The 143,714-nt window shown below is 46.2% G+C and overlaps 2 protein-coding genes across 7 annotated transcripts; one reads left to right on the top strand and one right to left on the bottom strand.

The window, feature by feature from the left end:
• The first annotated feature begins 53,670 nt into the window (after window positions 1–53,670).
• Window positions 53,671–68,312, top strand: SMNDC1 (survival motor neuron domain containing 1). 5 transcript variants are annotated; one of them, XR_009246473.1, is made up of 8 exons: window positions 53,671–53,890; window positions 54,669–54,788; window positions 59,572–59,714; window positions 60,296–60,457; window positions 61,535–61,688; window positions 63,105–63,313; window positions 66,822–66,893; window positions 67,744–68,312. XR_009246473.1 is itself a non-coding variant. In XM_058671266.1 (8 exons), the coding sequence occupies exons 4-8, from the start codon at window positions 58,020–58,022 to the stop codon at window positions 63,240–63,242; spliced, it is 600 nt and encodes a 199-aa protein (XP_058527249.1). In that variant the 5' UTR covers window positions 54,669–54,788; window positions 55,334–55,382; window positions 55,880–55,961; window positions 57,837–58,019; the 3' UTR covers window positions 63,243–63,483. The 5 variants fall into 5 exon arrangements, 4 of the variants coding, with proteins under 4 accessions (XP_004579913.1, XP_058527249.1, XP_058527250.1 ...); XM_058671266.1 differs by lacking the exons at window positions 53,671–53,890; window positions 66,822–66,893; window positions 67,744–68,312 and adding exons at window positions 55,334–55,382; window positions 55,880–55,961; window positions 57,837–58,022 and having other exon boundaries at window positions 63,105–63,483; XM_058671267.1 differs by lacking the exons at window positions 53,671–53,890; window positions 66,822–66,893; window positions 67,744–68,312 and adding exons at window positions 55,880–55,961; window positions 57,837–58,022 and having other exon boundaries at window positions 63,105–63,483.
• Window positions 68,313–69,902: 1,590 nt separating this feature from the next.
• Window positions 69,903–141,257, bottom strand: MXI1 (MAX interactor 1, dimerization protein). 2 transcript variants are annotated; one of them, XM_004579858.2, is made up of 6 exons: window positions 140,800–141,257; window positions 124,010–124,142; window positions 106,677–106,706; window positions 76,153–76,267; window positions 75,404–75,575; window positions 69,903–71,653 (listed from the first exon to the last, which is right to left on the bottom strand). In XM_004579858.2, exons 1-6 carry the CDS (start codon window positions 141,047–141,049, stop codon window positions 71,490–71,492), a joined length of 864 nt encoding a protein of 287 aa, XP_004579915.2. In that variant the 5' UTR covers window positions 141,050–141,257; the 3' UTR covers window positions 69,903–71,489. The 2 variants fall into 2 exon arrangements, with proteins under 2 accessions (XP_004579915.2, XP_004579916.2); XM_004579859.4 differs by lacking the exon at window positions 140,800–141,257 and adding an exon at window positions 124,871–125,110.
• Window positions 141,258–143,714: the final 2,457 nt, after the last annotated feature.

Here is a 143,714-nt window from a genome sequence, read left to right as displayed (position 1 = left end):
AGGAACTCAGGACCCCCTGCTGGAATCAGTCAAAAACACAGCATTCCTGGGTACAAAGGAATGGGAGGACCAGAACCTGAGACCAGTGGGCTCTAGGGAGAGGCTTCCCCAGCAGGAAGTGTGGCCTTCAGGAAGGGGAGGAAACAAGCAGTGACTACCAGGAGGAAGGAAATGCTCCCAATCTGCCTTCTCTGTGCAGTCTCCAGTTGGTAGCCAGAGACTCAGGGGGGATACAGATGGTCCCCTGTAGACCAACTAAGGTAGGTTCAACAGACTCACTAGCTATGGATTTACAGGGCACAAGCTGAGAGAAGATTTTTCTCCTGTTAGTTGGCATTCACTCAAGGCTACATCCATCTTGGATCCTCCCCATCATTCCTGAGAAGAAAATAGAAGCAAAAAAAAAAAAAAAAATGTAAAAGCAAACAAATAAACAGGCATGAGGGCCCTGCGTGATGACTCAGCAGCTTAATCCTCACCTTCCAAGCCCCAGGATCCCATATGGTCACTGGTTCGTGTCCTGGCTGCTCCACTTTCCATTCAGCTCCCTACCTGTGACCTGGGAAAGCAGAAGAGGATGGCCCAAAGCCTTGGGACTCTACACTCACATGGAAGACCTGGAGGAGGCTCCTGGCTTCAGATCAGCTCAGCTCTGGCCATTGTGGCCATTTGGGGAGTGAACCAGTGAATGAAGATCTTTCCCTCTCTCTACCTCTCGTTCTCTCTGTAAATATGTCTTCCCAATAAAGACAAATATTTTTTGAAAAGCATGAATTAAAGGTTAAGTATTGCTGGGTACAAAGCAGTCTGGCAGTGTATGTTGAAGATCAGATCTCCGAACTTAACCCCTGCTTCCCAAAAGGGATCCAGACCCAGCATGCCCCCCCTCCCAACCACAGGTAGCCTTGAAACATAGGTCCTCATTACGTTTTCATGCCCAAATCAAGCACCATCACATACCTTTGTCCTGTGTCCAAGAGAAGGGCATGGATTTGAACCAGACCCAAACCTGACCACATTTGGTCATGGACTCATAGAGAAGCAGGAATGCATAGCTTGGATGACGAGGCCATGTGTTGAGTGCAGTCATGAAGTTGAATACACATACAGCTCAACAGGGAAAGGACAAACCATTCAACTGAAAAGTACACCATGGGCCTGAACAGACATTTTTCCCAGCAAGAAATACAAGTGGCCAGGAAGCTTGTAAAAAGATACTCAACATCTCTCATTGTTAGCGAAATCATAATGAAATACCACTTCACATTAAGTGGCTCTAATCAAAAAGATAATAATGAGTGTTGCAAAAAGCATAGGAAAATTGTGACCCTCACACACTGACGGTGAGCATCTGAAATGGTCCAAGAGCCAGTGTTTGGCCTGGCCGTTAAGGCGCTGCTTGAGATGCCCACATCCTGTGTCAGAGTGCCCTACGTTGAGCCCTGGCTCTGCTCCTGACTTCAGCTTCCTGTGGAGGAGTGCCTCAGGCAGCAAGTGATAAGACTTGGGGTCCTTTCCACCCACATTGAAGACCTTTATTAAATGAGGTTCTGGCTTCCATCTTTGGCTGGGTCCAGCGCTGGCCACTGGGGGCGTTTGGGGAGTGAATCAGCAGAGGGGGGCCCTGTTTATCTTTCTGTCTCTGTGTCTCAAATTAAGGACTTGGCAGTCTGGAGCAGCAGTGAGCCACTGCCTGGGACCCCAGCATCCTGTGTTAGTACACTGGTTCAAGTCCCAGGACCACTGCTTCTGACTCAGCTTTCTGCTTCCTGGGAGACTCCTGGGGTCTTGACTCCAAGCTCTTGACTTTAGGTTGGCCTGGCCCTGGCTGTTGCAAGTATTTGAGGAGTGAAGCAGCAGAAGGAAGATTGTTTGCCTTTCAAGTGCATGAAAATAAACATTCTTTTAATCTCTGTTAAAAAAAAATTGGAAAACAACTCAACAGGTCCTTGAAAAGTTGCTAAACAAGGGAGAGTTCCCATACAACCCAGCAATTCCACTGATAGGCATAACCGAAGGAAGTGAAAGCATGTAACCACATCCACCTGCTACATGAGTGTTCTTAGAAGCATTATCCTAAATAACACCCACGTGGAAAATAATCATACCTGCATCCACTCAGGAACGGGTGCATGAGAGATGCTCTAGCTATACAACACACAAGTACTAAGCCACCCTGAAGGCAGCGCTTTCACCTGTAATGTGTGGGGCTGTTTCCGGTGCTTTCTCTTCCTCAGGGGAGATGTAAAGCAACTCATTTTGTTTCTTCCTTTCTCCTCCTTATTCTTCTCCCGCCCCCCTTGTCTTTTTTTTTTTTTTTTAAGAGATTTCTTCACCTAGTTGAAGGATGGAGTTACACACAGAGATAGAAACATTTCATCTTCTGGTTCATGCCCTAAAAGGTTGCAGTGGCCGATGCTGGACCAGGCTGAAGTGAGGAATCTGGAACTCTGGTTCTGACAGAGGTGTAGGCTCGAGCACTTGGACCCTCCTGCACTGCTTTCCCTGGCATGTTAATAGGAAGCTACATCAGAAGTGGAGTAGCCTAGATTTGAACCTATGTTTATATGGTACACAGGAGTTGCAAGTGACCACCTAAGACTGCATCAAATGCCAGCTCCAGCAATGAACTTTTCTTGACATCTTTTTGTTTTTAAGAAATGAAAGCTACAAATCAGTAAACGTTCTGAAAAGAGCCCAAACCCAAGATTTCAATTTGAAAAGGTATTATCTTTTTTTCTTCAAGAGGAAAAAAAAAAAACCCTAGGAATTAATATTTAAGGTAGCTATTTATTCCATTTCTGTTGAACCCAGCTCAAATTTCCATTGGATTTTTTTTTATTATTACATTTTCAGTTTACTTTGAAAAAACACACTGGTAAGTAAATGAGCACCAGGAGTATGAGAGGGTTGTACGTGATGATGCCTTCTTACTCCTTTCAATGGAATCATTTGCTCAAAGCCTCATTCTGCTGGCATTAGGTAAGGCTGATAACCACACTGAGAACTCCTCCTTCGTCATCCAGTTCCTCTGGTGACCTGTTATTCTAGGAAAGGAAATCCTTAATTTTTTTTTTTAAATAACAAGTTGAGATTTTCTTTACCTTGCCCGGTATCATGTCCTGCCCATAAGTTTCAAGATGAAGTAGGTGGAGAAATACATGGACAAATGTGGAAGTGATTGAACCTACACAAAAACAAGTGCTGGTATTCAAAATAGATGCTGATCTCTGGAGACCATGTGATCCATGAATTCAAGCTGCAACGCTTATGCATAATTTTACCAACAATTATGGACAGTGAAACGACTATGAAGGTACTGGTCAGATCAAATGGTTATGAACTCCAGATCTAGAGCTAGATGGCTGTGATGTTGCATAGCTTAAATGAACATGCTAACAACACTGAACTGTGCTTTTCAGAAGGGTGATGTTGTAGCGCGTGACTTATAGCTCTAGAAACAGGAAAAAGAGATATATATGACAACGCAGGCAAAAGCAGCACACGGCTATGCCTCTGGGGGCAGGTTTGCTGCAGAGCAAGCTTACCTTTGAGCCTGGTTTTAAAAGGCTGCCAGGAGTCAGTACGTCACTGTGAGGAGGAAGGACCCGCTGGGCAGATGGAGCAACACATGTGAAGGCCCAGCATGCAGATGGGATATGGCGTGATAGTCTCTGCCAACTATCAGCCCTTTGGTCACGGGGGTCTGGACCTTAGTGCAGACTCAGCCATCATTCTTTGGAAGTGAAATTCATGTCTGGCTCTTTATGCCTTTCCTCCAGGCTGTAAAAATGTCACCCACTGTGCCTGGCTTCTGAGGTCTGTGAGATGGTTCCCAGTTCCACACTGCACCAGAGGACCAGTGCCATCAGTATTCAGGGCTTAACCTAGATGCACCTGTGCTTATCACGGACTCTTTCTTACCTCTGGGCAAGTGTCTCTGTCAAGCCAGGACCCCAGGGTTGAGGAGTCCACAGACATGTGTGATGCAGTGTGAGGGCCACTCCTCCTCCCTGGGGCCCTGCTGTGTGGCCACAGCCCTGCCTGGGATTGCACTGGGGATGCGGCCCAGAGGCCTTCCCATCCTCTGCTGCAGGAGTTGTCTGGTCAGGGCAGGTGACTGGGGAATTTGTTCCCCTAGGGCATGTGGCCTATCCCTGCAAATCTCTGTTTATCTTCTCTGCAACTCTGTCAATTGTCCTTGATCTTTGAGCAAAAATCCAAGAAGACTTTGTAGTCTTGCTTGAGTAGCAAAAAGGAAAGGAGACTACACATAAAGGAAGAAAAGAAAACTTGATACTCTGAAGCATCCAGTCTGCCCATCACCACAGGGTCTGATGCCATAGGTCCGAGACCACTGTAAGGAGCAGGTGCAGTGAAATCTATCCTCCATAGGGCTTGCCCCAGAGGCATCCAGTCCTGCAGTGGTGCAGATCCCCAAAGGTTCCACCCCGCCCCCAAAGCAAGGCATGAGATTTGGGTGAAGGCCATGAAGGCGGAGGCAGAAAGGAGATCTGAGCACATTAAGGAGACAAGGTGGGAGATCATAGGCCAGAACATTTGCTTTCCCAAGTCCAAGAGAGCCAAGAGGATGACCAAGAACAGTGGGTCAGGTGGAGAAGCAGGGGGTGGAACTGATCCAGAGTGGGTCGTGGAGCCGGTCAGTGGTAGCAGGGACCAGGAGCTGTAAGCCTCAAGACCTGCCTGGAACTTCCAGGCAGCTGGTGAGGGGTGAGGCTCAGAAGTGGAGTGTCCCCAGGCTGGAGGGCCTTAGACAGGTGTGGCTGAGGCAGAGTGGAGGCCCTGTGCGCATGGGAGATTCTGGCTCCTAAGACGTCCCCACACGCTTGGGTGGGCGAAATGGGATTGCTCAGAAAGACTCTGGCTTGAGGGTCATTGGCCTCACTGTGCAGCGAGGATGTTTATTTAAGGAAAGTCACTATGTTTACTCAAAGCCTTGGGCTGCAGCCCTCGGGGTGGAATTATCAGGGAAAGCTGGCTATTAATCAATCTTGGAGCCTGGTGACAGACTTGCTTCCCTTCCGGAGAGTGGGAGGGAGAGCAGAGAAGAGGAAAGGACTGGCCACAGCCCAGCCGCGTGGGAATGGCTTCTCCCAGGAGCAGAAAGGTCACATGGGAAGTGGCCTTGAGGTGGCACTGGGGGGAGGGTAGCAGAGGGTGGCATTTCCATGACACAAAGGTCATGAGACAAAGCTGGACGGCAATCAGGCTCTGGATGCTCCCTGGCCAAGGCCAAGCATTCCGGGAGGAAGGACAACAGACTTCCTGGATGGACACCTGGACGCTGAGCCCTGGGAAATGGGGCACCAGGGGTCCCTCCAGGCCATGGGCTGGGCCAACTGGTCATGTGCATGCTGGGGGTGTCTGCGCTCCACGGGGCACGAGTCATCAGGGCGAACAGCACGGTGCTGAGGTCCTGTGTGGGAAGGCAGTATGCCTTGGAAAGAGGAGTAGGCAGCTGGAAGGGCAGCTGGGTCATGGAGGCCACTGTGAAATGGCTGCACAGGGGCTCTTCCTAGTGGCCTTAGCCAAGGCAGCGTGGGCGTCGGGACCACAGTTCAGTGACAACAGCTTTGTGTGAGTTCTGGGATGGGGAAGGAATGGGCAGACTAAGAAATGTATGAACTAGGGCCAGGCGTGGTAGCCTAGCAGCTGAAGTCCTCACTTTGCACACACTAGGTTCCTATATGGTTGCAGGTTCTAATCCCAGAGACCCTGCTTCCCATCAAGCTCCCTCCTTGTGGCCTAGGAAAGCAGTCGAGGATGGCCTAAGGCCTTGGGACCCTGCACCCTCACAGGAGACCCGGAAAAAACTCCTAGCTCCTGGCTTCAGATTGACTCAGCTCTGGTCATTGCGGCCACTTGGGGAGTGAATCATCAGATGGAAGATCTTCTTCTCTGTCTCTCCTCCTCTCTGTATATCTGACTTTCCAATAAGAATAAATACATCTTAAAAAAAAAAAAAAGAGAGGGCCCGGCGGCGTGGCCTAGTGGCTAAAGTCCTCGCCTCGAACTCCCCGGGATCCCATATGGGCGCCAGTTCTAATCCCGGCAGCCCCACTTCCCATCCAGCTCCCTGCTTGTGGCCTGGGAAAACAGTCGAGGACGGCCCAAAGCCTTGGGACACTGCACCCGTGTGGGAGACCTGGAAGAAGTTCCTGGTTCCTGGCATCGGATCGGCGCGCACCGGCCCGTTGCGGCTCACTTGGGGAGTGAATCATCGGACGGAAGCTCTTCCTCTCTGTCTCTCCTCCTCTCTGTATATCTGACTTTGTAATAAAAATAAATCTTCTTAAAAAAAAGAAAGAAAGAAAGAAAGAAATGAATGAATGAACTCATTCACCGGGATGACATCAGAAGTGCCTGCCTCATCACACAGAAGGTAGAATGAAGTTACAGGTACAGCCCCAGGCCTGGATCACAGGAAGTACAACACCAGCTTTCTCCTTAGCTTACTTGTGCTCCAGCTCACAGAGGTTGCAGCCTCTTCTCTGCCCTTGCTTCCTCCCTCCTTGTCTCCAGGCAGCTGTGGAAACAGCCAGCCTGCTGTACTGGCCTCAGAAGGCCAAAGGACTCACTTCCACCACTTGCCAGCTGTGCAATCTTGAGCTACCTGCTTAACGTCTCTGTGCCTCAGCTGCCTCATATACATGATGAAGATAATAATGATATTGTGGTACTAGGGGGAAGAAATGACTTAATACAGGTAGAGTGCTTCAGGCCAGAGGAAGTATTGAACAAAAGCAACGGCTGTCGGGTGGACTTGGGGGTGCGGGGGTGCTGGGCCAAGGGGTGCTCATGCTCTGAGGGGGTCTCTCTGGAGTCCAGCTTTCCCCTGTAGGATGTGGGTGGAGCTGGCACAGGCTCTCGGGAACCTTGGAAATGCTGGTTGTCCAGGGAGGAAGGAGGAGACCTTTAGCCAAACCTGCCAGCCTTCCATCCTGCTCCTGGCTTGATTTCACAAGGCACCACCCTGAACACAGGTGAGGAGTCACTCTCAGATCAGCTTGAGCAAGGATGCTGGATATGGGCATTTCTGTGGAACGTGGTCCAGGAAGTCAGGGCTGTTAGTTGAGTCAACAGAGGAGGACAAGCCGCAGAAGGGGGTGTAGCCAAGATGGCCCCAAGGGAAATGGGGGCTCAACTCCCCCAAGTCCCACCACGGGAAGCGCTGGAGGAAGCAGGGTGCTGTAGGTACTTGCTGCTGTGGGCCTGCTGGTGGTGGGCTGAACAGGCCAGCGCACCTGTGGCTGAAAGTGGCATGAGCGCCAGCTGCAGGGCAGGCAGCCATGAGCTCTCTGAAACCCTGCATGGCAGGAGGTCTTCTTGTCTTTTTGTCTTCCTGGCAACTGCTTCGAAGTCCAATGACCAGGAAACTGGGGGACAGAGAATCAAACTGCTGCTGGGGCGTCCAGCTGAGAGACTCCTCCCCAAGCTCCTGTCCCTCCTTGCCATCTCTTCCCACCCCCGGGCATAGGGCTTTCCTGTCTGTTACCCGATGCCTTGGCTACTTCACAGTGGAAATCACCTTCAGAAAGTGCGGACGCTGGAAACGTGCACTGGGTTTTGGCAAGAGGGTTCTAGAAGGCAAACAGCAGCTTGGCTCCAGCCTCCCTCCCTTCAACCTTTACTTGACTTTCAGCCATTTCTCTAAGAAAGGAGCTTGTGTCTTAGGGGAATTTCAGACCCCTAGAGCTAGTAGGGGCAGTGTTTGGAGTGGATGTGGGTTGATAGCCATTCACAGAACCCAGCAGTCACATCGTATAGGCCTGAGTGTCCCCACAACAATGACAATTAGGCTTCCTGGAGTTCTTACTGTGTGCCAGGGACCAGGCCAGAGTTTATAAAGGTTCCATTGGCGGGGCCTGGCGGCGTGGCCTAGCGGCTAAAGTCCTTGCCTTGAACGCACCAGGATCCCATATGGGCACCGGTTCTAATCCCGGCAGCTCCACTTTCCATCCAGCTCCCTGCTTGTGGCCTGGGAAAGCAGTCGAGGACGGCCCAATGCATTGGGACACTGTACCCGCGTGGGAGACCTGGAGGAGGTCCAGGTCCAGGTTCCAGGTTCCCGGCTTCGGATCGGCGCGCACCGACCCGTTGCAGCTCACTTGGGGAGTGAATCATCGGACGGAAGATCTTCCTCTCTGTCTCTCATCCTCTCTGTATATCTGACTTTGTAATAAAATAAATAAATCTTTAAACAAAAATTAAAAAAAAATAAAGATTCCATTGGCAAGGGGAGCTGGAACTCAAGAAAAGCTCTTGTGAAATTGGTTCAGAGGTACCTGTGGGTGTAGGGTTTTCCTGACTCACTGCACTTCCTGTTGGAACCAATTTGCCCCAGAAGTATCTTCACAGCTAAACAAGAATGAATTGGGAGTAAAAGGCTTGTTTCGCTGAGAAAGAACTCAGAAACAGGATGTCCAAAGGACAGATAGTCGAAGTCACTCATCCCCTGGGAACAAAGACCTCACCAGTCCTTCTCCCACCCTGTCCACTTCCCCCAGCTGAGGACCCAGGGAGCACTATTGCTGGCCACTATAAGAACATGGGTTTAGCTCTCCCCACACCCCAAACACACACACACACACACACACACACACACACACACACACACAGGCACGCCTCCCTGAGCTTAGTAATGTGTGGAAGCTAAACTTGTAGCTTGCTAGCTTGTAGAACTGCATCCTATGAGCAGGTTTCTGTGCCAAGCACACAATGTGCGTCTTTCCTGGAACCTGACCATTCTGTGCACTGGGTAGTATCATCCTTACTCACAGACAAGAAAGTGGAGGCTTTGGGCTGATGCCACTTCATAGTGGATTAAGCCATTGCCTGCAGCACCAGTATCCCATATGGGTGCCAGTTCAAGTCCCAGCTACTTCCCATCCAGCTCCTTGCTAATGTGCCTAGAAAAGCATTGGGCTCCTGCACCCACATGAGAGACCCAGGAGAAGCTCCTGGCTCCCGGTTTCAGCCTGGCACAGCCCCACCTATTGTGGCCATTTGGAAGAGTGAACCAATAGCCGTAAGATCTTTCCCTCAATCTCTGCCTATCTTTTCCACTGCCCCATTCTCTCTTTCAAATAGATAAAAAAAAAAAATCTTGTTTAAAAAGCAGGAACTCAAAGAAGTGAGATGACTTGCCCATGGTCACATGGCTGGCATGCGGTGAAGATGAGGTTCAGACCCAGAAAGGGAACAAGGCAAGCCGGGCTAAGCTACAAAATCAGACAGGAAGTACTCTCAGGTGTGAATTGGCCCCAACCAGGTTTGTTTTGTTTTGTTTTGTTTTCATCGTCTTTGTCTTTTTGAAACTGTAGTAAACTATGCATAACCTGAAATATACCACTTGAACCTTTTCTAAGCAAACATGTCAGTAGCATTAAGTATATCCTCAAAGTTATGCTAGTGTCACTGCTATCCACGACCATGATCCCAAACAGAAACTACCTGCTAAGCAGTGACTCTGCTTGTTGCCCTATTCCACTCTCTGTTTCTGAATTAGATTTGTCTAGATGTCTCATGCAAGCGGCATCATATCTGCCCTCTTGTGTCTGGCATCGTTTGCTTAGCGTGGTCTCAAGTTTCATTCATGTCGCAGCCTGTGTAAACATTGCCTTCTTTTACAAGGCTCACTAATATTCCCTTGTGTGAATATCTCATCCTTTATCTCCTGTCTGCTAAGGGACATATGAGTTGCATCCACTTTTTAAGCACAGTGAATGCTGCGAACATGGTTGTGTCTATGCTTCCAGTCCTTTGGGGTACATGTCTACAAGTAGAGCTGTTGACTCACATGAGGAGCCCCAGCAACTTTAAATTGTTGTCACCCGTGTATGATTCAGATTCTGGCAAAAGTCTCAACTTAGGGGCTAAAGTCCTCGCTTTGCACACGCCAGCATCCCATATGGACATGTTGGTTCTAATCCCAGCTACTCCACTTCCCATCCAGCTCCCTGCTTGTGGCCTCAGAAAGCAGTGGAAGACAACCCGATGCCTTGGAACCCTGCACCCATGTGGGAGACCCAGAAGAAACTCCAGGATCCTAGCTTTGGATTGGCTCAGCTGCAGTCGTTGTAGCCACTTGATTAAACTAGCAGATGGAAGATCTTTCTCTCTCTATCTCTCCATCTCTCTGCAAATCTGACTTTCCAATAAAAATAAATAAATAAATCTTTTAAAAAATAAAAGAGCTTCAGACTGGCCTCACTCAAGTCACATGATCAGTCCTTGTCTGAGAAAGGTCAGAGTGCAGTGGAGGAAAATCCCACAGAAAAATCACAGTCGGGGAGGGGTGTCTCTTAAAGCAGAGGTGCCAGAAGTTGAGGAGGGCCTAACTACCCACAAAGTCACCGTGTGTGTGAGAGCGGGAATGATGGCCAACCATGAGTGGTGCGGCTCCCACAAAGTCATGTGTGCAGCAGGACTCTGAGAGCCTGCAGGTGCCCTCGCGGGTGTGTGATTATGGAGACCATGGAGCATCAGTTGTAGAGAAAGGAGCTAGGATGCGGCCAGACCTTCCATGTCAAAGACTCAGAGAGCCCCCAGGAACCCTGCCCCCACCCAAGAGCCCCAGCTACCACTCCAAGGCATAACCTGTCTTTACAATCCCCATTGCCCTCGGCTATCACCATGCATCCCGAAAGTCCTCCTTTGGCCATCACCTATAGACCAAGGTTCTACATCTCTTTCAGAAGGCAAGCACCACGGCCTGGTGCAATAGCCCAGTGGCTAAATCCTCGCCTTGCATGTGCCGGGATCCCATATGGGTGCTGGTTCATGTCCTGGATGCTCCACTTCCATCCAGCTCCCTGCTTGTGGCCTGGGAAAGCAGTGCAGGATGGCCTAAAGCCTTGGGACCCTGCACCCATGTGGGAAACCTGGTGAACCTCATGTTTCTTAAAAGATTCCTAGCATGGGCTCAGCCCGGTTCCCTGAGCACCATGACCAGCAAGCACTGTCCACACAGAGGCTTCCATTTCATTCTCCCAAGCAGATCAATAACACTGAACGGTGGTAGATGCATCTATACTCAGGCCAGCTTAGCTGAAGGGAGGCCTGCACTGCTTTGCTCTGTAAGGAAATGGCCAGACTTAGGATATGTTTTTTAAGAGTTTATTTTATTTGAAAGGCAGAGTTACAGAGAGAGGGAAAGATAGAGATTTCCATCCCCTGGTTTACTCCCCAAATTGCTGTAGTGGCCAGAGTTGGGCCAATCCAAAGCCAGGAGCTTCTTCTGGGTCTCCCACATGGGTAGAAGGGACCAAGAGTTTGGACCTTCCTCTAACTGCATTCTTAGTCTGTAAGCAGGGAATTGGATCAGAAGTGGAACAGCTGGAACTCAAATTATGGGATACTGAAACTGCAGGCAGTGCTTTGCTCACTACACACAACACTGGCCAGATACTGGATTTTAATCCATCTTTAAAGTGAGCAAATAGGGTTGTTCCTGGGGGGATGACAGAGGAATGAGGACATCATCCCCAGGGTCCCTGCATCATCTCCCATGCAGGAAGGGGCAGCTCAGAGAGCCCCAATCTAATCATTGTACCTCTGCTCCTTTGTGTATGTGGAGGAGGTTTCAGGGGGCGGGCAGGAGACAGTGGGGAGTTGCCTGCAGGAATACTGACACATGTGACATACTCACTGCCTCCCCCGTGTAAATCATCTCATTTCTTTCTTGCAGTAGCAGGAAGGTCATGCCAACATGCTCATTTTGTAGGTGGGTAAAGTGAGGCCAACAGGGCTTTCGGCTGCAACATAGTGGAGCTAAGACTTGCTCTCTGGTTGGACTTTGGGGTCTAAGCTCTTAGCCATGAAACCAGGGCTTTCCCCCACAAGGATGGTTTGGCAGAAGTCAGAACCCACACCCCTGCCCTGCGCTGGGGGATCCACTCAGTGAGAAGGGGTGGGGAGGAGCAGGGCCTGCAGCAAGAAGGTCCCTTGTGGCAGAAGGGTTGGCATGAAGCTCCAAGGGTCTGGGGTTATTTCAGTGAGGGGGCATCCCTTGAGAGCCCTCCAGCCTCTGGCAACTGCACCCACCCCAGTGCCTGCAATCTCAGGAGGCCTCAGCAGTCAGCACCCCAGTCTGAGCTATCCTGCCCAGCGGACATTGGGGTGGTGTTTCTGTGCCCAGTTGCCTCAAGGACAACTCAGCCTCCACCTGCCCCATCATGGAAGAGCTGCCTTTCTCCCCATCCCCACCTCCCTGCTCTGCCCCTGCCAACATCCCTTTCCAGCCTCTTACTGTAGACTTCATCTCTGCTTTGCTCACCATGAAACCAGGCCTGAGATGAGGCATTTCTGAGGTGGGGACAGGAGCTCCTACTTGGAAACAGCAAAGGCAGATGGGACCTGGGTGTACCTGATGTAGGTGGACAGGGGTGTAGACCTGCCTGGCTGCTTCCCCTGAGAGGGCTGTCCCCCACCCAGCCCCACCACATCAGAGGGAAGGCTCTGTCCTAAACAACGTCTTTCACTGCTGTGAACCCAGGAAAAAAAGGCCAGGTCTACCCGCCATGTCAAGCGGATCTGCAGCTGCAGCCTCCCTGCTGGCTGTCACTGGTTCAGAGAGACTCCCAGCATTCCATCCTCAAAGCTTCTCCAGGCCAGCAGGAGGCAGCCCCGGAGCCTGTGGAGTTAGCAGCAGCTTCCATGCAGGCCAGAAGCTGCCCAGATCGCTTTATCCTGCCAGCTGAAGTCTTCCTCTCCCACCCACCACGACACCACCTCCTCCTGTCCTCCAGGAGAAGGGAGATGCAGACGAAGTCTGTTTAGCAACAGTTGATCCAGGCTGCAGGTTCTGTTCCTTCTCCATCTGGCTGCCTGGTGAACTTTTCTGCTGAATTTCTTCCAAGTCTGTGGGCAGTTCTCCTGCCAGGAGAACCCATGCCAGGCAGAGCAATAGTGTCGCGTCCTGTGTTGTGCACGTGCAGCCTTCATTCACGTAGCCCTGGAGTGGCATTTGCAGCCTTGGTCATAGCAGCCAGCCAGCGGTTCACTGCCCTCTGGCTGTCACCTCTCGCAGCCCAAGAGCCTGTGTGTCAGAGTTGCTGAGGTTCATTTAGGAGGGCGCTTCGTTGGCACTGTGTGATTTACAGACGGGATGCTTCTGTGACCTGCTCTCTTAACTGTGCACATGGTGGCTTTTTATTTCTTAAGGTCTGTGTATTTAGTTGAAAGGCAGAGTTACACACAGTGAGAGACAGAGAGATCTTCCATCTGCTGATTCACTTCCCAAAAGACCACAACAGATAAGAGCTGGTCCAGGCTGAAGGCAGGAGCCTGAAACCCCATCCTGGTATTCCACATGGGTAGCAAGAGTCCAAGCACTTGGGCTGTCTACTGCTGCTTCCCTAGGTACATTAGCCGGGAGCTGATTGGAAGTGGAGCTGCTGGGATGCAAACAGGCGCTCATGGGATGCTGCCATTTCAGGAGACAGCTTCACTTGCTATGCCACAGCCCTGGCCCTCTAGAAGCAAGGCTTCTGATCCCAGAAGCCACAGCAGGAAGAATCCAGGCTAGGAGGGAGCATATGCAGGAATCAGGAGGCCCGGGTTTCAGTGTGGCTCTACTGGAGGTCAGGTGTGTGACCTGGGACAGAACCATGCATTTCCAAAAGCTGTAGTTTTGTTGTGGCCTGAGCATGTCCCCCACAGGTGCCCATGCTGAAGATTGGTTCCTGTGTAGCAGCGCTGAGTGACAGAACCTTTAAGTCGTGGGACATAGTGGCAAGAGATGCAGTCACAGGGGCCCAGCTCCAGCAAAGGGTTATGGTGCCTCCTCCCAGAGCAAACGAGTTCTCCAGAGAGAATATTCCCACCCAGTGAGGCTACCTCATGAGCTGTGTCCTCTGGATGCAGCCTCTTCCTGCTCCATTTCTCAGCCACATCGTGATGTTGGTGAGGGGCCCTGGTCAGGATGCTGGGGCCATGCTGTTTGGAGCCTCGGCCATCATCTGATTCTTGGGCCACGTAAACATGTTTGCTTTATGACATACCTAGTGTCACATATTACGTCACAGCCATAGAAAGTATCCTAGCTTGGCTTTGACACAAAGGTTCCCAGAGTCATAGTACTCATTTAGCTGTCATTTCACAAAGAAGCCAAAGACATCTGGAGTGGCCACATAGCTCCCTTTGGTCACATAGCTAAGTGATGAGAAGACTTGGGTCCTCACAGCCTATGTTGTGGCAAGATGAGTTAATCTACCATTTGTGACACCAGTATCTTTTATAGGAGCACTGGTTTAAGTCCTAGCTACCCTGCTCTGATCTAGCTCCCCTATTAGTGTACCTGGAAAGGCAATGGAAGGTGGCCCAGGTGTTTAGGCTTCTGTTGCTAACATGGGAGACCCAGGTGGCCATTGTGGCCATTTGGGGAGTGAGCCAGAGGACAAAAGCTATCTGTGTCTCTCTCCCCATCACTCTGCCTTTCAAATCAAGCCATCCTTCTCTTTCTTTTTTTTTTTTAAAGATTTATTCATTTTATTACAGCCAGATATACACAGAGGAGGAGAGACAGAGAGGAAGATCTTCCGTCCGATGAGTCACTCCCCAAGTGAGCCGCAACGGGTCGGTGCGGGCCGATCCGAAGCCGGGAACCTGGAACCTCTTCCAGGTCTCCCACACGGGTGCAGGGTCCCAATGCACTGGGCCGTCCTCAACTGCTTTCCCAGGCCACAAGCAGGGAGCTGGATGGGAAGTGGGGCTGCCGGGATTAGAACCGGCGCCCATATGGGATCCCGGGGCGTTGAAGGCGAGGACTTTAGCCGCTAGGCCACGCCGCCGGGCCCCCATCCTTCTCTTTCTACAAAAAGACTTCATTCCAGGATTGCCCTTCAGTTCCATGGTAGAGATAATTTCAGTCATCAGTAGTTCTGTGGCTCCATTATGTGGAATTATTCAGGAGACCTTCTTCTCAGGTGTGTGAATTTGGAGACATGAATATCCCAATGGGAAGGGGAAGCTTTAAGAGACCTTCCTGTGAGTCAGGCACTGGGACACTTACATAAATTCTTTTATCAAAACTATGGACTGGGATAAGATGGGTAATCTTGCCACAGATGTGCACATTGAAGCTTAGCAAGGTGAGGCAACTCGCCTAAGGTCATCTGACTAATGAGATGAGACACAGGGATTTAACGCAACGCTGCCTGGTTCCATGGCCGTGAAGTTTCTCAAGCCCAGTACAATCCACCCGCCCCGCCCGCCTCTGTCTCACAGTGAGTGGCAGTGGGTGTGTGCACCTGTGGTCAGAGTGACTCCAGGTATGGCGAGGCAAAGGGAGGTCACTGAGTCCAGTCTGGCTCCCTACTGTGGGAATCCAGCCCATGGAGGCTGGGTGAGCTCCTCACAATGAGTGTGCAAGCCCAGATCACAGGAGGCTGAGCATCGGCAGGCCTGTGGGCAGACAGTATCTGGGAATCTATTCTCTCGGTGCATCCACATGTCCTGTACTGTGTGTGACAGAGGAGATGGGAGATGGTTGCTCAACCTGCTGACACACATCTGCTGGAGACCCGGCATCCTCCTTCTCATTGGCAGGGGGCTGACCTATAGCTAGCTGGAGCAGGGTAGGCCTGGGCTGAGCACTGGCAGAGGAGGTTAAACCTCTCCTTCCCAGCCAGGCTCCACCTTGCCCTCCAAGGTTCTGAAGCCCTCCCTGGTGTTTCTGATGCATCATCTTGTCTTTCATGGTGTGGCATACCAAGTATAGGCTCCAGCTCACATTTAGCTTTGTCCCAAGTCCAGTTCTGCAAGGAGCTGCTTATAAGTAAGTTTCTGGCTTCCTTGAAGCCTTAGCTTTTCCACCTATAAAATGGAAAGAACACTCACCTTGAAGGACTGGGCTGAGGATGGATGATGATGAGACACTGACATGGCAGGTGCCCAAACTCTCCCTCCTACCTTAGGGTAGACATGGGAAGCTGGTGGGAGGTGGACAGCAAGTGGGAGGGGAAAGTAGGCTGGAATGGGGAGCTGGGAGGAGCAGGCACAGAGCAGTGTGATCCCTGCTGTTTGTTTGTCCACCTGGAGCACTGGCAGAGGGGGAATCCCTCCCCTGCTTGCTGGCTTGCTCAACATACTCAGTCACGTGATGTGTTCAACCTGCTGTCCCAAACCCATGTGCAGGCTATGAATCGGCTTGCTGCCTTTCCCCGAGGCCTCAGGGTTCTGTGTTGAAGGACATGCTCCAGGCTGCCTGGCATGCCGACTGCACCACAGCACGGCCCTGGCAGGTTCACTGTATCGCAGAGCCTCATGTCCTACAGGATGAAATGAGCTCTAACATGGGCTGTGCCCAGCTCAGAGCCTGAAGATAGGACGCGGCGGGTCAAGGGCAGCTGCTGTTCACCATGGTCAAGGTCATCAGTGTTATTGTTACACTCCTGAACCACAGCTTATGTTCTTAACCAGGTCTGCCTTTGGAGACATGGCTGTTGGGAAAGCATGGCTGGCTTAGTGGCAGGGACCCTGGCCCCACCTGGCAAGTCACCTCACCATCTGCCAAGTAAGCCAGCATGGCCAACCTGGTGGTCGGGAGACAGCCATTTAGGATGCATTCCATCTAGACACATTCCTCCACTGGAAAAGCAGAGGGAGACAGCCAGGAGAGTATTCCAGGATGTGGGACCTGCCACGCTTGAAGCATGAAGCACCCCTGGGCGGACTCTAAGCAGATGGAGTGTTGGGGAGTCGGGTGGACTGAGGATGGAGGCTGCTGGGAGAGCCCCCTCCACCCAGGTCTTGTGTATGAAACTCCTGAAGACAGAACTCTGCTCTTTCTAGCAGAACCCTCGCAGGAACAAGCTTCCCAAATCTGAAATCTCTTGCTCCTCCTGTGAGGTCAGGGTCAGGGGGCCAGCTGACCTTTCTGTCTGGGCTCTCTCCTGGTGGACTGAGGACTCTGGGTGCCTTCCTGTTGTGATGGGCAGGTGGGCAGAGGATGGTGCTGTCAGCTTAGGCATTTTCAGTGGCACCTGCTGGGTCTGCGGGTTCTGGGCTGGAAGGCCCCTGGGAGAGTTTTTGGTGTAGGCAAAGGGGGCAGGCACACACATGTCTCAGAGCACAGAACTGTCATGTCTAAGAATCCTGCCAACCGGAAGCCGTGTGACCATGGGCAAGTCGCCTAACCCCTCTGTCCCTTAGCATCCTCACCTGCTACAGTGTAGCATCTTTATACTATAGACACCTCCTAATTTCACTGTCCACAGACTTCATTACCTACAGTCAACCATGTTTCAAAAAAATTAATTGGAAAATTTGAAAAATGAACTTTTCATAAATTTCCAATCATTCTTATTAAAATGTTATTATAGTTGTTCTATTTTATTTTTCACTGTTGTTGTTCATTTCTTACTGCACCTGATTCATGAATGGAAGGTTATCATAGGGCAGGTCTGTTTAAGAAATAATGTCCAAAATAATTAATAATAAAAAATATATATATATATATATATATAAAGAAATAATGTCAGGGGGCTACCATTGTGGCACAGTGGGTTAAGCCACAACCTGGGACACCCGTATCCCAAATGAGTATCAGGTTGAGCTCTGGCTGTTAGGCTTCTAATCTAAGAAAAGCAGCAGAAGATGGTCCAAGTGTTGCTGTGGCCATCTGAGGAGTGAACCAGTCGATGGAAGACCTCTTTCTCTCCCTTTCTCCCTCTCTGTCACTCTGTCTTTCAAGTAAGCAAAATTGATCTTTTATAACAGGAAGCCTGGGTTGTTGGTGGGAGGCAGGGAGGTGGGTGGAGGCTGACCCCTGAGAGTACCAGAGAATTGTCTGTTTTTACCAGAGTCCAGAGTGAGGTCGGAAGAAGGGGGGCTACAGCAGGGCCTCGGGAGCCCAACCTGGGGGCCTCAAGGCCGGGCAGAGTCCAGGGTGGGAGTGGGCATGGCTGGAGGAAGAGCAGCAGTGTGGACTGAGGTCGTGGTGCGTGACAAGACTGGCCCTGCTCAGCACAACTGGGCAGTGGCAGGACAGAGGTGTGCACATGTTGGGTGGGCAGGGAGACCTCAGAAACTGCTCGGTTCTCGCTGGTGGGGCCCAGAGAGTGAGTGCCACCAGCAACAGAGACAGTGCTGCTAGGGGAGGTGGAAGGGGCTTAGAGAGAAGGCAAGTGGAAGGCAACAGATGTGTGCACAGCCCCTACTGTGTGGTAGACCCTATGCCAGGCCCAGATGGCATACACGGAACTCCGAAAGCATCTCTCTGAGAGTGGGTGTTGTTAAAATCCCAACACGGCCACCAGCAACCACACTAACGACTGGGGTCTAGGGAGCGTGCTTGGCTTGCCCAAGATCGCACAGCCTGGAAGTGTAGGCTCTGAATCCACAGCAAAGATTCTTTGCGGGGCTGTCTGGCTTTTCTGCACTGGCGTCAGCAAAGCAGACAATGGGAGAGGAGCACTGAGCCTTTCCTGGGGACACGGGGCCTAGCAGAGACCTGTGGTTGCCACTGCCTCACAGGATGCAGAGATAGCTCCGTTTTTGCCGATTTTTTTTTGCTGAGAACTGGAAAGCAACATTATTCATGGAGGATTTGTTCATTGGCATGTCATGGTCTGAGTCTGGCCCCTGGAGCAGAGGATCAGAGAGGAAATGGGCCATTTCCAGGACCAGAACACCTGCTTCCTGTGCGTCCTGCTCAGGTGGGGGCAGGAGAGACACTCAGGCAGGCCCGAATTCCCTCTCATATAGGGTTTGGCCCCTTGAGAACGGGCTGCAGCTGACAGCATGGGGTCAATGGGCTGGAAGATGTCAGCAGCCTCAGGGGCTTAGCAGGGCCCATAGCTGCTCCATGGGCTCCCAGGACGAGAATGGATCATTACGGCATGCTGGGTGCTGCCCCGGCTGCACCTCACACAAGCGTGACCTCTCTGTGAGGATGAAGAGCCAGGGCTCAGGGATGGCAAGCCAGATGACCTGGGTCACTCTGTCAGGCTCCCTGCAGGCTTAAGAGTGGCCCTTGTTGCTGCTGTGAGTCTTCAGGTGGCACCTCCTTCCTTCCAGGTGTCGCCCTGTTTCGGTTTCTTTCCTCTATTTAGATCCCGGGGGGGGGGGGGGGGGGAAGGGAGGGGGGAGGGGAGGGGTGGGGGAGACCAAAGGTACGCTTGCGCTGTTTTGCTCAGCTGGCGTGCCTTGCGCGTCATCCAGCCACCAAGTTCCGTTCACAGAGGAAGTGAGAAGTGGTGGGCCTGTTCACGCAGAACACAGCTGGGCTGCCCACAAACTTTGAAGGACATGTCATCCCAGGACCTCCTGTCTGGGGCGAGTCCCAACAGACCCTACTGCCATGTCAACAGCACCTGCCACTGTCCCAGGGAGCCTGGCCACTCCCTGGAACCCATGTAGAGGGGAGAGGTGGGGTGGGGCAGGAGGGGTAGGGAGGAGGAGGGAGGAGAAGGGAGGGGGGAGGACAGGGGAGGGGAGGGGAAAGGAAGAGTTGGGGGTGGGGAAAAGAGGAGGGAGGGGCAGAAAGGAGTGAGGAAAAGGGAGGAGAGGGAAGGTTAGGGAAGGGAAAGGAGGGGAGAGGCAGGGAAGGGAGAAAGCAGGAGGGCTTAGCAGGCCAGCGAGAGCAGCCTGACCAGTGCTCCTGCCCTCAGGTCCTCTTAGCCTTGGTAACACACAGGCCCCTGGAAGCAACCCTAGATTGTGTGAGGTCTAGAGACTTAACAATATGGAGCCATTCTTAATGCAAAGAAAACAAAATTTGGGACAAAAATGGGCCTGCATATCCAGGCCTCTTTCTTCCAGATCCCTGTGAGAACTGGGCACAGCTGGGCTGCCATCATGTCACCTAGCTCCACTCAGTCCAACCCACTGCTCCCTCAGACCCCGGGGGGGACGAGGGGGGCCCTACGGCTGCTGTCCTAGACCAGTCAGTAAACCTCAGAGCTGTGGGTTCTCACCAGCCCCCGGCAGGTGTTATAAGCTTCAGGGGGACTCCTGGTCCCCCTGGTGAATTGACTTGAGAGTGGTAGAAGTTTCTCCAGCAAAACAAACAAAAAAATAGACACTCAAGTCCAGTGCCATGTGCCTGCAAGTCTGAGCCCCCTCCGGCCTGTCTGTGGCTTCCTGACAGTGGAAGAGCTTGAGCTAGTGCCATTCACACACTGCCAGCTGTGGCAGCAAAGTCCCAGAGGGCTGAGTGACTTGCTCACACAGTCAGGACTCAGAGAGGGTCTCGCCTCACTGTGCTCCTCTGCTGGAATGGCCCTGCCTCAACACCACTCCCAGTGGGGTCCCTAAGTTAAGGCCCCAGACACGTAGCTCCAAGAAGGCCCAAGGGAGGGCATGTGAACACAGCCTTGGAGAAAGACTGCAGTTACGTCCAAATGTAGTGAAAATTGTGGAGGAGACAGAGAAATAGTAAGCAAGTAACATGCAAATCTCCTGAGAAAGGGCTTGTGGCTGCTCTGTTTGGTACCTGGAGACCTGAACCTGGGGCAGTCCTGTAAGAGCCACATAGGATGGACCCCACGAAAGCCCCTGGTCTCCCTCGCACCCCCTCCTACCAGGCTTGGTGGGTTGGGGTCCTCTGAACCCAAGCTGTGTGCCTGGCAGGTGAGTTCTTTCTTCTGTCTGCCCCACTCCCACCCCAAAGCCACCTGCCTCACACTCCCCGTGAGCCCTCTACTAGCCTGGTCTTCAGGCCCCTCCTGATCATGGGGCTCGTCTATGTGCCCCAACTAGACATCCAGCCCCCAACCATAGGGGTTTGGGTCTGTGGGGCCTACCATGAAGGTGAGTGGTACCCTGCCTCTCAAAGCAGAGGCACCAAGCAAGCAGATGTAGACCTCCGAGCCAGATGCTATGCATTCCTCTACCCCCCTACCTTTTTAAAAAGATTTTTTTTTTAATTTAAAAGGCAGAGTCACACAGAGAGAGGGAGAAATGGAGAGAGAGCTATATGCTTCATCCACTGGTTTAATCCCTAAATGGCCACAATAACCAGGCTGGACCAGCCCAAAGCCAGGAGCCAGGAAGGTGCATCTGGGTCTTCTACATGGGTGCTGGGGCCCAAGCACTTGGGCCATATTCAGCTGCTTTCCCAGGCACATTGGCCAGGAGCTGGATTGGAAGTGGAGTAGCCAGGACTCAAGCTGGTGCCCACATGGATGCTAGGGACACAGGTAGCAGCTTTATCAGCCATGCCACACCAGCCCCACTGTGTATTCTACCCTATTCTCAGCAGTCATCTATTTGAACTGTGAGGGTCCTCCACGTTTCCAGTTGGCTGCCCACTGGCAACTGAGGCTGGCACAGTCAGCCAAAGTCAGGAGTAGGGAGGAAAGGGGTGAGTGCCCCGTGAGGGACACTCATGTGCAGGGATCATCAAAAAATTCAGAAGATAGCCCACTCTGCTCCTGCTGGGCTCACCTCCAGGAAATGGAGCCACTCGGGCCAGATAGCCCACTCTGCTCCTGCTGGGCTCACCTCCAGGAAATGGAGCCACTCGGGCCAGATAGCCCACTCTGCTCCTGCTGGGCACACCTCCAGGAAATGGAGCCACTTGGGCTGTGTGTGTTCAGGAAACAGCCTGTTGCTTGTCTGAGTACTTTTTCACTCCTTTTGGTTTGGGGCAGAGTGGAATCCTTTTTTGTTTTGTTTTGTTTTGTTTTTTCATTGTAACACCCATGACTGAGTGACAGCCTCAAGAGCCAGGGAACCCAGATCAATTCTTTTTCTCCTTCCTCGTTTTCTTCTTACTGAGCTGGTGGTGGGGTGGGAAGGGGAAAGGCTTCTATGACAAAGAGGCGTTGAGGCACAACCTGTTGTCTCCTCCCAGCTGGCTGCCAGGGGAGCAGGGCTTGTGGGTGGAGAGTGCTGACATTAGCTGTGGACCAGCTGCTCTGGGCAGTGAGTGGCTCCCCACACACCCACCCACAGAGGGGGTGAAATCTGACCTCAGGTGCATGGGGCCAAGGCCAGGTGAATTCACCCAGGCAGGTACGGCTGTTGCTTGCTTCCTTTTAAACTCACTCTAACAGAGCAGCCTCCTTCTTCCAACCGCAAAAGAAATCATTAGCATGAGATTTTTTTTTTTAACTTTCTTGTACCAATCATCTTCACAGAGGGATGAGAAGTAAGCTGTGATAGGGCCTCCAGGCAGCTCTGACTAGTGCTGATTGGTGCTGACAGAGGTGGTGAGGTGGGGATCCTCCCCAGTTAGTGACCTGGCCTCCAGCAGCTCGGCTGAATGGGAGCCATCATCAAGGCCTGGCTGACTGGTCTCTGAGCGTCACGGTGGCCCTGCAGCCGTGTCTTACTCAGCTGGTGACTCTGCCTTAGATCACCGCATCATGGCTTTAGCAGTTTGTCTTCATTCCGGAAAAGTCTTGCCTCTGTCATAGCTTCCCAAAGCTCCCAAGGTCAGTGCATCAAAACAGCCACCACCCTGAGAGTAGTTTTTCTGCTCCCAGATGAGTGGCAGATGTCACCTGAGGGTAAAGGTGTCAGAGAAATGGCAAGAAAACATCTGCATGCGCACAATAGCCAGCTGAGGTTTTTTTGTTTAAGTTTTACCTATCTTTATTAGAAAGGCAGATATACAGAGAAGAGAAGAGACAGAGAAAGATCTTCCATCCACTGTTCCACTCCCCAAAAAGCCCTGGGATAATCTGAAGCCAAGAGCCAGAAGCTTCCTCCAGGACTCACATGCAGGTGTAGGGTCACAAAGACTCGAACCCTCCTCTGTTGCTTCCCCAGTCCATAAAATAGGCTGGGTGGGAAGTAGAGCATCCAGGACACAAATCAACGCCCATATGAGATTCTAGCACTTGAAGGTGAAAGATGAGCCTGTTGAACCTCAGCACTGGCGCCAGGATAGCTGGCTCGTAGCGCCGCAGCCGACATGGGGCCTTCAGCACAGGAGGGCTGCATTCCTTCTGCTCTGCGAACAAGTGGATGCGCAGGAGCCCAGAGGTGCACAGACTCTGCTGCAGGCTGCACTGCCCGGTGGAGCACCAACTGTACCCCCTGCTAGCTGTGCTGACTCTAGCACACTACTCCATCTCTCTGTGTCCCTATTTTCTCATTTATAGAGTGGGAATGATGATAACAGTAAAAAGTCTCACGTGCTGCCGGCACACAGTAAGCACCATGTAGGCACTATGATTATATGGATGACAAAACTGCAAAAAGGTTTGAACCAGGAGCTAGGTATTTTCTTATCTGAGAGTTGTGTGCTGCTCCCAACCCCCAAAGGCCCCCAAACCCTGCCCCTACAGAACTATCCATCACAGGGGATAGCATGCTTTTCTCTAAAGGATCACATAATAAATATCCCGTGTTCTACAGGTTGCAGAGTTTCTGCAACAACCCTTGCCTCTACTGTGGGAGCGGGAAAGCAGCCATAGGCCACGTGCAAAGGAACGAGCAAGACCATGTTCTGCTAAGATTTGATTTACAAAACTGGGAGGGGCCAGACATTTAGCCAGTGTTTTGCCACCCCCTCGTTGGACAAGACTGCTGGAACACTCTAAGAAACCTGCCCAGGTCCCTCCTATGAATTTTTATTTTCCAGAAGCACAGGGTCAGCAGGGGGCTTTGTATCCTGGAAGGGACATGCAGGAAATCCACGTTGAAACTGCTCTAATTTGAAGTAAAGCACCAGAGATCTCTGCAGCCGCGATGTGCCTACACATTGGAATGAAACTTTACCTTCTTGCTTTGTAGGGTTGTTTGAAGACCAAATAGACCAGGCACACATAATGTCCTTGCAAACATAAAGGCACATCAGTGTGAAATGGATCCTGCATTCCTTGGGCCCAGCCTGGGGCTTGCAGCTTAGTCAGTGTTGACTGTGTCGGATCCCGTTGGATTCCCAAGTCTATGCATGTGTAATGTTTTCCTTGACTGTTGAACTCCAGGATCACAGACCCAGGAGAGAAAGGATAGCATTTCCTGGAGGACAGGTTCTGCAGAGGGTTTGTCTACTTGAGATGTAGGGTGGAGTCAGATTGTAGTGAATCCGAATTACCAAGTTAGGAGTTAAGGTGTCTACAGACAGGTAAGGCCAGAAAGTTGAATTTATTTCACAAACCAACTGGCTAAAAGCATCAGAAATCTATGCTTTGGGCCCAGTGCAGTGGCCTAGCGGCTAAAGTCCTTGCCTCGAACATGACAGGATCCCATATGGGTGCCGGTTCTAATCCTGGCAGCTCTACTTCCCATCCAGTTCCCTGCTTGTGGTCTGGGAGAGCAGTCGAGGACAGCCCAAAGTCTTGGGACCCTGCACCTGCATGGGAAACCTGGAGGAAGTTCCTGGCTCCTGGCTTTGATCGGCTCAGCTCCAGCTGTTGTGGTCACCTGGGGAGTGAATCATTGGACGGAAGATCTTCCTCTCTGTCTCTCCTCCTCTCTTTATATCTGACTTTCCAATAAAAATTTTAAAAATCTTTTTTTAAAAAAGGAAATCTATGCTTTCACAATTCTGGGAGCCAGAGGTCTGAAATACAGGTGTTGGCACGGCCATATACCCTACAGGTGTTGTAAGGGAAAATCTAATTTTTGCCTCTCCCAGCTTCTCAGCTGCTGACACTCCATGCCTTGTAGTCATGTCTGCTCCCATCTCTGCCTCCAAGTCCATGTTACCTTCTCCAATTCTTGGTCGTTTCCTCTTCTGCCTTTCCTAGGGTGATCCAAGAGGACCTTATCGCATCATCCTTAATTATATCTGCAAAGCCCCTTTTTCCAGATAAATTCACATTCACGTGTTTCAAGGATGTGGAGGTGACTATATCTTACAGGTATTACTATTCAACCCACTATCAGTGCTTTAATGCTTTTCCACATTAAAAAAATATTTATTTATTTGCAAGGCAGAGATACAGAGGAAGAGGGAAAGATAGGGAGATCTTCCCTTTCTTGGCTCACTTTTCAAATGGTCATTATGCCCAAGTCTTGTCCAGGCCAAAGCCAGAAGTTTCTTTCAGGTCTCCCTGGTAGGTACAGGGTCCCAAGAACTTGGGCTATCCTCAGCTGCTTTTCCAGGTGCATCAGCAGGAAGCTGGATCAGAAATGGAGCAGCAGGCCTGGAGCGGTAGCCTAGTGGCTAAAGTCCCCATCTTGCATGTGCCAGAATCCCATATAGGTGCCAGTTCATGTGCTGGCTCCACTTCCCATCCAGCTCCCTGCTTGTGGCCTGGGAAAACAGTGTAGGATGGCCCAAAACCTTGGGATCCTGCACCCACATGGGAGACCCAGAAGAAGCTCCTGGCTTTGAATTGGCTGAGCTCTGGCCATTGAGCCACTTAGGGAGTGAAACAGGAGACAGAAGATCCATCTCTCTATAAATCTGACTTTCCAATAAAAATAAATAAATGTTTAAAAAAAGAAAAAAGAAATGGAGCAGCCAGTATTCATAGTCATGCCCAAATAGGATGCCAGCTCTGCAAATAGCAGGTTAAACTACAGTTCCACAGCACCTGCCCTCATCCTCCCCCTCTTCTCCCCACTTTACTTTCTTCTTAAAAACTTCTTATGCCATTGAATAATCTTCCAAAAGCATATGTTAATGGCCAATCATCTTCCAGACAGTGACAAAAGCATGTCTAGCTCAGTGTATGTCTTTCTGGCTAGACGCTGCTCACAGCCATCCTAAGGATGCCTAGCATGGAATTTAGAATCAGACATCCCAAGTGAAATTCTGGCTCAGCTATTTGCCGTGGTGTGATTGTAATAAAGTTCCATAAGCCTTTCTGAACCTCTATCTTCTCATTTATAAAATGAGGATCCTAACAGTTACATCATGGATTGACTCGTAGTATTAGATGAAAGAGTATCTGTGAAGTGGCCAGAGACAGGGTGGTTCTCACATGGAGTGCTTAGTCAGTTGCAACATCCTTGATGGACTAACATTGATGACCTTTCTATTGATTGCCTTAGGATGGATTCACAGGATTATTTTCAGCCTAAGGGGTAAGGGAGTTTTTCAGCTCTTGGTTTGTATTACCAAACTGTGGCCTAGGAACAGCATTGGTGGAGATACTCAACCGTACCCTCAGCTCAAATGGCCACTTTTGTCCATAGATGAGGATTTCATGAATTTTGTAGCCAGGGCTGAGATGTACAAATCATTTGGTCTCCATGACAAGACCATTCTGCTCCAGAAAGAAGAAAAAGACACAAAATACACAAAATAAAATTTACTAAATCTGTTCATGTTTATGAAGTACCTACTATGTGCTACTATCCTAAATAATAGATATAAAACGTCACAGAGAAAAACAGAGTCCTTGCTGTCGTGTACCTTGCACTCTGTATGTGAGAGCTAATGTGTAGCATCTCAGAAATGCCGAAGAATCCAGGAAGGAGAGCGAGTCAGGGAGGCCAGGTAGAGGGTGGCAGTGTGAAAAAGGAGGAAAACCCACGAAGAACTTGTAAGCAGCAGGACTAGAAGGATGCAGGTGGACATGCAAGCTTGTGTTGCACTGTCCGGGTGAGTTCCAGAAGGCGGCAGTGGAGAAAGCGTGAGGGGACCCCATCACAGAGAGCCAGACAGAGACTGTATTTATTTAGGAAATCAGAGACTGTAGATTTCCTGATTGGAGAACAGTCAGTGAATAGCACTTAGGTAGCGTTAGGAGGGTTTGAATGGGTCAGTCCTGGGTGAAGTCCACTTAGCCCTGGACACTTCACCTGTTTCCAAGCAAGGGGTCAGCTCTGAGACATGAGGACATGGAGACCTGGGTCCCTGGCCCATGTCCTTCTCCCACAATTCCCTCCTGATGCCCGACATGGAGCCCTTGTTGAGCTGTGATCTTCTTTGAGTGGTCAGCAGTTTCCTGAGGTTTGGGGGTTGACAGATCCTAGTTGTTCTGGTCCTGGGATGCATTAACCCGCTGCTTATTATGAACCATTGGGGATGACATTGTGGCACAGTGCACTATGCTGCAGCTTGCAAGACAAGTATCTCATTTGAGTGCCAGTTCAGGTCCTGGTTGCTCCACTACCAGGCCAGCTCCATGGGAAGGTAGTGGAAGATGGTGCAAGTCCTTGGGTTCCTGGTTGGAGTTCCAGGCTCCTGGCTTTGCTGTTGCTCAACACTTGCCATGTGGCCACTTATGGGGAGTGAGCCAGCAAATGAAGATCTCTCCCTCTGTAACTCCTCCTTTCAGATACACTTTAGGATTTATTTTATTTTTATTGGAAAGGCAGATTTACAGAGAGAAGGAGAGACGGGAGAAAGATATTCTATCCATTGAATTCACTCCCCAAATGGCTTTGATGACCAGAGCTGAGTCAATCCGAAGCCAGAAGCCAGGGTCTTTTTTTGGGTCTCCCATGTGGGCACAGGGTCCCAAAGCTTTGAGACAGCCTCTACTGCTTTTCCAGGCCATAAGCAGGGAACTAGATGGGAAATGGAGCAACCAGGATATGAATCAGTACCCATATGGGATTCTGGTGCTTGCGAGAGGAAGATTAGCCAACTGAGCCATTACATCAGGCCCTCAAATAGATCATTATAACCAAAAATTCTGAACTATTTGGGCCATTTTTCTAAACCAGTGGCTCTTGTACAGTGATTGCCCAGGAGTCAGTGCAGTATCCCAGCTGACCAGCTCTGTGTTCTGTTTGGTGACTAACATGCCGTACTGGGAGTGGCAAGGGTGTGGAGGAGGAAGCTCTTCCTTCTGCCCACCACTCAGCAGTGACAAGAGCTGGGAGGGAATGAAGGACTAGAGGGAGACCCCTCAGGCCCACTCCCATGTCACAATCCCAGTGGATAGCCGTAAGAGGTTGGCTTACTTAGAATCGTCCCACAACACAGGAGAGCCGCTTCTCGGATGCCCTCCAGTTCCCGTAAGATGTTCCTCCCTGTGTGCCACTCGACAGACACAAGCAACAACTGTCTTTGTCCTGGGGCACAAGTAAACCCACTGAGCCCCCACGTGGTGATCCATACTCTGAGGCTTTTTTTGGTATTTGCGGGCATGAAGGGAAAAGGACTTCTACCCACCCAGAGCCCCAGGGGTCCAGGTGAGTCCTAAGGGTTGGAGACAGGCTCTAGAGCCTGACCAGCCCTCTGACAGTACCGGCAAGGATCCCATGGAGCAGGAGGCTGGATTTAGGGCAGGATCAGTGGACTGTAACCCCCCTCGTAGTTTGCCAGATGTCTGAAAATTGATCTACCCTTTTTAAAGGTCATTTTCACAAGTGCTATTATGTGAACTATCTTTGTTTTATTTAAAAATAGCCAAGTTTCCAAATGGGTCAGAAATCGATGGATCTATTTAAACTCAAACAAAAGCAAATCAGGTAAAATCACAAAAATTTAGAAAAAAAAATTATCCTGGGAAAGTTGCTCTTGCTCTACAACTCAATATAAGTAGTGTTTTGAGAAAGAAAGAAACTAGGAAAGTTCTCATTGCCAACCAATAGACCTTGGGAAGATGTTCTCAACCCTGGAGCAACAAAACCAACAACATCCAAGAACTATCGATTCAAGTGACACCCTCAGAGCACTCTTCCCCACCTCGGGGTCTCTAAAGCATCATTGAAGCACTGTCCCCCATTCCCAGGTGCTGATGTAACTGGACAGCAAGGAGCAGCCTCCTTCCCATCCTCTTCTGTGGATGCAAGGAGAAAAAAACAAACACCTTTCTCTGTCCCTGACCTGCCCCACCCTAATCAGAGGCCCACATGGGCTTGCATCCCTCTCAACTATGTAAACAATATTAAAAAGAAAAATTTTTAAAAGCAAGAGGTCTCTGCAAAGCACTGGAGGAAGGTGCTGGAAACCCACTGAAGGTCAGGAATGCTGTGATAATGGTACAGAGGGACTCCCCAGGGACAAGGCAAAGAGCCCTTGCTGCCTCCACCTGTTGGGCGCTGGGGCCATGGGAAAGGGAAGTGACACAGGAGACCCCCTGTGCACTGAGATGCCCTGTGGAAAACCTGCTCCCTCAAGGAGTGGAGCTTCATGCATGAATTGCACTCCACCTGCACCCTACATACCATCTGAGCTTTCTGACCCGGGGTCCTTGCTCATACTTCCTCCAGAAATACTTTCCTTGTCCTTCTCGGTCTGTTGACATCTATCCCGTTCTCTCATTCACTCATTCACTCAAACATCGGTATGTGACCATCAGGGGCCCTTGTTGTAGCTCAGAGAGTCAAGCCACATTTTGTGAGCCAGGCACTCCATGTCACAGCACCTGTTTGAGAATGGCTACACTTCTGATCCAGCTCCCTGCTAATGCACCTGAGAAAGCAGCAAATGGCAGGAGTGCTGAGGTCCCTCACATGTAGCAGACCTGGATAGGGTTTCTGGCGTCCAGCTTTGACCTGGCCCAGCCCTGACCATTATGCACATTTGGGGAGAAAACTGGGAGATGGAATATTCTCTTTCTCTCTTTCTCCCTTTAAAATAAATAAATCTTTTTTTTTAAGGCAAGAAAATGGTTAAGGTGCTTGATACCTGTCCTGTCTTTTAAAAAAAAAGTAATAATAAAACCATACCAGGTGCTGGAGGTCCCTCGGGGTCCTTCTTGAGCCCCTTTGCTTCAGAGAAGGAGGGAAGGAAGAGGAACTAGGGCAGAACGGTGAAAGGCAGAGGGCCCCGTGGCTCCCTCTCTGTTCTCTGCAAGGCCTCACCTGTCCCGGTCAGTTCACTCTCCTTAAAGTAGAGTCCTGGACAGCGTGGCACCTGCTGGTTTAGGTGAATGTGGAGGTAGGAAAGGCTTTCAATGGTCATCCCTCACTGCAGACAGAGGCCAGCTATTTCCTGGGACCTAGTGAGAGTGGCAAGCTCCCTTGACTGGAGCTCAGGAGAGGGATAAAGTTGGAGAGATAAAGAAAATGAAGTTGAAATAGAAACAAGATGAAACAGCTTCATAAGCAGAGCAAACAAGACCCTAGAGTTGGCGCATGTGTGGTTCCTTTCATCAGTAAGTTCCAAACACAATTTGGAGGTTATTTGTGGTTCATAATTGACCACTTTGGAGTCTGAGGCTGAGGGCTTTTTGCCTGAGAGCCAAGCATCCTTCCAGGTCTGCACTGGAAGCCCCAGCACCTAACATCTTCTCAGTGGTGACGGAAGAGACTCAGCCATCCTGTTTTTGCTTTCCCCATAACGTGGACTAAAAATAGATTCCTTTTGCCTGATCTCTGTAGGCCAAACCTCTTGAGTTGGGAGGAGGAGGACTTTTCTTCTGTCTCATAAAGGAAGAAATATTTGTAAAGGCAATTTCAGTATATAAACACTTCTCTTTATTTTAAGATGTATTTATTTTTATTGCAAAGTCAGCTATACAGAAAGGAGGAGAGACAGAGAGGAAGATCTTCTGTCTGATGATTCACTCCCCTAGTGACTGCCACAGCTGGTGCTGCACCAAACCGAAGTCAGGAGCCAGGAACTTCCTCCAGGTCTCCCACAGGCTTTGGGCCGTCCTTGACTGCTTTCCCAGGCCACAAGCAGGGAGCTGGATGGGAAGTGGAGCTGCCGGGATTAGAACCAGAGCCCATATGGGATCCCAGTGCATTCAAGGTGAGGACTTTAGCTGCTAGGCCACCGCACCGGGCTCCATAAACAATTCTCTTACCATACAGAAGCCTCGAATTGTTCATTTCTACCACTGCCTTAAGACAGAATGCAAAGTTATTCCTTGAAGGGAACATTGCTGTTTTAGTCAGAGACCTGAGATAACAAGCTTAGGAAGGGCAAGGCATGAAAGCAGTGAACACAGTGGCTTCCTGATGGCCCAGGGCCCACCCTATGATGCCAGAGGAACACTGGGTTTGTGCTCAAACATGCGCCCTCATCCATTTAGACAGAAAATCTCAGTGGAGCTGAGTCAACCTTGAGTCCCACAGAAAGCCTTCCAGAACACCGTGACAACCAGAGAATCCTTTCGTCACTGGCTCAGGGAAGGTGCCCGAGCAGAGTCAAGAATGTTCAATTTTCCTTAGGGCAAGAGGATTTCTTCCCTTCCCTTCCCTTCCCTTCCCTTCCCTTCCCTTCCCTTCCCTTCCCTTTCTTCCCCTCCCTCCCCACCCCTTCTCTCCCCTCCCCTCTCCTTCCCTCCAGATTCTTCCCTTTCTTTTTTCTCTTTCCTGCTGAGGCTCAGACTGAGGGGACAAGAGCCTGGCCTCTCTAGCCATTTGTCCACATTAGGGGGTGGGGTTAGCATGAGAATGGAGTTGGTACACCTGAACACAGAGGCAAATAGAAGAAACCAAGTCCCTGAGACATCCCTTGAGCACGGGAATCCAGCCACATCCAAAGCCAGCCCTGCCCCATGGACTTCTAAGCTAGGTTAGTTGGTTCCCCGTTACTCCCTGTCTGTGACATCTTCTAGGTGTCAACTAACCAACATAAAACAATAGTTCCAGTACATGATTCTAGTAGAATCTGTCCCATTATTCTATTATAACTGTGTGTTAGAGCATCTTGACCATTGAGGTGTTGTCTTTCATCCAAGGATCTCTCAGGAGTTGACTGCCACATAGCAAGCAATCATCCAAAGGTGTCACAGCAGTAGTTATCTGTTTATGAAAGTTTATTTGTTTATTTGAGGGGCTTGGATTGTGATACAGCAAATTGGGCCGTTAACCATAATCCTGAAATCTCATGTAGGAAAATCAGTTTAAGTCCTGGCTGCTCTGCTTCTGATCCAACTCCTTGATAATTCACCTGGGAGAACAGCAGGGTATGGCCCAGGTACTTGGGATGCTGCTACCCATAAGGGAGATTTAAATGGAGTTCCAGGCTCTTGACTTCTCCCTGGCCCAGTCCCAGCCATTGCAACCATTTGGGAAATGAATCACTGGATGGATGAAAGATATCTCTCTCGCTCGCTCTCTCTCACTACACCTTTAAAATAAAATAAAATAAAATAAAATAAAATAAAATAAAATAAAATAAAATAAATAAAATAAGACTGGGGAGAAAGGTTGTACAGACAATGGTGCAGCCTCAGCACGGAATTACAGGAGGTGGAGAGTAGTGAGCCAGGGGCTGGGGCTATGGAGACCATGCTGGAAGTCTAACATAAGAACCCAGCAGGAGTTCAAGGAATTTAAGGAATATGTTACACAGGAAATGAATCAAATGAAAGCTGATATATCAGAAATTAAGGATATAGTGGAGCAAATTAAAAGTACAGTGGAGAGTCTCCAAAATAGAATAAAGGAGGCAGAAGAAAGAATCTCAAAATCGGAAGATATTTCCTGTCACCAGAGGGAAACAAACAAAAAGCTGGAAGCAGAGCTGGGTCAAGCTAAAAAAAAGTATTAAAGAACTGAAAGATACTATTAAGAGGCCAAATATAAGAGTTACGGTAGTCACAGAAGGTGCCGAAAGATAAACTGGGTTTACAGATGTATTTAATGAAATAATAAGGGAATATTTCCCTAATCTAAAGAAAGAATTGGGAAACAACATCCAGGAGGGGCATAGAACTCCCAACAGAGTTGACCAAAAGTGATCTTCACCAACACACATGATCATCAAGCTCTCTTCAATTGAACATAAGGAAAAGATCCTTAAATGTGCATGTGGAAAAGTCAGTTGACATATATAGGAATGCCAGTTAAATTCACAGGAGAACCTCTCACAGGAAACTCTACAGGCCAGAAGAGAATGCAGCGACATACTGCAGAACCTAAAAGCAAAAAACTGTCACCCAGGATAACGTACCGAGCAAACCTTTCCTTTGTCTTTGAAAATGAAACAAATTCTTCCACTGTAAAGAAAAGTTAAAAGAATACTCCTCTTCCAACCTGCCCTACAAATGATACTTCAAGATGTTCTCTTGACAGAGAAGAGGAATAGCACCCACCAAAACCAAAGGCAAATGTGAAGAACATCCCAGTAAAATAACAACAGAAGACTAAAATGACAGGACCAAATTACCACCCATTCATATTAATCCTGAATGTAAATGGGTTAAACTCATCAATCAAATGTCATAGATAAGCACACTGGATTTAATAAAACAAACATCTATTTGTTGCCGTCAGAAGACATATCTCACCAATAAAGATCAGCAGAAACTATATCTCATGGATTTTGAGTTTCTTTTTAAGCTTCATCTCTTCATGATACTTTCTTCTGATTAAATTCTTCAGTGACTCATAGACAATACACTAGCATCATTTTCTTCAAGAAGGTTCTTTATTTTCTTTTTCATTTCTTTAGCAACACATTAGTCATTCAGTAGCGTGTTATTTAACTTCATGGCATTGTAAATTTCGATTTTTCTTCCTGTTGTTGATTTTGTATTGTGGCTTTTCATTTAAAGGAATAGTAACTGTGTAGTGGAGACTATCATATCCAGATGTGAGGATACAATGCAGTATGCATCTCTACTTCCAGACAAAGATGGACTCCCAAGAAACTGTCAACTATATATATATATTTATATATATATATATATATATATATAAAGATTTATTTATTTTTATTACAAAGTCAGATATACAGAGAGGAGGAGAGACAGAGAGGAAGATCTTCCATTCAATGATTCACTCCCCAAGTGAGTGCAACGGCCGGTGCTATGCCAATCTATAGCCAGGAGCCAGGAGCCAGGAATTTCTTTCTGGGTCTCCCACATGGGTGCAAGGTCCCAAGGTTTTGGGCTGTCCTTGCTTTCCCAGGCCACAAGAAGGGAGCTGGATGGGAAGTGGAGCTGCCAGGATTGGAACCGGAGCCCATATGGGATTCTGGCACGTTCAAGGCGAGGACTTTAGCCGCTAGATCGCCATGTCGGGCCCCTGTCAACTATATCTTGACAATAGGATGCTGGACTCTCTGCCATTGTCCATGCCCACAACAATAGACATATGATTGCTTATGAAGAACTATACTCACAGCATCCCAGACCCCTAGAGGAGGCACCGTGAGCACAGGTACACAGCCAGGAGCAGCAGTGGGAGCTGGTGAAACATTTGAGGCTCAGGAATCAGCTTGAACAAGCACCTGTGGTTCTAGAATCCACAGAGCAGATGCTCTTGACAGCAGTTACAGAAAAAAAACCACAGCAATGACCAGTGGCGAGGCAGCCAGCAGGGAGCCATGAGGCTCCCCTCACCCCCACAACATCTGGACACCAAACAGGAGCGGGCTCTGAAGACAAGAACAATTCTAGCATTGTGACGTTACTAAATTTATGAGAAGCCTGTCTCTGAAATGCTCTCACAGTGCGCATTGCCGTAGGGAAGGGGGAGGAAGCCAGAGGGGACCAATGGCACGCCAAGCTGGGGCTCAACAGTCTCCACTATGTGAAAACTGCACTGTTTATTTATGCAGGATGCTGTTGGTGGGCATCTGACTGGCTTCCATCTTGACCACCAGCAGTCAAACTGCTCTGACCATCCTGGTCATTAGGTTTGCAGCCATGTGGCTGCTAGTTCCTGAGATCCTTGCTGCTCACAGTTTCACCCTGAAAATCATCGATGTGCCAGAATGTTCTAGAAGGCTTTGCCCAATCTGTTCCTACAGGTTCAGGAGCTCCTCCCACTCAGTATCCTTGCCAACATCAGGAACTGTGAGACTTTCTAGTGTCTGTTGACATGCTAGTCCTGTGACTTTCCTGGTGGCTTTACCACACATGTGCCTGATGACAGTGGGGCCAAACTTGCATGGTCATCGGGCAATGGGATTTCTTCGTATATATAGTGTCTCATGATTTTGCCCATTTGTATTTGAACTGATTCTTAGAGATCCTTGAAAATGAATGTTTCATCCCTCGCTCCCATTTTGTGGCTGGCTTTCTTGTTCTTTTTGGGTCTGTTTTTCAAGAATCGATTTTTTTTTTTTACTTTGGTAATTGTCTAGGTCGCTGTTTCTCAACCCATCTGTAAATGATAGACCGCTTTTCTCCTTTTATTTCCATTAATGGCAGACTAAGGTGTTCTAAGATGACATGATTAAATATAAAAACAAAGAAAGGTACTAAGACGATCACCAGGGCATTCAGATTGAGCGCTCTCCTGTGACTTTTCTTTGAACACCCCATTAGGTTTCTCTAAGCAAAGCACCTGTATTGAGCCAGACATATTTAGATGCTCAACAGATCCTTAAAATCTGAAATGGAGAGGATAAAAATACCACACAGCCCCGGAATTCTGAAAATGGAGCATGAGAGAAAGAAAATAAAACTATCAGACATGACAAAGAAAAAGTCTAGGACACTAGGGTAATGACAAAATGTCCCCAAGAAAACAACCAGATGGAGAAGAGAATAGATTGCACCCAAGCATATTTCTTGCCATATGAAATGGTCTGCGAGACTCTCCATCAAGGAACACAGTGGTCCTACTTGCTCACATGCCCTTACCCAGAATGCTCTGTGGGTTCGTCAGTTTGAAGAAAAACACTTCTAGCATCCGAGTTTGGAAATGAAAGTGAATTAATTTTAGATGTGACAAGATCTTCTCTTGCCACTTGTTCGCAAGATGCTTCATTGAAGTTTTGGTTTCGTGTCATCCCACGTCAGCTATTTTCCCAGCTGGTGTCTGCAGTGTTCCGTAGACTTTTCAGCTTGCTGGCAGTTCACGCAGCATAGTCTGTTTCCAACAGGTAGCCTTTGAAAGCTGTCACACACTAACTTTTTGTTGAATTCATTTGTAAATGGCTCATTCCTCTGAGTCACCGTAATTGCAGCAGAGGTAGACTGGGTGACCGGAAGAGAGGGAGTCAGTGAGAAGCAGAGAGAGGGTACTCTGTAACAGCGGGCCTTCATCCCTACGGTTTATCTGCTTGTTTTTCTTGACGTTCTTTCCAGTAGCTCCTGATCTGACAGATAAATAACATAAAAGTATAACTAAAAATGGTGACTTTCCTGACTCAAACTTTCTACACTGTCCAGTTTTTTTGTTTGCTGGACTTTAAAAGCAAGGAAATGAGAAATAATTCTGAGTCCTGTAGAACCATGAATATCTACGTGACTGCTGAGTGTGTGTGGATTTCAGATGTGTGCTTGGTAGGTGTGTCTGTTGAGGGGCTGAGTGCAGAGAGGGTGTGTTGTGAGTGTTGTGAGTGTGTACTGACTGTCTGGCCATCGGGCATGTTACTGAGTCTGTGCTGTGTATGTGTGGAATGTGTATTCTGAGGATGTGGGCGTATTGAGTGTGTATGTGTGCCCCTGCAAGTGTGATAGGGATGTGTGTGACCGGGACACAAGTGGAACTAAAGCACACCCACCTTAGATTACATGTGTAGCATCAGAAACCCAAAGGGCTATTCTGGAGTCTAGTTCCTTCGGTACGGTTGGCAGTTTGGTACAATGAGATGGAAGGGCCCAGCCATGAGCGGCTGGGAGCAGCCTAGAGAAGCAGGGAGCACATCAGGGCTGGTCTGTGCCACCCCCCACATGCTGTGGCATCCTGTTTAGTAGCTTCTTAGTCACAGCTTTCCTTGCTGAGATCCATGGCCACTTTTGTTCCTTTCTCAAGCTTAAAAAAAAAAAAAAAAAAAAAGAAAGTCATGATTATTCAGAGACAATCACTGGATAGAATTCACCCAGAAATTGTGTGGGGGAGGGGAGGTCAATGGCTGCACACAGGGAGGTGGGAGCCATGGGTGGAGGCCCCAGCACCTACCTGAAGCAGCCTCTGGACTGAGATGAATGCAGTAGTGTAACTGCTGCCCACCTGCTCGGACGGCCCTGCTGGTATGCTGACCAGGGGAGGAGCAGAAAGCCCGTTGCCACCATGGCCACTCCCACAAAGGAAGGATGGGCAGAAGAGCCAACATGGGGAATGCTTCAGGAGAAGGCGAGAGCTGAGCCAGCTCTGACAAGGTCACTTTCCTTATTCTGTACACGGGAAAGAACCTAATCAAAACAGTTTCACTTGCCACCCTTCCTGGAAAAGAGAGAAGCGAGCCGAAGGGCAGGCGCTCGGGCCTGGCTCCGCAAAGCGAGTCTCAGGCATGCAGGAGAAGCAGCAGCGCCCAACCAAGGCGCTCCACTGAACTCTGACTCATCCTGGCAGCCGGCTGTGGTATCCCTCTCCTTTCCGGTAACACAAAGGAGTGAGGTGAGTAAGGCTGTGCGCAGGGGGAGAAAAATAGTTCAGCAAAGGCCTCCATTATGCTAAAGGCAGTGTTACCCGCTGTGTGGAGGGGGGTGTACCCCCACCAGTTCCTAGGGGAGGCTGCCAACATCTGAACCCCCTCTCTGCCCAGGCTGTTTGTGATTCTCAGGGTGCCCCAGCAGGCACTGGAGACAGCTGAATGCCAGGCTGGGGAGGTATGAGGGGAGAGCGGGTAGAGGGGGATTGGGACAAGGTTTCTTACAAAAGCCTCCAGGCATTCAGGTCTTCCTAAGGATGTGCAGAAGGCAAACAGACCTGCAGCCTACCCCACCTCCCAGGAGCAAGAAGCACCTCTTGACCCTAAGAGTAAAACAGCTGATGTTTTTGAATGATAGTCACCTGCCAGGCACACGTAAGGGCTTGTTGGAGTGTTATGTTTTCTAGTTTACGTACACACACACACACACACACACACACACACACACACACATACTCAGGTGGCAACAAACACCAGACCCATTCACAGATGAAAAAATAAGACTCAAGAAGGTTCTTTCAGTTCCTTGACCAGGATTTGGAAATTTGTACAAGACACAAGCCCAAGTAGGCTAGGGAAGATGGCTCTCAATAAACAGCCTTGAGGCCGACATAGTGGCTGAGCAGGCTAATCCTCCATTTGTAAGCACTACTTTCCATCCAGCTTGCTGCTTGTGGCCTGGGAAAGCAGTCGAGGATGGCCCAAAGCCTTGGACCTTACACTAGCATGGGAGACTCGGAAGAAGCTCCAGGCTCATGACTTCAGATCAACCCAGCTCTGAATGTTGCAGTCATTTGGGTAGGGAGTGAACCAGCAGATGGAAAATCTTTCTACCTCTCCTTCTCTTTGTAAATCTGCCTAACAACAACAACAAAAAAAAGCTTTAAAAAGAAAAAAAAAAACCGTTTCAGAATATCTGCTTGCTTCAGTGCGGTTATTTGGACAAGGAGCAAGAAAAGAACAGGAATAAAACAATTCTGCTGTGTCCTTTATTTAGCTTTATACACCCCTCCACCTCTTGTCCCCAAGGGAGGACTAAAGCAGCTGTAACTGGACTTCCTAGAAGCATGTCTTGTTACCTCCTGTGAAGAGGAAATGAGGGTGTAGTCATTACCAGAGCGAGAGGCTTATTAATAAGGTGGCAAGGGTACAAATCACGGGCAATTATTGTGAGGCCTCTCTCCCTTACAGAAAGTTTTTAAAAAAATGTAAAGGTGGGCCCGGCGGCGTGGCCTAGCGGCTAAAGTCCTTGCTTTGAAAGCCCCGGGATCCCATATGGGCGCCGGTTCTAATCCCGGCAGCTCCACTTCCCATCCAGCTCCCTGCTTGTGGCCTGGGAAAGCAGTTGAGGACAGCCCAATGCATTGGGACTCTGCACCTGCATGGGAGACCCGGAAGAGGTTCCTGGTTCCCGGCTTCGGATCGGCGCGCATCGGCCCGTTGCGGCTCACTTGGGGAGTAAATCATCGGACAGAAGATCTTCCTCTCTGTCTCTCCTCCTCTGTGTATATCTGGCTGTAATAAAATGAATAAATCTTTAAAAAAAAAAATGTAAAGGTGGACCCGGCAGTGTGGCCTAGCGGTTAAAGTCCTCGCCTTGAATGCGCCAGGATCCCATATGGGCGCCGGTTCTAATTCCGGCAGCTCCACTTCCCATCCAGCTCCCTCATGTGGCCTGGCCTGGGAAAGTAGTTGAAGACAGCCCAACGCCTTGGGACCCTGCACCTGCATGGGAGACCTGGAAGAAGTTAGTTGCGCTCACTTGGGGAGTGAATCATCGGACGGAAGATCTTTCTGTTTCTCCTCCTCTCTGGATATCTGACTTTCCATTAAAAATAAAATAAATCTTTAAAAAAAAAAAGTAAAGGCTTCTGTCTCCTTCTATGCCGTTTTTAAGAACTGGATTAAGTCCCAATATATCAGCAAGCTATTTTCCCCTCTAGACTGACCGCATTGTCCTCCTACCCAGCTGAAATCATGCTAGGGAGAGAAATAAATGTCTCAGTGGCATTTTCTTATACAGCTAGTTGATTTTTTAAAAATAGCAATAATGCCTGTATATCCAGCCACCTAATTACCAGCAGCTTTCCATTTGTGCTAACTTCTCAGCTGCCTGTAGGTGATTGGTGGTACTGCAGAAACGCCACAACAATGTCAGCTGCAACTGATAGTTTCTGAAAGGGGGAGGTGGGAAGGCAAGCAAGAGGCCCAACTGCTCCTTGGCCAAGGTCAGTGCAGGTGCATAGGTACAAATGGGAGCACCTGTCCATAGAGCACCTCCTCCTTCCACCCTGCTTCCTTCAGTCCCACTTCCCATGGAGCCACGGGGACTCTTAGCATCCTCTGGCATGGCTGAGGTCCAGAGAGTTTAAGTGATTTGCTCAGGATCACACAGCTATCCATCTTCCAGGGCTGCAAGGGAAACCCAGGCCTCCTGATTTCTTAGTCATCTTTTTAAAAATGGGAGGTGGGGTGTGGTCATGCAGTATGTTAGGCGGCTACATGGATTACCCACATCCCAAGTGAGAGTGCCACATGAGAAGCTTCGATCCAACTTCCTGCCACTGTGCCCCGGAATCAGTAGCTAATGGTGTGAGTACCTGACTTCCTGCCACCCACATGGGAGACCTGGCTGGAGCTTCCGGTTCCTGAGTTCAGCCTGGGCAAGCCCCGGCTGTCATGGCCATTGTTGAGAAAAAAACAAAAGATCGAAATTCTTCATTTCTCTGTGCCTTTTTAATAAACTAAATAAATAAATCATTAAATAACTTTTTCCTTGAAGGCTCCATACACGAACGTGTTTATATCCTGGCTAAGGCTCAGCACATATCCATACGCACTCTTGGCATGCCGCATCCGGAGCTCTGGCTTGGCCATCTCTTCTCACTTTATTAGCTACATGATCTCTTCCAGTCCAGTTATTTGTCACTCGCAAGTGCCTCCAGTTGAAACATTTTCAAACTCCGGGCCTGCTCTGTCTTGCTGTCTTTCTGACATCTCTACCTAGCTGGCTGGCATTGCTGAAACACTAGCAGATTCCTCCCTATCCCAGCAGGGCTTCCTGGTAGCCGGCACCACCACCGGCGACTCAGTCTACAGCTTAGTCCTTGAGCTTGACTCATCCTTCTCCTCACAGCTCTCTGCTCGCCCATGGGGTCTCCTGTTGACTCTGCTTCCAAAGCACACCCCCAGTGCAGCATCTTTCTCTGCTTCCACCTCTACCGCTTCAGACCCTCCAGCCAGACCCTCCAGTTGCCTCCCACCTAGACTGCTGCTCCATCTCACACATGCTTCTTGCTTTGTTTCACTCCAACCTTCCCACAACCACTGGGCTAATGGTTTCAAAGGTAAACCAAGTCTCCAACCCCACAGTGAGGGCATTGCCTTCAGAATAAAACTCAAACTCTTACAGGTGGAGGGGACGGACCAGATGACCGCCTTCGCGTCCCTTTCTGCCGTCACACTGCCAACACACTTTCTGTGTGTTTAACAGAGCAGGCCAGTGTCACTGCTGTCTCAGAGCCTTTCCACTTGTCTGCTGCGGCTGGTCTTCCTGACTCCTGGGGCAGCTGCCTCTTCCTGCCTGTCATTGTAATCTCGGCACAAACGTCACCTCCCCAGAGCCCAGTCCTATTCAGAGAGGGCAGCAACTTTGTGTTCTCCGTGTGTGTTTGTTGCTGATTCGCTTCATGCCTAGCTTTTCCCGCTGGGATGGAAGACACACAAAGGCCAGGGTCTCGGGTCGTGGCCGTGCCCTCAGTGCTCCTGGCGACAGGAGACACTGTGTAAGGCTAAGTTGACTGGATCTCTGAGACGAGAGAGCCAAGTTATTTACCACTTGTTGCCATTGCAGGATACCACATTGCCAGTCATGGAAGCCCAGTTGAGATGTCTAAGGCAGCAGCAACAGGAAAAAAGAAGAAGAAGAAAAAGGAGCAGGCGCAGCGGACTCCAGGACTCCAGCCATATTGCCAGAATGGTCTTTTGATCTATCCCACTGCCAACTCTGCCTTGCTGAGTTGGTTTTCTTCACACTGCAGCCCCTGTAAGCCCTGGGCTTCCTTTATATGAGATAGCCTCAGCAGAAAGCTGTTTGTCAAAAATCTCAGAATGGATGTTCCTTGGACCAACCTGAGTCATGTCCGCATTCCTAAATCAGTCATGATGTTTAGGGGAATGTGGTACACGGATCAACGCATTCATCCATGTACCTGCCTCTAGATTCCAGAACATGGCTGACAACGGTCATTACTGAGAGCACCTGGTTTGAATGCATGGGGGGGGGGGGTCTTCCAGAGAAAATTATAATGCTGTCTGTCCCCAGAGGAAGAGACTCAATTTGAGCAAAAGAAAAAAGAGTTTATGTTAATTATCTTTTTTTTTCCCAAGAGAACTAAAATGCATTGTTGAAACTTTCACCAGTTGTAGAAGAATCTGTTATTTAAACATTTATTTTTTTGACAGGGTTGCAGAGAAAGAAGAGACAGAGAGCTCTTTCATCTGCTGGTTTATTCCCCAGATAGTGACAACAGCTAGGATTGGGCCAGGCCCAAGCCTGGAGCTTGTATCTTGATCCGGGTCTCCCATGTGACAGAGGACTCAAGTACTTTGGACCAGCTTCTGCTTTTCCAGGTGCAGGAGCAGGGAGCTGGATTGGAACTGGAGCAACTGGGACTTGAATCCATATACAACCCGTCATTTTAGATATTGACTAGCCGGCCATTTGGTTGCTGTTGTTTCACATCCAGTGCGGAGACCTCCCTGACTGGCTGAGCATTGCCCAGGGCTTCTCACGACAGCCTGCTGTGATGTGTCTCTTGGGGAAAGGAGAGGGAGGGAGAAGGAACACAGCTGGGGCAATGGCAGGAGGGAGCAAGAAGCTCCCACAAGGAGGAGGAAGGCTCTTTCTGGAAGCCCAGTAGCCCCCTCCCTTTCGTATCTCCGTGGGCAGTACTGGACCACACGCCCATCCCTGAATCCTAGAATCCTGGAATCAGATTCCCTTGAAGCACAGGGGCTGGGTAGAGAAGTGACAACCCTCTGGACAGAATTATTGAGGAAGGGAGCAGGAGCCAGGGTGCTAGGGTGGTGGTAGGGGCAGCTGTAGCATGCTTTACAAACTGAAACCAGCGTTTGCTATGAAAAAAAAAGTGCTTTGTTTTGTTATGCTTTGTTTTGTTTTGTTTTGCAACAGTGTCATCTGTAAGCATATAGCATCCTTCCAATGATGCAAGCACAATGGTTCCGCTCAAGTGGCTGATTGAGAATGCCCAGGTGTGTCTAGGCACGTGTAATTGTTCATTGTTCCTGGGTGGCTTTGACGTGCTGTGCAATAGAGGCTGTGAGAGCCACCTCACAGGTGCACAAACTAGAATTCAGCGCAGTGCCAGCCCTGCAGATCTATCGCAGATATCCATGGGGAGCTGCAGATCCACCTGCAGAGGCACTCAGGGCAGGATGCTGGGGAGAACAGGATCTTCAAAGATGAGAAAGACCTAGTGGAGGACCATGGGGAACAATGGAGCCAGATGGGCACAGCATGAGCTTTGGACTGGGGATGGGGTAAGGAGACATTCATCATACTCATGCATCATGCTTGTCAGAGGACAGGCTGGTCTCTGCTTTGAGCCATGGGAAAGGGAAGTTTTCTCATCTTAAACCAGAGACTGGGGAAACTGAGGTTTGTTTCCAGAACTTGGTGAATCAGCATCACCTGATATTTCTGATACTGGGCTGAAACTGCTCGCTAGGCTTCCTCTTTGAGCACCAAGGGGATTTTAAGAGGTGACACTGGGGCTTTCATGTATTTGTCTTTCCCAAGTCAGATCCAGTGGGTGGAAAAACCCTATGAGATCACCTCTGTGCTCTACCCAGCCTGTGCAAAGGAGACACACACATCTGCTTAGAGAAGGACGCATTTCAATTCCTCCTCAAAGCAAACAATAAGATAAACCCAATCAAATTCTGCCAGGCTGCGAAGGAGGTTAGAAGGAAGGTTGGAAAGAACCTAGAGACCATGGAGGAAGTTTGTAAATAGGCTGGCAATTGGATTACCTTCAGAGATCCAATTAGTGACAGAACTCAGAACAGGGTTTCCTTGAGTAAGTTTGTTAACTAACCTGCAGAGGCTCCATTGTTCGCTGACAGCGCAGCAGGTGAGTCATCCAGCATGGGCTGGCTTCCTTGCCTAGGGTAGCTGTGAAGTGCGTTCTAGTCGAGAACTATATCCAGAAAGTGCTGGTGTGGAAATTAGCTTCAGCCATGAAAATAAACACAGTACATGCAGTACACAGTACACAGTACATCTTTCAAGCAGGCGTGCTGACGTAACCTTAATAAGAGAATGAACACAGTCCAGAAGGACTGTGGGGAAGGTGAAAAGACACGGCCAGGCCACAGAGGAGAGGACCTGCAGACGCCAGCGAGGTCAGGGTCAGGGTTAGCTGGTTCACCCGGTGCCTGGCTCTGCGCTCAGCCAGCTTTGGGAGCCAAAAGAGGAAGCAGCCGCCCGAGCAAGAGCATTCAGGAGGGCAGCAGATGGGAGGCGGTGCGGCAGCAGAGGCCTCCTGATGGAGTGAAAGACGGCCCCCACCCATTTGGCGGGGGGAGTCAGACTTTTCTGTGCGTCCCACCTTTCCAATTTGAGCAGATCTCCAACTTCAGTGACAATTGTTTTCTATAGGCTTCTCTTCCGGGTGGCCCTGAAACTGATCAAAATGACAAGAGGCTGAAAAAGAATACAAACCAAAGGAAGAGTCTGGGGGGAAATCTGGGCCTTGTTTGGACAAGTAAGCTGTTTGGAACCAGAGAAGGGGCCCTAGGAAGTGAATGGTAGGTCTTAATGCTGTTCCACAAAAAAACGACAGTGCGACCCCGGCGCGATAGCCTAGTGGCTAAAGCCCTTGCCTTGCATGTGCTGGGATCCCATATGGGTGCCAGTTCGTCTCCCAGAGGCTCTGCTTCCCATCCAGCTTCCTGTTTGTGGCCTGGGAAAGCAGTCGAGGATAGCCCAAAGCCTTGGGACCCTGCACCTGCACAGGAGATTCGGAGGAGGTTCCTGGCTCCTGACTTCAGATGGGCTCAGCTCCGGCCATTGCAGCCCCTTGGGGAGTGAATCAACAGACAGAAGATCTTCCTCTCTGTATCTTCTCCTCTCTGTATATCTGACTTTGCAGTAAAAATAAATAAAATTAAAAAAAAAAGTGACAGAGAATGCAGAGGAGGAGACTCTGTCACATGCAGTTCATTGCATGGAGTAGTTTCGCTGAGAAAGTCCTCTGCTCATTCAGGCTTCTTGCTGGTCTCCCCGTGCGCAGGTCCTCAGTGGGGATAAAAGCCTAACCGTCTCACTGCCAACCATTCTTCCCTTTGGGCCTGTGTGGCTGGTTGTCTTCCGATTCTCTCATCTGTACATACTAACTTGGGAAAAGTTTATCATCATTGGAGAACAGTGGCTAAGAAATGGTGAGGTTCCATATGAGTGGTCCCGACTGTTGCACTCAGGCATTCGCTAACTCGGACTCTGCTCTTTGCCACATACGAAAGTAGATCTCCGATAACACCCACATACCCTGTGAGTGTTCTAGAACAGGCATCTTAAACTCAACCTCTTGCCAGCTGCGGCACTTCTACCTCGGAGTCCTCGCACCATCCTCGCTGAGATACTCACTTGGTTCACAAGTCTTACTCCCTGAAGGGCCTCGTTCCCAAATCAGTTTTTCAGGGAGACTTTGCGGACCATTTGCTATAACACATACAGAGCCGAGCTATCTCTGTCCTCACCCTTTTTTCTTACCATTAAGCAGTTATCAGAGATCTAGTTTCATATGTGGTCCCCTTTCTCCCAGGAGGATGGACTTCTTCCTGCTATCTTCCCAGCACTGAGAAAGGAGCCTAGCATGGGGTAGATTTAAGAAGTGTTTGTTCAATGAATACTGGAGAGAGTAAGAAGGAAAAAAATGAGGAAGAAAGACTGGCATTCACTGAGCTTGTGGTAGAATGGGAGCCTAGCAAACAAAGGTCCCAGCAGCCCAAGCACGAACATCCAGGAATGAATGCCACAGAAGCCACAAGGGGAATTTGTCAAGGAAGATGTCAAATACTGCAAAGGTCAAGGGAGGTGAGACCTGCAGAGAGTTAAGAGGACCTCGAGACTTGGTGGATGACTGGTGTTTCAGGGAGGCATTGGAAGAGGAGACCAGAGGGGCAGGAAGCAGAGAGGCAGAGCCAATGCCTGGGCTGGAGGGAGCAAAGGAGAAGCAGGGTGGAAGCTGTGGGGGCCAGAAGACAACCAGTGCTGGAGTGGAGGAGAGGTGTGCCCTGAGCAGAAAGGAGACCTCACCGTGGGAATGAAGGGAAGATGGTGTGTTTGCTGTAGTCAGGGCCACGATACAAGGTCTTACTGGGTGTAGGCTGCATGCAGGGCCCCAGCTGAAAGGGCCCATTCTGTTCAAGTCATAGCTCTCACTGGGGACCATGTGGGCCCAGGGGAAGACACTTTCCCTGGCATAGGACCCACACTCCATGTCTTGCATGGAGATGTACCAGAGCGGCTTAGAGCAAGCACCTTTTTATATATAAATAACAAATGAGGACTCATTTTCTCTGTTGCTTTTTAAACGTATCAAACACTATGTGTTAAAGAACTAAAATATTATAGACATCATGAAAAACCTCCTTTTTCCCCCAGAGACAACTGATATTCTGAATTTGGCATTTCGTTTTCATTCCCAGGCATGGCCTTATGCCTTTACTGTACGAGTGTTTCCATAAGCAACGTAGTTTTGCATGATCTTAGATTTTGTATAAATTGTCTCCCACCATACACATTACTCTGCAATTTTCTTTTTCACTTTATTTGCAAAGCGGTGTGACAGAGAGAGAGAGAGAGAGAGAGAGACCTTCCATATTCTGGTTCACTTCCCAAGTGCCTGCAACGGTGGGGGGCTGGACCCATCTGAAGCAGGAGCCCACATCTCAAGCTGGGTCCCCCACCTGGGGGCCAGGGACCCAAGCGCTGGAGCCGTTGTCTGGTGCCTCACAGGGTGGGCCTTGGCAGCAAGCGGAGCTGGGACCTGAACCGAGATACCCTCATGTGGCACATGAGCATCCCACGCCGTGGGCCCAGTGCTGCTTTTTCTTTGTTTTGTTGTTTGCTCTTTTTGAGATCTATGCAGGTGGCTCCACATGCCTCCATTCGCTCGTTTTGTGAAGATCCATCGCGTGCTCAATGAGCACAGCGCCCTTGCCCGGTGTCCTGCCGCGGGCTGCTGTTCACACGGAGGCTGGAGTAGGTTGGATGTGCCTTCTTCTCACAGACACAAGAGCGTCTCCAAGAGCAGACCAGCGGCCCCGACGGCCCACCTTCACCTTTTCTCAAAAAGGTCAAGTTGCTCTACGTGGGTGTGACAATATGTTCTCGGGTGTGTCTGTTACCATGTCCAGGGTGGTTTTTGTTTTTAGACTTTTACATTTTCCCGTTTGAAGGGTTTTGGTTTTTGATTATTTGTAAGTTAGAATATTTTTTATGTTTATCAGTCACTTGAAAATCTTTAGTAGATCGGCTGTACTTTAGATCCTCTTGCTAATTTCATCAGGTCATTTCTCTGTTTTCTTAATGAATCACAGAATTTTGAACATTATTATTCTGGTTACTAATTCTTTTGTAGATATCAACTCTTTCGAAGTTTTAAATTTTATGAGAGACTTCTTTATTTGAAAGAGAGAGAGAGAGAGATCTTTCACCCACTGATTCACTCCCCAGTGCCACAATGGTTAAGGTAGGGTGGGGCCAGGCTAAAGCCAGGAACCAAGAGCTTTTTTCAGGTCTCTTTTGTGGGTACAGCGGTCTAAGTACTTAGGCCGTCCTTTACTACTTTCCCAGGTGCATTGGCAGAGAGCTGGATTGGAAGTGGAGCAGCCAGGACACACATCGGTGCCCATTTGGGATGCTGGTGTCACAGGCAGCGGCTTTACCGGCTAGGCCGCAACTCCAGCTCCAACAGATACCATCCGGTGGTCTACATGTTCTTTTCATGATGCTTTGGGTTATAGACATACATTAAATTTTAACATAATCTTTGTCTTAGTTTGTTTTCTGCTGCTTTAACTGAATCCCACAGACTGGATTATTAATGAAGAATACAATTTTGCTCAGCTCCTGGGCAGCGCACATGTGGTGAGAGTTCTCCTGCTGTTGGGGGGCCCTGCAGGGCAACCCATGGTGCGGGAGGAGGGCACAAAAGAGCGAGCTAAGCTGGTTTCATTATAAACCTGCTCTCAAGACAGTTGGACCATGTGTGAATCCATTGCTGCATTCATGAGGGCTGCTCCTTCTAACCTAATCGTCTTTTAAAATTTAAAAAAAAAAATGTTTTTGAATGAGATACATAGAGACAGAAGACACACAGAGAGACGATTTCCCTGGAGGGAGATCTTCCATCTGGTGGTACACTCCATGGATGGCCAGAGTGACCAGGAAACAGACTGGACTGAAGTCGGGACGTGCGAGCTCAGCTGGGTCTCCCATGCAGTGGCCTTTTCAAAGTCCCACCTCCTTACACCTCACAGTAAGATGACATTTCTACCTGCATTTTGGTGGGGATGTGCCAACCACAGCAATCAGATTCTTTCCATGTTTCCAGAATGAATCAACATGAATAACTTTTAGGTGTGTGCGCTGGGAGGGGTGACACGGAAGAAAATTCTTGCCAAATGACCTTCCTTTTCTCTTCAAAGTAAGGGGAATGGGGAACAGCTCTTAGAGCTGTAGAGTTCCTGAGTGTCCCCCTTTAGTCAGCTGGAAGTGGAGTCCACACCACATGCCATTGTCAATGGGGCAGGTGAGGGAGAGAATGAGAAGGATTTCATGTGTGGAGCCCTGCCTTTCCAGAACCCCTGATTCCACAGTTTTACAAACTGCAAAATCGACGGCCACCTCTATCTCCACAGCGTAGACTCATTCTTGCGTCAGTTCAGTGCAGTTGGTTCTTTTGCTGATTGACAGGTTAATTGGCTCTACTTCATTTTCACTATGGAGAAGTTGTCAGATATGGGCCTCTATTCAGCAGCACTGAAAAAGCAAACCAGAGATAACTTGATTAAATTGTTCCCAATCAAACTGCTGCCATAGTCTTCCTTTCCCCATTTATACCCTTGGCAGCACACAACACGATTAGTGGGGATAGGGGTCTTTGCCAATCCTGCGGGAGCCTCTAAAGCTGGGTTGGCTCTTCAGAGATGTCCCTGTCCCGTATGTTCCATCCCAATGGAGTTCTCTCCATTGTGAAATACCTAAAATATTAACTCTTTACTCTTACTATGGTTATGAACCTGTGAGGAAATTGATACCTGCGTTTTAGAAAAATGTCGTTAATATCAACTATAAGAAATCTCTAGAATATTAGAATATTAATCATTGTCAAGTACAATGTTTACTAATACGGAGAAAATTTGTTTCAGGGCCAGCGTTGTGGTGGGTTAAGCCACCACGTGCAATGTCAGCATCCCACAATGACCCCAGGATACAGCGCTCGCCTCGGCTCTCCGTTGTGTATTAATTACCCGGTGCCTCTTACAGGGGATGCTCACCAAGCGCTCTCCAGCCAACAATACACAGAAATCAGAGTCGTTTCCCCAGGAAACCTACCAGGTCCACAGCGCCTCTAGTGGTCAGTAATCACAGGGGATGAGGCTGCTCTGCTGTCAAAACCCCTATTAAATACACTGGGTCTCGACTAAAAGCAATCACCCTTCCCACTAAGGTTCTAAAACCAACAACACAAAAACGTCAACACCACACAAGCAATCTATAGGGCTTAGGATCTATAAAATGTATAAATTTTATTCCGGAGTCACAGCAAGGACACGTCAAAGCATGGGTATTAGGCTCAGAACAGGGGCTGAGAGCAGATGACTCGCAGTTCTTCACAGTTGGAGACTGCAAGCCACAGGTTTCTTTCTTTTTTCCCCTCTTCCCTCTTGTCACTAATATGCTTTGTAATGTTGCTTCCGGATCCCTTATCACTGTGTGTTCAGGGGGGGTTAGCTTGGATAGAAGATGCCTGGCTCCCTACTGCCACCTAATGGACTCATTGAGCATTACAGTCTCCCTTGCATAATTACTAAATATCAAGCTATGGGCTGCTTGCTAGTTTTGACTAGGTAGAACTCTAGGACTCGATTTGGCTTCTGGACAAAGTCAACTGAACAATTTCTCTCCCCTCTTCCGATATTTGCTTGTTTTAAGTAGTCTACAATCCCTACCTTAGTTGTTTGGTTTAAGCAGCCTACAAAAACGCAGTGGACCGTAATTCACTGCGTAGTAAAAGCGACGTGGACTGTTTTATCCTTTGTAGGAGACAAAGAAGCTGCCGGCCACATATACATGCGGGTGGGAAATACCCGGATAACGAAGATGCTTTTGGATGGGTGTGAAGCAGATGAAACCAGCAAATTCTGGGTTTAAGAGCTCCTCAAAGGGGCCGCTGGAGCTATCGGATGAAGACAGCTAAACAAGGGCCAAAGATGAAGAGAGAGAGAAAAAAAGCAGCTTCTAACACCACATCAGAGGGCAAGACCCACTGGACTCTCCTCCAAGTGGGCAAGTTGGAGGAACTCTTTCATGTTAATCAGGCTTTCCTTCCTGGCCCTCAAAGCTCTCCCGCTGACTGCTTCAGCCTCTGCTGCCCACACCTTCCTGCTACGCCGGGACCCATCCCGCCGCCTACTCTCATTGCTCCTGAGCTAGGGGAGCCCCTGCCACCACCACCCTTGCCCCCCAGTTCCCTAGTCTGTCTGCTGCTCCGCTCCACCATCCTTCCACACACATCCTCACTTGCATGTGTGCGTGCACACGGACATGCGCACTACCTCCCAAAGCTGTTCTGTGGATACTTTCCTCCAACTCTTTATCGTGAAGAATTTGAAACACACCAAAAAATGGAAACACTTGACTTTTTTTTTAAGAGACTTATTATTTTTATCGGAAAGGCAGATTTACAGGGGAACAAGAGACAGATCTTCCATCTGCTGATTCACTCACCAAGTGGCTGCAACGGCCAAAGCCAAGCTGATCCAGAGCAAAGCCGATCCAATGCCAGGAGCCAGGAGCTTCCTTCTGATCTCCCACGCTGATGCAGGGTCCCAAGGCTTTGGGCCGCCCTCCACGGCTTTCCTCGGCCACAAGCAGGGAGCTGGATGGGAAGTGGGGCAGACGGAACACAAACCGGTGCCCATATGCAAAGCCACTAGACTACTGCGCCAGGCCCTGAGACTTTGGGTTTACACATATTGTTACTTCCTATATTTTCTCTCTGTATGTATCTATGTATATTCACACAAACATGTATATATATATAAGAATTTTATAAAATTTTACATAGTTCAGCCAGATCACCTGAACGCAAGCTACAGATATCATGACACTTCATTATTTTTTCTAAGATTTATTTATTTTTTATTGGGAAGCCAGATATACAGAGAGGAGAAGAGACAGAGAGGAAGATCTTCTGTCTGCTGATTCACTCCCCAAGTGGCCGCCAAGGCAGGAGCTGAGCCATTCCAAAGCTAGGAGCGAGGAGGTTCTTCTGGGTCTCCCACACAGTTGGAGGATCCCAAGGTTTTGGTTCATCCTCTACTACTTTCCCAGGCCACAAGCAGGAAACTGGATGGGAAGCGGGGCTGCTGGGACATGAACTGGTGCCTATATGGGATTCCAGTGCATGCAAGGTGAGGAATTTAGCCAATAGGCTATTGCACTGGGTCCTTGACACTTCATTTCTTTTTTTTTTTTTTTTAGGATTTATTTATTTTTATTGGAAAGTCAGATATACAGAGATGAGGAGAGACAGAGAGGAAGATCAGCCATCTGATGATTCATTCCCCAAGTGAGCTGCAACGGCTGGTGCTGTGCCAGTCCGAAGCCAGGAGCCAGGAACTTCCTCCAGGTCTCCCACATGGGTGCAGAGTCCCAAGGTTTTGGGACATCCTTGACTGCTTTCCCAGGCCACAAGCAGGGAGCTGGATGGGAAATGGAGCTGCCGGAATTAGAACTGGCGCCCATACGGGATCCCAGTGCATTCAAGGTGAGGACTTTAGCCGCTGGGCCACGCCGCCGGGGCCGACACTTCATTTCTAAGCTAAGATATTGTCCTCAGGTTGTTGTGCTGTGGCATAAATTTTAAGCCTCATTCTGTGACGTGGATGCCAGCATCCCATACGAGCACTTGATCAGTCCTGGCTGCTCTACTTCCCATTCAGCTCCCTGCTAATGCACCTGGGAAGGTAACAAAACCTGGCCCGAGTGCTTGGGCAGCTGCCCGGTGTGTGGTGGACTCAGATGATGTCCCACGCTTCAACCTGCAGCCTGTTCCAGCCCTAGCCAGAGCACATTAACAGGAAGCTGGTTTGAAGTAGACGGGGCTTGAGCCACGCATTTAATATGGAATGCAGGCATTCCAATTAGCAACTAAACTTCTGAACCAAACACCCCTATTACTCTTTTTAGCAGCCAAATTGATTCATATCTGGCTAGTGAAATTCAATATCTGGGCCCGGTGTGATAATGTAGTGGTTAAGGTCCTCGCCTTGCATGCCCAGGATCCCAAAGGCACGCTGGTTCTAATCACTATAGGCCTACTTCCTGTTCAGCTCCCTGCTTGTAGCCTGGGAAAGCAGTCGAGGATGGCCCAAGGCTTTGGGACCCTGTACCTGCGTGGGAGACCTGGAAGAAGCTCTTGGCTCCTGGCTTCTGATTGGCTCAGTGCCAGCTGTTGCAGCTGTTTGGGGAGTGAATGATCGGATGGAAGATCTTCCTCTCTGTCTCTCCTCATCTCTGTATATCTGCCTTTCCAATAAAAACAAATAAATCTTAAAAAACAAAAAGAAATTCCATTTCTGCCTCAAAGCTAATTTTTGTGGGTTTTGACCTGATCCCATTGGTATAGGGGTAACTCCTTGTTTTCTGGAAAAGGACTTCAACTCCACTTCGTGCTTCCTGGGCTTGTGATCTGAAAGTAACGATTTGTCTAAGAAATGCCCTTTCCTTTTAGTGAGGAATGGCATTGAGGTATCAACACATGGGCACCCTCAAGATCACACTGCTTTGAAAAAAAAAACATGAAAACTTATAACTCAAATTTGACATCAGACGGTCTCCTCACAGCTACTTCTGCATCTTTGATATGTATTTTTATATAGACAAAAGCTGTGAAATTACAATACTACTAGCGGTAAGTCCGTTTGTGGGCATTTGTCTGTTTCAGTTTTGTAACTCCAGAACATATACTACTAAGAATGTGTGGTTAGAACATGGCTGATCATACAGATCTGAAACTCTGAAATCCAAAAAGCTCCAAAATCCCAAATCTGTAGTACTGACGTAACACGACAAAGGCAAACGTGCTCCTGGCTTCCCGTTGACCGACTGCAGTCAAACTGTGGATACACTAAAACATGCTATTAACTTGCCATCTAACGTGTACTTGTGTAAGGTATCTATAGAAAATAAACATTGTGTATCCAAGACATCCATTGCAAATATCCAAATTTTGCCAAAGCTCTCAAAACAATTTTGTGTAAGCTCAACACTTGTGACTGAAAGCATTTCAGATGGGCCACGCCATCTGTGCTACTACATGCTGCTTCTTTATGGCCTAACGAACTCTGGTCGTTTCTAATCCTGTGTGAGGCAGTAGATCACAGTCTTTCAAACTGAAGGAATGCTGGTATTCTGCTCGTCAGTGGAAGATTTTTCCATTCTTTGTTTATAATGTACTTAACTTTATTTTTATTTAGGTATCAAAGAGAGATCTTCTATCTGCCAGTTCACGTCTCAAATGCCTGCAACAGCGTGGTTTGCAGCAACCCAAGCAATTGAAATAGCTGTATAGTCTGACGACAACTTGGGAGTCTTTCTTTAACATTTACATAGTGAGTTTCAACAAAATATATGCAAGCTTAAAGACTTCAGGTAGAATAACCGTGAAGTCTGAAGGCCAACGTTTGAAGACAAATAAGGCACTGAAGGTAGATCTTGAGTCTTGAGCAGAAATGTTAACCAGAAAACCTATTCGGAATAACACTCCGAGTTAAAGATTATTGCTGCTTCAGGTCATAGCACAAAGAATGAATACACGGGAAGTGCTTAGAACGATGCGTACAACCGTTTCCATCTTCTCCTAGGAATTCAAACGCAGTATCGCTTTTGTTTGCTTGAGAGGCAGTGTCACGGTGGATAGGACAGCGGTTTCCGACTTGGGGGGACATCAGCACCCCTGCTTGTTCCAGCCCACTGCCACACTTCCGCACTCAAGATTCTGCGTGGCCAACAAGCGCCCGGGTGCCCAGACCGCGGATTCAGGGCTGAGAGACTCGAGGTGACCACCCCGAGAACCTCGGCAAAAACAACGGCGACCACACGCCCCCTCACGAAGGAGGCGACGGCCCAGCAGGAACTGACGTAAGACAAACGCAATTCCTGCGCCGGGCCCGGCTCGGGCGTGTCACTTCCTCTCCTCCTGGTTCCGTATCCCACAAGCCCCTGCGCCAGTCCCGCCGGCCGCCGAGAGGAGGAGAGGCGTCACGTGCGCAGGGGAGACCTCTCGCGAGAGCGTGCAAGTCTCGCGAGGTTTCGCTCTCCTCTGTCTTTGCCTCCTCCCGGCGCCCGGCGTTCCTCCCCTCCCCCTCCCCGCGGACCGAGTTGTTCCTTCTCGCAGCGAGTCGCCTGGTTGTCGTCGCGGAGGGTTTTCTGCGTTTTCCTGCTGCTGTTCCTGTCGCCGCCGCCGCCGTCCCCGGGCTCATCTGCCCCCTTCCCGCCGCCCCGTCCCCACCCCAGACAAGGTAACACCCCGTGTGGGAGTTAGGCCCCGCCGGCCTCGGCCGGGCCCCGTCGGGGAGTGTGTCGGGCCGCCCGGGGGGCCGGGGTGCAGTGGGGACCCCCGCGCGTCTTGGCACGCCGAGAGCTTCTGGTCGTTTCGGTGGACGCTGGTTTGTGGGAATCGGGAGAAGCCGAGCGGCGGGGCGGCGGGCTCCGGGGGACCCGCGGGAAGCTTTCCCACTGGGGCTCTTGGAAACCCAGTGTGTGAACTTACAAACAGTCGAGGAAAGGTTAATTCTGGTTTCGCTGTTTTCGGCCAAAGTCAGTTTTTCTTAGGATACGTAAACAGTGCTGGGTTTGTGCTGTTTTATTGGAGAAAATAATGTTTCCGGGAAAGAACTTGTTACTACGCCCTGTGGAGTGGCTCAGATGGGGGAGTTAGTGAAGAACTCTGCATATGGCTTTGGACGCATCCTTTAATGGCCCCAAACTATTCTCTTGCAAGTTGGGAGTTTTCCCAACAGACTGTTTTAAAGGTGTGACAGCCTTACACTTGAACTCCTTGAGACGATGACAGTTTCCGGTTGCGTTCTCCAGCTTCTGTTTTTCCACGGAATCCTCTCAGCCGGTTGTCGTTTTCAGGACCCCTTGCCTTGATGTTTGTGGTCTAGTTAAGTTTCAGTGTGCTGGTGATGCAACAGTAATGCTGAAGACTTGGCAGCAAAACCGGTTCATTCAGGCAGGCGGGGAAACTATTTTGTGCGCTATTTTCTTGGTCTGATCCTTCTTACTTCCCTTCAGATGTCCGAGGATCTAGCAAAGCAGCTGGCAAGCTACAAAGCTCAGCTCCAACAAGTTGAAGCTGCATTGTCCGGAAATGGAGAAAACGAAGATTTGCTAAAACTGAAAAAAGATTTACAGGTAAGTATGGGTGGATAGTTGCTCTTAAAATTGCTTGAAAAGCATATTTGTGTTTTTGAAATGGTTCAGGGCTTAGAAATGGGTAGACACCTATGAGTGTTTCCTTCAGAGGGGGATATCCCCCTCCATGTGTGTGGGTGTGTGGGTGTGTGTACACATACATAGAATCATGGGTAATAGGCATCGGTAATAGTCGGTAGGCATCCGGGGAGTGGAGCCGCCTTTGTAAGGAGCCATGATTCCATCAGTCTATTATTTGTGTACCCCGACATTGCAGGTACAGTGTCAGTGCGGCATCCCATTGTCCAGGTACGTCCAACAGTCTCGTTGGACGTTACGCTGTGCTTCTTCGTTAAGTGTAGGAATAGAGATTGTGAAAGTGTCAAACTTTCCAGAGAAGAGGTACACAGAAGAATATTTCAAAAGGTTCATGGAAAACAGAATGAAGAGAGATGGCTTACTTTGATGTAAAAATGTTTGAAATGCATGTGTACTTTTTCAGAGTGCATTTTTGTGTCCTTAACGAGCCCTGTGTAACTTTACAGTGGAAGTGCTTTTGTTTTTTAAGACCTGGCAAAGAACACAATTAAAAAGGTAACTAAGATTTTATTAAAGACACGGGATGATTTGCAAATGAATTGTATGGCCTTTTCCCCCAAGGCTAAATATGTCTTGTATAAAAAACACATAGATACCCCTCATGTAAATTTTCTCTGAAAATGTTGCATAGATATTTAAGCGTCTCAGCAGTGCAGTGGCTGGGAGCTTGTTGCAGTTGATGTCAGGGCGATCTCTGTCACAGGAGAGATTGGCAGTGAGAAGCCCTGGGTTTCAAGACAGTCACCAAGCCATGGTGGCTGCTAGTTCTCAGCAGAGTAGCTGAAGAAAAATGGCAAATATGATTTGTAAATACTGTATTGTACAGTTTTGTCTTAATGACCTGCCTTAAAATTCTGCACCTGAGTTTTTAAAAGTTATAAAGGTGTCATGATTAGATGATCTTTACTGACTCAGTACAAAATTTGAATCTGTATCTAAAGAATCCTTTCCCGTGCTATCAACCCATTGTCTATTAAAACTTAATATTTTAGGAATATTAGGACTGCAGACAAACTTATCTGAAAAGGGGTCCAGATTTGGGATTGTGAAATAGCTTATCTGAGCATAATTAAGGTGAGTTGAATATTTTTAAGTTCAAATTCTAGATTTAGGGTCAAGTTGGGAATAGATGTTAATTTTTAAGAACACGCAAAATAACATGGACAGACCATGTTCAATATATAAAAGCCAGACGTGCGGATCTCAGGATACCAGACAATAAGAAAAAGATGTTTTGAGGAGCAATTTCTTCTCCAGGTTCCTCGGAAGTAACTTAGTGATTTACTTTCTGTCTGTCCATTCATTTAATTGGTCCAAAAGTTTTGTGAGTATACACTGAAGATGAGGTGGCCGGGCATTTGACCTCAGGTATGTTTCTGCTCTATTAAGCAGCAATTTTCTGCTTGCTTCAAAGAGGGATAAGCTGTCCATCTTCCAAAAAGCAGCACTTTCTTTGAAGAAAACAAGGTATTGAGTGCCATACTGTATATTGCTTTCTGGTCAGTTGGAGGAGAGACTGGGAGTGGTGTTTGAAGCAGCATTTTTAACAGGTTTTTACAACATTTCTAGAATAAACTTTGACTAGAGTCTAGGCAGAACTGCCTTTTGATGACATGAGAAACCGTTGTGGTAGACATTGAGGAAAGAACCTGAAGAGCTTCCCTAGGGTTCAGTTAGAATGACCTGGGAATCCTGTATGCATAAATTACCCTCTTTCCTGTAACCATTTACAGTAGCACTGTCCAAAAAAACTTTTCTTTGATGGTGATGGTGGAAATGTTCTGTATCTGCTCTTTGTCACGCCCACTAGCATATGAAGCTGTTTAACATTTGAAATTCAGCTAGGGTGATTCAGAGAGCCGAAGTTTTTCCTCATTAAACAACCGTATGCGATGAATAGTAATGGCACAAGAGCATATTTCTAATATTACAGATAAAATGCAAGTGTTTTCCTGACCAGTTTTGTATAGTTTCTTTTCCTTGTATTTCATTGAGAAAAAAATTAATTTGGATTACTAAATACAGGTGTGCTTTGAACTAAAAATCAAGATAATGTTCTGGAAAGTATTTTGTTAATGTATTTCCAGCAAGTAATCGTCTCCACTGATAAATGACACAGTTATAGCTTCTGTTTTGGTATTGAACTCCCCCGCCCGTTTTTTTTTTTAATTTATTTTTATTGGAAAGTCAGATTCACAGAGAAGGAAGATCTTCCAGCCACTGGTTCACTCCCCAAGTGGCACAAGGGCTCGAGCTGAGCCAGCTGATTGGAAGACAGACACTTCTTCCAGGTCTGCTATGCAGGTGCAGGGTCCCAAGGCTTTGGTCTGTCCTCGACTGCTTTCCAGGCCACAGGCAGGGAGCTGGAAAGGAAGTGGAGCAGCGAGGATACGAACCTGCATCCATGTGGAATCCTGGCACACGCTAGGCAACAACTTTACCCACCTGGCTATCACGCCAGGCCCTATTTTGCCCGTTAACATTGGTGAAAAGTCTGGTCAGACTGCTTACCAAATTGTGTGACTGCCTCACTTTGATATTTTTAGGCCATCCTGTCATTTCTTTTTTCTGCTCCTCTTATGGGTTTAAATTCTTACTATTAAGTTCTTATTTGTTATTTGTTTGCCCTTTGATTTATGAGAAAATACCTTTTCTGCATTTTTTTCAGTGACTTCGATTTTTCCAGTAAAGTTTCCATGTTTCTTCTGCATGTATTATCTTTCTTGTAGAATAAAGTTACTCAGAAGGCAGGAAATTAATCTACTGAAGTCATACTGTCTTTTTTTTTTTTTTCTCACTTGAAAAGAAGTATTACAATCCAGGCTAACTAGCAGAGTCACCCCCCAGGCAGTTTGTGGTCACAACAGTAGTCCATTTCTTAGGCTGTTTAGCTGAATAAGCTGGTTCTAAAGGAGGCAGGGGTCCAGTCACTTGTCTCATATATTCCAGTGGCTCTACATCCCCGAAACGCCTTCCTTCAGGAAGCAGAGTGCCTGAGTGCACCCCTTTGACCTGCTGATCTGTAGATCACAACACCTGTGCTTCCTGGAGTTGCCGCTTACTGTAACTGCTGCCCATCTGTCATGGAAGGAGCAGTTTCAGAATTCAGACTTGGGGGAGGAAAAGTAATTAATGGTATGTACCTTTAAGAACCCCCTCATTCATAAAATAGTTTCTGTAATACTTTGATCCATATGCAAACGTGGAGAAAAAAAATGTTATGAGATTCTTCATAGTTTATTGGGAGGGATACATAAAACCATGATAGAGGACACCAGGCAGATACTCTGGATACAGATTTTTAAGTGTCTTTTTATTAGTAAAATGTTCTGAAAATCCTTTGTAACATGCACAGCTGCTCAAGATGCCTTTCTTTGATGAAAACTGCATATCCTTGTAAAAATACAGTGGGGAAGTGTTCTGGCCTAAGAGAGCTCTAAATTTGAGACAGGTGCAGGATTAACGATCTCTAGGAGGATGTGGAAGTACCTGACGATGGGGATTGTGTGGGCTCTTGAGGAGGCTTACTAGGTTACAGTCCTGACCTTAAACCTGGTTAAGTACAAACAAGACAGGATGCTTTAGTGTTTGTGACTACTTGATCTGTTTTTTGGAAGTTCTTTGCTATATTTAAATGCAAAGGACTTGTCTGATTAAAAAATAATTGGATGGCTATTTACAAGTCAAAATCTGGAGATAGCTGACATTTTAATTCAGATCTGATTATTTTTTATTTTATTCGCAAAACTGATCTTTAAATTCCCAAATACTAGTTTTTCAGAAGTAGCCGGAAGATGTAATATTTAACTTTCTTGGCTACTGAATTTCTTAGGAAATTTTAGTGGCAGCCAGAACAAATTCAGTGGAGTTAAACTTCGCTAATTGTTTTCCCTAAACACATAATTGGATGATTTTAGTACAAAAATTGGGGAACAGATATTGTGAACGTAAAGTAGATAGTATAATGGATAACATGGATCTTTATTAGGATACAGGGATAGGGAATGGGTGGCCAGGCCCACCTGCACTTACTGTGTCTGAAGTTTGCGGTCATCCTTACCAAAGCACCTTTGAGCGAAGCCAGTAAATGTAAGCTTGCGCTATTTGCCCCTTGGAGAGGCATGCATTGCCTGCCTCTGTATATGTACTTTTAAATGAAAGTGTGCTAATGTGGTTAACGTTAAACCATATTGGTTTACTTAGATGCATAAGTTTTATAATAAATATGAACATTGCTGGCTTCTTAACATATGCTTAAAACAATATTTTAGTAGAAAAGTACAAGTATAACATTGTTACTAATAAGGCTGCTTTGTTTTGGTGATTTGGGGAGTGAGAATTGCCAAGCAAAACCCAGTAAAAGTATGATTGCATGAAACACATGACAATGCAAGTAAAAGGGGTCTTGAATTTATTTCAGTCTTTGATTTCTCATCTTAAGAGATCTTAATTAAGATGGGCAGTTAGAATTAATGCATGGTATAAATTCATCTGTTTTCATTAGTATTTGTGATTAGGTTGAAAATAAATGAGTTTAAAATCACAGTTCCTCCACTTGACTAGTGTACAATACTATGTCTCAGCTTCTACACTACAGAAAATACTTATGGAGAGTGCTTAGTAACAAGTGCCATATGATGTGAGAGCGTTTGTAATCAGAATGCTGGTTTTGCTCTTTCTTTAGGAAGTTATAGAACTAACCAAAGATCTTCTGTCGACTCAACCTTCTGAAACTCTTACGAGTTCCGACAGTTTTGCTTCTACTCAGCCCACTCATTCATGGAAAGTAGGAGACAAATGTATGGCAATCTGGAGTGAAGATGGACAGTAAGTGTAGAAAAAAACCTTCTAACTATAACATGAAGTAATAAAATACAATGGTAAGATGTTTTCATTCAGTTTGAACTACCCTGTTGTGTAGGACATGTGATTGGTAAAGCCAGCTTTAATTCTTGGGTTGTTGTGATGACTACAGTTTAGTTTTAGCTTTAGATTCAGTTTGAGGAAAAGAATAGCTTGGATCTTAGAGGAAAGAAAAGTGAAAAAGAAAATAAATGTATATTTTCAAAAGTCTTTTCTAATTTGATATAAATGCCTGATTATTTCAGGTAACTGTGAAGTGTACATAGTGAAATCATTCCTGTAAGAAGTGTTTTTTCAGATTAAAACACATCAAAAACAGATATGTAATATATATAAATGAGAAACTTATCTGACAGTATTTTCATTAGCATTTTTTTAAAATAGCAGATGGCTAACTGCAGAGACTTTGGTTATCATGGCTAAAAGGGCCATCTAATTATAGAAGCGTCAATGTGGAAACATGTACTGATTGAATCACTGCAGTGTAAGTCTGGGCTGAGTACGAAACCTTTACTCACCTGCTTACAGCCATGATATCTTTACAGGTGTTACGAAGCCGAGATTGAGGAGATAGATGAGGAGAACGGCACCGCTGCGATCACCTTTGCTGGTTACGGCAACGCCGAAGTGACGCCACTGTTGAACCTGAAGCCTGTGGAAGAAGGGAGGAAGGCAAAGGAAGACAGTGGCAGCAAACCCATGTCAAAGTAAGTGATTCTGACTTTAGCATTTTAGGCGCACACTTCGTCTTTGGATTAATACTTCCTTTTTGAAAAATGAGGGAGAACACTGAAGTAACAAAACTCCTGAGGTAAAAAGCAGGTACTGGCCAGGGGGATGATTGGACAAGAGATTTCAGAAGCAAGACACATTATAAATGCTTGAAAGCCACTACTAAATGATTTTAGTAGGCAGTATGTCATGTGGTCAGAGTGAAGCCTTAGAATTGCTACTAGCAGTTGTGGGAAGGTATCTCCTGTTCCACGACCCAGATGTAAGATGGTGGCAGTCTAAACTCAGCAATGTTAAGTCTTGGTTGACTACGGATCTGCCGTGATTTGCTATTTTGGATTTGTTGAGAGCTTTTAAAATTTTATGTCATTACATAACTGTATTTCAACTTAGAAAAATGATACTTTTATCAAAACAATATAAGCATCTCATGGGAAAATCAGATTGTAGAACTATTTGATCTTTTGACTGATTTCTTTGCAAAAAGTATACTTAGCTTCCTGGTGTTTGTATGGTGAAGGAGAGTCTAGATCTTTTTGTCTGTTAAAAATCTCTGTGATGAGAAATCAGAATTAACAGAGAATGACAGTTTTAGGCTCTGATCCTATTTAGGATTTTTCTGGAGGAAATTTTGGCTTTCGCTGTCATTGTTCAGCGTTGCTATATTTTCTTCCCCTTTGTAATGCTGTTTCTCAGTTTAAGTGAAATAATCCCAGCACATTGAATCTCTTCATACACATTTTTCAAGTGTTGCATATTTGTTAGTGGTGTTTCTTGGAAATTGATAAAGGTAAACACTCATGTTGAAACTCAGCTTGTTTAAAACTAACTTGCAGAAGCTGTGTAAATATCAAAAAGTCATAGTTGAAGGGTGTATGTTAGTTATGTTTGGGTATTTTTAAAGATGGTACGTAAGGGAAGAATGAGTACCTGGTATTCCTCGAGAGGACAGTGGTAAGTCTGTTGTATTTATGTGTTGCTAAAATCTGCAAGGAAATCATCTTTTGTTTTATTTAAAAGTTAGCATTTAGCTCTTTTTTTTTTTCACTCAGAAAAGAAATGATTGCCCAGCAGCGTGAATATAAAAAGAAGAAAGCTTTGAAAAAAGCACAGAGAATAAAAGAGCTTGAGCAGGAAAGAGAGGACCAGAAGGTGAAATGGCAACAGTTCAACAACAGAGCCTATTCTAAAAACAAAAAAGGCCAGGTTGGTAAATTTCCATTGTACTCTGTGTGTTTGGAAAGTATAGTTTTTCATTAAAAAAGTAACTTTAAAATGAAAATGTAGATTTTCAAACAGCCTGATTAACCAGGTCTTGAATTCAGTTATTGTCAGTCTTCCCTTTGGCTTACTGAGAAATTATTCAGTCACTGTCTATAATAAAAAATCTTATGAATAATGATAGAATTCCATCATGAATTACACCAAAGACTGGGGCTGGGGTGGGACTCTGCTGTTTTAGCACGCCTTTATCCTAGGCATCAGAAGCGCCTTCTCTTTAAAAGGAAATTCAGGTTTCCTTGATAGGCTGCTTTCTAGTGGTGTTGGGCAGGAAATCACTCTAGCATTCATGCAGCAAGGATAAACCTGGCTTTTCATTCCTGTCAAGATAGCCTCTGCAGTAGTAGACATGGCTAGCATGCACTTTTTTTCTGTAAAGATGTTATAAGGTCAGAGGATTTGACAACTTAAAAATGATAGCAGGGGCTGTCACAAACCTTCACCTGCCAGCGCCAGCATCCTGTGTAGACTTGCTGCTCTGCTTCCCTTCCAGCTCCCTGCTTGCGGCTTGGAAAAGCAATAGAGGAAGGCCCAAAGCCTTGGGATCCTGTACCTGTGTGAGAGACCCTGAAAAAGCTTCTGGCTTTGAATTGGCTGAGCTCTGGCCACTTGGGGAGTGAACCAGCAGATGGAAGATCTGTCTGTCTCTCCTCTCTGTAAATCTGCTTTCCAGTAAAAATAATCTAAAAGAAAAAAATGACAGCAGACTGCGCACAGTAAGCTTTAATTCAGTCTGCTTAAACTTTACAATGGATTGCCAGAGCTGAGTTTAGCATTTGAGTATAAAAGACTAGAATTTAAGAAAATATGTATTTTTAAAACAGAGTTATACAGAAAGAGAACTTTATTGTCTATTTCAAACCCCAGATGGCTGCAACAGCTGGGGCTCATTCGCCTGGAACATAATCTGGGTCTCCCAGAGTGGCGGGGGCTTAAGTGTGTGACCATCTATCTATCTAATGCTTTCCCAGACATGTTAGCAAAAAAGCTGGTTGGAAGTGGAGCCCAGCGAGGCCTCAAACCACAGCGTGCATGTGGTGCCAGCATTGTGCACTGTAGTTTAACCTATGCCACAATGTTCGCTGCCAAAATAAGAACAGTGGGACATCTGAAGGCAATTGTTAGAAGTGTAATAGTGTGTGGTGATGTTTTATACCACTTACAAGTTTAAGTGACTGGATTCCAGTGTAGGACTATTTCAGTACCCATTTTTTGACCCTAAACAAGCATAGATAATGTGCTTTCTTTCCCCATAAGTGTTGAACCCGGGAACATTACATAGAATTTGAAATCTGTTTTTCCTGAAACTAACGAGGAATGTTTGTGTTTGCTTTACCCTAGGTAAAGAGGAGTATCTTTGCTTCACCTGAGAGTGTTACTGGCAAAGTTGGCGTAGGAACTTGTGGAATTGCTGATAAACCCATGACACAGTATCAAGATACCTCTAAATACAATGTCAGGCATTTGATGCCTCAATAATCAGAAAAACTGTTGAGTTTCATCTCTGCAGGGCTTTACATTTACCTTTTTATCCTTATATTTTTCTAAAGGTAAATTATTTGTTAGATGATTAAAGAAGATACCATTGTTATTATTTGACTTTAGTAGAATGAGAAGTGAAGATGTTGCATTTGATAATTGCTATTCATTTACCATTCATTACTACTACCACAGTTCCCTCAAATTTTGTTAAAGCAACTTTTCTAGAAAGATGCTGCTTAATATGGCACTTCAGATCTTAATATCAGGCCCCCATGAAACTGATGGCACCTACTTTTATTTTAGAGTTTTCATATGCTTTTGAACTTGGTATGTCCTGGCAATTCTTCAGAGCATCAAGGCAAAACACCAACCTGCAAATAAGATCCTTTCATATATTATATATATAAGCTTCAACTTTAAAACCCAGCAACTGTCCGGTTAAGCCTAAATGAGTTAGTTTGTGAAGGGCAATTTGTTCAGAGATTTCTCCTTCAGTGACCTGTTTTCTAACCTTACTAGATCATCTCTAAAACAGATCTCGTATTTTCATTCATAAAGATTGAATTTTATGAGATAAACATTTATGAGGAGCTACCTTTTGTAAGAGTTTTTGTTTTTTTGGGGGGGTATGTTTGCTTTTTTTCAAGGTGTTGATGTTCACTTATTGGTGGTAGTACCATTGTTTTGAATGTGTAATGTTTATATGAGAAAACAAAAAGCTGATGTATAGCCCTGTACACAGTGTAGATACTATTTTTGTAAAAAAGAAAAACAAAAACATAAAAACAAAACTGAGGCTAAATTAATGAACAAGAATACTGAATGTTTCATCATTAAAAATTTCGTGTATTTCTTGTGCATTAATCTGACCATGATTTCCCTGTATATTATGTTCATGTAACTGAGCTTGTAATTTTCATTAACTAGATCAAGTTACCAGCATTTGTTGGTGTAAGTGAACATTACAGTTAATCCTGAGTTGAATTTAAGCCAAATATACATAAAAAAGGGTCTTCATACTAATGGAAGATGATTTTTAGGTTGTGTGTTAATTTCAGTTTTGTATGTTTAACTTTTATTAAATAAAGTGTTTTTAAAATCTCCAGGGTGTGTTAACAGCATATGAATCTTTAGCTGCCCATGCTGGGAGCGTGATTAAATATTATACTTGCACATAGAATTGCTGAATATTGAGTGTATGACAGGTTTCAGTAAATCCTTAAGCATTCCTTCAGTAGACAGAAAACTGTATCCTAACAGGTGTGCCAGCCTTATTTTCAGGGCTTGTGCTGTATATGTTCACAAAGTATTGGTGGAGAGGGAAAGTAATCATTTGTGAATGTTATTAATTTTTTTTTTTGGTATATTGAAATTTTTAGGGTGGTTGATGAGGTATTCTTGCATCTCTCCGTTCCACTTCAGTGCTCTTTCTTTTTTTTCCTCTAACCATTTGGGACCAAAAAGGCATAATTTGGATAAAGGACTATTTAAGCTGTGAAAATTTACAACTAAAACATATTAGTATTCATCTTGTTACTATTGCGACATTTAAAAAAAAATAATTTAACTTATTTGAATAGCATAGCTCCAGAGATAACTTCATCCAGTGGTTCACTTCCCAAATGGTTGGGCCAGGCCAATACCAGGAGCCAGGAACTCCATCTGGTCTTTCATAAGGGTGGCAGGACCTCTGCATGCTTAGGCCATCATCTGCTGCCTACCCAAGCACATTTGCTGAATTAGAAGCATAATGACCAGGACTTCATCCAGCACCCCAGGGATTCCAGTGTCATTACGCCAGCAACCGTAGGGCACATATCTTCTCAGCATGCTAATAATCCTTGAAAGACTGTAAGAAAGTCCTTTGAATTAAAAAGCTCTGGAGAGTAGGTGTTTAATCTAGTAGTTGGGACACCATGTCCCCAGAGTCATTGCAGCAGTGATTACTAAAGTGACTTGAGTTCCTGCCATCCATGTGGGAGACTCATATTGAGTTCTAGCTTAAGTCCTGGCCAGTGGAATATTCACTAGCAGATGAAAATATGCTGTCTTCCAAAAGAAAAACATAAAAATTGTCATTGATATTTTTAAAGGGACTGCTTTTGAGAGGGGGAGGAATTTAGTGTAACTATGTGACCCCAGAAAATAGCTTTTGTTGATACCTTATGTTGAATTCAATAACATTTTCCTTGATGTTTGTATGCAGTACTGTTACAACTTGTGCCTTGGCCCCATGGGCTGTTTTTGGTTAATTTCCTTGGGGAACCTTGCAGTAGGAGAGGGAGAAGGAATGAAAGTGGCCATGTTAGAGCATACAGTAAAGAGTCCTTGTATCAGAAACTAGCCATGGCCCATGGGAAAATCCCAGTGTCAGGGTGACTGTGGTGTGTAGACTGAAATAAAAGTTGGGGTTCTTGGAGAGAATACCGGTTTTTGGTACTTTCTTGTTGACTTTTTCAGGGGAGAATGTTCTTAGCACCCCCAAAAGTTAGTAAACAAAATGTTTAATAGAGATCACAGATAACAAATACTGTTTTCCTTAACATGTAGAGATGCCTCAAGAGCATGTTCAAAGAGCCAGGACTCCAGAACAAGATTCCCCATGTGGATGATCATGCCTCAGTTTTCTTTTCTATGGAGTGGAATTATATTTGTTTCATTGGGTTTGAAGAGTCCTTAAATTTACTGTATGAAGTTCAATAGAGTATCATCTATAAAAGTGTCTGACTATGCACAGCGGCAGTAGTGGATATGTGCTTTTTCCTTAATTTTAATAGCAGTGGTTAGAATTACAACATAGCATTCATTGCTTATGATATGGGGTCCCTAATTAGAACTATTATCGAAATGTTACCAAAGTATCGGTTACGAGAGTAAATTCTAGGAAAGTTTTAAGTTTTCCTACTATGATATGGCTTAAAAATTGAGGGAGGTTTGGTTCCTATTCCAGACTTTGCGATTCCAGCTATGTCTGGTTGACAGACGTCACAGTGAAGACGCGGACACTCGGTTGCGCACTGTGTTCTGGATGGACTGTAAAAGGAATTAGATTTTTCAATTTGGAATTTGGTCTTCATTGGTAGCTTTATTGGGCTAATGAAGTCTAAGCCTGAAACCATAATAAAAATTATCAGTTAATTATAACTCATCTTTTAAAAAAAGGCTTGTCAAAAATGAAGGTGTACGTTTCCAGTATTATACTTTTAATGTTGTGAATGTATCTGCCTTGAAAATAGGAAGGGAAGCCACCAAGTATCAAGAAAATTACTCTAATTTATGTTACACTTTTTTATACTGTCAAAAATGCCAGTTGTAATTTCAGCAAAATATTTAAAGCATTTGGCTTTTTTGCTCTAACTTGGGTGTTAATGTTTGTTAAGATGTTTAGAGGGGTCAATAAGTACCTGCAGGTTACTGTAAGTATTTGTATTATACTATGGGGCAGTTAGTATAAGTGGTAATTTATAAGTTCAACAGTAAATGTAAAACTAAGTTATTTGTATTATACTATGGGGCAGTTAGTATAAGTGGTAATTTATAAGTTCAACAGTAAATGTAAACGTTCTTTACATCTAGGATTTTTGAGTTGCAAGTTAAACAGAATTTTTACTGCAGTGGAAAGGAAGAGCATAGCAGACAGAATAACAGGTAATACCATAGTTTGAATTGCAAACCTCAAATAATTGAGTCCCATGACCAATTGATTTTTTTAATACCATGTGTGTACATTAAGAAACATAGGAGGTTCAGAAACCAGTATTAACCAATAGAGCCTTCTAACAATTTGTTTTGTCCTAGCCAAAGTAAAAGAGAGATGGTGTTATGCTTCTGTAAGGTTTTTCATTTGGTGGCTGTGCATGGCATAAGACAAATCAGAAAACAACATAGCCGATTGCTGAGCTAGCTAAAAATAGTGAATTTTGATAAGTTAATTTCATTTCCCAGCAAGAAAAACTGATGGTATACTTATGCTGTGTCCCTTGCCAGCTTATTTTCAGAAAACCAGTACAGACTTAAGTCTTGAGAATTGTAAATTTATATTCAAGATTTATTTGAAAGTCAGTTATGGGGCAGGGGAGGGAGAGAAAATGGATCTTCCATCGGCTAGTTCATCCCATAATGACAACTAACAACCAGGGCTAGGCTGGGCCAAAGCCTGGAGCTTTTCTCCAGTCTCCTGTTTAAGTGCAGGGGCCCAGGTACTTGTCGTCATTCACTGCTCTTCAGGTGCTTTAGTTGGAGCCAAATCAGAAGTGGAGCTGGGACGCAAACGTCCCCACAGGGATGCCAACATCATGGCTGGCGGTGTGACTTGCTGCACCGCAATGCTCGCCCAAATTATTATTCAGAGCACAGCTCTTGGTTGAAGAGCCACGTTGTCTAGTTGGGGCCCCAAATCACGGTTATTACTTTGCTGGCTCATGATTTCCCTTTCTTGCAAAACTTACGTGCTTTTTTTCCCTCCCCCCTCCCCTCTCATGCCTTGTACTTACTTTAGCGAGATGCAGTGAATTTCTGACCAGAGAAACAGAATTCAGGCTTGGAGGAAACACTTGACTCCATATCCTGGGAATTGAACTAGAATTGAAGCCAGACATCTTCAGCTAGGCTAGTCTTTAATAGATGCTAACTCTCCAGTTGTTCATTGCTCACAAGGAGCTGGAAGGAGTAAGTATCTCTTTGGTTGTTTTGCCTGGAGTTTTTCTCTCCAAAAACACTACCAGGTATAGTTGACCTAACTTTGAAAGTAAGTGTGATGAAGCTAATTTACAAACAACTGACCTCTTAAACTTATAAATTTTATATACATTTTAGATACTTAATGGCTTTTGTTACATTTTTATAATGCTGTTATGTGCCCTGGTATGAATATCTAAAATAAATATTCTAGTTATTGCCCTACCAGTCAAGACTGTTTTAAGCCATTCCAGTGGCAAAGAACTGACAGCTTGAGGAAATTAAAAATTACAAAATGTGCTGCTAGTATTTTTTTTATAAAGTGTTTCAGGTGAGCCATTTTGTGCACATCCTGGGGAAGTAAGGTATGCAGCTTCATTTCTTTGTGATGCTGTATCCTGGATTTGGGGGCAGAAGGAGATCAGCTTGGCTTATTAGCTTTTCAAGACAGGCAATATTTCAAACTTTTCAGGAGGAAACAAACTCCAAGAAAACAACCCCCGAGTCTTGGAAAATGTTGGGATTAAGACATGAGTAAAAACCCCTGGCTTTTCCCTCATTGGTTAGGATGTTGCTTTTTTGGTAGATACATTAGAACTCTGATTCTGGCTTTGGTATGGGATTTTAGGAAGAAAATAGGAGGAGGGAAGAAATTGTTTTTTTAACTGAAAACTGAAAAAGTCTTACCAAAAGCCTACTTTGCCCCAGGAGAAATGAATCAGCAAGTAATGTGGCCTTCAGGGCTTTGTTTTAACATCCTTTTAAGATCTCTTAATAACTGCTAAGCACAGACATTGTCATGGGGGCTACAGAAGACATTTCTGTAGTTTCCAAACCTACTGTAACCACAAACTAGAGTCAGACAGCCTCAGCATTCGCGTGCATAAAGGAACAGTACTTGCGTCACTCGCAGGCTTTTCACTAACAGGGATAAAGTTAATGGAGACTAAATTGAAAATCCAGACTTGTTTTCAGTTTGTACTTTAGTATAGACAAAAGGGAAGCCCTGAAAAGTCTAACAGAGGGGGGACACATGAATTGTGTCCTTCCTTGAAGCAGCTGAAATGATCAGTTGCATTACTGTGAGGTATGTGGAGTTACCAGGCATCTATTTAAGTTATAAAACTAGCAGTTCAAATGGCCATTCATTTTGGACTACTAATGTATCAAAATAGATGTGATACTGCCTCAGCAGTGTGCATCCTCATACATACGTGTGCCTTCATAGAGGACAGTGGTACAAAAGTCACAGCTTTGATTTCTTGAAGTTATCTTCTGATCTTAAAAGTTGATTTGTCTTCTAAAATATTAACACTCATTTTGTAATCTACCCTCCTTCCTTCCCCAAGGAAAACAAACTCAGAGAAAGTAATTTAGGGGCAGTTGAGAATTTTCTATAGGGTTGTTAGAGGCTTCCCAGCCCATTATCCTGTACACATAAGCATACAACAAAATGACAGCACCTCAGGCTTGCCTGAGAGAGGTCCTCGATTCCAGCCGTATACAGTGTGACACCACTGAATGTCATATGAAAAACTAAATCAAGCTTTAGTCACTGGTTTTCATTTACTTACGACAGCTGGCAGTCTTCAAATTGTCATCACTTTGGAAGTATATAAATGTATAGAGCAACAGTTTGACTTGGCCAGGAATATTTATAAATGAAACCAAAAATAATTTACCTGGACCACAGAATGAATTTTTGTCATGTTTTTCATTTAAGTCCCCAGCACCTGGAATGTAGCACGTTCTAACACTGGGCTTCTAAAGGCATGCAGGTTTTCATATCTACTTCAGAGAATTTCTTCCACTCAAACATAGCATAATCAAGAAAAATATATTTTTGGAGGCACAGAAGAGCACAAGAACAAGTGAGTATACGCTGAGGCCTTATGTCCAAGCTACTACATTTTATGCATAGTCTGTGTATGCCATTGAAAATGCTGTTCAAGAAAAGACAGTCTAACATTAACACACAACTGCACTGCTAAATACGGTTGTCTTTATTTTATTTTTTCTTGCCCAGCCCTATCTAAACATAAAATAAAACTATAGGACTGAAATTAACAACCCATTAAAATCAGCAATAAGTTATGAAAATCATAAAGCTTTTTTTTTTTTAAGTAATTAAGGGCAGTTAAATTATTTAAAGTATACAAAGTCCAAACAGCCGGGGCAGTCTCCAAGAAGGCTTCCCAGGGGACAGGGCCAGACGCTTGGAGTTTGAAAGACAGGGAAACACATGACATCAAAGTGCAGGCTAGAAATTTCACTTAGAAGAAAATAACATTTCTGAAAATATTCATAAGAGCAACAATAGCACCTGCACAACAGGATTGTGAGGAGGGAGAGACTGCCTGTAGGGAAATGGAAGCAAATCTTAACATTAAAATGACACAAGTGCTGAACTTAACTATGTTAACTATGATAGTGTGTCTACTATAGATATCAGATGGTTAAAAGATGGTAAAAGTAATGATTCGAAAAAAAACAAAAACAGCATTGACTTTTCTTAACCTAACCAGACCTCATTCACTTTGTGCACTATAAAGAGTGAGGTGTTTTATCATTATCAAATGCTGCATCAAAATAGATGATTTTTTTCCCATGTGTTTTTCCACTATAAAAGACATCTATTTTTCCTATGGACAAGCTTTAAAAAGATGTCATTTTGGTTTTCAACACATACAAACAGTTATCAAAATCTGAAATAAAAATGCTGCCATGGCTCAGACCTTGGCCTGCTAATGTGTGCACAACTTTCCTGACCCATGCAGACAGAGGCACGTGGGGCTTTTCCCTCCTGGCTCCCCAAGTCCGTGACTCCCAGGCCTGTGTGACAGAGGCTGCCATGCATGGACTGCCCCCGTGCGGCCCAGGACGGTGGGCTGGCAAGTGGGCAGCTGGGTGCCCTAGTGCTAATGACGCAGGGGAGGCTAGCTTAGCATGGAATCCAACAGAAAGCCGAGCTGCATGATGATCCCTTGCAAAAGGCTTCATGGGCGTCTCTCCTTTCGTAGAGCATGAAATGAGCTTTTTAAATTTTTCTAATGAATTCATCATCCACAGGCTTCATGATAAACTGTCCCAGGCTAAGTTGTAATAGCTTTAGCTATCCAGGAATAATGCCTGATTATCTTGTCTTCATTTCTATAGGTTTGATTTTTCTTTTTTTTCTTTTTTTTTTTTTTAGGGCCATAAAGCTCAGAATGGGAACATGATCCCATTCTTTCTGTTTACTCAACATGGTTTGAGAAAACTCAGAAAAAGAGGATGGCATCTCCAGTGTCCTCTTTTGAATGAACTAAATCAAATCAAAATTTCAGACAAGTTTGTTGCTGTTAGAAACTCATTTTTCCAATATGAGTGTTTGTTCTGCTGGAGAGGCTGCGCCCCACTTTTTGCTAAGTATTTGCTTAAATACAGGTCTTCTGACCCCTTTGTTCAAGTATAGTTTTCTTTCATTTAGTTTTAAAGAGGAGACTGCATCATGAACCCAATTGAAGAGATTGTACTGAATTGGCCCACTGATGATTTTGCCCTGCACTTGTTACGTCATGCTGGGTTCTAGGAAGTGAACGAAAGTTTGACACTGGCACTGGAGTAGCCCTCGTCGCTCCCAACACTCTGCAGGCTGCTGTGGTCATCAATGTCACTGATGCTGGTGGTACTTATATTGTCCACTTCTCCATGGGAGAACTCTGTGCTTTCAACATCCACTTCAATCTCCTCTGCCAAAGGGGGACAAAAACAAACAAAACAACATTAATAATCCAGTACATGGGTACCTTTAAAAGTTAGCAAGATGAAGAAAATGGCATACAAGTTAAAGTGTACTATCCACGATCTCTGGAGAACAGAGGGACAAAAGGTGAAAGACACAAGAATACTGCTTGCAAAGGGGAATGCCTGAGAGACAATGGTGGTCTTAATTTAGGCAGCAAGTTTACTAAAACCCCTTGGCGCCAGTCCGTCTGGACCTCCCACTAAAGTCACTAGGCCTATTTGAGAATTAGTGCTTAATATTAAAAGATCCCAATTTCATGTGGTTTAACATCTGCTTTGCATTAAACCAAAAACTAATTCTCAGTGCTTTTTATTAATCAGGGTTGCCTTAACAGGAGGAAAAAAAAAACATATAAAGTTAATACAGGCTAAACTAGAATGTTTATCCACCTAAGCCTTTGATGGTACCATTTACAGATCTAGACTTCTACACTTCATCATAAAGTAGATTCAGAGAAATCTGTCAATTTAATTTTGTTTTATCAAATACAGCCTGAAATAAGGCCTGATGGATGATGCACAAAAGACTTTTGGTGGTGATATTTAAGTTTTAAAAGCCAAACTTGAAAACCCTAAATAATTTATGATCCAGCAATCACTAGGTATATTAACTATTAAACACTACAGTACAATCATTAATATATAAAAAGCAATGTACATTTTAAAAACAAAAGGCACTTAGAAACAGTTTTTCTACCCATTAGAGCTAGGATGAAACTTAGTGTTTTTCAATTCTCTTCACACAAAGCCTGTATGTCTTATCTGGCACTGACTTCATGTGCTCACACCGCTTACAAAAAGTGTTGTGTTTTTCTTTTAAGATTTATTTATTTTTACTTGAAAGGTAAATTTACAAGGAAGAGACAGATCTCTCAGCATCAGATTCACTCAAATGGCTGCAACGGCCAGAGCTCAGCAGATCAGGAGCCAGCGGCCTATTCCGGGCCTCCCACGCAGGTGCAGGGTCCAGGCATTTGGCCCATGCTCTGCTGCTTTCCCAGGCCATAAGCAGGGAGATGGATGGGAAGTGGAGCAGCTAGAACATAGACCAGCGCCTAAATGGATTGCTGGCTTTTGAAGATGGAGGATTAGTCTGTTGCACCACAGTGCCAGCCTAAAAAGTGGATTCTTGCTGAAGCCAAAAAGGCAGGGTGAAATTAAACAATATACTTTTTATTTTTTTTATTATTTTTTTAAAAAAGATTTATTTATTTTTATTGGAAAGGCAGATATACATAGAGGAGGAGAGACAGAGAGGAAGATCTTCCATCCAATGATTCACTCCCCAAGTGAGCCGCAACGGCCGGTGCTGCGCCGATCCGAAGCCAGGAACCTGGAACCTCCTCCAGGTCTCCCACGCGGGTACAGTGTCCCAATGCATTGGGCCGTCCTCAACTGCTTTCCCAGGCCACAAGCAGGGAGCTGGATGGGAAGTGGAGCTGCCGGGATTAGAACCGGCGCCCATATGGGATCCCGGGGCGTTCAAGTCGAGGACTTTAGCCGCTAGGCCACGCCGCCGGGCCCAAAGAATATACTTCTTAAAAGGCCTTGCTGCTTTAGAAGTTTTAGTGATTAGCTTTAAAAAAATGCAAGCAGCTCTCCAAACAAGCATTTAAATAATCTATTCATGACTATTTGCTTCCTATTCTTACCCACTGTCAGGGGCCATACACTTCGCAGTTACTCACTATAACCCCTCTATTGGGAAATAACAGCAGGTACCCTATCCAACAGAGCACATGGATCTCAGAGCAGAACAACTGAATGCTCAGGACAAACCAGACATGTTACCCAAATCCTCTGTAACGGTGGGATGAAAGACTTGCTAAGGATCAGGATGGTACACACTGAAGTTCCCTGGCGGTACTTAGAAAAAAAAGGGAGAACTCTAATGATAAAAACATGTATACTCTGAAATTTGGAGTTAGAAAAGTATAAGTATTACATAGATCAAAAAATATCTTAAAAGATAGAGCAAACTGGACCCTCTGCAATAGCCAAGTGGCTAAAAATCCTTGCCTTGCATACGCCGGGATCCCATATGAACGCCGGTTCGAGTCCCTGGCTGCTCCACTTCCCATCCAGCTCCCTGTTTGTGGCCTGGGAAACCGGTGGAGGATGGCCCAAAGCCTTGGGACTCTATGGCTCCTGGCTTCAGATTGGCTCAGCTCCGCCCTTTGCCACCACTTGGGGAGTGAACCAGCAGACTGAAGATCTTTTCTCTCTATAGCTCCTTCTTTGTGTATCTTCCTTCAGAGTGAGAATGGGGAAGAATGAATGCCAGGATGTGGGCAGCTCCTCTAACCGCATGATGGATATCTGGGAGCTTATTTTATTTGAAGTATGTTTTCATAAAGTAAGTGTACATTTTTGGCTCAATTGGCTAACCCTCTGCCTTCAAGTGCTGGTATCCCATATAGGCACTGGTTTGTGTCCCAGCTGTTCCACTTCCTATGCAGCTCCCTGCTTGTGGCATGGGAAAAACAGCAGGTAGAAGATCTTTGTCTCTCCTTTTCTCTATAAAAATCTTTCAAATAAAAATAAATCTTTTTAAAAATGTCAAAACAAAAACTAAAATTAAGTTTTAAAGCCAAATGCCACTTGCTTAACATTTTAGAATCCTGAGGGTTTCATGAATTCTAGTTTCCAAGTGCTCATCACTGGCCTGATGTGGCAGGAGCTGTAGACTCCTAGGTCAGGGAAATTCAGACCATTGCTCTTCTAGCTGCTTCTGTTCTTTAACTGCCCAAGATAAAGGTTCTAGGACAGACACGAAAAGAAGTGAAGAGTTGTAGTGCTTCAGATATGCCTATGAAGTTAACCCATAACGAAGTAAGAAGGTTACCACATCACTTCTGTGATATCCCTTGCCCCAAAATGGATCACATGCCCTTAATCCAACTTTCTGAAAACATCAGACTCAAATTAAGGAACATTTCATATATGTTAATTGCCTATTATTCTTCAAAAGTGTTATGGTAAGGAAAAAGACCTAAGGCAATGCCAGTGAGATGCTGGCATAGGATCCTGGAGCAGACAATGAAATGAATGAAAAAAATCAGGACAATTTGAGTAAGATTTATTGTCAGCTATAAAATGAGTATTAGGTCAGTGTTAATTTCTTAGCTGTGCTAATTATACTATGGTTATGCATGCATTAGAGGAAGCGGAGTGAAGAGTAGATGAGAACTCTGAAAATTTAAAAATCCTATAAATCTAGAGTTATTTCAAGGGGCTGCATTGTGGCACAGTAAGTTAAGCTACTGCTTGTGATGTCGACACCTCTGGACTGCTGGTTCAAGTCCTATATACCTCCTATCCAGCTTTCTGCTTATGTGCCTAGGAAGGCAGCTGAAGACTGCCTAGGTTACTGGGAACCCTGCCACATGTGACAGACCAGGATGGAGTTCCCGGCTCCTCAGGCTGGCCCAGGCCTGGCTACTGTGGCCATCTGGGGCACCGAACCAGTGAATGGAAGATCTCTCTCCAGTGGCTCTGCCTTTAGAACAAATAAATAAATCTTTTAAAGTATTTCAAAATACCAAGTTTAGGTGAAAAGTAACAAAAATACACAAGCACTGCTAGACAATGTTGTAGTTGCGCGAAGCCTGGAACGGCTGGCAGAAGAAAGCAGATGGGCGCCTCCCCAGAACCACAGAGATGCTTCCTGCCCCATCAGAGAGGGCACTGCCTACCTCGCTCCGAATCAGAGCGATCGGAGGAAATGGTGGATCCGATGCTGTCCGTCCGTATCCGCTCCACCTCCTGAGGGCCCTGCAGCTGTTCCAGTCTCCGCTTCAGAAACCTCTGCTCCCGTTCCAAGTCCTCGAGCTGGTGCTGGCTCTTCCTCTCGGCTTCTTCAAGTTTCTAAAATGATAATCACATCGGCGTGCAGCCCAATACAAACAGATTTCTGCCTAACATCTTAAAATACTTTCTAGCAGTGAAAACACAAATAAATTATACAAATGTGTGTGTGTGTGTGTATATGTACATAAAATATAAGCGCTTTTAAATGACAAAGCATTTGTCTTTACTTTTTTGGATATCAGTACTGCATTTCTTGAACAAGAGAGACTTCCGAAAGCCTGTGCAGTCATCTGTACCAAAGGTTCTACAGAATCTGCAGTGTTTTGGTTTGATGGAAAAGTACTGAGCGACTTCAACCAATGAAGTCATCTCCACTAGAGGGCACAACTGCTGTCCTTCTGGGTGTCGGGAAGGTAATTGTTATTTTCCTAGCATTCCAAGCTCTTCAAATGGCTAAGCTGTCAAAACAATTTAGCTTCATCAGGTTACTGCTGCTCCCATCAATATTAGCTGGTAAGTTTTAGAATGATTTTTCTTGAGGTCATCTATTTAAGGAAAGTATGTGAGTTAACTGATCCTTCCTAATAAAGCAAGACCCAGAGAATCGTGCAGATCCGTAAGTAAAAATTCTCACCTTGATGTGTGCTTTGGCTTTGTTGAGCAAACCGAGGGTTGTATGCCTGGTGCAGTCTGGTCCTAGTGGAATCAGAACTTTCAAGCGTTCTAAACATAGACGCAGATGAGCTCGTCTAAGATGAAGAAACAATTAGCACAGTTGGATATTCCACTGGAAACATGATAAAACCTATTTTAAGGCAAACAGTGCTCTGCAGTTATCCCGCCTATGGCCATGTGAGAATCCTCATGCTTCAGTCCCAGAGTGTCTGCGTACAGGGGCACCTGCCTCTCAGTCTCTGCTGCTTCTACAGTTCTCTGGAACACCGGTCCACTATGGATTATCATCCCCAGTGGTAATGTTAGAAATCCCACAAACTGTCTCAACTTCTTTAATACTGAGTAAACCAGCAGACACAGATCTTTTTCTCTCTCTTGTCTTTGTAAATCTGACTTCCCAAGAAAAATAAATCTTGAAAAAAAAAAGGTCCTTAAAAAGTTCATGAAAATTGGAATTAAAAGATGTCAGTTTTGGCACAAAGCATTTTTTATTTTTTGGATACATATGTGTGTGTGTATACATATATATATAATCAGCACTTTATAAGTTTTCTGATGATTTACTATTCCCATCTTTGGACCTGTGCTTCATAAGGCATAGCATATTTCAGCAGTTAACAGTATCTTTGGACAAGAAAATAAAATATGAATACATTTATTCCCTAAAGAGCTATAACTGAAATTTTACGATCTCAAAAAAACATACCCTTCATTTTCTCAAAGCAAACTAAACGGTTTATAAACTGACCCAAACTATGCTTTCTGTCTTACCATGCAAGAAAATATGTCAAGTGAAACTCCCAAATACTGCCAATTTCAAAGCAGAAGATGGTAAACAGTCAATTATGCCACTTCCGAGCAAGGATGATTAAGAACAGTGGGGTCTGGTCCGTGAATTCCAAGACTGAGCACCCACTAAGCCAGCTCTCATTGCAGGTACTAGAATAGTTCCATTTCTGAGCTCTTCACTGAGCTCAATACTTCAAGCCTGTAGTTGGCTCCAGGCTGAAATGTGACATACTTCGTGTGGATAAAGAAATGTTCTTATTTTCCTGAAATCTAAAGTGTAACAGGGATTTCCCTTAATGGTATTTACTAATTTTAAAGACAATCTTCTAAAAATAATAATAAAAAAATGAGGAAAGTTAACTATCTTACTAGAAGAAGAGCTGCTCACATTTTTTGAGTTACTTACTCCAGAAATCCAATGTATTTAGGAATTATCTTTAACATTTTCATCTAAGAAAGTTGGGCATGAGTCCTTATTAGTTTCACATTATAGAAGAAAAAGGTGAGTTAATTTTCCCTTTTGTGAGGTTTACAAAAACCTAGGCTGAAAATATAAGCATAAAATTAAAATGTCTTCTTCCCTTTGTAAAAATTCAGTAGCATACTAGTGACATGACTTGGGTACTCAGCACTGTTCCAGACACTGGAGCAGGGAAAAGGAAATGAGTTTATAGTCTCTCCTAAGGAATGAAATGTTCTATTTTATGTTCATGGTTTTGTTTTGGTTTATTACCAAAATGACTGTTAGACATGTCAAGGACAACAGAATCTGAATAAATGGAGAAGTTGTAAGTGGAGGAAGCAGGCTTGTAAGGGGGACTGACATTTGACTTTGGACTTGAATTCGAGTTTGAAAAAGCAAGGATTTTCCAGGTCATTAAAATAATAATAAAAACCTAAATTTACAGGTTGGGGTCCGCTTTAAAATTAAAAGCACATTGTTTTCTTTCACTCAAGGAAGAGCACTGAATTGAAAGTCTGTGTGGCAGCAAGAGTCCGGGCTCAGCAGGCTGGGGCTGTGCAGTAACCCAAGAGCCTGGGAGGCGTCCCAGACCAATAATAATGCCTGAGTGAGGAGGGAGGCAAAAGCTCTCAGTCACTGCTGAACATTTCTTCAGTCAAGCAGTAATAAATCACCAAGATACAGCTTACACAAAGGCCAGTGATGCCTTTGTGGGACTAGAACTGAATAGAACTGAGAGGTAAATTTCTTTTGGTGCAAAAAAGCTGAAATCCATGCATATGTGAAGTCCTCAAAAAGTTCAGAGAGGCCCTAGCACGGGTGAGTGTGTGTTCCAGTCCTGGCTGCTCTACTTGCAATCCAGCTCCAAGCTAACGTACCTGGGAAAGCAGATGGCCAAATGTGTGCTCCCCTACACCTACATGCCATTTCCAAAAGAAGCGCCTGGCTCTTGGCCTCAGCCTGGCCACGTGGCCACGCTGTGGAATGATGCAGAGGATGCAAGCGCTCTGTCTCTAACACTGTCTTTCAAATAAACAGTGTTTGAAATAAAAGTTCATGGAAATATGCACTATGAAAAAATACATACGCATTTCCTTTTCTGCATCAAATTAAACCTGTCTTTAATTTCATTTCCTTGTGTGTGTGTGTGTGTGTGTGTGTGTGTGACACAAAAGTAGCTCTCATCTGCTGGTTCACTCCTCCAGAATGGCTTGGGAATAGCCAGGCTGCAGGCAGGAGTGAGGAAGCTCAGCTCAGCTCTTGTACCCGGGTAGCGGAAGCCCAGTTCCTCAGGCCATAATGCACCGACTCGCAGGGTGTGTGCACTTGCAGGATCTAGAATGGGGAGCAGAAACGGGGTATTCTTGATGTTTAAAGCAGTGTCTTCACTGCCAGGTTGGACACCCGTTTCCTACCCACCTCCACCCCCTGCTGCAATGAACTTTGTGAACCTCCTATCAGTCTTCCAAAATAAACGTTAGATAGAGATAAGCAGTGAGTGGTGACGTGTGGGTCTTCCGGTGGAAGCAAAATCCCATTGCCTTCACTTTTTTTTTAATTATCTTTACTTTTATACTTGTGAATGAAACAGGCATTTGTAGGGTAGAGAAACAAAGGGTCACTGGCAGCTAAAGAACAACAGCTGACCAAGAGAGTCCACACTGCTGAGTCCACACTGCTGAGTCCACACTACTGAGTCCACAGTACTGAGTCCACTCCACCACTGAGTCCACACTACTTAGTCGTACCTCCCTGGGTATAAGCTACTTAGGGGAATGCACCCGTCCAAAAGCAATGGAGTCCCTGCAAATGAAAACCCGAAACCATTAAATCAGAAACCCCATTTTCCTCCGTATGTCTTCTCAACAGCAAATCCACAGAACAAGAACTGTACAGCAAAATCCTCCTTCCCTGTTCTCCAAAGTCTTTCTGTTGGGAACCAGATTGCAGGCTTAACCACCAGTGACCTAGAAAAGCGTATCTTCTGATGCCATCTGGTCCTTTCTCCTCTTGCCTTCAGTCTCACGGGACTGTGGCTAGGGGCCTCCTGCATGGAGTTGCCAAATTACGGGCTGTAAGACTTGAGAAGAAGGAAGGAAGATAAAAAGACAAAAGAAGAAAAAGACTTGGTTTGATCTGAAAATCTTTATTCACTGAGGAACGAACTGCAAGCATCCTACAACGATGGTAAGTCTCCAAGAGGTAGACTTCAGAGAGAAAACGTAGGAAAGGCATGGTTTGCACCCTACACTGCAAAATTTATGGGACCACATCTGATGACAAATGATAAAATTCTAGCCCTCTGGTCAGCATTCACTTTATTTAAAACAAAAATACTTTTTCTATATATGCTGAAAAATACACTGATAGCTTGATAAGAACTTCCAAGCTGAAATCTGTCCTCAACGAGCATAGGCGATGGTGAGGCACAGTTAGGATTATACACTGCGGCAGGAGGTGCCCCAAGAAACCTGCCAGAGTCCCCTTGTTGAAAGGGAGGAGGCTGGAAAGATGGACAGCAAAGTACCTTGATTTCTCAAAGACACTGAGCTCTGTTTTAATATGAGATTTAAAAGTGAGCTTTACCCCGGAGAAAAGGCGATTCGCAGCCACTAACCCTTTCAGAAAGGAAGGGCCCCGTCATAATTACCCACACCTTCCAAAAGGGTAAGCCCCATGTGGCAAAAAGAACAATTATGGTCTGTTTGGCTTTTATTTTGGTAGACTGGGATCATTTTTCCCTGAAGAAGCCAATGCTGCTTTAGATTTGAAACCCTGTAAACTCTACTGCCAAACTGACATGCCACAGAAGATGGAGGGAAACTATTTCGGCTGCAGAAACAGCCCCTCCTAGGAGCTGTGCTATTTTTCAGCATAGATACATCACACACATGTAGCACACACTGGTGAGGAAGCAGCCAAATATCACATGATGATGTTTTTCAAGTTGTCTATCAGAACTAATCCCCTTGCCCAACAATGAGAAAGTTAGCCCTGCCCAGGCCTCCAAGCCATCCACTGGCTGACGCCCCCGGAAGCATGGACCCCTGGCCCTGGCTCGTCTTTTATTTCTCTACAGGACCCCAAGGATTTTGCCAACTAAGTCAAAATGGAAAACAAATCAAGAGATAGGGACAGGGCTTGTATTTTCCTCTAGTTAATGTCATACAATGAACTTTGAGGCCTCCCATGAGCCACATTCCTCAAAGCTGCAGTGGCTTATAGCCTGGTTTCCCAGATACTCCCCCATATCCGCCCACCACACACAGACACACTATTGCACACAAAGCAGCTCGCTACTTAATCCTATAGACTCTACATCCACAGGTTTCCTAAAATTTAATCTGCTGAGAATTTCCAGAAAATCTCCAAAGTTACCAAGGGAGGAAAAAATATGCCTTTTCATATAAGATGGACCCAGATATATATCAAATACATTGAATTTTACTGATTTCATTTACTAAAACATATGATCATTTTCTGTTCAGCGTTTTTTTTATAAAATGCAAAAGCCGGACAATCTTTTCCTATAAAATGGCATTTGTTAACTATATTTTACCTGCAAATTTTTTAAAAAAAGATTTATTTTTATTGGGAAAACAAATTTACTGAGAGAAAAAGAGAGAGAAAGACCTTCCATTCACTGGTTCACTCCCCAAGTGGCTACAATGCCAGAGTCCTGCTGAACTGGAGCCGGGAGTCAGGAAATTCCTCCAGGTCTCCCACACCGGTGCAGGGTCTTAAGGCTTTGGGCCGTCCTCTGCTGCTTTTCTAGGCCACAATCAGAGAGCTGGATGGGAAGGGAGCAGCCGGGACACAAACTGGTGCCCATATGGGATCCCTACAGATGCATGGCAAGGATTTGGCCACCAGGCTACCACTCTAGGCCCATTACCTGCAACTTTTTGGATTAACTATTTTACAGAAAAGAAACAGCCTGTTAACTCCCAGGCAGAGACTTGTCAAGTGCCATCTCCCTGATGTGAGACCCAACAGTGGCAGTCACAAGACTCAGAAAGACAAGCTTCAGGAAACACCTAGGACCCTCTCCTCACTTTACAAAAAGTTGTTTTCACTTAATATGCCTCTGAAGTAGTGAGTTGTACAATAATTCAATAGGCATATCAAGTGTTATAAGATTGTGAATCACAGAATACTAAAAATATTACATAATGCAATTTATTGTCTTGTTGTCAATCTTTGTGTGAAAGGGCTTATACGCATATAAAATAAGAATGAAAATCAGTTGTGACAAATGATACCCTTGGAAAGCATTTGAAAACAACTTTTACCCAATGAGATCCATGGATCTTAGAGCAAGCTGTGTATATGATCCACTCGACACCAAGTTGGAAGACATCTGACACCACAGGGTTAAATATGGTTTCACTTCCAGAAGTTACCATTTCCTCAAAGATTCGTAAAACAAACAAAAACAACAATAACCCCCCACTATTTTATGTAAGAAAGCACGGTTACTGAAAAATGCACTTTTAAAGTATCTGAAACCTCAAATAAATCTGGCATTATTTCATATTCCATCAACCCCAGGACCTCCACAAACCTCCAGGAATCTATGTTCCAGTTGCTGGAGTTATTTACTACAGCCTCAACTAGAACCTGAAACTTGGAAGATCCTTTCTGATTCCTGGCTGGGGCTGTGTCTCTCCAACTGAGAGAAGGAAGAGGGACGGGATGCACTGTGAGCCACAGGAAGACAAGTGGGGAGCTAACAGTCTAGGGAGCGTCACTAAGTCCAGGGACATATACTTTGTTTTAGAAACTGTGGATTTCAAAACTTTTCACACAATAAAGTGTCTCTCTCTCTCTCTCTCTCTCTCTATTTGTTTAATTTCAAAGGCAGAGATTTGGGATTGCCCACCTGCTTATTTATTTCACAAATGCCCAAAACAGCCAGGCTGGGCCAGGTCAACCCAGGAGCCAAGAACTGCGTCCATGTTTCCTCTGCGGGTGGCAGGGATCCAACTACTCGGAACCATTCCCTGCTGCCACTCCGGGTGCACATGGACAGGAAGCTAAATCGGAACAGAACCAGGACTCCAATCCAGGATGTGGGAGCCCCCAAAACGCCCATCTGTGTACTATGAATTCCACTGTCCCCACACTTCCTACAATACTCTCAGACAGGGCCAGCACTGCAGGGTAGCAGGGAAAGCCTCCACCTGCAACACTGGCATCCCATATAGGCACCAGTCAAGTAAGACGGCCACCCCATTTCTTATCCAGCCCGCTGTTAAGGGCCTTAGAAAGCAGTGGCAAACAGCCCCTGCACCAACATGGCACACCTGGAGAGAAGTTCTTGGCTCCTCACTTGGGCCCTGGCTGTTGCAGCCATTTGGGGATGAAGCGGCAGATCAAAGATGGACCACTCTCCCCTGCCAACTCTTCAAATAAATAGATCTTGAGAAAAGTAAAGTGCCCTCATAAAAAAGTCAGTAATGATAAAACTACAGGATACTCTCATACACCCATTCTATGTCGGCTGGAATCTTATTTCACCATCACATATGAAGAGCAGGAAGCACCCTCAGTAACAATGATCACTGTCATTAGTAAACAAGGAGTCCTGCTCTATTACCATTTCACTAGCCTCATGTTGATCAACTCCTAATACCCTTGCAAATCTCTTTCACCACCAATGTTATTTTCAGTCTGAGAGGGAAGACGGTGCAAGGGAAAGCAAGCACAGGCTCCTCCAGCAGCTGGTTCACTTCCCCGAAGCCCTCAACAGCTGGGACAGGGAAGGAGAGAAGCCAAGAGGCAGAATGAGACGCAAACTCTCCCTGTGGGTGGCTAGACCCCAAATCTGGGGGCCATCCTTGTCCTCACTGCCTCCCAGGTCTGCACTGGCCGGAAGCTGCGGGTCCAGAACGGGCTAGAGTGTCTTCTTCAGCATCAACCACCAGGCCGAACACCCAACTCCAAACGTTCATTCCTGTCAGTGTTCCACTCAGAAAGCCCCTTTCCTCACTGTCTGCCGGGTGGCTGTTTAGCTCACAGCCAAACTATTGCTTCTTCCGTGTAACCTTTCTTGCCATACTCCTTTCCCAAATAGTACTTAACTTTTTTAAATTTAATTTTATGCTACTGTCACTATAGTTTGAGACTGAATTCATTCTTTCAGTCACTGCAGGTTTTCCAATACAAACACTGTGGGTAAGAGTCAGAATGAGTCAGGCATCGCGGTGCGGAGTGCCACCTGGCAGTCTCTGGGATCACTTCCCACCTCTGCTTCCCCCAGCTTCCTGCTAATCCACAGCCTGGGTAGCAGCCGATGACCTCAGTGTGTGCCTGGCTCCCTGCTGCCCAGCCAGGAGAGCTGCACTGGTTCCTGGCTTCAGGCTTTGGCTTAGCCCAGCCCCAGCTCTTGCAGGAATTTGGAAGGTGGACCAGAAGATGAGAGACCTCTGTCTCTTTGTCTCCATCTCTTTCTGCCACTCCACCTTTTAAATGAACACATAAATCCGGAAATAATCTGAGGGTTTTTTTAACTTACCCAAGTTGATGTAATAATCAACAGTAGTTTACTCTTATGTCAGGCCACCATTCATTAAAAAAAAAATTGCCTATGACTGCCAGAACACTAAATATTTGTATTTGGGGTGGGGAGGGGGAGTGCAGTGGATGCTTTGGCGGATCCCACCACAGGCATCACCCATGGTGTAACCAACAGTCTCAATCCCAATCTTGGTTAGAGTCACAGTGAAGAACAGGTGCCATCCGTGCGGAGCACTGGACTCCAGCAGCACCTGTAAAGCCAGGATCCCATTCCAGAGCAGCTGCTCTGTTTCCAATTCAGCTCTCTGCTGTTGTCACTGGGACAGCTGTGGAGGACGGCCTAAGCGCTTGGGCCCCTGCACCCACGTGGCAGGCCCACACTGGATTCTGGGCTCCTGGCTTCGGCCTGACCCAGCCCTGGCCATTGCAGCCACTTGGAGAATAAACTGGCAAATGGAAGATCTCTGTTCTCCCTTTAGTTCTGCCTTTCAAATGAATTAACACATTTTCAAAAAAAAAAAAAAATAGTGGAGAGTTGAAGAACTGTAACATTTAATAGGCTTCATCAAATTGCTTACAGTGAGAGAAGTCCTAAGATAGCAATGCCAAATGAAATTCAAATCCAATTTTTTTAAATCACCGATTTCTACTTTCTGACCTTATTCACAGGCCTCTTAGCAGGTAGAAAATTGGACCTAACTTAGAAGTGATTCAAGTTTTGGCCTCTTTCAATTGTTATCCAAGAAATAGTGAAACAAATACAGTATCAGAAGGCAATTGCTACAGAAAACATAAACACCTGTGAAAGCCCAAGTATGCCAAGGAAACACCTAGACAAAGTACTCCGCAGTGCATTCAAGAAACAAAGTTAAATGAACAGTTTTTATCCCATCCTACAGACGATGAACTACTTATGCACAGGTGTACAAGTGCCTTGGGCTGCTGACCCAGTGAAGGCTGAACCCACAACGTCCTCCCTTCTCCGCTAAGGAACACTTCACTTCTGACAGCCTCCTCCTGTGGGGTAGGGGGCTGGGGGGACAAGGAAACTCCCACAAGGAAGCCCATCTAAAATTTGTTTCTACGTATACATCTCCTCTTCTTATTTGCTTATAAGGTTTTTTTTTTTTTTTTAAATGTATTCATTCACCATATTTCTTCTTGGGTCACATAAGAACTTTCTGTATTCCAAGTTTCAAAGTCTGGGAAATAGGGCTACATCACTGGAGAAAACAGTGGCAATCTGTTCTAAATACAAAATAGCTTATTTTCCTTTGGCAAGTCTCCAAGGGCCTGAGCGGAGGGGAAAGCTACTCCCCTGTGGGAGATGAGTCCGGAGCCTGGGCCACTGACAAACTTAACTTGAGGGGTGCGAGGGGAGGGCGCTGTGTTGCCTTGTTTAAAAAAGTATATATATTTATCTTTCACATCAATTTGGAAACTGATGAAGGATTTCTGTCTTACTAGGTCTCTCTCCTCTTCAGCCCTTTGTTGGTGTGCGCCCCTGTGCTGGCAGCCCCTGCTGGCTGATTTGATGGTTTCATGGTATTGAGGGGCTGAGAAGGGCTGCCGTGCAAGGGGCAGCGCATTCTCTCCCAGGCCCTGGGAAGGCACTCTGCAGTCACAGCAGTAGCCGCTTGTTCATTTTCTATTTGAAACACAGTGATGTCAATAGTATTGTACCCTGCCAGCCACCATGGGGTAAAGTACATTTTGAAACCAAAACAAACTCCCTACGTGCTGGCAAGTCAGATTTGAGACACGGTGATAATACTAAGACATTATCCTAGTTTTATAAGCAAAATACAACTAAAAGTTCTTCTACAGCAGTTCAACTTTCCATAGCATCACAGCTACCCAAAGTCTAGTTTGATTTTTTTTTTTCTAACAAATTATTGCCCAAGATGGCAGAGGCAATGAAGAAATACTATCGCCAATCGCTGATAAAGCCGTGACCCCACGCAGCACAAACAGCACCCTTGAGGAATGCTTTGTAATGTAACTGTTCATTTAGAAGCACAAGATGAAAATGGCAAAGTGCCTGTAAAAAACGGCCCCACTAATCAGACTTGATTAGTATAATGGTTCATTTCAAAGGGAGTGTATTCACTTAGAAGGACAGACACGTTTTCTTAAAGGGAACTAGAACACTCTGGCCCAGGAATTCATGCATACCTGGAAGGTCCCTATTCACCATCTTTATGAAGAATACCCTGAAACAGAGAACTAAATGATGGAAAGTGGTCACTGTGCTTTCTACTGGCAGATGGCAAATGGCTGGGCATGGCTGGGCATCTGCCAATTCCACCAAGACAGCCAGGGGTTATTTTTAAAGTCTGATTTCAGCACAATTTTCCCAAACCCAAGATACAGAGCTTTTATTTGTTTTTTTCGGTGAAAAGAAAAATAAAACCTGGGACTGAAACGAGGTGACGAAAAGGGGTTGTTGATTGTGTGTGTGTGTGTGTGTGTTCACTAGTGCTCTGCGTAACCCTGAGGCACTCACAGGTCATTTGCAGCCTTTGGAAAAGCAAAATTCAGAGAATGTAAAATATGATGTGGTCCTAGACCCGGTACAGTAGCCTAGTGGTTAAAGTCCTAAGCCTCGCATATGCTGGGATCCCATATGGATGCCAGTTTGTGTCCTGGCTGCACCACTTCCCATCTAGCTCCCTGCATGTAGCCTGGGAAAGCAATCGAGGATGGCCCAAAAGCTTTGGGACCCTGCACCCACCCGTATGGGAGACCTGGAAGAATTTCCTGGCTCCGGCTGTTACAGTCACTTGGGGAGTGAACCAGCATACGGAAGGTCTTCCTCTCTGTCTCTCCTCCTCTCTGTATATCTGACTTTCCAATAAAAAATAAATAAATAAAAAATAAAAATATGATGTGGTCTTAGTAATGACAGAGAAGTAACGTTTGGGTCCACTCGTCATTTCTGTTACCTGACTATATGGAGCTTTCTCTTTCATTATGTGGCATCACATTCTTCTTTCTGGCCACAAAGGTTTCAACTGAGTGCAGTTTTTAAGCAGGCTAGCCTAGCGTGGCCTACCACCTGGCACCCCTCCTGGGCATGCTCCCCACTGGCAAGACAGAGACGTCTTCAGTTGGGATTGGTGCACTGACCGGTGATCACGTACAAGCAGGGAAAAGGGAAGAAGCCTTTCCTTTAGAACAATATTACCTTAGAACCCTTCAGAAAAGGGAACGATGAACAACTATTACAATCTCCTAGAAGCTAACCTTTCATTGAGTCCCAGTGATGACCGTATGGCAACTCCATGACCTCACTTCAGTATGGTCTAAAAGCCAGAGAGGAAACAGAGTTCTGGTATTGCTAGGACTCCAGCTGCAGACATGAGCGATTCCTGTCCATCGACTGTTGCCCCAAGAGCTCTCACGCATTTTTCTTCCCGCTTACGCTTTGATTCCATCAGCAGCTCAGGTAAGCAATCCTGAAAACTCTGTAGTTCTTGGCTTTGGGAAGAAAGAACCAGGTAGAGGGGACGTGTTCTGCTTTTGTAACTACTGCTGCTCTGCAGGCAGACTGTGTGACCCTCCTGCCCAAGTGTAATTTTTTTAAAGATTTATTTTATTTTTATCACAAATTAGGATATACAGAGAGGAGGAGAGACAGCGAGGAAGATCTTCCGTTCAATGATTCACTCCCCAAGTGACCGCAATGGCCAGTGCTGCGTCGATCCGAAGCCAGGAGCCAGGAACTTCTTACAGATTTCCCACGTGGGAGCAGGGTCCCAAGGCCATGGGCCGTCCTCAACTGCTTTCCCAGGCCACAAGCAGGGAGCTGGATGGGAAGCAGGGCGGCCGGGATTAGAACCGGAGCCCATATGGGATCTGGGCATGTTCAAGGCGAGGACTTCAGCCGCTAGGCCACGGCGCCGGGTCCCCAAGTGTATTCTATTAGCGAACATAAAGCAGCCAGTGAAGACAAGAGGTTGCATATGCCAAGCTTTCCTTCCTTCCAGACACTTCAGGACAAAAGTTCTGAAACATCTTTCAGGATCTCTCGGAACATCCTTGGGAATCCTGAGAAGATCCAACGTGGATCCATTTATGTTCTTCTGAAAACATCCACATTTCTTGACCGGCAAACCCATACTCCCTCATTCGTCTCACCGACTACATGCAGAAATAGACTACAACTGCTTTCCAGAGTTCCGAGAGCCCAGCTTCATCAAACTGTTCTTTAGGAAAAGCCTTCTCTCTCACCAAAATAGCAGTTTTACAAAGTCATTTAGCTCTATCTAATTTGTGTTATGTTTACAAATGTTTCAACTGCAGAGACAAAATTTCTATTAAAAAAGAGTCTTACTTAGGAGACTGGAATTTTTTTTTAACAGCTTTGCTAAAATACAAGCTGTTCCGTGAAAGAATAATTGTGAATCAGGGCGGAAGAAAGAGAATCAAGATAGAAAAATCATTACTATTACAGAGGAAAATGCCAAAATTGGTTTCTATCAATGGTCCAATCACCAGCGTTCTTTTTTTCACTGATGTTAATGAGTGCTTCAGGGAAACCAATGGTTGTCCTTCATGACAATGACTTACGTGTTACAGGAACACATCCTTAACACTTCTTGATAATGCCCAGTTAGCAGCATTATCAAACAACTGAATTAAACTTAGCTAAGTCCCTGCTTTATATATTGTACTAAAAAAATTTTTAAGAATTCCGTCTTCAAAGGGAACCATGCTTCCTACTCTTTGTGATTGTGAATTTTGGTAAAGAAACCTAAGTGTGTTTTTTATTCATTTCTATATATCCGTCGTAGTCACTGCCTTTCCAGATGACAAGGACCGTATCTTTCTCTTTCACTTCATCTCAAAGATTCAGCTTTGCTCTAGTTACTTCATAATAAGAATATTGGAGATAAGGCATTCTATGGAAAAGATTATTTGTTTTGTGACAAAGTACTGTCATCAACATAAGCTGGTTTTAAAAACTGAGGGGAGAAGCCCGGCACAGTGGCTTAGTATCCAAATCCTTGTCTTGCAAATACCAGCATTCCACATGGATGTCAGTTCATAACCCTGCTGCTCCACTTCCCATCCAGCTCTCTGCTTGTGGCTGGGAAAGCAGTAAAGGATGGCATTGGAACCCTGCCCCTGCCTGGGAGACTCAGAAAGAAGCTCCTGGCTTCGGATCAGCTCAACTCTACTCATTGTGGCCACTTGGGGAGTGAACCAGCAGATGGAAGATCTGTCTCTCCTTCTCTCTGTAAATCTGACTTTCCAAGAAAAATAAATATATCATTTTTAAAAAGTTGAGGAGAGGTGCTAGGAGGAGAGCAAAAGACAAACACACACGTCTACCATCCAGCAAATTGCTAGGAAGACGCCCGCATCCAAAAGCAGAGGATTTGGGTTTCATTCCCAGCTCTGGCTCTGGCTCCTGGCTCCAACTTCCAACCAATGCAGACCTGAGGAGGCAGGAGTGATGATTCAGGTAACTGAGCTCCTTTCACTCCTGTGGAAGGCCTGGACTGTGCCCCCAGCTCCCAGCTTGGCCTCAGGCCCAGCACCAGCTGTTAACCATCTGGAGAGGGAAAGAGCCGGTGGAAGACCTAGCTGGCACACGTGCACTCACATTCTCTTGCTTTCTCGCATTGTCCCTCAACTAATTCCATTGGAAAAAAATAAATGCTCTTGGGGCTAATGGTGTGTAAGAAACATCAGCATATCTATCCAACCAAGACCCACTACTTATATATCAGACTCTAACATTCAGAGAGTTAAACCCTAAATATTCAAGCTCCAATGATCAAATTTAAATCATAAACATAAAATTTCCACTATCTTCATAGCTATCACCCCCATAACATGCAAAGTGGAAGAAAGAAATGAAAAATAGAGAGAAAGACCAAATTGTATTTTATTGGAAAAAAAGTAAAACTGCTAGTAAAACATGGTTAATTCTTTTTTTAAAAGATTCATTTATTTTTATGCAAAGTCAGATATACAGAGAATAGGAGAGACAGAGGAAGATCTTCCATCCAATGATTCACTCCCCCAAAGAGGAGTCCATCTCTTCTTTTTTAAAAATGTATTTTAAATTTTCATTCTATTTGAAGAGTGAGATTTTACATTTGCTGCTTCATTCTCCCAAAAAGGCCACAATAGCAAGTGCTGGGCTTGTCCCAAACCAGGAGCCTGGAACTCCACCTGGGCCTCCCACGTGCGTGTCAATGACCTAATCGCTAGAGCCATCATCTGCTACCTCCCAGGGGCAACCAGAACTCTGCACAATACGGGATGTGGGCATCCCACGCAACGCCTGGACGGCTACCCAAGGTAGATTCATTCTGTCAATCACGGGCATGTTTCCACACTCAATCTAAAGAATCTTAGACTATGCTTCATACATTCTCCATTACATGACCATCATTTAAAAAAATTACTTTAAATAATTCATCTACCCAATAAATCTTTCTTTAGACAAAAATTTAGAATTTATAAAAATCTAGAATGGGGAAGGTGAACGGGGAAATCCCTGAGCCTATGGAACATTTTCATGAAAAACAAACATTTAAAAAATAATAATAATAGTAAAAAAAGTGAAAAATCAACCACCAATATCTTTCCTTCTAAGTATATTCCAAAATGTGCTAAAGAACTGTTTTTACATTTCTAATAAAATGCTCAACAGAAAACAAGTTCCAATATAAGACAAATTCAATGAAATAGCTACAGAGCTCTTCCTATTTAATAAACTCTTGTATCTCTATCTCAATTAATTCACAGCTTTCAAATAAGCCCAATTCTTATAACTGCTTTTTTACAGACACAAATATTTTTGTAAAAACATAAAGACATACAAGAGTACTTCCAAAATTTCATAGAAAACGCAATTAAAAGATGTTTCTTCGGCCTGTGTGGTAGCCTAGTGGCTAAAGTTCTTGCCTTGAACTTCAACAGGATCCCAAATGCACGCCGGTTCTAATCCTGGCTACACCACTTCCCATCCAGCTCCCTGCTTATGACCTGGGAAAGCAGTCGAGGACGGCCTAAAGCCTTGGGACCCTGAATCCATGTGGGAGACCTGGAAGAGGCTCCAGGCTCCTGGCTTTGGATCAGCTCAGCTCCAGCTGTTGTAGTCATTTGGGGAGTGAATCAGTGAATGGAAGATCTTCCTCTCTGTCTCTCTGCCTTTCCAATAAAAATAAAATAAACCTTAAAAAAAAGATGTTTCTTTAAAAAAAGTTTGAAATCCATCCATAAGAGATCTTCAACATTTTTGTGAAAAGCACATTTTAATAATTTGCAGCCTGCATGAGTTTCAGAAATTTGCTGCACCAAAATAAACCCAATTTTTAATTCCATGTTCTATGAACTTTATGAAATACTCTCATAAATATGTACATATCTTATACTCATACTATGATTTTTTTTAAGAGGCAGAGAGCAAGAGAGACTGATGGACAGATGGAAGGAGATCCCACTGATGCCTTACGCCCTGGATGCCTACAGCAGCCAAGAACAGGCCAAGTGGAAGCCAGCCCTGGGAACTCAGTGAGGTTCCTCCATCTTGGGAACAAGGCCCCAACTCTGAGCCTTCCCTTGCTGCACTCCTCATTCCCCACCCTGGATCTGCAGGTGCAGGAAGCTGCAACTGGGAGCCAGAACCAAAACCCAAACTCAGGCAGACAGTTCAGACACCTTCACCACAAGGCCAAATGCCCACAGCTTAAGGATTGCACATGAACACACACCAAGTACCAACTGGCCATTTCAGTAACAATCTCTGTGGCTAACAGCATTTAGGCACATCACAGCAGCCTATGTTTTCTTAAAACTATTAATTCAAAACTAACAGGCATTCATTTTCTGAAAAAGAGTAAGTCTTCCAAGGCCCAGTAAAAGTAGATTGTTCCAGCTGACCATGGAAATTTCCATTAAAGACTGTTTAAAGAAGTCTACAGACTTTTTACTTATGTCAAATGAAATAGCTATGAAAATGAACCAGGTTATAAACACAACCACAGACAAAAATCAGTCATGCAAGAGTAATCCAGATGTTGGATGAAATTATGATGTTAGCATCAAATAATGAAGCTAAATACAAGAGATGACAACACATCAAGGAAAAGAGTTGAATTAAATCCAAATACTTTGAAGAAATTTTTTATAATCACAGGAGATCGAGTCATGGTTCCTAAGCTATTTATAGTAAAATTCTAACTTACAACTATGTTTCCTGGTCAGCTGTACCAATTCAAACACAGAAAGCAATGCACCTTCGCCTATAAACCATCACACTCCAGAGGCATGGCTGTAGCAGAGGCTCTGTTACACAGCACCATCACCCCCTTCCCGTTTCCTCAGAAGGTCATATTACCCAGAATATCGTACGGGAACAAACTGTTCTCTCGGAAGCAGGAGTGCAGAACGAAACTATTTTCTTGGAAAGCTAAGATATTTGCAAGGTAGCAAATATCTCACATTGTGCCTTCCTAAAATTTTCTATTCCCTATCTTGAAGTGGCAAGTATGGGAGGAAAAGAAAAGAAAGTACAGCTATTGATTCGCCTTGGCATTGAACTTTTTTTTTTTTAGCTCACAAAAGGCACGCAGTGTGCATCACAAGTGTTCCTTGCTAATTTACTAACGATTACAGTGTCAGACGCAAGGATGAGTCTCTACCCTCATGTAACACACATGATCTAGAAAGAATACTAGTCAACTAGAAAGGAGAGAAACTACATTATAAATTAGCATGAGTTACAACATGCTGGTGACATAAACAGTGAATCCCAAGAACTTAAAGGATATAATTTTGGATAATCAAGAATGGTTTCATGAAAAACATATTTTAGCTATGCCTTAAAGGTGCTGTGAAACAGCTCTTGTCTGGCCATCAGAAAGCCAAGGTTCTTGTCCCAACTTTGTCATTAAACAGTTTAGTGCAGCATGTTACACAGAGGGATTTGAGTATCAGAATCTACAATTTTGCCTATTAAACTGTGTCATAAAATAAAATAATAAAAAAAATCTACAATTCTCTAATGTCCATTTCAGCCTTATCATCTATGAAAATGAGTGGATGGCCTTATACTGACTGCCTTTACATATTTTTTAGTTCACAACCAATGTATTCTTGCTATGAAAATTCTAAAAATAAGATCAACACCATACTTTGCTGTTGAATCTTACTGTCTTCGTCCAAAGATAACAAGTTTATCAGTCCAACACATGTTGACCTTTTGCAATGTATTTACTTATGCATTTCTGTACATATGGACACCTATGATGTGTTATCTTTTAACACAAATCAGATCATACTGAAAATGCTTTTCTAATTTGCTTCTTTTCATTGAAAGCGTCTTGAAATTTTCTCCACATAGAGGTACACAAGTCTACTTCACTGTTTTTATATGTTGCAAGATACAAATATGTCATCATTCATTCAGTTATTCTTGTATTAACCAAAATTCATATTTCTTCTCATTTTTGGCTTTAGTAACTCTTGTCATTCTTGCTCTGTCTCTTTGTGCATGGCAAAAATTCCAAAGGGGGACAAGGTAGAGTCAACAAACCTGAGTCAAAATCTTAAAGCTAGAAAATGTAGGGAATAGGAAGAAGCTCAAATGAGGCACTCACATTTTCAGCCAAGGAGAAATTAACAGTCACAATAATACACTAATGCCTTCAGAGCAGGAGACAGGAGATATGGGTCCCACCCATCGACTTAAAAGTTAGAGCTGACAGTGCAAAGCTGAAGTACAGCAAGAGATCTTAACAGTCACTCAATCGTTCGGCCTCATTTTAGAAGAACCAAAGCCCTAGGCCATAACTAGGATGTGGTTTTGGTGACCACTATCTTCACGTGTCTGAACCACATTGTCAGCAAGGTAGGTGGGTGGGTGGGTGGGTAGGTAAGTGCATAAGTGGGTAGGTGGGTGAGTGGGTGGGTAGGTAGGTGGGTAAGTGGGTAGGTGAGTAGGTAGGTGGGTGGGTAGGTAGATGGGTGGGTAGGTAGGTGGGTATGTGGGTAGGTGGGTAGGTAGGTGGATAAGTGGGTAGGTGAGCAGGTAGGTTGGTGGGTGGGTAGATAGACAGAAGGATAGAGTCATTAAGAATGTTATAGAGAGGGGCTCGGCAGCGTGGCCTAGTGGCTGGGGTCCTCGCCTTGATCCCATATGGCCGCTGGTTCTAGTCCCGGCGGCTCCACTTCCTCTCTATCTCTCCTTCTCTCAGTATGTCTGACTTTGTAATAAAAATAAAATAAATCTTAAAAAAAAAAGAATGTTATAGAGAGATAAAAGTGAAAATACTCAATCCACATGAGAATGCAATTAAAGACTACACAAATTTGTGGTAGACTCAGTCCATATAGCTTTAATTTCCAGTAACTCTTAACAATTCTGAAAGTGAAGAGGTGTGCGGATGTCCCAGAATCAGGAATGTGCTTAGCAAACTACTAAAGCAGTGACAACATTACTGAAAAGCCACTTTTACCACCTATATAGTAAGAAGAAACATTTCAAAAACTGATCTGCAGCCAACTTCCTTCCAGATTATTCACAAATACACAGACGTGCTGCCCTGCCTCTCCTCACTGTGTCCACCCATTGCTTCTTCCAGCTGAAGCAGCGCACATCCCCTAGTGCTCAAAGGGAGACACAGAGCCACTGACCAGGAGCAGAACTACATGCAGATACAGAGACTGAGCAAATGTAAACTTGTCAGAGAATAAGAAAAAGTACCCAAAAAATCACAAATAATGACTTACAGATTAATGTTACATTTCCTTAGAAGTCAGCCATAAGTAACTTTCCTATAAGAATATGGTCCAGAATTTAACTTGTGGAATTCATATCTATACCCATCTATATTTATGCACACATGTATACACACACACACATATATGTATATAGGCAGCTTTTGAAGAATGTGTTACAGGCATATTCACACACACATATGCTACTTAGGGCAAATTCCAGTTATTTCTTACTTATCAAACTAATACACTCTAATACAGGATCTTACATTATAGCTACTGAACCATGTATTACAATAATTTTCAGATTCCTTTTAAAGTACCAAGTTTTATCGCAAAGTCATGTCTACAGAGAGGAGAAGAGACAGAGAGGAAAAGCTTCCATCCAATGATTCACTCCCCAAGTGACCACAGCGGCTGGTGCTGAGCTGATCCAAAGCCAGGAGCCAGGAACTTCTTCTAGGTCTCCCACATGGGTGCAGGGTCCCAAGGCTTTGGGCTGTCCTCCATTGCTTTCCCAGGCCACAAGCAGGGAGCTGGATGGGAAGTGGTGTAGCCAGGATTAGAACCGGCGCACATTTTGGATTCTGGTGCAGTGCAAGACAAGAACTTTGGCCACTAGGCCATGCCGCCAGGCCCTAAAGTGAGGTTTTGTTTTGTTTTGTTTTGTTTTTTTTAAAGATTTTATTATTATTGGAAAGCCGGATATACAGAGAGGAGGAGAGACAGAGAGGAAGATCTTCCATCCGATGTTTCACTCCCCAAGTGAGCCGCAACGGGCTGGTGCGCGCCGATCCGAAGCCGGGAACCAGGAACCAGGAACCTCTTCCAGGTCTCCCACGCGGGTGCAGTGTCCCAATGCATTGGGCCGTCCTCGACTGCTTTCCCAGGCCACAAGCAGGGAGCTGGATGGGAAGTGGAGCTGCCGGGATTAGAACCGGCGCCCATATGGGATCCCGGGGCGTTCAAGTCGAGGACTTTAGCCGCTAGGCCACACCGCTGGGCCCCCTAAAGTGAGGTTTTAAGATGACTTTTCCATCTACTCTTTCAATTGTGTATGTTGGGAGGGCGACAAATAAACATAGGTAACATATTCATTTATTTCAGAAAAATGCTTCAAAGAACGGAATAACAACTTTCCAACACACCTGTAGTTATTGAACTTGTTTGATAGGCAGGGATTTCAGAGGTCAACGGGTCTCTTACAACCCTGACAAGACCTCAAGTTGTTCACGAACTTACACAACATCCACAGCCCATCAGTGATGAAGGTGGAAGAGAACATTATCCTTCAAACTTCTCATGCCAATGCATCACCTATTCCCAAAGATGCTCTCCAGCTTCATGAATTCCCGTTTCACAACTGGGCTTTTCAATCAGATTAGGCATTAAAACTCATCTTCCTTCTCTGGCTTTCCCAAAACAAGAACAAACAGCAAGTCATTTACTTAGGAGTTAAATTTCAACTTTTCTTGATTTAGAAGATCATAGGCAATATGTCATATGTTTGTCCCAATGCTGAATTAATTACTTTTTGAGCAAATCTGTCTTCAAGAGTTGGTAAGTAATCAGATTGGGAAAGCCTGTTCTCATTACTGAATCCTTATTAAGATCTGAGGCTTTTCACTAATAATGCTCCTGGGACTTTCAGCTGGCATTATTCACTAGAATAAGTAGAAAATGATAAGTAAGTGCAGAATACTTATCCTCTGCCACTAAACAGCCATAACGTATCAAAGACTATGAACTTCTTCCTTTTCAAAAGAGAAATGTGGTGCCCACATTGTGGCACCATCCTCTGACTCCAGCACCCCCTTCCACGAGGTGATTCACATCCTGGCTGCTCCACTTCTCACCCAGCTGCTGGCTGATGCACTTGAGACAGCAGCACAGGCCGCTCCAAGCACAGGGCCCCTGGACACGCACTCGGGTGGGCCTGGACTGAGTTCTGAGTCACTGCCTCTCGCCTGGGTCAGCTCTTGCTGTTCTGGGTTTTGGGGACCGAGTCATCCTGTTCAGGATCTTTGTTGCTCAGCCTTGCAGGACACTGGTGAAGTCTGTCATCTGAAGAGGTGGGTTTCTTCCTGATGCACCTCTGGGCATGTTGTAACTGCCAAAAATTCTAACACAATAGAAACTCAAATGCAAAAGAGACTATAGTTTAAGCAGAAATACTTGAATTGTGGTTATTATGGACTTCCAGTATTTATCAAGAACATTTTCACTGCATTAATTTCTTACTAAATGTAGCAAAGGAATTTAGCGAAACAGCACACTGCCCTGAACTCTGGCAGGATTCTCCTCCCTGTTACGCGCCTCACTCCTGAAGGACAGCTGTACAAATCAGAATCTTCAATGCTGCACACGTTGTATACAATCTCATCTAAAATATCTAAGGAAAATGCATGAAACTCGTCCTATTTTTCTAAAACTCTTAATTTCATACTTTGAGCCGAAATGTTATCTTCACCAGGTTACATCTTTGCTGAGAATGATACTCAGCAATCACGTGGATAAAAGCATCCATACTATAATATCCACACGTCAGCTGTTCGACAGCTGGCCTGACTGTTCACTTCTAGATATCATTTCAGAATTTAGGACATAATCATGTCTTCCATGCATCAATTGTAGAGAGGTTTTAAGCCACAGAAACTGGGCAGCTGAAATCCTGAGAACATTCAGTTTCTAGGATGTGAACTTTATTTCTGAGTACGCCTGTCACTTTGACATTTATGCAGCTTGGGTCAGGACACAGAAAGCTTAGTTCTAATGAGCCATTTCCAATAAAGGTCAATATGAAAACGGAATCTATCCAGACACAAAGGCAAGGATTTCACTGCATAGACTACATTTCAGGTATGCAATTTCTTCTTCTATTATCCATAAATTTTATCTCTCAAACTTGCCCATCACTTCAACTTTCACATAACACTCATTTCTGAACAGATGTCTGTTTCTGTATTGACAGTTATTTTTAGCTGGCCAAATTTTCAGCATATCCATCCTATAAAAATGGTTAAAATACTCATTTGCTAGTATAGAAAAGACAGCACATCAATTATATGCCTGACAAGTGTTATCTTCAGACTGTAAATATTAAGTCACAGATTTAACTAGTTTTACAGCTCCCTATGAGAAGTATATTAAGGTGCCAGCGTGCTAGTATATCAGAATAAGCTGCCACCTGCAGTACCGGTGTCCCATACAGGTACCAGTTTGAGTCCCGGCTGCTCCACTTCCAATCCGGGACCCTGCTTGTGATCTGGGAAAGCAGTGGAGGACGGCTTCAGCCTTGGGCCCTGCACCCCAATGGGAGACCTGGAAGAAGCTTCCATGTTCTGATTAGGATTAGAGAGTGAGTAAAGGGAACAGAAGACCAGTCTCTCCTTCCTTCTGCCTTTCCAATAAAAATCAATAAATATAAAACCAAAATATCCAATTTGAAGTGTTGTACAACCACTCTCACTGTAACTGGACGTCTACTGTCTAACAGCACAGAGACTGTAACTGTCCTCTTGCAGAATCCTGCATGAATGAAAGCCAGGGGTGTCAGTTTCCCACCTTTACACTACAGAAGGAGCCGCTGTGTCCACGGGCCGAATCGAGCATGTGTCAGTCACACACACACACAGACACACACACACACACACACACACACACGGTCCAAGAAGCACTTTCCTCTGACACTGCGCTTGTTTTAAAAAAAACAAAAAACAAAGATTTGTTTTTATTTTTATTGGAAAGGCAGATTTTCAGAGAGGAGGAGAGACAGAGAGGAAGATCTTCTATCTGATGATTCACTCCCCAAGCGACAGCAGATAGATCTCTCTCTCTCTCTCTCTCTCTCTCATATGGGATGTCAATGTTGTAGGTAGTAGCTGTTTACCTGCTGTACCACAATGCCTGCCCTTTTAAGCAAATACCACACAAGCACACAAAGTAAGTCATGACAACAAGTAAAGTTATGCTCATCCCACCAAGGAATCCTAACTAGTCAGGTAGTGCACCAAGAAATCACTGCCCAAAATTTTACTCTTAAGTTCTATTGTAAGATAAAACAGACCAAACAACCACTCCGCAAAAATATCCATGTCAAACAGAGACATGGGAGGAGGTCTAGAAAAATGACATATTCGTTATTATGTCCAAGTAATTGCGATAAAATAACTAATACATTAAAAATTCTAACAAATGGGACAAGTCTTTTGTTTAGCAGTTATTACTCTGAGACAACCACATTCCATATTCAAGTGTCCAGGTTAGAGTTCTGGTTGGCTCCCAATTACATGCACCCCGGGAGATGACAGTGACAAACCAAGCAGTTGGATCCCTGCCACTCAAGCGGGAGGCCAGGCTAGAGATGCTGGTTCCTGGCCTGGACAAGGTCCCACCTGGCCCACCTGTGGGAACCTGAGCCGGTCAGTGAAGGAGACTGCTCTTGCTTGCTCTCATCCTCTCTTTGTCTCTCTCACTCTCACACACACACATTCTCTCTCTCTCAAATACATGAAAACAAAGATTTTAACACACACCAAAACAGATTTGAAGTTATTTATGAATTCTAGTTGTTATATGTGTGTATGTTTTCTCAATAAATCGCTTACAATCTTCACACACTGAAATAAGAAAAAGCAGACTTCACAAGTCCTAAGCTCCATCTGATGCGCCGTTCCCCTACAAAATGTCCTGTCCCTGTCTCAGAACACTGTATGGCATGCTAATGAACTGACAGCCAATAAGCCTCTACAACTTTTTAAAAAGTTATTACTTCTTAAAAGTAGGATAAAAGTTCTGTAACATAGAAATTCTTTAAGACGTTACCAGTTTTCAAGTTCTCACCAAATTCGTTCACATTTTAAGAATTAAAATTTTCCGTTCTCCTCCCATGAAATTCTTTTTATAAGTATGCTCTTTGTGCTTTCAACAGTATTTTATAAATTTTGTCACTTTTCACTTCATTAAAATTTGACAACTGATGTTGCTGATTGTCAATCGACTCAATATCACATATTATTCCTTCATCCAATGTGGATTTTCTGAATGACTGCCATGCGATTGCTAAGTGCAAACTTTTCTAAAACTGTTTTTTTTTAAGAAAGCAATACATAACACGAATATGTAATGAGGTAAATAATTCAGACATAAATCTTAAGGTGACATAAAAGGGAATGGAACAGAAAGTGACGGGAGGTGACTACTGTTCTCTAAGAAGATGACCTGAGAGCTAAGCATTCAATAACGGTGAAGAATTAGAGCAAAGGCTTTCTCCAGGCGGAAAGCAAAAATGCCAAGATGGAAATGAGCATGGGAGGTCTGGGGGAAATGCAGCAAGACCACGGACAGGGTGGTGGGACCCTGCAGGCCACAGCTTCTATCTGATGATTGCCATGGGAACCGGGGGCTGGGGGGACTGTAAACAGAAACATTGCCACCTGACGGTATCCTGAGGACACCAGCGTGCTGCCGGGTGAAGAATGACACGCAGTTAACAGAAAATGATCTTCTTTGTTTACAATGTCACTTCATCCTCTCCTTCCCTTTAGGTTGCCTGAACACTGGCTCTTAAATCCTGTGCTTACATCAGGGCTAGGGAACATCTTTCTCTGCCAAGGGCCATTTTGGATATTTTTAATACCATTCACCAGACACACAAAATCCAAAAATCCACAGATTTATTAAGTTTCAAGTGCCACCTGTGACAGCCTGCAGGACCAGCCCATGTGACTCTGAGGGCCCCGTGCTGCCTGCGGCTGGAGCATCTCCCTTGCACCACACGGACTACATCGATGGCATCCAAACTGCTCTTCTGTTACTTCTTTAATGTGTTGTTCATACCTCTCTTTTTGCTTCCAAAGTCTCAGTAACTCACCACTGCTAAAAAAATAAAATCCAAATTCCCTGACATTCAGAAACACACCACTAATCCTGAACCACACTTCCATTCTCCCCCACAACTAATCCAGCAAGACTCATTCCACTCACCGTGGTTCCCTGACTTCTTCCTGAACACAATTTCAGATATGCCACTTTGCTGCTGCAGCTCTAGGCATGGGAACTCCTTCCCTTTTTCTTTTCTTGTATTCAAGCTCAGTCTCTTCTTCACAGCTCTGCATACACTCCCTTTAACTGTGCAGAGCAGAAGTTGGACTACAACCCACAGTATTTTACATCATGACCTAGTATACACAAGTTCCACCATTTTACATTAAACTTTACCTTATATAATGCACTTTCACTTTTATTTATTCTTAAAATTTATTCTTATTGGAACGGCAGATGAGATTTAGGAGAGAGTGAGAAACAGAGATCTTTAGTCTGCTGGTTCACTCCCCAAACAGTCACTTCAGGTAGAACCAAGTCAATATGAAGCCTGGGTCTTCCCATGTGGGTGCAGGGTCCCAAGGCTTGGGGCCATCCTCTACTGCTTTCCCAGGCCATAAGCAGGGAACTGGATGGGAAGTGGAACAGCTGGGACATGACCAGTGACCATACGGGATCTTTCTGGTGCTTGCAAGGTGAGGATTTAGCTACCGAGCCGTCGTGCCAGGCCATGAACTTTCTACTATACCATAACTCTTCCACAAGGTGACTTCCTAAAACAATCACTCTAGACTGTCAATGTGAAACCGCTACTAGTGTATCTTCCTGACATTTACCAGTCACTTCACTAGATCACGCCATTAAAAGATGAAACCTACAAATATCCAACTAAAATGACTCTAAGTTTAGGATAGAGTCAGTATCATGTATTTTATAAATCACAATGATACATACAGTATTTCTTAATCATGGCTGAAAGGAAAGACTGATATTAAACAGCTACTCAAGATGAGATAGGGTCATGACTAAGGTCGCCCTATGTTCATATCCATCTCATTTCTATTTGTAGTTAACGACCGACCTACACTTTGTGCCTTCCTACTTAATGGAATTATACAACAGACTTGCAAGATGGGGAAACGCCAGTGAAGGACTCTGTAAGCTCTCATTTTCATTCCTTCCTCTGAGGCCTGTGGGAGTCCCTAGAGGGAGGACACCAACTCCTGTCCCCTGGACCACCTCCTTCTGCCACACACACACAGTCATGTTCTGCCCGGGAAGGCTCTGGGGTCAGTGTGCTCATCAGCCTTCCAGTCTCATCAAGGCTGTCAGAAGCGTAAAGCATTTCTTTCAAAGGCATGACAGGTATTTGGGTGGATTGGCCTCTCCTGAAGTCTTCACTAAGTTTCCAGACCAGTTAGGTCCTGTTCAAGCTGTTGACTCTGTCAAAAGCACCATTAGCAATCTGATTTGAGAAAAATGAAAAACAATCAAGTGACTAAAAATCCTTGTTATGCAGCTTCTTCCCTCGCTAAGGATCCAACTCGTAAGACAGGCCAGTGGGAGAGGGAAACTCTTCATTCTTCAGTCTCAAACATTCACTGCATTGCCCAGATGACTGGCACCCTGCAGCAAGTGCAGACCCTCTAAAGGTATCCTGCCTGCCCTGTCTCTACTGGCTTGCTCCAACTTGTTTTGAGTCCACAGGGACTGGGCAAGAACACAAATAACAAAGGCTCTGAACCATCAAGATCTGCCTTTCCAATAACAATAAACAACTCTTCTAAAAAAGATCAGGCTCAGTAAAATCAACAGGCAGAGAAATCTGCCCCCAGAACTACCCAAAAAATAACAGGAATTTTTCCATCAGTTTTTTAAAAACCCAATGTTCCCTAACAAGCTGTAGGCTTCTCAACGTGGACAGCAGCATGCAAGACCCCAAATCTCCAACACTCTTAAGACAGCCATCTGGAGATCACCTTGCCACTTACCAACAATTAAAAATCACCTACTCTAATTCTCACTGGATTTGCCCCACCTTTTTATATGCAAGCAGCTTTATACACAAGATTTTAAATCAATAAAGGGGAAAAGTAATTCGATCTAAATACAGGATTACAAAGTTGCAAAATTTCAAGAATATGAATTACTATAGAGATGAATTACTATGAAAATTTTTTTTCAAAAAGAAGACAAAACATTATCTTTTTTTTTTTTTTTTTAAAGATTTTATTATTATTGGAAAGCCGGATATACAGAGAGGAGGAGAGACAGAGAGGAAGATCTTCCATCCGATGTTTCACTCCCCAAGTGCGCCGCAACGGGCTGGTACATGCCAATCCGATGCTGGGACCAGGAACCTCTTCCAGGTCTCCCACGTGGGTGCAGGGTCCCAAGGCTTTGGGCCGTCCTCTCCTGCTTTCCCAGGCCACAAGCAGGGAGCTGGATGGGAAGTGGAGCTGCCGGGATTAGAACCGGCGCCCATATGGGATCCCGGGGCTTTCAAGGCGAGGACTTTAGCCGCTAGGCCACGCCGCCGGGTCCCAACAAAACATTATCTTTTGTATACTTTCTTCATACAAGAATGTACTCAAAGCAAGGTAAAAGGAAAAGCAAAAATTTTTTTTATTTTATTTTTTTTAATTCTTTTTATTTTAAAGGACACCAAAGCTAATATTTTTTTTCTTTAACAGATCAAGTAAAAATAGTATGCTGGTTAAAAAGAAATATTAAACAGACCTGTGCAAGAGTTTAAAAAATATAATAATGATATAGGCTTTGATTCTAGAAATATTTCAGTGTCATCCTTCTGCTACTCGATTAAAATACCTGATCATTTTAAAATCTTGTGCCTACTAAGATTTTGGGGCTTTTGGCTACTTTTCAGAAATGGAGTATGGATTATTAAACTTAATTGTCCCTTTGGAACTGACACTCTGGCACACATTACTAATGTAAGAATCATACTGACATTGGTAAGAATCCTTGCAAAAGCTCATCTTGGAAAGGTTAATCCTGCATCACCTTTCAAGGAAACCTCAGGGAAAAGAGGGAGGGCAGAGAAGAAAAAAGCACAGAAAGATGGGAGAGGGCAAGAAACAACTTGAAAATTATGAAAATCTGCCAGCCCTGGGTTAATAAAGCCTATTAGCTTTTTCAAGGCTATCAGAACAAGAGGGACCATGCCTTTTAAGAGGTTTGACAAGAAAACTGCTAGAAAGTATTAGGCCTCAGCGGATGAACCAGGGACAGAAGACCTTCATTGGAGATGGCCCACAGCACACTTACAAAAAGCATGCATGTTACAGCCATGCCACAGTCAGATACTACACAATTTACAGGAAATATCAACATTAAAACCACCATCTAGTGCACACTGGTGAAATGCTAGGCCCGAGGATACAAAGCTGAACACGATGTCACCATGCCTTTAACGCAGTAACAGCGACTGGGCAAAGATACATAAACAAATCACGGTCCTGCTACCTATCAGCTTACAACAACAGATAAGAACAAAACACAGTGCTCAGTGGTAAAAGTCGCTAAGTCCGCCTTTTTTAAAAGGCTTTGGTATCTATCAGATCTGCAGTCAGGTGGGCAGGCTATAAGATGTCTTCTATTAAAAACAAAAATAAGGGGGTAGGCAGCAGTGCTGTGGTTTAGCAGGTGAAGTCAGAAAATCTGGCTGCTTCACTTAAGACCCAGCTCCCTGCGAACGTGCCGGGAAAGCAGCAGAGAATGGCCCAAGTGCTCCGGTGCGTGCGTCCACATGGGAAACCAGGAAGAAGCTCCTGGCTCCTGGCTTCAGAGCAGCCAAGCTCTGGCCAACGTGGCCGTGTGGGGAGTGAACCAGCAGATAGCAGATTTTTGTTTTTCTCTCCCTCCCTAACTCTGCCTTTCAAATAAATATATCTTTAAATGCACAAAGGCATGACAAAAAGTTGAAAGCCATGAGATGTAACTTGTCAAAACTGGTTCGTGCAGACAATTCCTGTTTAACTGTTACTCTAATCTCTTGTATTCTCTCCCAAGCTTGTCCTCTTCCTACATCCTTTTCCACGGTAAATGGCAATACCACCTATACGTTAACTATTTATAGTGAGTTGACATCACTAAGTTCTATCCATTACGCTCCATTCTCACTTTGTTTGTCTCTGTCTCCATGGATACCTTTCAAAAGGGTCCACATGCCTTTGATATCCCCTCACCCAACCATCCAATTCTTCAGGGAAGCAGAATACTGACACAGGAAATACAAAATCGTGTAACATAGTTTCTGTCATCAAGGAACTCAAAAATTTCATGGGGAGAAAGATGTAATTAAAATACTGTATCGGGGCCAGCATGGTGGCACAGTAAGTTAAGCTGTCACTTGCGATGCTGGCATCTAGTACCAGTTGGAGCCCCGGCTGCTCTGCTTCCCATTCAGCTTCCTGCTAATTCCTCAAAAGGCAGCAGAAAATGGCCCAGGGACCACAATGAAACAAGTGAATCTGAAGCAATGCTTCCAAAACACAAATCTCAACATCATTCACCTGCTCCTGCGCCCTCGTCGGAACTCTCCAGGATGGAAGACCAGCCTCTTCCACACCCAGCCTGCCTCACCTCATCCGTCACCTCTACTCTCATACAGAACCTCCTGCAGTTTTCTCTACACAAGCTGCTTGTACGCTGCAGAGCCTAAGACACCCTACAAACAGGGAACTTCTACAGAGGGTCTTCCGGGGCCTTGTGTCTCTCCACTGCTGGGTGTACCACTTACATAGTATTTGTTTTTTAAGGACTGTTTAATTGAAAGAAAGAGAGAGAATCTCTTATCAACTGGCTTATTTCCCAAATGACCGCAACAGGCATGTCTGGATCAGGACAGGATCCAGGAAGGCCACCCTGGTCTCCCGCACGGCTTTTGCGGTTACTTCATGTTAGAGTATAGGTAAATGCTATGATAGCATATTAGTATGAAAGAACAGAATGTTTTTGTTGGGCAGTGTGAGATTCCCTTGTGCTGAAGAAAACTGCTACTTTGCTAGGTCAGGAGGCGCACGGACTTTGGGAGGATTCCGCTTTTGCGATAAATCTGTTCTTTGCTGCCCTGCAACTTTGTGAACCCAGGTGCAGGGGGTGGGGTTGGGGGGTGCGGAAGGACACAATTCTTCTCTGGTCCCAGGAACAGGAGGAAGATAAGGGTGTGAGAATGGGATGAGCCATACAGATAGTGGGTATCGGAACGGAACAGGCTCCCTGTGCCTGAAGGCCATAAAAAATCAACATGTCTAAGGTTGTTACTTTTGATGTATTTCCCAGCCCAAAAGGGCCTATGTAATCTTCTGTCTTGGGCTCATTCAGGGTCCGACTGCCCGGCTTGGCTGGCCTGTGTGCCACAAGCATGGTCTGGCCCCAGCATGCTGGCGCAATAAACTCTGTTTGCTGCTTGCATTACCAGTGAGACTCTTTGTCGTTCTCAGGGGGTTGACTAGCTCGCACCATGACGTGGGGGGTGGGGGGCTTTGGCCCAGACTCTAACATTCACACATTTAAATATGGCCCGTGAGCTGTCTTACCCTACCTTGCCAGGTGTGTCGACACACAGGATAACTAGCACCCATCACAACAGCTTACGGACTCTGGTCAGTATTTTAATGACCTATCTTTTTTGTTTGTTTGTTTGTTTATGTTTTTTTTTTTAAGCTCTGCGTTTCTTAATGACAAAAACTGCCTGACACAAATTTCTTGGGTAAACAGTCTGCCTGCCTGACACTGAGCTATAATCCACACTTCATAAATATCTGAATTGTGTGAATAAAAGAATGAACTGTAAAGAAAATTCAATGTTCAACAATTTGTCCTGTTTATGACCCACTCTTAAGAAACCTACTCCTTGGTAAGACCATATTTAAGCCACAATCACAACTAAACCATCCTCAAAGACAAAAATACAAAATTCAAGAAAGTGTTTACTTCTTCCGGTCACGACTTAACATAGCTTGTGGAGGGGAAAAAAGTGTCAATGGTTTGGAACTGAGCTAGGTTATCTGTTTCTAACAATAATACTACAACTACATATGCATTATTACATGATTCTTCACAGGTAAAATGGTGAGTTTGCTTTTTAAACAGTAAATGAAAGCTGCATCTTAGCACTGACTCACCGATTCTTTTCCAGCTCATTGTGTGTGGATCTAGAAGAAAAAAAGAAAAGAAAGAGCATTAGCCATGCTTGTTGAAAGGGGAGTTCATCCCTGCTATGCCACAGCCGGTGAATTTATTTAACAGTGCAGTACCTGGTCAGAATCCGACAGCCTCATCATCACAGAACCATCAGCATTCATGAGGACTGCTTATTCAGACGGCCTGCCCCTGGACCAACCATTCTCAAGCTGGAGCTTTTTTTAATGACACATCAGCACATGCTCTGCTTATGGTATCCCACATTTTGCTGACTTGTAGATATTTCTCCCAAACATAATCTCATTTTGTTTAAAAAGGAAAAAAAAAGTCCCTGTCTTCCTCTGACTCCCCTCTCCCAAACACAGGAAGTATGCTCAAACTGCAAACCTGAACCTGCCTTTACGATAAACAAAAACAAAGAAAAAGAATTTTTTTTTAATTTAATTTTATTTGAAAGGTAGAGTTACAGAGGGAGAAGGAGAGACAGAGATCTTCCACCTGCTGGTTCACTCTCCAAATGGCCACAGCAGCCAAAGCTGAGTGGATCTGAAGCCAGGAGACTGGAGTTTCCTCCAGATCTCCTCCTTGTTGGGCCATCCTCCACTGCTTTCCCAGGCCTTAAACAGAAACCGGACTGGAAGTGGAGCAGTTGGGACTCAAACCAGTCCCATGAGATGCTGGCAATGCAGCCAGAAGGCTTAGCACACTATGCCAACTTATTAGCCTTATATAAGAACATTTTATACAAGGAAAAAAATGTTAATATGAGTTCAGAAGATCTATTAATAAAATCAAGGGACATTTTAAAAGACTGGAAGAATCTGATTCAAAATATTATCTGTGATTGTTTTCTTTTGGTGATTTTTTTGTTGTTTTGCTTCCCAGTTTTGTGCTTTTTAATTTGTCTGATGATATCTTTCTTTAATTTAAAGGAATTTATTAATATATTAGATTCTCGGGTTCACAGTAAATGTGAATCTTTGCTATAATGATGCTTACATCTAACAAGCATGCTAAACAATGTGCTAAGCACATATCTCATTTTACACCAGAACAATCCTCTTGTTTTTTTCTTTTTTAAACAAGCAAACTGCGGCTCAGAGAGGTCAAGAAACTTACTCCCAACCCAAGACTGTAAGTGGCAGCCGTAAGTTAAGATCTGTCTCCTTGGGGCCGACACTGTGCCTCAATAGGCTAATCCTTCCCCTCCAAGTGGGGTAGCCCATTTGGGCACCAGTTCTTGTTATAGCTGCTCCACTTCCCATCCAGCTCCCTGCTTGTGGCCTGGGAAATCAGTGGAGGATAGACCAAAGCCTTGAAACCCTGCACCTATGTGGGAGACCTGGAAGAAGCTCCTGGCTCCTAGCTTTGGATCAGCTCAGCTCCAGCTGCTGCAGTCAGTTGGAAAATGAAGCAGCAGATGGAAGATCTTTCTCTGTCTCTCCTTTTCTCTGTATATCTGCTTTTCCGATAAAAATAAATCTTAAAAAATATGTCTTATTCCAAACTCCAAAGTCTTATTAATCTCCTGGTAAGAAATTTTCAAAAAAAAAAAAAAAAAAAAAAAAAAAAAAAAAAAAAGAATCAATACTGAATAAAGTTTAAAGGCGCATACTTGAAAGCTGAACTACATGGGCTCACATACTGTGTGGCCTTGGGGAAGTCCCTTCATGTCTCTGTGCTTAGTTTCCTCATCTATGAAAGAAGGAAAGTACAGTGAACCTTCCATATCTGCAGGTTTCACATCTACAGATTAAATCAACAGCAGACAGAAAATATCAGCGGGGGTGGGGAGGGCTGCATTTACCCTGAACACAGACTCTCTTGTCATAGCATAACAGCTATTTACATATAATCGACCTGTACTTGGCACTGTACGCAACCTAGAAGACTTTAGGCATGCAGGAGGATTTCCACAGGTTATATGGCATTCTCGAATTTTGGTTTCCACAGGGATGGTCCTAGAGCCAATTTCCCATGGATACCAGAAAATCATCATGTTTGCCTTGTGTGATTACGACAAGGTTCATACTGAACAGCAAAAAACAATAACATCAGTTACGTTCAAATTATATCATAGTAGGCGCCCCTGAATGAACACGTAAAACTGTTGTAATAACTTAGCATTAACAAGAATTTTGAGGCTGGCACTGTGGTACAGTGAGTTAAGCTGCTGCCTGGAATGTTGGCATCCCATAACAGGGCCAGGTTGAACCCTAGCTGCTCCACTTACGATCCAGCTCCATGCTAACATATCCAGGAAAGCAGCAAAATATGGCCGAAGTGCTTGGGCCCTTGTATCCATGTGGGAGGCACAGATGAGCTTCCAACCTCCTGGGTTTGGCCTGACCCATCCCTCCATCCCTGCTGGTATGGCCTTCTGGGGTTTGAACCAGCAGACCAAAGATCCTTCTCTGTCTCCACCTCTAACTCCACCTTTCAAATAAATTAAATATATATATATATATATATAATCTTTGTATATATTTTAGGCTTCTATCATGAAAACTAAATTTTAATCATTTTCTCTATTCTCATTAATGTTAAATGGCTTTAGAATATTATACAACTGACTGCTTTAGTCTTTTTTTCTCCAAAGGGTATTTTAGTAAGTCATACTCCAAAACCTTAACAAGGATATTTTGGCAGCCTTGTGATTTATGGAAATTTTAACCACTGGCTTAGTCCAAGAGCCAGAAGACTCCTTTGAGTTACTGTCTCTTATCCACTTTTATTCTCTTACCAGTTTTATAAAGTTCAAATGACATGTAATAAAAAATAAGTTCATTTTAAACAGATTATCTTAATGAAAACACTTCTCCCTTAAGGCGATAAAAAGAACCTTAGACTATTTCAACAGTCCAGCGAAACTGACAGTGAATAAATATACAATTCAGATGGAAGAAATTATAAAAATATACAATGGTCAGTTTAACAGACTCAGCTCAAATCTCAATACATAAAACAACAAAACCCATTATCACAACACAAGTATTTAAGTTTTAATCAAGTTCTTTTACTTAAAGGAAATGTTAGAGCCAATTAATAATTTACAAGGGGGAAACAAATATTTTTTTTAATTTAAAGATTTATTTATTTTTGTTGGAAAGGCAGATAGATATACAGAGAGGAAGATCTTCCATTCAATGGTTCACTCCCCGGGCAGCCACAATGGCTAGAGCTGAGCCAATCTGAAGCCAGGAGCCAGGAGCTCCTCCAGGTCTCCCACGCGGGTGCAGGGTCCCAAGGCTTTGGGCCGTCCTTGACTGCTTTCCCAGGCCACAAGCAGGGAGCTAGATGGGAAGTGGTGTAGCCAGGATGAGAACCGGCACATGGGATCTCAGCGTGTTCAAGGCGAGGACTTAAGCTGCTACGCTATCATGCTGGGCCCGGACACAAATAGATTTTAAATAGATTTTAAAATAAATACTAGGGACCAGTGTTGTGGCACAGTGGTTTAAGCCCTTGCGTGCGGCACCAGGATCCCTAAAAGGTGCTAGTTTGAGACCCCCTTCTGACCCAACTTGCTGGTAAAGCAGAAGATGGTGCAAACCCTCTGAGCCCCTTCTATCCACTCTGAGAGACCTGGAGGGAATTGCAGGTTGTCTTGACTCGGCCCAGCCCGTCACTGCGGCTACTGAGTCAATCAGTGAATGAAAGACAATACTCTCTTTTTTTTTTTTACATTTTTTTTTATCAATTTCATTGCATTATGTGACACATTTTTTTATGCACTGTGATTCCCCCGCCCCTCCCCAAACCCTCCCCCGCCCCACGGAGGATTGCTCCACCTTGTTGCATTTCCATAGTTCAAATTCAGTTGAAATTCTTTCATTGGAGGTTCTGACCAGTCGTAAAGTCCAGCAGACAATACTCTCTTTCTCTCTTTCAAGTAAGCAATTTAAAACAAACAAAAAAATACTCTCTAAAATGTAAATGATAGTAATGAGTTTACCCTGGTCCCTCTTGTTGAGCAGGTTTTGGTTTAATTGCCTTTTTTCTAAGAAGAAAACTAAGAATAGGCAAAACAAAAGACAATCCACACACAAAATGCTACAGCAAGCAACCAACAGAAACGATACGCTGCGGGAAGAGTAGACTGTTTGCCACAAACTTACTCTGAAAAGTCAAGTAACCCCACTGATAGTCATAAATGCAAAATATACCAAATGATAATTATCGAATTCCAATATTATATTGAGCCTATTATAGCAAAGTTAGCAATAAAAGAATATATCTGACCCACTGCTGTGAGCAAAATTAAGACAGCAGGTTCATCCTACCTCTCTCTCTCTCTATGGACTTTCATTATTTAGCTTTTTTCTTTTATAAGATAGGTAAGAGAGAAGGCTCTTGGCATGGTAGTTAAAATGCTGCTCCGAAGGGTCGGATCCCATGCTTGAGTGCCCGGGCTGAGGTCCCCACCGCAGGCTGGTAGCCAGCATCCTGCCAATGGGCACACAGAGGACAACAGATGCAAGCTTAGGAAGCTGGGCCCTGATACTCATCCTGGGCACCCAGAATTGAATTCCTGACTCCAGCTGCTGGCCTAGCCCAGTTATCATAGGCATTTGGTGACAGAACCAGTGCATGGGAAATCTTGCTCTCACTGCCTTTCAAAAAAAAAAAGACATCTAAAACTATGAACCTTTTCATTGAACCAGAAAATGCATGTCATATTTAGCTATACCAAGAGCAAAATTTAACAAGTCTCCCAAATAGCAAAAATAAAGTGATCAGAAATGCACTCATTGTCACCCTACTGCTGAGTTCTTCCAATCTAAAGAAACTGACCAGCAGTACTGATTCCTATTTTTAAAAGCACATTTTTTAAAAATTGTGTATTCATTTAGGACAGAGACAAAAGTTCACAACAGTGAAGACCAAGTCAGGAGCCAGGACCTCTAACTATCTGGCTCCCACACTGAGTATCAGAGGCTCAAGTACTTGGTCGCCACCTGCCTCCTCCCAGGAACAGCAGCAGAGACCAGAGGACAGCACCCAAGGCAGAGGCTTAACATGCCGGCCCCCAACGCCCATCTCTGTTATTTCTATTTGGTTAAGTTTTTGCCTGTGATATCAGGCCAACAAATGAGAAAACCTTAAATGTCCCAGGCGATTTTAGGTTGCAGGAAATCATAGTCTCCAGTGGGTAAAGTATGCCATGTATCATGATAAGCAGATACATGAAGTATTTGTAGTAGTTTAAAGGAGCCAAGATCGACATCCAGATGGGGCTTGGGGAAAGACAGCATTTGGCCCAGGGCTGAAGTTGAGTACCCGTGCTACAGAACAGTCTGGAACCTGCCAAGGAGGTGACATTCCAAGTGGAAAGGATAGTCAGGCAAACCAGCAGGGCTGTGAAGCCCAAAGCCAAACCAGGAAACAACAGGAAAGGGACACAAAGACCTACGGTGTTAGAGGGAAAGGCTTGCGTTTAAATATTAACTCTGCCACTCCACTCACACTAGCTGTATAACTTCAGCACAAATTGTTTAACCTGATTAATATTTTCCCCATTTATAAAACTAAAATATTATCCCATGCCTTGGCTGGGTGACTGTGATAATCAGAGAAAATTATATAGGAAAGCAACCAGCTCAACAAATACTCAATAAACATTAGCTAGTGCTATTAATTTCATTCCATGTAACAAGACTAAAAACACACTAATCAAAATACTGTTAAACATATTTCGTGGGACATAACAGGTTCTCAGCGACATTTGGAACTGTCCTGGAAACAAGCAAACAAAGACGGATGACTGCAGTTAGCAATCAACCAACCAACAGTGAGGAAAGAAGAGAGACACTAGAGTAAACCAACGACACTGTTGAATCCATTTTGACACTAGAACGCTGGTCTACACACCATTCTCTGTACCTACTGCGTCAGAACACACTTACATAGCAGAATGATGGACTTGTGACTGTTGTTGAGGGAAGTAAAGGAGAAACTGGGAGGGAAGAGCGAGGCTAGAAGGGAAAATCCCTCAGCCTAAGGAACTGTATCATGAAAAATGAAGAATTAAAATAATCATGACAATCTTTGGAGGCGGGGGGAAGAAAAGATGGCTACCTGAAGCTACTTGCTCACTGGCTCAGCTGGGCAGGACTGAGGGACACGGCACACGGAACGCTGCCTCCTCGCCCGCACACAGAAAGCCAGAAGCCAGAGTGAGAGCAACAGTGAGGAAATGAACAAACCACACACTGCTACCCTCAGAAGCAAGCTATGTGCTTCTCTCAGCCTGAGTCCAACAGGGCCCTTCCAACAACACCCCACTGAAATATCACTGAAATATTCAACGAGGACAAACTGGAAGGATGGGAAATCCTGAGCCACCCACCTGGTTAGCCCACTGTCCCTCCCACCTAGAAAGCACCTCTGTGAACAAACTCTAAAGAACTGGTCCCCTTTCAGATGCTATTCTGAATGCCTAAAAATGCTCAAGGACAAAGACATTTTTATCATTCTCACTGAATCACAGGTAATCTTTTTCACAGCCTACCTTTAAGGAGATATTCTAATGTATTTCTAACTGAATGGAGCCATCATAGCAACTATATCTTTACTTTCAATACAGCTCTAACAAAAAAACTTTTGATTCTTCAGGGTGTAGGATGGAGGCATGGCAAAGCAGCACAGAACTACACAGCTGACTTGGAGCAGCGAGTCACGGTGGAAAGGGCAAGCCTGCATCCCAGCCTCCCCACTTCCTTCTGGCCAAAGAAAAGACCTATGTCTTCGCTGAATTAATGAGAACACCTCTAATTTGTGAAAATTGCAGTATTATGTTCTAACCCTAAAATGCCTAATAGCTATTATTCTTTGAGGAGACATGAATATCTTGTAACTGACATCCTGAAGTTCATAAGTCATATACAAATGTGCATACACACACTCTCAAAGGGCAATAAAACAAAAGATCTCAGCTACAATACGGCAGGGGTCTATGAAGCATATTTTTAATGCCGGTTAACAGCAAAAATCTACTGGGATTAGTGGGACAGTAAAACTTCTACTTACATTATTCGTCTTTCGAAATGGTGGTGTTGCACATCTGTTTCCATTAAAAGGTATATCTTATTTTTAGGAGCTTCTGAATACAGTAAAAAACTCAAATATTATAAAATTTTAGGGGAAAAATGTCTCATAAGAAATACATTGCTTTTTCCTTAATGACAAAAACATAGCTACCGTAAGAAGCTCACAAAAACCAAGTATCTAAAAACAATGTAAAGAATACTTACAATCAGTGTACTTTTTTCCTTAAAACTTAGGTATCGACCCCTGCATGATGGCTCAATGGCTAAATCCTCGCCCTGAACATACTGGGATCCCGTATGGACACCAATTCATGTCCCAGCTGCTCCACTTCCTATCCAGTTCCCTGCTTGTGGTCTGAGAAAGTAGTGGAGGACAGCCCAAAGCCTTGGGACCCTGCACCCATGTAAAAGACTAAGAAGCAGCTCCTGGCTCCTGGCTTTGGATTGGCTCAGCTCCAGCAGTTGCAGTCATTTGGGGAGTAAACCAGCAGATAGATGGAAGATCTTTCTGTCTCTCCTCTCTGTAAATCTGCCTTATCAACAAAAATAAATCTTAAAAAAAAAAAAAAAAAAAAAAGATCCAGCTTCCTGCTAATGGCCTGGGAGAGAAAAGAATATTGTCCCAAGGCCTTGGGCCTCTACATTTACGTGGGAAACACAGAAGCAGTGCCTAGATCCTGGCTTTGGAGCAGCCATTTGAGGAGCGAACCAGCAGATGAAAATTCCGAGCTCTGCCTCTGAATTTCAAATAAAATAAATAAAGCTTAATATATGTAAATGTAGTAGCATGAATAAATTATGAAAAATTCATACAATGCAACACAAAAAATGGTTAAAAATCAAACTATAATGTAGTAACATGAATTCATTTCCACAATTTCAACATAATGTTGAATGAGAAGGGACACTCACAGACAGAAGAGCAGCCGCACATCACTCACAGCTCTAAGCTGGCGGCGCGCACTCGTAAATGTCAACACAGCGGTTCCTCGGCCAGGCGCGGAGAGCGACTAGCTGCGATCTAGGCAAGTGATTCCGAGGCAAAGTTGATAATACTCTGTTTCTTCACTTCTGTCAGGATTCACTGAGCTGCAGAAAAGAGCTATGCATTTTTCGGTATGTACATTTTATTTCAATAAATAGAAAAAAATTTACAGAAAAAATAAATAGAAAATAAAATCACATAGGAACTGCATTCTCTAGAAAGAAATTTTGCAGGGGGTGGAAGGCAGGGAGGTAGGGAGAGAGCTCCCACCAGGGGCCATTCCCTCAAAGTCTAAGGGCAGCATGAGGCCAAAGCCAGGAGCCAGGCAGTCCACATGGCGTGCGGCAGGACCCTTAACACGGCACCATCACGACTACATCAGCGGGGAGCCAGAGCCAGGCTCCTAACCTAGATCCTGCCATCTCAGCTGGCATTCTAACTGCCACCTGCAGAGAATAACATAAATAATTTTATGCTAATATTTGTTCATATTGTCTAAACTGACAACTTTTATGATATGGACAAATTTCTTGAAAGATACAAATGACCAAAACTGGCTAAAGAGAAAACGGAAATCCTGAATAATGGTATCTATTAAAATGGATTTCATAACAAAAACAACCTTTCCACAAAGACACTTCTAGGTGAAAGTCTTCTTTAGTAAGATTTACTGAGCATTCAAGGAATAAATAAAACCAATTCTGGGCCCAGCGCGATGGCTCAGCAGCTACATCCTTGCCTTGCATGTGCCAGGATCCCAAATGGGCACTGGTTCCTGTCCCGGCTGCTCCACTGCCCATCCAGCTCCCTGCTTGTGGCCCGGGAGGAAAATGGAAGGATGAACCAAAGCCTTGGGACCCTGCACCCATGGCGAAGACCTGGGAGAGGCTCCTTGCTCCCGGCTTCAGACTGGCTTGGCTCTGGCCACTGCAGCTACCTGGGGAGTGAAGCATTGGATGGCAGATCTTTCTCTCTCTCTCCTTCTCTGTAAATCTGCCTTTCCAATAAAAATAAATAAATCTTTTTGAAAAATTATATATAAAGTCATCAAAAATATAGTAAAAGGGAACATTTCACAAGTCATTTTATGAGGCCAGAATGATAATAAAACCAAGCCTCCTACCAAAAAAAATTACATAAGAAGCAAAGAAAAAAACTGTGCATGATCACATCACCACTCAGAAAAATGTGTAACATTAATAAACTCCATCAACAACACAGAAAGCATCACTGTTTTATAACAACACGGCTTTGTGCCCAGTTCCAGGAACACAGCTTCTAAGCCTTGAAATTCACCAGTTAACTTGAGTATCTTGGTTACTCACAGCGGCTCTGGAATTACAATCGAATGTATGCTTTGGAGACTCAGAGCAGAGGAGGTCATACTGGAAGGACTGACCGTGTGCTCCATGTTGGAGCTATCGGTCATAGCAGCCCTCCGCTGCAGAAGTGAGGCAGTTCACATGGCCCACCTGCCAATCATGCCTGACTGATGGCATTCCAATAAAACTCCAGAGCCTGAGGTGCAGTGTTTCCTGGTAGAGACGATGCCATGGGAGGAGGGCACAGAAGCTCCAGGTCCAGAATGTTCCAAGTCTCATCCCAAATATATCTTCATTTAGCTGGTCCTAATTATTACCACTTATTTAAAAAGGGAGAGAGAGAAAGAGAGAGACCTTCAAAGTAGAAGTACAACTTTTCTGAGTTGATGAGGTGTTTCATCAGATCATGAAACCCAAGGGAGGCGCAAGATCCATCCTCTTGAAGCAAACGCGACAGAAGTCAGGGTGGGTTTAGGAATCCCTGACTTGCTGTCAGGTCAGATGTGTGGAAGCTGTGCCACTACTCAGTGGTTAGTCCAGCATCCCAACAGGATCAAACCCAACGCCACCTGGGGATGCAAGGCTGGTCTAAGATTCAAAACCCAACCAACATAATCTTCCATATTAACAGGGAAGAAACTCCCGCAGTCACCTTGGAATGGGTACAGAAAAAACATCTGACCGAAACCCTTAACAGGGCAAGTCATTTGGCACAGTGATTAAAACACCACCTGGGGGTGGCGGGAGACCTGAATCCTGGAACAGAGGGCCTAGATTTGAGTCCTGGCACCACTCCTTCCAGCCTCCTGCTACTCTGCATCGTAGGAGGCAGTGGTGATGGGTCCCCGCCACGGATGTGAGGGACCCAGACTGATTTCCTGACTCCTGGCTTTTGCTGTGCCAGTAAGAGCAGCTGCAGGTTCTGGTGAAGGCAGCCAGTGGATGGGTGAGATCTCTCTCTCTCTGCCCTTCAATTTCTTAATATTTATTCATTTTTATTTAAAAGCCATATTTACAGAGAGATCTTCCATTTGCTGGCTCACTCCCCAAATGGCCGTAACAGCTGGAGCTGGGCCACCTGAAGCTAGGAGCCAGGGGCCCGAGGACTTGGACCATCCTCCACTGTTTTCCCAGGCACATTAGTAGGGAGCTGGACCAGAAGTGGAGCAGCCAGTATTTAAGCCAGTGTCCATGTGGGATGCCAGCACCATAGGTGGAAGCTTAACTTACTATGCCATGATACCAGCCCCCCTCAAAATAGTTTTTAAATGTTCTCTTGGTAAATTAGAGAAGGAATTTCTTCAACTTAAAGGCATCTTTTAAAAAAAGCTACAGTTGCCATATTCTCTTAAGAAAGAACATAAGATAGCAATATTCACTCTTACTAATTCTACTGGTACCCTACCAAAGTCCTAGCTAGCAAAATAAAAAGAAATGTCATACAGAATGGGCAGAACTTAAAATGTTCTTATGGGAATATACAAATTACCAGAATACATCACATTAGCACAGACAGCTTACAAGGTCAGTATTTCAAATTCAACTGCCATTTACAATAGCGTAAATACTTCAGGATACATTACAGTATGTGCACAAAAAATTATGAAACACTAAAGTCAATTGATCTTTTACAAATGTAGTAAGACAGGCCAATGCAGGAACTGGAGTCTTGTTTTAAAAAAATGGTACAATGACAACTAGAAAATCACTTGGAAAAAAATTAACTTCAACCCTACTCTCACACCTACATATATTAACTCTTAATAAATTTCAGATCTAACCATAAAACCTAGCATTATCAAATTGCTGGAATATAAGAGAGAAACCCTGGAATACTGGCACATGCAGATTTTTTCCTCAAAGCCAAACCACAGAGTAAAACAGGTTTGGAAAACACATACAGAATTGTATCCAGAATTTACAAAGAACTCTCAGCACTCAATAAAAACTCCACAATGTCAACATGTTTCACCAAAGAAGACACACTAACAGCTAATCAGCACAGGAAAGAATGCTCACGATGAACAGTTGCGAGGAAAACGTCGTACGGTGAAACACCACGATAAAGTCACACAAGAGGTAAAGAGGTTGACAATATTAAGCTCTGATTGAGATGTGAATCTACAGCAAGTCTCCTAACACTTTAATCAAAACGTAAAACGGCCCAGCCGCTTCGGAAAATCAGCAGTTTCTTCATAAGGTTAAAAACATGCTTACTACATACTACAAGAGCCAGCAATTCCACCTAAAAGAAATTATAAAGTATCTGCCCAGAAAACAGCATTTTCATAAAAGGTTAACAGCCTCTGTGATAGCAGAAAGCCATAAGCACCCTACATGTCTGCGGACTGAACAATGGGTAAACACGCTCCAACAGGCCTGAACGCCGAGTACCACTGAGCAGCAAATGATACAAAGTACACCATGGATTCCAGGACATTGTGCTAGAGGAAAGACATGGGATTTGTGACAGCACATACACCACATGACTTCACATGCGTGAAATCCTAGAGATGGTAAGACTGCACCAACGCCCAGGGGGGAGCAGCAGCTCCTGCTTCCCTCTTCACCGGCCACTTACAGAACCAGTTACTGACCTGGTACAGAACTGCTCCTTTCTGCAGAGGAGCTCATGGTATGTTCCCAAACTGACGACACTGACACAGACTGACATGGTAAATTACACAAGGCAGGAAGGAGGCAAGGCATCTGACAGGGCAGGAAAGCCAAGCACCAACGTACAGAATGTCAGGCTACAGCCACTGAGCCCTAGTTTTCAAGTAAATTATTAATGAAAACTGTTGATCCCACAGAAACAAATGCCTGGGATTTGGCTTATCTTCCAGTTCTACCTGTGAGCTACTTCGCACACTAGTCTAGTTTTCTCAACAAATAAAAAAAAATGAGGAAAACAATTTCACTTCACAGAACGTCTCTGAAATTGAACAGAGAAGCAAGGTGTCACCATTACGAACCATAGGACCTACCCTTTCTGGCCTAAGGATCTGGGTGAACAAACATACGGGTATGTGAGCAACCCTGCTTGGAAAGGCTAAAAGCTCTGAAGACAATTTAAACGGCATCAACAGGCAACTGACTTTAAAAACATGGTACACACAACATAGTACCATGCAATGACCACGGATGGCATCAAACAGATTTGAGTATGGAAAAATCTGCAGGAAAAGCTAAAACCAAGACTTCTCCTAAAACCCTAATCAGCTCCTCTGGGAACCTGCCAATCAGGACCCTCGGCTTACCCCACAGGAAGTCCATCTCACTTTGAAATAATAGATTTTGTGTGTTTATTTGATAAGATGTTCTTCCTTCATTAGCAGGAAGACGGAAAAAATATATTTATAAATACAGATACACAAGAAAAAAGTGTCAATACTTTTAAATATAGAAAACAACACATTAAAAATTAAAATCTAAAACAAAATGCATGAGTGAATCACATCAGCACTGTATCTCAGAATCAAAACAGGATCTAGAAGTTCGTTTATTCAAATTATACCATCTACTACTTATTTAGGCTAATACATGTATTTTTAAAAAGGCACCCATTCTTACAGAAGAAATGACTGAAAATCCTGCTGTACCATGATAAAAGGAGGTGGCACAGCTTCATTTGAAGGGAGATCTAGAAGAGCAGGCTTCCATTCAACAATCAGAGCTGGCTGGAACGATGCTTGAAATTCAGGTTGGTACTGAAGAAACCAACCACCTAGAATCAACTCACCACCTCCTAACATGTGCCTTAACCGTAAGCCAAGCGACAGGTACCAGCAGAGAAGTGTGCCAAGTGCAACCGACCTCCCTTCCCGCGCCGCAATGTTCCACATCATACATTCAGTATTGCGACAGAAAGCCCCCCCTTGAAAAAGGAGCAGAAACAGCTGACGCACCAACACAAACACACCAGGTCCCCCTCCAGCAACTCCTGCAAAGAGGAACATCAGCCCAGAAACCCAGCAGCAGCCAACTGGGGCTCCAGCGAAGCACTTCATGGCGAGCCTGCGTGTTAGAGCAAGGCATAGGAACAGTTCTTGACAATCTCACATTTATTTGTTTTGCAGAAGGCAGAGTATCACAAAAAACTTCTCAAAGAATTCCATTAATCATTCAACATGCAGAAGATAATCAAGAATAACACTGGAACTAAAACCACCAAGACTTTGACCATTACTTATTCCCAGTTCTATTCTGAAACCATGCAAATTTTACATTAGACAGAGACCAAGAACCTGCTCTTCAATATAGGAAATTTGAAAAGCATAGTGAAAAGAAACTTTATAAAAAATAAAAATAAAGTTTCCTTCAATTCTTTTATAAACAAATAGGATCTTTTTTTTAGAAGATTTGTTTTTATTTGAAAGGCTGATTTACACAGAGAGAAGGAGAAACAGAGATCTAGCGTCCACTGGTTCATTCCCTAAATGGCCACACTGGCTGGAGCTGAGCCAATCCAAAGCCAGGAGCCTACAGCTTCTTCCAGTCTCCCATGCCGGGCCCAAGGCTTTGGACCACTTTTCACTGCTTTCCCAGGCACGTTAGCAAGTAGAACAGCAAGGACTCACACCAGCATCCATATAGGAGGTGGGCACCACAGATAGAGGCTTAACCTGTAATACTACAGCACTGGCCCCAAACAGGAACATGTTTAAGGATCAAAATGCAAGATATATTAACTCAAATGCATGCTTCCATAACTACTGTAGAGAAAGAATTCATTACCATCCTAACTCTCAAAAATAAAACATGCAAAACCCATGAAAATAGCCAAAAAGGGACATAAGACTGAAAATACAACATAATCCTTCTCCCCCAAACAAGGCCAGGCATGAGGTTTAGCAGCGAAGACGCTGCTTGGGAAGTGCAGGCATTCAGAGACTGAATAAGCAAGTCACAGGTCTCTGTGTATCTCTTTGATTCTCAAATAAAATAACAAATAAGCATTTTTAAGTCAGACTAAAACACCTACTATGTGGTTTAAGAGAAGTTAAGGTGTTGTAACAGGAAACTTGCTTTGCTGGGGTACTGCTGCTGTGACATTCTTCAGCATGCACAGGAAAGACAAGACATTTCACAGCAACGTAAGACACACGCACAACACAGTTCCTTAAAACCATCACTGTGTATGCGTCACAGGCTCCTACCAGTATTCACCATCAATAGCTGACACACGTCTGGTTCTTTTGTTTTTCAAGATTTATTCATTTGAAAGGCAGGATGAGAGAGAGGAAGAGAGAGAGAATGAATTCTCCATCCACTGGCCCACTTCCCAAACGGCTAGACTAGCCAGGCTGGGGTAGGCTGAAGCCCAGCACTTCACCCAGGTCCCCGACATGGGCACAGGGACCCAAGACCCCGGGCCATCTTCCTCTGCTCTCACAGGTGCACTGGCCAGATCAACTGGAGCATCTGGAACTTAAACCAGGCCTCATGAGATGCTGGTCTCACGGACGCTGGCTTACCCGCACTGCTCCACCATACAAGCCAAGAACACACAAGTCTGAATATCAACTTTATTTTCATGACAGGATAACATTCGTCAAAGTTAAAGCTAGGGAGAGGCCTTTGGTGTGATGGTTAAGATGTCGCGTGGAACACCTCCACCCCACAGCGGATGAGCTGGGCTGGAGTCCTGGTTCTACACCCAAGTCCAGCTTCCTGCTAACGCACAGGCTGGGAAGCAGCTGAGGGCTCAAGCATCCGCACCCAAACCACCTACCTGGGAGACTCAGAGAGTTCCCAGCCCCCAGCTCTGCCATGGCCCTGACTCAGCTGTGGTGCGCATTTGGGGAAGAACTGGAAGGGGAGAGATCTCTGCTCTCTGCTTTTCAATAATACTTATTTTTTTAAAACAAAAGGTTATATTCTACAGTATTCTAAAACACTTGCTTGATAGTCTTTCCTCCTTTCTCCTTCCAGTCTAATATGCTACTCAGCACACACACACACACACAATCCATTTCCATTAAGACCAAGTACCTGAAGTTTGAAAATTTTCCACTCCTTAAGAAACATTTACTCCATTAGAGCCACCATGACAGGTACCCAGGATACACATTTAAGCAGAGAGGTCCCAACACGGTGGCACAGTTCAACTGGCCTAGGGCCTCTAGTTCTGATCCAGCTCCCTGCCAATGCGCATGGGAAGCAGCAGGTGGTGGCCCTTGCATGTGGTTCCTGGCACCCACGTGTGGATGAGAACAGAATTCCTGGCTGAGCCTGCCTCAGCCCCCGCTGCGTGTCTACTCTGGTAGACAGGCAGCAGACGGAAGACCTCCCTGTCTGTCTGCCTCTCTTTCAATCAATCAATCAATCAATTTCAATCAATTTCTTCCTTTCTTTTAAAGAGACTATTTCTACCCTCAGGGAATTCTCAGTCCAATGAATGGGACACAAATTTGAGAAAGAGTCAGATATCTGTGTTTTTATGAAATTGACAAACAAAAGGAAAAGTAAGGGTCCCCCAAGTATGCGAAGACCTGAGCTATTAAGAGTAAGTTACACTTACCCTGAAGGAAGACTGCTATGAGAGACAACTTCACACGTGGGGAGAAAAAATTATTTCCAGCAGGAAACAGAATATGTGTAAAGACCTTGCAGCAGAAGGAGATGCTGTACACTGAACTGAAAGGTCAGCCGACATTATCCGTGAGAATCCTGATTGGAGGAAAACTCCGCAGGAGGTTATTACAGGCGTAAGGTGAGCCATGACGCTGACAAGCAGAGGATAACAACGAAGCCAGAAGAAAAGAAGGCAGTTTCAAATGATACTTAGGAAGAAACCAGTAGGACACGGCAGCCCCTGCTCATTGAGCAGTTTTTAAAATGACAGACCTTTGTATTTTTCAGTTGTAAGATGAAACAGGTAAAGAAGCTGAGACTCTGAGCTTATCTTGATGTTCCCCGAAGAACAGAGAGCTATTATAGCGAGGTCCTCTAATGGTAGTACCATCTTAGCAAGGGCGACACAAGAGGTGTGCCAGAAGGCGGTGACCAAGGATACAGTTAAATCAACGATGCACTTAGGCAATAATTATATATTATAGGTCCCAGCTCCCACCTGTCAGTTAGAAGGATCACAAATGACATGACATATGTATGTTTGTAAGGTCACATCCCCCCCTCCATTGTACTACTGTGAAAATCAGATTTCCAACACTTACAGAAAACGAGGAATAGAGAATTAAATGCTTATGGGTCTACTTTCAGGGTGGGATGTGCAGCCACCTGCACTCCAGCTCTGCCTGTGGGAGCCTCGGCCTTCCCATCCCTCCCACCTCTCGGGTCTGCAATCTTGCACCTGCCAGCACTCCCTGGAGACCTCAGGGAATGTTAGCCAACAAGCGCTGTTGAGAACCAATGCTTATTACAGCCCTAGACCAAGTGGACAGAACCGGCAATAAAGATTCCATGAATTTCCTCTTAACAGAAAAGGCTGGGCAGCTGTGGATCTTCTTGGAAGGAAACTTCACAGGAGATGCATCCTTGGAATGAGCCGGACACACTCACCCAGACGAGCACAGAAGACTGCTGGAAGGGTCAGCTCTCCTTCCTTTGTTTTTGCTTTAACAGCCCTACAGAACCGGTTCTTCCCAGCAAATAAGAGGCAAAACCCACACAGGACGATCTTCCTGTGCAGAAATTATTCCCAATAGCATCCTACTGTACCTGAGTATCTTTCTTCCAGTAACAAACCTTGTTTTTCTTCCAGTAACAAACCTTACATCTTGCCAGATTGTTCTTTTTTTTGTCTTTCTTGGGTCCATGCAAACTTGGAAATAGCAAGGAAAGCTGGCCTGGGGGTTACACCTATAGCATGGACACCCTCAGCCACAGACCTCCCCACCCGCGGTTGCCTTGCCAGATTCTACTCCTTCCCTGGCACACAAAGCAGGTTAAGATTTCTAGAAAGGCACCCAGCGCCCCCTCCCCCCAGCTGGTACCTGTTGGCAGTGCTGGTGTTGCTGCTCCCACTGCTGTGTTTCTGTGCCCGGCTTAACCTCCGGGGGGGCTTGGAGTGCTGCAGGCGGGGGCTCTGCATGGAGGGGAACGACGAGGCGTAGCCATGTTCACACTCTGTGGAGAGCAAGAGCCAGAAACAGGTGTAAGATGACCATCAGATGGATGCCTCAAGTCTGCGTCCTACTGGGAACAGGTGCCTCAAAGCACAAGTTCCCATGCTTGGATCCTTAGGAAAGGAGCCTGGCTGGCTGGACCTGGCTGGGCCACCACCGTGAGCCACGTGCCCATCCACACTCATGCGAGGTCTGCCTGGCCTGCACTCCTGAGCTCCCCGCTTCCCCTCGCCTCCGAATCCCCCTCTCGCCTTCCAGCTCTCCACTCCCGATGCCTTGCCTAGGAGTCCAGGCTTTCCCGAGGCTTCAGCCCAAGCCCGCATCCTGCCCTCCCGACAGCTCGTGTCCTTCCCAGCACAGACAGAAGCAGCGGCGCCTTGGACGCCCTCCGTCCCGCGGCCACCTGCAGCCCAGGTGCGTCCACCCCGGCTCGCCCCGCACCACCCCGCTTCTCAACTGGGTCTCACGCATGTCCCCTCAGGAGCAGCCCCGCACCGTGTGCACCTCCTCACGCGTGCACTTGGTCCCACGCGCGCCTCCGCGCACACGCGTGTGTAACTCCTCACATGCGCACCTCCCTTGCCAGGCACAGGCGCGCACACGCACACACCCCTCGCCTCCCACGCGCGTGCACCTCCACACACGCACACGCACCCGCACCTGCCCTCACCCGCCGCGCGCGCGGAGCAGGAGGGCGCGGGGCTCCGGGCGGCGGCGTCCAGCCGTTACCTCGGTCCCGGCGCTCCAAAAACTCGGCGGCCTCCAGCAAGCGCTGCACGTTGATCATCCGCACCCGCTCCATGGGGCCGCTCCGCGGGGCCGCTCCGCGCTGCCTTCCCCGGCCGACAGGAGGCGCCGCAGGCGGCTCCAGCCCCGCGCCGCCCTCGGACCTGTGCGGCGGGCGGGCCGGCCACCCGGCCGCGGCTCGGCGCGCTCTCCGCCGCCCCCGCCGCCCGCAGCCCGCGCGCGGTTTGTTTACCTCTCGGGGCGAGCACGGGGGAGGGGCGGGAGCAGCGCCGCGGCCCGCCTCCTCCCGCCCCTTCCGCTGCCCTCTGGGAAATGTAGTCCCGCCCTGAGCTCTCCGCACACCCGGAAGCGGAGCACGAGCCCCTCCCTTCGGAGCGCCTGCGCCCTCTGCGAGATGTTCCGCAGGGGTCTCTGGGAGTTGTAGTCGCTCCAGGATAGGACGCGCAAGGAAGTTGCTGAGGCTTTGCCTTCTGGGAGGGAAGGAGTTGAGCGGTCCGTGTGGTAGGGTCAAGTCTCAGCGACTTGCCGCCGGCGGCCAGAGGCTGTAGCATTTCCCCATGCGAAGTGCCACTTTCCCGTCTGATATCTGCTACCGGTTTGTCATGAAACTTTGTGCCTCAATTTCCCCACTTGCCCGGGCAGCACACAATGAAACTCTTGAAAAGCCACAGTTGCTGTTCAAAACAAGGGGACATTTCGTCAGCGCCAGAGGGCTTTCTATAGTTCCTTCATGCACTTCCGCTTCCACCCAAGCAGCTTTTAAAATCGTATTACTTTAAATTTTTATTTCCTTGCATTTTTACTTGGAAGGCAAAGCCAAACATTTTCCATCTGCTGGCTCACCCTGACACCCCAAGTGCCCCCATTGGCCAAGGCTGAGTCTAGCCAAAGGCAAGATGTCAGTCCAGGTCTCCCACACCGGTGGCAGGGATCCACCTGCTTGAGCCACCTGCCTGAGGTCGGCTCGCCGACTGAGCGGGACCCCACACAGGCAGCCAGTGCGATGAGAGCCTCCGAAGCACTGACTGAATGCCTCTGCCAATCACCAGCTCCTAAATCCTATCTCTAAAAAAATTTCTCCTCCCCGTAGTCATCCACTGGGCTCCAGAAACCCTCATTTTCCCCATACAGAACAGATACGGTTATTAGACGTGCCACTGAAGGCCTGCCACAAGTCCTGGAAATGCACATTAAGAAGTGAAGCAGACATGGCCCCTTGCTCCCAGGGAGCATCCCTTCAGCAGCGCTGACTGTGTTGATTCAATCAGATGTTCCTGGCATTCAGTATATACTAGGTATACTGAAAAACAAATGCAGTAAATGGAAGCTATGATGACAACTGCGTGTTTTACTGAAGTGCTGGCTACAGACAGCCAGACCAGGAAAACACTACGGCAACACTGTCCTTCCCGTACTTCATCTAACAAGTCCGCCAAGGCTGGGCCAGGATTTCCTAACCTTGACATTACTGACAATCCCGTTCCAGAATGGGTGTTCTGTCTGTCTACTCTAGGATGGTTAGCAGAGTCCTAGGACTGTCCCCAGTAGATGCCGGTAGCACACCACCACTCCTCAAACATGCCAACTCCAAATACCTCCACATCTACTCAGGTCACCTCTGGACGAGAGCAAGTGATTTAGGGAGACCAGAGGCCAGAGGCTCAGCGGTGATGACTGCTTTAGGAGCCAGCTGGGCAGCAGGTATATGTATTCATCGTTCATTGTTTTTCCTGCCTGATTACTTTAACCTGCTGGCCGACAGGAGATGCTCAGTACGTGAGGAATTTCCCTTTCCTGTGGCCATTGCTTTGGCTCCTGCAGAAATAATCTTCTTGAAGTGGAAATCTTACCCTCTCGGCAATGTTTGTGGGCATCACACTGTGTGTAACTCTCCTTTATACCTTTAGCTCTGCGCAGTGATCTCCAATGAGCTTATAAGCGTAAACTTGCTGCCAGACCTTCTAAATATTACAGTTGACACAACTTTTAGGAACCGACTAGCTGTTCCCTCAAATGCAGGGAGACCCAAAATGGGAGGAGGAAATGAGGCATGAGGGATTTTTGGGGGTTGGGGGTGTATGTAAAGGGACTATGCTTTGTTCAGCTGTTGCTGGATCATTTCAGAACTTCACCGCTGAGTGAAGGTAACAACTACTTTCCAACCATTTACTCAGAGCATCTGTCGGTTGAGGATAGAAACTTCTAGATTGAACCTCTTAAGATCGAGATCCCAAATTACCAAGGAACTTCAGTAAAAGCCAACTCTACCCAGTGACAGGTAAATAAACCCAGATTACATGCAATCAAGAAAAGTGGTGCAAATTGAAAATATACATGAATGCAAGGGCTGTTGAACTGCATGGGTCGTAGAGCTATCAAAGGGTGGCGAAAGACTGGACAGATACCTCCAGATGAACAAACCACCCTTCTAGGGCCGTGGCCAAGAAGAGGAGAGAGGAGGCAGTTGATGAGCTGCCATCTGCACGTAACAGGGAAGGAGTCTGGTGGGCTGGGAGCAGCACTAAGGGCTAGTAGATTCACAAATCTCCACTCTTTTCTACTAGCCGATGGATGTCGTCCTTGCCTGGACATTGACCACTAGGGCCTCCCCCAGCACAAAGAGCCCAGGAGGAGCCAGGACCCCTCTTTGGCTCAGATGAATCCAGTTAGCAGAACAAAGGCAGTGGGCAGGGGGAGGAGGGGGAGAGCAGGGCTTCCAGAATCTGTGGACAAAAGAACCTGGAATCTTACCCATCTCCTCTTCCCCACAACCCCTGCCCCTCCTTTCCTCCCTTGGGAGTTTCATTTGAAAATGGAAAAAGTCCCCCAGAGTCTTCCAGACCTATAACAATCTGCCTTCTGTAGGGACCAGGCAAAGCTGTCAGTCCTTAGGGGGTCCTTTCCCAGCACAGTTCGTTATGTACAAATTTCCAAATGATTTGTGGCAGATTCATCAACAATGGAGGGCGATGTGTTCTGTATATTTTCTGCAAATGAAAGAGCCAGAGAGAGGGGAAGAGGCCGTGAGGTTAAGTTGCAAGTCCAAAGTCACTGTGTTGGCGACACCTGGCGCTTACAGGCACTTCCCTGGAAATGCAAAGTGCCAAAGTGCTGCCTGCTGAGGGCATGGTTTTCTGCAATCATCCAGAAGGGGATTTTCAAACACTCAAGTTGGAACAAGGGTTCATAAGCTCTGGGCTCCTAAATGAGAACTTACATCTTACATGTTACATCTACCACCACCACCCCACATACACACCCAGAAAGATGACGAGCCGCTTCCCCACATCTTCTCCAGAATGCAGAAACGTGAAGAAAAAGCTGAAAACCCTCCTGACTGCTTGGTGAGTCAGCCCTGCCTAACTTCATGCGTAAGCTCTCCTCAAGTCAGCAGCAGCAGCTCAGAGCTGCGGGGCTGTGTGCAGCTGAGATAAATTTGGGTCTAGAAGGGATGACGTAATGCTAAACCCGAGAGGTAACTGCCGCCTCCCGGGGCTCCAGTCGCCAGGACTGCCGGCTGACATCCCAACCACACAGCTCCAGGTGACCCAGGTGCCCGAGCTGGGGAGAAAGGAATAGACGCAAGGACACGGGGTGGGCAGAGCAGCAGGAAGAGGCAGTGTTAATCTGAAATCGCTGAAGCTAGAAGTGTGTTGTTTTTTAACTCCAGTTTTTCTGGTGAGATCAGACCACTGGCAGCGGCTCAAACAGCTGCACTTGACTTCCATCCTGACCCATCTCTCAGAAAAGGGCTTCTTACATTTTATTAAATGGCCCTTCTTACAGCAGCCTATTTTGGTGATTATAATGAATGTACTACTCTCTCAAATGTCTTTTTTTTTTCTTTTTGCCTGAACTTGGATCCAAAAAGAAATCTGCATTGCATTGAAGGACTCAATTAATATGCACATCCAGAGTGGCTTGCTTAGTCTGGAGCACTCCACTTGAGGTGATACCAGGGTGCAACTGATCAACTGATGAGGTATTTGGAAGCCTTTTGCTAGGGCCAGAAAAAGTGAATGTTCCCCCAAGCAACAGTTCATGATTTTTTTTTTTGTTTGCCAGAGACATTTATACCATTGAGATTATTTCTCAGTCTCCATTTTTTTCAGTTTAGAAATCAGGCTCAGATGGTGACTTAGTCAAGGCCACACAGCAATGCCTCAAACTGAGGGAGCGAGGGTTAGAACTCATCCTCTCAGTCCTTAACTCTCTTTTTTCCTGGCTGATTCAAGTTGAAAGGAAAATAAGAGTAGAGTTCCATTTTCTGATGTTTTTAACCTGTGGGGCCCCAGTGTGGTTTTTGTTTTCAGTTCAAGGTTTAGTCTTCTGCTCAAAAAGGTTACCCTGACAATCAACACCCTCGCTGCTGGCAGGCACTTCCGGCCAACCTGTCCTTTCCACCTGCATTGAAAGACCACCACAGGTAAACTGGGCAGGGTAGGGTGCTGGAGCAGTTGCCTTCATGGGGAACCACTCCAAATACCTTTTGCAATGACATTCCATCACTTGTAGTCTCATGTTAGTCCCCATTAATTTGCATCTGTCATCACGTATCCGTGAGATTTCACGACTCTGCCACGTCTGGCATATAACCTGGTCAACCACGGCTTAATACTCTTTTGAAGCCCTGCTCAATGTGCTATGAGTTAATATTATGCTTAGGATTTTGGCATCTGTCGTCAAAAGCACAAGTAAACTATAATTTTCTCTTTGGTTGCATTTATCAGGTTTCGCTATTGCCATGTTCTGTTCTTTCAAAGTTAGATGCAACTTGAATTTTAAAGTCTGAAGGGAAAGAACAACAACACCACCAAACCAAAACAAAACAAAACAAAAACCTGCCAGCAGCCGGCCTTCTGCTGCTAAGAGGATGCCCCACATTCCTCCACAGCCCTGGGTTACCCTTCTTCCCCCTGCCAGGAGCTGGCCCAGGGAGGCCCTGCCCCCGCTCCCTGGCATCACCACTTGCTTCCAGGAGCAGAAACTTGGGGAGGTCACAGTGAAGTCCAGCCAGCCCTGGACACCAAATCACACATCCAGCCCTGCTCCCTTGGGCTAAGGTTTCAGTCTCCAGTGTAGCGTTTCTAATCAAACCACCAGCCCCTGGGCTGTCTGAAGTCACGAGACCCGCCCATCTCTTCCAGCTCCAGGTCCCTGATTCCAAGACCCCGAAATCCTCCACAGATCCTAGAACAATATGCAGCCATTTCTATGGCTCCTCCATCGGTTTCTTCAATCCCGTCTGAGATTCCTGTGTGACACATGAGGCCCAGAAAGGATAAGAGATTTGCCCAAGGGTACACAGGCAGGGATCGGATTCAAACCGGGATTTTCTGAGTCTGGGACCACACAGCATACATCATGTCACACTCAATTAGATTAAATCAAAGTTGGTTAGGGCAGTGGACTCAGATAAGGGCAACCCTGTCCCTCTAGAAGGTTATAGGAATGTATAAAAGTTGGCTTTGTGGTTGTTGCTGTTTTGGTTTTCTGAGTGTCACAATGACTGGCAACCAAGGCCGTTAATTGTTGCAGTGTTACAGACTGATATGAGCAGGAAGAACTCTCCCACCAATTTCCTGATGAGAAACACTGGATCAGAAAACTAAAGTCAGAAAACTCATTATTTGTCCCACGATGATTCCCTAAACATCTCTCTCACACTGCGTACAGAGCCGGCTACTAAAGACAGCAGAACGAACTAATCAATTTCTTTTTTTTTTATTTATTTATTTTATTTTTATTACAAAGTCAGATATACTGAGAGGAGGAGAGACAGAGAGGAAGTGGAGCTGCCGGGATCAGAACCAGCGGCCATATGGGATCAAGGCGAGGACCTTAGCCACTAGGCCACGCTGCCGAGCCCGAACTAATCAATTTCTGATTCCTGTCCTCAAGGAGCTTGTAGTCTAGCCTGACAGACCGAGGACAAGTAAGTCCAATAACTGTGAATTATGGTTAAGTGGTAGAAAAAAAGACAACTGATAAAAGGGGGGAGAGAGGGACCCAAAGATCACAAAGGGTGCCTAGGACATCTCAGATGTGGAGGAGTGCACATATATCCTGGGGATTGGCTGAATGCAGATTCTGATCCAGCAGGTGTAGCAGTCTCATTTCTGACAAGCTCCCAGAAGATGTTGAGGCTGTCCAGCCTCAGGCCACACTCAGTCTAAACAGCAAGGCTGAGGTAAGGAGTTTGGATTCTACATGGGACAGCAAAGTAACTCCTGGAGGGCTTTAAACAAGTAAGTAACATGAAGTCACTTCCATGTGAGGGTATTCTTGTTTCCTAATCTTCAGCAGGGACAGGAAGCGGTTGGGTTCACGTTGTCTGCTGGGATACAGCAGGAAGCAGACACTCACCTTGGTGGCTCCCCCTAGCCTCCTCCCTGACTTGCCTGGCAGAAGCCCTTGGCCCCATGCGTGGGGCTGCCCAGTTGCCCTACCAGCTGGGGCGCTTCAGGAAAATCTCCTCCAGCCTGGGAGGGTGTGTATTCACACACCTGACGGCCCCAAGTGCAGAGCCCCAGGAGCCCTACTGGTTGGGTGAGTTGTTCAGGAGATGCTAGGCACACAAAGCAGCAACGCCCTCAACTATGAGCCTCCCAAAAAGTGGCCCTATCTAGCTTCATCGTTACTGCCTGAGAGCCCTGGAAGGTTCTGGATGCCCTCTCTCCACCCTAGGATGAATGGTGGAAAAAAGGAAGTCACCCTGAGGAGGTATGCTGGGGAAAGCTCAGCCTGGGCTGCAAATATTTCAGACCCCGTTTCCTGTGTCTTACAAACTTAGTTCCCCTGAAAGTTCCCCCAGAGCCCTAAGTTCTCCCTTGAGTCTCACTCAGCTCCAATGTGTGTTAGCAGTGGCCTTGGAAAGCTAGGCAGCCTTGCAAAGGCTAAGGCTTTCCTCATCTGTAAAATGAGAATTATGCTACCTCCCAATTAGCTATTGTAGCCTAGTGGGTATTTGCGAGGAGTTAACACAGAGCACTTAGCATTGTGCTGGCACACAGTAAATGTGCAGTGAAAGCAGGCCATTGTCACTATTGCCTTGGAAAACAGAGAAGGCATTGCACTTGGCCAGCAGCCCTCTTGGGAACAGGTTATCAGACTCCCAGGAGGCAGCTAGGATTGTTTATTAGTTTCTGTTCCTCTCTCATTGGAACTGGGATGGGGAACTGGAACTGGAGACCATACAGGCTTCACCATGGAGGCCCCAAGCACATGGCTTGACTCCTGGCATGTTTTAGAAATTATCTGTTACAAAGAGAAAGAAGGTGTAGGCAACCTGAAGAGTCCTGGGACCCAAGAACTATGGTAGCAATGGTGGGGGCACAGTGGGGGTAAGGGGCAGATAACACATGCATGGCATACAGTAGTTCTAGGTTCTATAGAAATCAAAAACAAAGACCACTCGCAGCTCCCAATTGCCTGCCAAGGTGGGACCAGGCCAGCCCTTCACTGTAACACAATAGCCTACCTAGCCCCAAAGTGTCTTTCTTGGACTATCCTTGCTAAATAGCAAGAAGATACAGAGTGGACTATTTCAAATAGTAGGTAATCCAAACCCCCTTTTATTGGTTTTCCTTTGAATTTCCCAATCTCCTTCTCCCTGAGGACAGTGTGTTTATCTTTCTAAAATTGCTGTGTTTAAATTTCCACCACAGACACTGGAGTCGCATACTAGAAGGATGGGGCCAAGGGCAGGCGGAGTGGGACTGGGTGCATGGTGAGGACACTGGTGTGGGTGGACAGTCCCTCCATGTGCAGGAAGACTTGTCTAGAAGGAACAGAGAGTGGAATGTGTTTATTTGCAAGGCTGCTTACATGGTATTTGGTTTCCTAAACTCAGGCTGCTTTTTTTTCCCCCTTAAATTCAGGTCTGTAGAAATTACAAAAAAAAAAAAAAAAAAACAAAACAAATGATTTTCAACACTGCATTGCAGGGAGAGAGCAGAAAGGGAAGTACTTCTTTTGGAAACTGAGGACACATTTGTCTTCTGTCTGCCATCATGAGAGCCACAGACATCAAACCCATGTCAAATGCCATCCCCCGCTGATGGGGTCCACCATAGGCATCTCTAAAACCTGCCTGTGCAACAGGGGAACCCTTCCAGGAGAGCAGGGGTAACACCTCCAGGGGCTGGCACAGTGGCTAACACAGGGCAGGCACGTGCTCCTTCAGTCTGCCCAATAAATGAACGAACAAATCTAGGCAGAACGAATGGCGCAAAACAAAATGCCACATGTTGCAATGGAATAGCCACAAGGCCTCTTAAAGGCCTCCTTTTCTAGTCTGATCTTTTTTTAAGGATTCTGTTTATATGTAGTTGCTGGAGACATATTGCTCCAAGCACGGGTCACTTGAACTTTCAAAATCCTTCACAAGCAAGGGGCCCAGCAGAGTTTTCCTCCTGAGGTGAGGCGGCAAAGGAGCCTCCAGCTGGGAGAGTTGGGGGAGGCGGGTAGCAAATGCCCCACAGAGATGGAGTCAGCTGTTGACAGCTTTGACACCTCTAGCCAGGCCACTCGGGGACAATGATATCAAATGACAACTGCTTCTCTGAAGTTCAGCAGAAGGGCCCAAGAGCAGGTGTCTATCCCTGGAGAACTGAAGTCTCTCTCTGGCTCACTGTCTATCCCTGGTGTGAGCCAGAAACTCCACCTGTACCCCCAGAGAGACCTCCCATACACCTACACCACACCCACAAATTCCTCCCCTTGGTGAAGGCCCGGGGTTCTGGGGTAGCCATCACCTTCAGGTTCCTCCACCCACTTACTTCCTCCAGCCTCAAAAAAGAAAAAAAGTAAAAGGGAAATATTTTTCTAAGCATGACAAATTCAAATTAGCTTCATTTTGAAAGCCTACCCAGCATGTTGCAATGGCCTCTACAATAACTGGACACACCCTGGGATCAGTAAACCAGGCTGCAACACTGCTGACTTGATGAGCACCTGACCTGTACAACAAAGGCCCCGTTTAGGTCCTGTAAGAGGGAGCTGCCCAGAAAGAGCTGGCTGTGCCTCTGCTTTGTCACGCTGGGCAAGCCACTGTCAGTCTCTGAACCATGCCTTCCGTGTCTGTACAGTGAGGGCGCCCGACGCTGGCAGATGACACCTGCTGAAGGTGAAAGAAGGGATGGAGAAGGGAAAAGGCACTTCCGACAACAGGCTCCCATCGTCCTCCCTGGATTTGGGCCTGCTGAAAACAGCTGGCTTCAATTCTACAAGAAAATTCCCATTTCTGGCTGGGTTGTTGCTTTTTAACTTCTCCCCCAAACCCCTCCCCCCCTTTTTTTTAAATTCAGAAGCCACAAAACCACTACTCACCTCTCTAGAATGGGTCATTTGGAAGCCAGAGCTGGCTGGGGTTAGGTATGTCAGCCTGACAGACTCATGGTATCTAAGCGAAGACCATGCTAGGGCAAACATGTGCTGCTCTTCTAGAAACCCAGTTTAAATCAATATTTATCCAACTGTATTTATAGAAAGTGGTGGGGGGGAGGGGAGAGGTGGGGAAACAGGGGGATCTAAAACAGAACGAGCCACAATGACTGATGCAAATCTTTGTGGCCAATGCGCTGCTGCAGGGCCAGGCTTTTTTTTTTTTTTTTTTTAAAGGCAAAAGACCAGGCTTTTGATGAACTTGCTGTTGGCCCCAGTACCATGGCAACAGCCCCAAGTCCTCTAATATGCGCAGAGGACAGACTTGGAAAAGGCAGCAGGAGTGGGGGTTGGTGTTTCCTAGGAGCCCTAAACTTGAGTTAGGGCCAGGAGGGTTGAACAACTCTGAAAAACAAAACAAAACCATCTCTGGTTGGTTCATCTGTCTCCAACCTCACTTCCAAGTTTCTTCTGCACAAGTTGTGTGCAGGAAGAGCTCCTTGTGGGCAATCAAGCCAGGGTTTCGATTCCCAGCTCTACTTCAGGTTGCTGGGTGACCTTGAGCCAGTCATTGCACCTGTCTGGACTTCATTCCTTGGCTGTAAAATGATTGCACGTGTATACAGTGGAGGGTGCAAGACTCTGGCATCAGAGGCGCGGGTGGGAAATACAGCTCTGCCTCTTGCCAACCTTGTGAGCTCTGTGAGAGTTACCACCGTCCCAGCTTCTCAGTTACCCCGTCCGTCTAGCGGGAGTAGTAAAAATGGCTTCCAGCTCAGGATTGATGTGAAGATGGGAGGAGATGGTAACGCCTGTGTATCCCTACTCCTGGTATACAGGCAGTAGGAACTGATATGCAATCAGCACTCACTGCTACATGCCGGCACCCTCTTCATTGCTTCTAGTTTTACCTTCAAGACTTTGCCCTGTCCCCTCCTGCTCCCCTCCCCCAGATAAAAATCCCTGTTTCTGGGGGTGCTAAAGGGAGGATGTTTTCACCAGGGACAAAAGTTCGGCCATTAGTCAATACAGGCCCTCTTCTCCCCTACCCAGGCCAGCCATGCACTATTCAGCTTCTGTAAAACCCCAAGAACATGTCCCTTGCTTCCCTTCACCAGTCCCCTGGCCCTCAAGGCAAGCCACAATGATGGCCTCAGAGTCTCCTCCTGGCATCTGATCAGTGAGCAGAGATCACATTTAAAACAGAACAATTTTTAAAAAAAAGGTTTTATGTGGGAAACGCGATTTAAGTTGCAGAGGAAATAGGAGCCGGACTTCAGAATGTTCTTCACACAACCCCACTACAAACAAACATCCCCCTCCACCCCCCGGCACTGCAGCCCGCACAATGTGGAGTGGGTGGATAGCAACTACACACGGTCCTGCTCGAGGCACACTTGTAGGATGATGGCTCCCATGCAGAAACGTGACTCCCTTGAGCCGCGGCGGCCATCGCGGCCATCAAAGCCTTCCCTTTCAGCGTGACTTGCTCCAGTCCCTCACATGCTAAGCCAGTAGCTTCTTAGTTCTCCAGGCCACAGCCGTAGACAGAAAGCAGCTTCTCTCTGAGCCTGACCTGCTATCTCCTTGAAGGCCCTGGTCCCACTGCCCAAGGTCCTCCAGGTTATCAGAAAATCGGCCATGTGTCACTCTGGCTTCCAAAAGTAATCACTGTGCCATAGCCAATAAATGACAAATCCACTCCATCGAGAAATTTCTATTAACCATCTACTGGATGCAAGGGGTGGACACGATGTTTATAATCTCCCGGTGTGGATCAAGCCAACACACAGCGAGCCAGGAGGGACTGGCCTGGGACTGATTAGCCAAGCTCAGAGAAGTCACCACTCACCGAGCACCTATCATATTTCAGGTGGTTGAAATGTTTCAATGCAACGCTTCATTTAATTATTCAGCAATGATGTGAGGATGGTGCTAAAATTATATCCCCTTTACAGAAAAAAAAAAACAACACAAAAAAAAAGGAACCTCAGAGAAGCTAGGTAAGCTGGTCCAGGGTCACAAGACCAGTAAGCAGCCGAGCAGAAATCTGGAGCCCTGCCTACTCCATGTGACTGCAAAGCTTCCATTCTCTCAGCGACTCTGACTTCAGAAATACAGGCAAGTGGGTTCCAAGAGCCAGAGAAAGCTCGGTGGAGGCAGTGGGCACCAACCCAGGTCCTGGAGGGAGCAGAGTACAGATAAGCCCAGGGGAGGAAGAGAATGAGGGCGCGCTGGAGAGCCAGAGGAGTGAAGTGAAGCAGAGAGGCCTGACTGTAGTTCCCTGGTGCACCTGCCCATGGGAGCGCAGGTCTCATGCGTGGCTCAGAAGGGATGAAGTCAGGCATTCAGGATGGAGCTAAACGATTCCATGCCACAGCAGCTTCCTCCAGCAAGAGGAAGAGGCTGCTGCTTGGCCTGCGCAAGCCCCCAGGAGAAGAGGCCGCCCCCAAACCCAGGTGAGCTGCTGGAGAGCCAGCTCCACTCCCACACAGTCCTTCCTCCTAAGCTTGGGTGCTGCCTCCAGAGCCACCTTCCGCAGATCATGCCTGTCTCAATCTCTCTCTCCCCGCCTTCCTCTCCCCCCCACCAGCCAGCTTAAACACAGACATCCCTCAGTGAATCTCCTGTCCCTTTCAATTTCGACCTTTTCCAAAACGGGGACCAAGCTTTTTCCAGCGATGACGTCAGTCAGCATTGCTATGCAATTGCTACGTGGAGCCCCTCTCCACACGCGTGCAGGTGATGATCTCCGAGGTTGCCTACAGTTTCAAGGGTGTGTGACAACAGGGTCACAGCTTCCTCACTGGTATTTCTAGAGGCCTCCTACAGGGAATCATTCCACTGGGAATTTCCCGGGAAAGTCCATGCCTTGCACATGGTGGAATGCCAGCCCTGGGTGGCTTGACATGAACTCCTTGCTTCCTTCCCCCCCTCCGGAAAACTCACCCCATCTACTGGAAATAATTTAGCCCTGTGACCACAACTTGGTGAACACTCCTAGCACGGAAACCTCAGCGGGCAGGGAGTAGCAGTTTTGGCTACAACGGAAAACAAGGCGAGCTCTTGCCAAGTAAGCACTTTGCACAAAACATCAAAAACGGAACGAGTGACTGTTCACCATAGCTTCTCGGGAAGGTCTCCCAGAACCCGAAATGGAGAATCGGGACCCGACACTTGTCTCTGGGGAGAACAGCGTCCCTTTAAGAAGAGACTGAACCAGCTGGCTACATGGCAGCTCCCAGACTTGGCAGGGCTCGCCCCCTGGTCCCGCCCCCTCGCCTCCGGCCCCAGCAACGCGTGACGTCAGCGAGAACCGAAGCTACCCATTGGCTGAACGGCTCAGCTAGGTCAAGTCCAGTCGGAGGAAAGAAGTTTGTCTCCATGTGGAAACCATGTGTCTCTAGCTGGGAGGGGGAGGAGGAGGAGGCGGAGAAACTGAGATCAAGCGATTACGGGGGGAACTCGGAGAAATGAAGGCGGGGAGGTTGTGCACCTGAGCCGGCCAGCTATGCCCTTTGCAGGAGTGACCTAAAAAATTAATAAATAAAAAGACTTGCACAACCAAACCCGAGACCACCTCCTGTTTCCCCCGCTCCCCCAGGAAAGAAACCTCATCATCATCTTGAAGAAGCTAGGATCCTTGCCTTCCCCCAAAAGCCCGAGACCTGGGTAACGCTCGAGCCCTATCGGAACGCCCAGGTACCCCTCCCTCCCCGAGCGGCAGAATGATGTAAGCGTTTGGGAAAGCAGAGCTCGGGAGCAAAACAAGCCCCGCGCGCGCCGAGCGACCCGCAGTGCCCGAGCCCGGCGCACGCACGACCCGCCCCCCGACTCGCGATATTGCTGTGCACACGCGGACCGCCGTGACGCGCGGGCATTGTGTGCAGCGAGCAGACAACAACGGCCAGCGCCGCCAGCGCCGGGAAGCGCCCCCAGTGAAAGCAGGCGCAGGGCCCGCCGATTTTCACCCGGGAGACCCGGACCGGGCGAGCGGGGTGGGTGGGCAAGAAAGCGGGAAGGCATGAGCGGGCCCCCATGGGCCGAGCCCCTGCTCGCAGGGCCCGGAGGATGGGCACGCAGAGTTTGCTAAGGGGTCAACCCCCAGCTGCCTGAACTGTTGGGGAGGGGGTTTGGGCCTTGAGCCGACTCTCCAGACGAGCCGTGCCTGGCGCGGCGACCCACGCTCCCGGGGAAATCTGGGGGCCTTGGGCATCACGTCATGTAGAGCCAAACGTCGGCGGCGAAAAGAGGCTTAAAGAAAAAAAAAAGCAAAATGAAAACAAAACAACACACACACACACACACACACAAACACTCCCGTGGGGAGCCGGCCGGACGAGGCGGGCTGCTGGGCCGGGGGCCGATCACCCACACGAAGTTGACTTTGGGGCGTGGAGGCTTCCGAGCTCGTCTCTAGGGCCGGTGGGTTTGCAGCGCGACCCTCTTGGCGAGAGGGGACAGGAGGAAGCCCTTTGGTTTCGCCAGCCTCTCGCGCCCCACTCCCCGCCCCGCGCGGCGCGCCCGGCTCTCTGCTTACGTGACTAGTGGCCACGCCGGAGCCCCGGCAAGGGGTAAACAAGGAGGTGGCGGCGGCCAGGGCGGCGGGGGGTGGGGCGGAGAGGTCTCCGATTGTCTGCGGGTCCCTGGCTGGGGTGGGAGGGGGCGGGGGACACGGGACGCCGAGGAAGCTCCAGTCGCCTCCTTCATATACCTCCTGGTGTGGGGGTGGGGGGTCAAGTTGGCCACACGCTGCCAAGGTGCCCTCTTGGGTGCACCCCCAGGCAGAGCCGGCGCCACTGGGCAGACTCGGGAGACCCGGGGGCGAAGAGGGGGGTGGCTAAAGAAATCGCGCCCCTCCCCCCTGCAACAAAAGCAAACACAGCAAACAAAACCACGTCTTCATCCAGCTCCCCACCAGTTCGCGCTTTGGAAAAACTACCCTCCAGGCCAGAGCACACCCAGCTTCCCACCCCCACTCCCCCCTCCCCCGGTAAATAATCGCACAGCGATTCGTCTACACAGCTTGCAATGTGTCTTTCTCGCAGCCCAGGCACTCCGGGAAAACAGGCGAGAAGAGAAAGAAAAGAACGCCCCCCCCCCAGCTCCCCACGCCAAGCCTCGTTTTGCTCTGAACAGCGCCGGCACAGACGCGCGGCGACACTGGCGGCTTTAATCGTGAAGGCCCCGGGTGTGGGTCAGCAAAGGCGTTTTTGTGCTTCAGCGTTGCTGTTGTTGTTGTGGGGAGACGATACCTGACACGTTGCAGTCGCATCTCTCTACCCCCACTCCCACCTCCCGTCCCACGGATCTTCCCACTGGCTCGGATACACGGACCGCCGTGGTTTCCTTCGATCTGTCGCTCTGTCTGCCTGGCCCCTTCCCCTCGCTCACATCTATTATTCCATGGATGGTGCCAGAGACGCTGCACACGCGTGCCCCGGTTAGGGCGCTAGGGCGCCTGCCCGGGGAGGGCTGGGGGACCCCGCTGGCAAGGGCCAAAGGAAACAAATACAGAAAGGAAGCCAGGCCGGGGTGGGGCTCCCAGCGCTGCCCCCCTCCCTACATTGCTTTGCAACCTGAAGGCGAGGAGGCGGATGGAGGGGGGGGGGGGGGCGAACCGGGAAGGCGTTTGCCTTCCTAGCCCTGCGCCCTCACTCGGGAGCCGTCTCCAGGAAAATAAAGAAAACGCACACAACTGCCCCACACCTTCTTCGCCAACTATTGTTTCTGCGAGATCCCAAAGTTTCCTTTTCGCGGCGTCCCCCTCGCCAAGTTTCCCGGGCGCAGGACGGGAGGGTCCAGGGCAAGCTGCTGGCGCTACCGGGTCCCGTGGCCTGTTTCTTAGGGACGGGGGGGGGGGGAGGAGGGACGATGGCACCCCAACACGAAGGGAGAGCAGAGGGCCTGGGGTCGCGATGGCCGGAGCCCAGTCCTGTTGCAGGAAGGCAGGAAGGCAGGAAGGCAAGAAGTAGGCAGGAGGGAGAGGGCAGCCCGCGCCCACGCCGGAGAGGCTGTGCCGCGGGTTGTTATTGTTGTGGTGCGCGCCTGTGTGTTTTCTTTCTGGAACCCCGAGCTCTGCCTACCGTGTCTAACTTTCGGCTTCTAATCCTTATCCCACCCGGGAACAAGCCAGAGCAAAACAACACTTGTCTGCACGAAGAGGCTCCCAGAAAAACAAAAACAGAAAAAAAAAAAATAGGGAAGAAAGGCACCCTCGGAGAGCTGGGCTCCGGACTCAGTTGTCAGCAAACAGCACGGCCCACCGCGCGAGACGGACACACGGACGCCCCGCAGGCCCCGCTGCCCGCGCTCGTCTTTGTTACATCTCCGGCAGCTCTGGGCGTGCGTGCGTGTCCTTCCCCCGGTGTCATCGGCTGCACCGCCGAGGGCTGCGCGCGCGCGCGTGTGAGTGTGTGTGTGTGTGTGTGTGTGTATGTGTTGGGGACGGGGGCGCGGGCCGAGCCCAAGTCGGAGAGAGAGGAGTCGGGCGCCGTGGAGGAGCCAGGGGGGGTCCCCAAACTTACTTTTGTTTTCTTTCTCGATCTGCTCCAGGTAGCTGGCGGCCTCGAGCAGGATCTGCACGTTCTGCAGGAAAGTGTTGATGTGCTTCTCCATCGAGTTCTCGCTGGTGTTGAAAATGTCCGAGAAGGGGCACCTGGGCCTGCCCCCCGCGGGGTCCTCAGGCTGGACCGGGGATTGGGGCGCGGCCGCGGCGGGGGCCAGCCCCGCGCCCTCGCCGCGCGCCTCCTTGCGCGGCCGCCCGCGTTTGCCCATGGAGGAGCCGGGGGTCTGCTGAGCTCGTCCTCTTCGGGGCAGGAGGAGTGGCCGGGCCCGAGCTGCAGGCCCCTAGGGAGACCCGGCAGGCTAGGAGCGGAGGAGGCGTCGGAGAGAGGAGCCGGCCCGACTTCCCGAGGAGGTTGGTGGCGTGCAGTTGTGTGTGCGCGCGAGTGTGCGTGTGTGTCGGTCTCGCTGTGGGTCTGTGTGTATGGGAGATTGAATGAACCTACAGGACGGACGGAGGCGCTCTGGCGCTGGGTCCTAGCGCGAGCCTGTCGCCGGCGGAGAGGCCACAACAGAAGGTGGAGACCTGCGCGGCCTGCCTGGCCCCGCCTCGCCCCCGATCGCGCACGCAGCGCGGAGTGCACCTGCAGAGAGAAACAAACTCCGGAGGTAGTTGTTTTCTTTACAGAAAAGAAAAAACAAAACAAAACAACAACGAAAAAACCAAGAGCCACCCTACCTCTAAAGCAGTCCCTGATAATGGTGACTGCTATCACTTTTTTTTTTTAATAAAAAAGCAACCCAAATGGGAAGAATTGAACCATCACATGTAACCTGATGCTCGTCGTTTGCAACACACACATACAGTCCTCCACGTCACACTCACGTTTATTCATTGCACACCTATATACACTCCTTCACACACAGTCCCCACAGCATTTCCTCCACACACCACACGCAATTATAGCATCCACGCACACCTACACACTCCACAATACACTCCACACACTCCTTCACTTGCACACTCAACTACAATACATTCCCACACACCTTTCTTCATACACAGTCCCCCACAATACACTCCTGTATACACTGTGTACACTCCACACACACCTACATAGGCAACCACTCCTGCGCTTTTTCTACACACACACTTCCTTACCCGCTCCTACACTCTCACAATGTGGCATGCACATTCCTGCAAAGCTCTCCTACACACACACACACACACACACACACACACACCTGTGTGTGCCTCCACACAGTCTAGTGAAACCCAGAGGCTGCCCAAGGCCTGGTTACAGATGGATTCAATCCTTCTTCCTCCTTCACATGCGTTTTTTTTTGCCAGGAAGGGGGAGAAGGCATAAACAGCTCTCTCCACACTCCTCCCGGCCCTGGTCCAGCTGTGTAAAGCTCACTCCAGGGTGTCCTGCACCTGGCCGCCTTTGATTTGACAGGGAGGCGGGAACTGTGGCCCTGGAACCACCTCCCCTCCCTTCCAGCTGAATTCCTGCTTTTGGCTCTGAAGCCGCGGGATGTGCTGCGGAGGGGGTGGGGATGGGGGTGACAGCTGAGGGCTGCTCTGCAGTGCCTTAGCCAAGAGTTCAGACCCCAGCTCTGCCATATACAGACCTGGTGACCTCTGTGACCTCGGGCTAGCTCCTTAACCTGTTGGGGGTCTAAGTTTTGCCCCTCCCCGAAATCTCTGATGGCAGGTTGTGTGGGTTGTATTTGCACTCAGCAGGATCGGGCCCTTAGGAATACAGTTCCTTCCAGCCCGCACCCTTTGATAGATGTGACTGTCATCCAAGGGAGGAGCGGGGCACAGTGTCTGCACCTCTCTGGAAAACATCTCCACAACAAGCCCATTGCCACCCAGGAGACCTCCTCCAGGGGACCATGTACAGGGCAGACTCAGCGAGTGGTGCCCCCTGGAGGTGTGCAGTGGTCAGCCGGCCCAGAGGCAGCCACCAAGACTCCCACTGGAAATGGGCTTTGCTGCAGTGAGAGAAAGTACACTTCTTAATACAATGTTGTCTTACAACACATACATAGGGCCTTCCAGAAAGCTCCTGTGGACTTTAAAATCTGTAATAGCCTGTTGCTGGTGTAACAGAATAAAAATTGGCATTTTAAAGCCAATGTATTCACATTTGGGGCTACAACATACTAGTACACATACTCTTTGCTCACTTTCCATCTTGTGACAGATTCGGCATGGTTGAGTTCCACTTGTGTATGCCAATTTGGCCAGGGTAAAGTAGAAGCTTCTAGAAGCCATGAGATACGAGTTCATCTTCCATTAACAAAACAATGGCTGACCCTTTGCTTCTGTCAGAACCACAACCTTGAGTCGTTCATGTTCAAATGTCTGCCAGGAAAGTGTAGTCTATGTAGCTAGCTTCATCCAATGCCATTTTGCAAAACCTGTCACTTCCTGACCCAAAGGAAAGATGATAAACAACAAACCCAGAGAAAATCTTGGTTTCTCTTTAATTCCTCTGTGAGAAGTGGGATGGGTCCCATGCAGGATGCTTCAACACACGTGTGTGCATGCAACATGCCCAAACACAATGCCAGGGCAGAGCAGCCGTGCTTGGTAATTATTTATTTATCCTTATTCCATCGCTCATAGGTCTGTGAGCTACAGAGCCCAGTGGGAATCTTCAAGCTGGGCCACGGACCCGACCAAAGCCAAAGTAAACAACGGCCTGAAGAAAATCTACAAAAAAAGTGCTGATTTGCACTATTTCCACAGTTGGCCACAGCTTCCACCGCCATTCCCATGGAAAACACCCCGGCTGGTGCCAAGCCAGGTCTTCCCCCCTTTGTGGGGGCATTATTTTTTCTTATTATGTGAGTTCTTAGCCCCAGACAATGGCACCACGAGAGACACAGAGGAGGCAGGAGAACTGCCGTTTTGTTCCACGATGTC

Source organism: Ochotona princeps, chromosome 13 (assembly GCF_030435755.1).
Source record: "Ochotona princeps isolate mOchPri1 chromosome 13, mOchPri1.hap1, whole genome shotgun sequence".
Lineage (NCBI taxonomy): Eukaryota > Metazoa > Chordata > Mammalia > Lagomorpha > Ochotonidae > Ochotona > Ochotona princeps.
This window is presented reverse-complemented; position numbering and strand designations above follow the sequence as displayed.

Coding starts and splice junctions, on each gene's coding strand:
- SMNDC1 (XM_004579856.3), top strand. CDS start 54,669: ATGTCCGAGGATCTAGCAAAGCAGCTGGCAAGCTACAAAGCTCAGCTC. Junction 54,789..59,571: donor AACTGAAAAAAGATTTACAG/GTAAGTATGGGT, acceptor CTCTTTCTTTAG/GAAGTTATAGAACTAACCAA. Junction 59,715..60,295: donor ATCTGGAGTGAAGATGGACA/GTAAGTGTAGAA, acceptor ATATCTTTACAG/GTGTTACGAAGCCGAGATTG.
- MXI1 (XM_004579858.2), bottom strand. CDS start 141,049: ATGGGCAAACGCGGGCGGCCGCGCAAGGAGGCGCGCGGCGAGGGCGCG. Junction 76,268..106,676: donor AATGAGCTGGAAAAGAATCG/GTGAGTCAGTGC, acceptor TCTTCATCTTAG/ACGAGCTCATCTGCGTCTAT. Junction 75,576..76,152: donor AAGCCAAAGCACACATCAAG/GTGAGAATTTTT, acceptor TTATCATTTTAG/AAACTTGAAGAAGCCGAGAG.